This window comes from Phyllostomus discolor, chromosome 6, assembly GCF_004126475.2.
Source record: "Phyllostomus discolor isolate MPI-MPIP mPhyDis1 chromosome 6, mPhyDis1.pri.v3, whole genome shotgun sequence".
NCBI lineage: Eukaryota > Metazoa > Chordata > Mammalia > Chiroptera > Phyllostomidae > Phyllostomus > Phyllostomus discolor.
The window spans coordinates 141,394,443-141,538,621 of NC_040908.2; the positions used below are offsets into that span (position 1 = coordinate 141,394,443).

Sequence of the window (144,179 nt, forward strand, 5' to 3'; positions counted from 1 at the left end):
CAATTGGTCACCTGCTTTCATACTTTTCTAAATAATAATAGCACCTACTTAGAGATAAAAGCTTTATGTACATTAAATCATTTAACCACAATATGTTATCAGGTAGTTATTGGAATTCCCAATTTTCAAATGAAGACATTGATAAGAGCATAACTACGTAAGGTCACACAGCTAGGAAGTAGCAGATCGGGATTAGAATGTAGATCTTTGATTCCAAAACTCTTATTCTTCCCCCTCATGATAAGCAGCCAGAAATCTAGCTCAAAGTCAATAATGTTATTCACCATGTACTGAACAGAATGATGATTTTTTTATTTTGATTAGAGTGTTTCTACTGGAAAAGCTACAACTGGTACTATATATGGTTGGTATAAGGGATATCTTTGCACCGTGCATCTCAGGAGGGTTCCAATTATCCACCCAATTCTGGCCCACCAGAACACAGGATACCAGACAGCTGAATTGATAATACAAGAGATTAAGATGTTCTCTTGGTTTAGTCTTTGGGGAAACAATGCTTAACCCTAGACTCCCATCAGATTATAATTCAAAGAGTACACATTTTTAACCAATACAGGACTTTTCCAGGGCCTGGAAACTCAAACTATACCTTGCAGGCATAACAATTTCCCTAGCAGCCTGGCTGCTCTTGACTGAAAATCCCAGTTTTATATATGCTAAGTAATACAAACTTGAATGCAGCTTTCCCCATTTCCTTAAAAGTGACTCTTAGGATCCAATGCTAATGAAAAAAAAAAAGTGCTTAGATGTCCTATTCTGTTTTCTTCCATATTGGAAAGACCAAGAAAGGAAGAGAGAGGAGTGAGTTTTTTTCAGGTGTGCTGGCTCTGGGTCAAGCTGAAGTTGGATGCAGAAGAGTTGGATATAGCAATAAATTAAGTATGACATTGAAGTTTTAAGTTCAACTAGACTGGATTGGACTTCTTTGTCCCGAAGATTTACTCAAAACCTGTGGGATCTATCTAAAATAGTTCATATTATTAGTTATAATTAGATTGTTTTCAAATGGTCACTCCCTGTCCTTTGACCTCCTCCATAGAGGGAAGGAGAATGGCTCCAACCCTCTCCATTCATGTCGGGCTCCGCCATGGGACTTGATTTGGTGTGTAAGATCTTGGCAGATCTGATGTAAGCAAGAACTTAAATAGCACTTATGTGGATTGGCCGGCCCTTTTGCATTCCTGCCGTTCCCCATGAGAACATGCCACAGTGGTCATTGGTCCAAAAAGGATGGAAGACACATGAGGCAGACATACACCCAGCTCACAAACTGCAGGCAAGCCCAGTCTGGAACAGGGGACTGGTTAAATTAATTTAAATGTATTTATCTCTCACAATATGAGCAACAAATACATTTGAGTTAATTTAGCCAGTCCACTATACTGATAAGCATTAGGTTGTCTGCCTTTTCAAGTTTCTTAATGCAGAGAACACTTATGCTAAGTGAAATAAATCAAAGAGAGAATGACAAATACCATATGATTTCACATACCATATTTTGCCATGTCTAATACATTCCTGTATATAATACACACCCACGTTTTTGGCCCAATCTTTCAGGAAAAAAAAAAGCTTTCATTTTAATGTTTTAATTCAATTATTTATTTATATTTAGATACTTGTTTTTGTATTATTGTATTTTGCATATGGATATGGTTATTTCTTTCTAGAGTTACGCTTTTAATGCATACACATAAATATAGAAATTCAAAATGTTTATATAGGTACAGAATTAGTACTACTAATGTATAATGCACATCCCTATTTTTCCCTCAAAAATTCGGGCAAAAAAGGGCACATTATACATGGCAAAATGAGGAGTCTAAAAAAAAGAAAAAACAAAATAGAAACAGACATAGAAATAGAGAAGGAGCCAGTGGTTGTGAAATGGGAGGAGTAGAATGGTGGGAATAAAAAAATAATAGAGGGACAAAAAATGCATCAAGGCAGAGTGGGGTGTGAGAACCATTCTCCAAAGCCCTCAGAAATGACTGTTTCCAGTCTCAAAAAAAAGAGAGATAGGGAGCTGCAATGAACATCTCTTTGCATATATCATTACACATCTGAGAAAGTATTTCTATAAGTTAGAAAGCTAGAAGTGGATCTCCTGAACCAAACACATTTTGCGTTAAAACTCCATCATGTACTGCCTGAAGTCCCAGGAAAGCTGTTGTAACTACCATCACTATTTACAGTCCCACTGACTGGATATAAGAGGGACTGTTCCTCCATGCCTGCATAAAGATAGGCCTCAATCTTTCCCAGTTTTACCAAACTAATAGGTAAAACACAATCTCATTGTTTCAATATCAGCGGTTGAAAATAGGAAGGCATTACTACATGTGCACTCATGGAAAGTTCTTCATGATACATGTGCTAAAGCAAGTTGTAGAATTATATGTAATATAATCTCACATCTTGTATATACATGTGAACTTAAACATATATCAGAGATATATAAGGTGTGTATGTATGTGGGTGTATTAGTAGGCATACCTTTAGGTAAGTCTATGTAAACATTAAGACTCTTGAAAGATATTCTGCCTGACAAATTAATTTGGGGAGAGAAGAGTAAGGAGAGAACTTTAATTCTGTAGTTTACATAGTTCTATATTGTTTAAATTTTTATGACCATGTAAGATTTTACAATAAAAGAAAGTGATATAGATAAAAATGTTTCTCTAAATATAAAACAAAAATCTTCATTACCCAGAATTCTGCAGCCATAATCTCCATTTAGTGATTTCTTACACTCTCATTGAAAATAAATTAGTATATTCAGATGATGTGTCTCAATTCTTGTGTGCTTGCCATTTACGACTAATATTGTGAATTATAAATAAAAAATTTTTAAACATCATTTATTAATAAGGCAATCAATAATGATAATTCTTTTATTTAAAAGGGATACAATATGAAGAAAATCTTATGCTACACATATATGTAACTGGGTTCATGAAAGTAACCAAGTCATGCTGATGTATTATAAAACAAATGACTTCCAGATTTCCATTTGTATTTCTTTCAGGGCAAAGCTTTCAGCCTTAGAGTTCTGTGTTTATGATTTTTTTAAAGCCTTTAATTCTTAGTCTAACCTTCCAGCCTAACCTTCTTAAGTAAGTTATTAGAGCAGTAAAACAATTTTTCCATTGAGATGTTTTTATATTTTCAATTTATCTATCTAAAAGCATTTCAGAATTAAAATTCACTCCGACATTGGCAAATTAAGCACACATGTCTAGATGAAGTGTTTAATAGTGGCTTTTGGTATTCAAGATGATATAGTTTCCTAAGTAGGAAAAAATAGAGTATTTTGAGGAATTCAGATTTGGCTAGACAAGTAATAAACTCACAAATCACTGTTTTCCAAATGCTTTACATAAAGGGTGTGTTAACTCTCTTCACCCACAGCTCAAAACGTGCAGTGAGTAAGAAGTTACCTTCTTTATGCCAAAAATGCAGTCAGAGCCTTGTGAGCTAATTGGAAAAAATGATCATGAAAGAAAAACAAAGAATGTTATAGAATCCTATAAAGTAAGAACAAATAAAAAGTATTGTAAACACGTCTAAATAAGAAAAGTATGTGAGATTTAGGATCTAGTTTCAAGTGAACAAAAGACATTACTGTACTTTCCCAAATGCAAGTTTGCCCACGAATCACACACATTGGACCATGTTTGTGAAGAGATTCCAGTGTAGCATATATTTTCTTCCAGACACATTCTAAATCCCTCTTTCCAAGCATATTATCAAACTCTAAATCTATTTGCCTAGGCATATGTTTAAGTCTTTTGCTGAGAGGTATTCCAACTGCCTGGAGAGTACTTCATTTGTTAAACAAGTCAGCAAACAGGATTGTGTGTTACTTTGCTGAAGTAACTTGAGAGCTGGCTTGCAGAGAAGGTTCCTGCAGGAGGTACACTCACAAGAAAACAGAAAGGATATTTGAAAGTTGCTAAGAGAGTAAGTCTTAAAAGCATTTATTACGAGAAAAAGAAAAACTGTAACTCTGTACGTTGATGGGTGTTAACGATGGGTTCACAATATGTACAAATATTGAATCATTATGTTGTATATCTGAAACTAATATAATGTTATATCCATTATATCTCAATTTAAAAAGTAGGGAAAAAATGAAAACAGCAAGTAAGGGTCCCTTGAGTCCCACTGAGTCTGCTAGAATTTAGCCAAAGAATAAAAGACATTTTCCAACTTCAAGATCACTTGACTCTTTCCCATGAGACTTAGAGGAAACCTGTTCATTTCAAAGTGGACATATGGGATTGTGACAAATGTTGCAAGTGTTGATTTGGGAAAAATTTGATGATCTTAAGAAAGCATCGGTTTCTCAGTGTAATGTCCTCAAATCCACAGGTAACATTCATTTCGTCCCATTACCAGCTGTTAAAGTTCATTTCAACCACCATCATCTTATTATACATCTTTCTAAATGTCAAACTCTAAACACTAACTTCTGAAAGGGGTGGCAGTGGCTGAGGCAAAGCTGATTATAATAATGTGGGCTTGCACCAACTGCAGTCAGTACTATCCAGGGGTATCCAACCTGTGGCCCATGGGCCACGTGTGTCTCAGGGTAGCTATGAATGCGGCCCAACACAAAATTGTAAATTTACTTAAAACATTATGAGATTTTTTTGTGATTACATGTCGAAATATGTTTAATGAGTGGCCCAAGATAACTCTCCTTCTTGCACTGTGGCCCAGAGACACCAAAGGGTTGGACACCCTACTAGACATTCCCTTGTCTCATGTTCAATGGGTGCTTGAAGAAATGCAATGGTTTGTGCATCTAAAATCAAATCTGTGCTACATATCACTAGGTCTGAGGCTAGGGGGTCAGAGTTGGGGATAACAGGGAGCAGGGCTGACCCCGGAAAGAAATATAAATCAAAAAACTTCTGTCTTCTGAGACTCCCAAACTTTTCCCTGTTAAACCTTTTACTTACATCCAAGAGTAGACTTTGTTGCTCTTTTCATGTTCTGCTTTAAACGATTTGACTCCTCCCATCTGCTAATGCCATCTGCCATTCTCCCCCTTATCACCGTGTGCATCTGCAGTGGCGTGTCTGTTCCTCACAGGCGCCATGCTGACCCTTACCTCAGACATTTTTGCGGTGCTCTTCTTCCTGCCTGGAATGTGCTTATCCTCTTTCCGGTCTTCTGTTCTCCCTGCCTGGAATGTTTTCCACCCTCTCCCAAAGACTGGCTCTGTCTTATCATTCAGGTCTCAGCTGGAGCATGTTTTCCATAAACTTGTTTTTCAAAAATTTTCCAGACCAGCCTACTACCTTTTCATTCAAATTTCTCACCATCCTATTTCCCTGTTTAGCATTTTTTGCACTACTTACCACTAACTGAAATTACCTCATTACTTTATTTACACACTGTCTGTGTTCCTCAACAGCTCCTTGAAGGGCATCTTGAAGAGTTCACAGTGGGCTCTTAAACCTGCTTATTGAATAAATGAATATTACAGTCACTTTTAGTCCCTTCATTGCTACATAGTGATAAGGAGCTTGTATTTTGAAGTCAGAACTGCGTTTGAATCCAAGCCTTGCTAATTGCTAGCTTAGTAAACTTTGAGGTGTTACCAATCTTCTCTGAGCTTAGTTTCTTCATCTGTAAAGTAGGAATAATAGTATCTACCTGAGCACCGATTAAGGTGTCTCCTCCTTAAGAAATGCTCAGTAGCTCAGCAAACAGTAGTGATAAAGTAGTTCTTCTCTCAAAGGACATTTGCATTTGACAAGAGCTCAGGCAAAGACTAAATCATGATGAAATGCTGTGCCTTGAAATCAACGGGACGTGTTCCACTGGTTTACTTTCGTTAGGCAGAAAATAGATCATATTAAGAAGGGAAGTTAACTAGCACCCTTCGCATCAGACTTTAAAGGTAATGTTACCAATGGAGGAGGCAAGAACTGTCCTTTGGAGGGTGAGAGATGGCTGAGACAGGAGGTCAGATATTGCCAGAAAGTTACCTGACCACTGAGTAGAAGGTCTTGTCTAGTAGCATCCCTTGGGTGAATTTACCACAATCAAGTATTGGCCTTGCAGAACCAGAAAATGTCAGTCTCCAGAGCTGATAACAATTAGTGAGGCTGCCTTCCAATGTCCAAACTTAAGCATATAATGCAGAGACCAATGTGTTGAATTGGAACAAGAACACTTAACTCTCAACTATGAAATATTCACATTTGTCTGAGCAGTCCATTATCTCTCTTTAAGAAAAAAAATCTGTGCAAGCCAAATTTTTACATAAAAATGTCTTGCTGAGCAAGGAGAACTCTCTTTGGGTTTCCAACATTATTGAATAATAAGTGTTATTGGACATTAACATATCCACCTGTATTGCAAAATCATTGGGTGGTGATGGAGGAGTGCCATAAGCTTTCTTTTTCTAACTCCTGGTTTTCCGAGTTTCCTCACCTTCTTACTGATCCTTTCCTTAGATATCTTAATGTCATTTATTCTGCAACTGCTTGGGTGTTACTAATTCAGCCAGGTGAGAGATGGAAGAAACTTTTCAGCCATTTAATCCCATGATAATTTTCTAGGGTGAATTTTCTATAATTGCATCCTCAGAATAGCTTATTTTAAGGCCTTATTATGCCTCAGCATATTTCATGTTTCCTAGCTCTATCTCTGAGTTTGCATATTTGAAAAGTGTCGATGACAGCAGGAGTAATAAGGATTGGCAGACATTGAGACTATTGGGAAATATTCCAGTTTCCCCCTTCCAATAACACAGTTCCCCACCTCCTTGAAGGGAAAAGGGACCATTTGACTTCTTGACTAATGAAATGAGTAGAAATGATATGTGACACGATGGGAGACTTTAAATTCCAGGCATAATTAGCCATGATTGCTTTCCCTCTGCCACGGCATCTTGTGATGTTCCAGGGAGTAGAGGCTTTACCAGTCTTGGTCCCCAAGCCCATGGAGCAGCTCCACTGCCCACACAGGATTAGCATGTCACGTGTGTGAGAAATACCCCTCTGCTGTCTTAAACCACCGAGATTTGCGGGTATCTATTTACAGACCACACCCCAGCCCATTCTCACTAATACAGACAAGAAAATCTCTGGACTGCCCTTGATACCGGGTTCTTTTTTAGGCTGGGAGTATTCCAGATTCACCATCTATAGAATAGGATGGTTGGATTAGAAGATAGCTGACTTTCTTCCAAACTATAAGTTAGTTATACATCTGCATTTGCTGATGATTTTCTTGAGCTCTGCCTGTATGTTGATGTTCATTTAAATGAATCTGTGTTCTCATTCAGCAGCCTGTTCAGACGAGTTGTCAACACTTGAGTGATCTGATATGGGATACTCCTTAATGGGATGCTCCTTTTGGAGAAAAACTGTGGTTTTGTTTTCTGGGGGGATTTTGATAATATAAAGGAAGATTCCCATGTTTCCAAGACATTTATTTCCTAGGGTTTTGAGTTTATGGAAGCAAAGTTCAGTCAAACAACTTTTTTTTGTAGGAGGTGTCAGAAAAACTAAAAGTTAATTGTGACACTGTGAAGAGAAAAGACATCTAACTGCTGAAAAATAGGGAGCAGGGGGAAAAATGACTCATTGAGCTCATGGTAGCAAATTGAAATAACTGAGGAAGAAGAAAACATCCACCTGAGGAGTCAAATATCTTCTATGAGGAAAAAATAATGTTTATACCAAGTTAGCAATTGCCAACCAATGGAATATGTTCGTGAGTGACAACTGTTCCAAGTAGAAATTGCCACTTATGATTAAGCTTTGTTAAACTACCCAAGCAAGTGAGAGGAAGAATCCCCCTGCTGAATCATTCCTCTTTCTCCTGTGTTTGTCTTAAAAACTTAATACATTCCTCATTAAGGGTAACATATGGAATGACTAAATTTCAAGTATTAATTCAAAGCCATTTTCCTCCCTACTATCTCAGGATACAAGATATAGCCTACAACAAAATTAAAGCATAAAACACTGCATTTCCTCCCCTAGGCTCAGATGACAGACTTGCAGCCAAATGGAATTGTACCAAACTTTCTAAAGTGAGTAACATTGTGTGAGTGCCGTTCCCTAGGGAACAGTATGAAAATGAGATGTCTGCTACAAAGGCCCAAGAAAAACCCTAAAAGAAATGGGCATTTGTCTTGATCGAGAGACAAATGCAGAAAGTGACAAACACCTAAGATAGCTTAAACTAAAAAGCTTGAATTTTCCCCATATGTGATAATAAAATTGATTGCCTGTGTATTATTCATTCTTTTGAAAATTATTGATTTTAAATAAGGTGCCATGTACTATGCTAGATGCTTTCACATAAGCTGTATTATTTGGTTAATAATTCCTTTGAGTACAGATTAATTTATGGATGAATGGCTTACCTAAAGTCATACAATTAATAGGGCCTTTTATTCAAGTAATATTTATTAAGGGTCCACTAAATATCAGCACTTTTATCTTTGTTTGTTTCTTTATTTATTTTTAGAGAGAAGGAAGAGAGGAAGAAAGAGAGGGAGAGAAACATCAATGTGTGGTTGCCTCTCATGCAACCCCTACTGAGGACCTGGCCTGCAATCCAGGCATGGGCCCTGACTGGGAATGAATCCGGAGACACTTTGGTTCGAGGGCTGGCACTCAATCTGCTGAACCACACCAGCCAGGGCATGTCAGCTCTTTTCTGTGCAGTAGGATGAATCATCAGCCTTTGGGGGTCCAAGGATGAGAGTACAAACTGAGGTTCTTATACCACATCTAAATACAGTCATGCACCACACAATAATGTTTTGGTCAACGATGGACTGCAGATACCACAGTAGTCCCATGAGATTATAACAGAGGTGAAAAACTCCTGTCACCTAGTGGCAGTGTGACTCTCCTAATGTCATACACATTACTCATGTATTTGTGGTGATGCTGGTGTAAACAAACCTACTGTGCTGCTCGTCATGTAAAAACATAACACAGAGAGTCATGCACAGTACCTATTTGATAATGATAATAAATGACTGTTACTGGTTTATATATTTACTATACTCTACTTTTATTGTTATTTTAGAGTGTACACTTTCTACTTATTAGAAACAGTTTGCTGCCCTGGCTGGTATGGCTCAGTGGACTGAGCAATGGGTATTTGGTTCCATTCCGAGTCAGGGCACATGCCTGGGGTACAACCACACATTGATGTTTCTCTCCCTCTCTTTCTCTCTCCCTTCCCTTCTCTAAAAATAAATACATAAAATCTTTAAAAAATATTTTTAATAAGTTTGCTATAAAACTATGCTGGTTGTGCTACTATAACTTAATATATCTCCTGTTTATTCTCTCTTGACTGCATCATTTTTTCTTGTGCTGGATTTAATCTTATGTTCAATCTTATGTTGTTTTATACAGTAACATGTGGTATAGTCTTATAGCTTAGGAGCAATAGGCTGTATCAGATAGCCTAGGTGTGCAGTAAGCTATATCATCTAGGTTTGTGTAAGCACACTCTATGATGCTTGCACAACCACCTAACAATGTTTCAGAACATATCCCAGTTACTAAGTGGAGCATGACTGTATTTAAAATAACTATAAACAGTGATGTGCTGGACCCAGCAGTTGTTGGTTCAGGAGAGTCAACTTTATATCCCTCTTCCTAAATTCACATTCAGTAATGTTGCATTGGTAGCTTGACATTGGCCATGGCAGGATCATTTACAACATCACAACTGCAAACATTACAATCAAGTCATTGTCTTTTTTTCAGAGAACCTCTTATTAAATAACTACCAGCAACATATCGTTGCTTATAACAACCTGCTGGATTAAAAAAGTTATGTAAACCAACCTGAGGAAATAAACCTTCATAATATCCTAGAGGATCAAGCTTGAATTTAGAATTTCCATATTCCTTGTTGTTTCACACTAAAATTTGGCAGGGAAGGGAGAACCAGTCCCTAGACACCAGTCCCCATCTTGTAGCCTGAGGCCCACATCTCTCTCCGTTTCTCATTGCATTTCAAGTCTGATCCTGTAGTAGGAGGGAGACCATGTGGACACGCCAGAATGTACATCTAAGCTTCATCTATCTACCCAGCACACACACATATGGAGCCACCCCTGGACCACGTCTTGGGACTAGGGTGTACAGACCAGCGGAGCAATGCAACTTCAGTAACCTGGGGAAGAGAAGGGAGGTCTCACAGACCCTGGAAGCAGTCACAGGTCTTCAAAGGCCTGAAACTTCTGAGTCTGGCTGACAGAACATTATCCAGAGTGGGGAGATGGTGAAGGCTCTGGGTAGGTCCCTTGGTGCTGTAGATAAATCACCATGGGAAATGGTACAAATAAAAAAGGGCCAGAGTAGAGAGCCCTAACACACAAGTAAGAGGGCAGAGGCCTCTATTGCATGTTTTAAGAATGGGACTAAGTATAGAAGCCCCAACCCAAAGCTTTCCTGGAGGTCATGTTTCACAAAGGGGAGATTTAATAGACTAAATATTAAATAGTTAAATACCTGAGACAAATTATTTTCAAGATTAGATTGGCTTATTACCACCACTTTTTCAGCCCAAGTAAAATAATTTGAAGAATTACCATTTATTGAAAGCTTATTTATTTACTCAGAAATTACTAAGGTCTTAGAGACTGAATAACTAAAAACTCAAAGCTTAGCTGTTGATTTTAGTTAGCAAAATGATCACTAATATTTATTTATCATAATAGTTTTTGTTATTGGAAGAGGTCAAGACACATTATGTTTCCTACACAATGCAAGGGTTCTTTCCATATACCCAGCTGAATCTTCTCACAAATGCTGGATTGGGCTCTCGCCTTGCTCATTGGTCCCGTCACCATGGACAATGAAAACAGTTCAGTTATTACCTGAGAATTAAAAACATGTGGACACAGAGAGCTGGTTGTTCAATGTTTACCAGCATACCACTGGGTTACACATATGTATAGTAAATACTTCTGTATAGGCAAAAAAACTTATTAACAGTAATTGCCTTTGGGAAAAGGAATTTGAAGGAAAGACAAAAAAGTATATATTTAATATCTTTCTATAATTTTCTTAATAGTAATGTGAGAGCAGTGGGATTATGGGTCATTTTTGTTTTCTTCCTTTTTTATTTTTAATATATTTTATTGATTATGCTATTACAGTTGTTCCATTTCCCCACCTTCATTCCCCTCCACCCTGTACCCCCTCTCCCACCCACATTCCCCCACTTTAGTTCATGTCCATGTGCCATAAGTTCTTTAGCTGCTACATTTCCCACACTATTCTTGTCCTCCCCCTGTCTATTTTCTACCTACAATCTATGCTACTTATTCTTTGTACCTTTTGCACCTCTCTCCTCCTCCCACTCCCCTGTTGATAACCCTCCATGTGACCTCCATTTCTGTGGTTCCGTTCCTGTTCTAGTTGTTTGCTTAGTTTCTGTTTGTTTTTGTTTTAGGTGTTGTTGTTAATAACTGTGAGTTTGCTGTCATTTTACTATACATGTTTTTGATCTTCTTTTTCTTAGATAAGTCCCTTTAACATTTCATAAAATAGGGCTTGGTGATGATGAACTCCTTCAACTTGACCTTATCTGAGAAGCATTTTATCTGCCCTTCCATTCTAAATGAAAGCTTTGCTGGATAGAGCAATCTTGGATGTAGGTCCTTGCCTTTCAAGACTTGGAATACTTCTTTCCAACCCCTTCTTGCCTGTAAGGTCTCTTTTGAGAAACCAGCTGACAGTCTGATGGGAACTCCTTTGTAGGTAACTGTCTCCTTATCTCTTGCTGCTTCTAGGATTCTGTCCTTCATTTTTACCTTGGGTAATGTAATTATGATGTGCCTTGGTGTGTTCCTCCTTGGGTCCAACTTCTTTGGGACTCTCTGAGCTTCCTGGACTTCCTGGAAGTCTCTTTCCTTTGCCAGAATGGGGAAGTTCTCCTTTATTATTTGTTCAAACAACTTTTCCACATGTTGCTCTTCCTCTTCCCCTTCTGGGACCCCTATAATTCGAATGTTGGAACATTTAAAGATGTCCTGGAGGTTCCTAAGCCTCTCCTCATTTTTTTAAATTCTTATTTCTTCATTCTTTTCTGATTGGATGTTTCTTTCTTCCTTCTGGTCCACTCCATTGATTTGAATCCCAGTTTTCTTCCAATCACTATTGGTTCCCTGTACATTTTCCTTTATTTTGCTTACGATAGCCTTCATTTTTTCACCTAATTTGTGACCAAATTCAACCAATTCTGGGAGCATCCTGATTACCAGTGTTTTGAACTATGCATCTGATAGGTTGGCTATCTCTTCATCACTTAGTTGTATTTGCTGTGGAGCTTTGATCTGTTCTTCCATTTGAACCATTTTTTTTTGTCTTCTCGTGCCTGTTACATATGAGGGACGGAGCCTTAGGTGTTCACCAGGGTGGGGCAACCCAGTCTCTGGGTTGTGACACTGTACATGGGGGAGGGGACTGAGAGGGAACAATGGCACTTGCTCTGCTATCTGCTGGATTTCAGTCCTTTCCGCCACTTCCCTCAAGCAAACTGGGACCTTCTGGTGCTGATTTCCATGTGGGTGGGTTCATGTACATTCTTGTACATTCTAGGACCCTGTGGCTCTCTCCAACAAACTCTCCTGTGAGGCTGGGAGTCTTTTGATGCACCTCAACCCTCACAGGTGTTTTCAATTGGTGATTTGAGGCTTTATTTCCTGGTTCTGGGACCCTGGGTTGCCTGGTCTGTCTTGCTTCCCAGTTTCGCCGGGTTTATCTGTATGTGCAAATGTGGAACAGCCAGTCAGCTGCCTTGTGCACTACACCCTGCTCTACAATCACACCTCGCTGGGTCTGCCTGCTGCAACCCCACACCCAGGGTCTACCTGCTGCTGTCTTGCACAGCTGGAGTCTGCAAGCCACCGCTTTTTTTGCTGCAACCCCTCTCTGCCCAGCTGCCCAATTCTGCCCATCCTACTGGTCTGGATGAAAGTGTCTACTTTAACTCCTTGGTTGATGGACATTCATACAGTTTAATTTTCTGTCAGTTCTGGTTGTTATTTTATTTCTAAATCGTTGTTGTCCTTATTTTGGTTGTATGAGGAGGCACAGTGTGTCTACCTATGCCTGCATCTTGGCCGGAAGTCCTGGTTTTCTTCTTTATATGAAAGTATATAAATAAAATTTTATTTTTAGTCTCATTAAAACTAATTTTTGTGTTTAAGTGATATGACATTTTTAAACCTTGATAAAATTATCAAAATTTAATTTAAAAGAATGCTACTTGTGACTGTATGAGAAAAACCCTTGGCAAACCCTACTTTTCCTCCTTCTTCAAAATACAAAATGGTGTAAGCAGCAGGATTTTTGCATAGGTACTAGATTTCACTGCAGCTAAATAGTCCTGCCATCTCTAATATCTTCTTATGCCCAGGACAGCTCCCTGAGTACAAGCATGTGCTGAAAATCATATAAGTCTGCTGCCACTGGACTCACCAGGCTCCAGTGGTTTTGTCCTCTGGAAATACCACCCAACATCAAATCTCCAAGTGATAGGTGGACCTAGAGGATATCATGCTCAGTGAAATAAGTCATACAGAAAAAGAAAAATACTGTATGATTTCATTTACACCTGGAATCTAAAAAACAAAACAGAACAGAAACCAACTCATAGATACAGAGAAAAAACAGATGGGAAGGAAATAGGGGATTAAGGGAATTAAGATGCATAAACTTCCAGTCATAAAATTAGTAATTTGGGATGTAATGTACAGCACAGACAATATTGTTAATAATATTGTCATATCTGTGTATGGTGACAGATGGTTCCTAGATTTATCTTAGTGGTCACTTCGTGAGGTATGTAAATGTTTAATCAGTATGTTGTATACCTGAAATAAACATAGTATCATATGTCATATAATTAAAAATAAGTTTCTTTAAAAAAATCTCTGAATGAGATCTTGCTGAATCTCATCAACTACTGCTATTAGACATGACTGAAGAAGTCTTTCAGATAATCCAGAGCATCTCTCATTCGTGCATGCTCACTGGTGATGAGGGTATCATTGAATTTCTCTTGAAAATGAACACTGAGTTTTAATGTATTTCTAATGTCTAATGCATTGGTTGTTATTAAGTTCAGTTATCTGTCTTTAATGTGGAATTGATTTTAAGAACAAACTTTTCTTAAATCTGAAAAAAAGAAACACACGGGCAAAATTTCAACATTTCTTATTCTGGTACCAATGCACTTTTTGTAACCTTCTTTATAATTCATGAACTTCTATAATCTCATTTTTCTCTATCTGAAACCCAGAATATTCATATTTCCTTCTCCTTCCAGGATAGTATACTGAGAGGCCATTTGTGAAATCAAGCTGGAGACTGAAGGATTGACACAGGAAGGAGAGAATTCTCAGAGAAATGTCCCTATTTTTTTTTTTCAATTTTAAAGAGGTTTTGATGGGAGAACTCAAGAATTAAAAATGTTTAGTTATAGTTAATATGTTTAGTTATTAATGCATGTAGAAAGCTGTTGCAGGAACTGGAATGCATGACCAGACCTACCCTGACTCCAGGAGGCCCCAAAGAAATTCGACCTTTTTGCCCCAGGAAGACTGCAAGCAATCAAGATTGTATCTGAGCCACTGGACTCCAGGGAGGGAACACCCACCAACCAGGACGAAGATAAAGAATTGCTGGGAAGCTAGGAAAATCTGTATACTGCAACTTTTATAAAATTAACCTTTTCCCCTGAATTCCAAACCCTACCCTTTTATTCTCCTCATAAAAAGGTCTGCTTGAGATGAGATATTAAGATGGTTTTCTAGGGTACATAACCTGCTGTCTTCTTAGACTGCTAGCATCTGAATAAAGCATCCATTAAGATTCAATCCTTGTCTCTACTTATTGGTTCTGGTAGTGACAGGCAGGATGAATGCTGACTTTTCTGGTTTCAGCTTCTCACATTCAAAAGTAGGATTTGTTTGTCTGTTGTTTGTTTCCAAAGTGGGAATTAATTCTTTATGTTCATCTTGTTAAACTTTAACTCTTGACAGATTTGTTTATTGTTTTTGTTTTGTTTTATTCATCTTTTAGAAACCATGGATATGCAACATGGTTTTTTTTCAACAATTTTCTTAAAACTTGAACAGAATTTACCAAATTTATTCTAATAGTTATTAAGCACAAGGTGTGAAATAAAAATTAGTTGAGTGTATTGTTCTCTTTTTTAAAGATTATATTTATTTTAGAGAGAGGGAGTGAGAAAGAGAGAGAAAAACATCAATGTATGGCTGCCTCTCGCATGCCCCCAACTGGGGACCAGTCATGTGTCTTGACTGGGAATTGAGCCAGTGACCCTTTGGTTTGCAGGCTGGCACTCAGTCCACTGAGCCACACTAGCCAGGACTAGTTGAGTATATTTTTATTACATCATCAGAATTTTTAGAATATAATTAGTTGATTGCTACTGACATACCTGTAAACTCAGTTACTGTGGGTTTAAAAAGCTGAGAGTGTTTATGAAAACATTCCACATGCACACACCCTCCTGCTCTACATGAAACAACAGCTTCAGTTATTGTCACTGGACACTGGGTGTCAGTACTTTGACCTAGACTGGAGGGAAGAAGGAGAAAGATGGAGGAGGGGACCACAGGAAGGAACCGAATTTAAATTTTACTGTGAAAGGAGCTGAGGGAGGCGAATGTTTGAGGGAGGAGGGGACACCACACTCTTGGGAGGGGGAGTTGTCAGGACAACAAACCAGTAGAGGAGGTCACCTGAGAGTTGGGCTGCACTTTCTTTCTCTGTGGCTAGCTCTTTTGTTCTTGTCTGAGTCTCATAGCTGTGAATGCCCTTCAGGCAAGAAGCAACAAGTTGCTGGCTGAGGCACTTCTGGAGGTGGTCGGAGGAAGGCAGAGGGCTTATGCGCCTCTTTCCTAGATTCTCTCTGCCACCTGCAAAGTTTCTATTAATGGGATCTGGACCCAGTCAGGAACAAGGACTTAATACTTGTCTACCAGCCCCCTCTCCCCACTCTGCACTGGGCACTTCCCATTTGAAAGCCTGGCTGCCAGGCTCTGGGTCCCTGGCACACTGCCCACTCTGGCCTTTCCCTTTTGTTGCCCTAAGGACTGTGCGTTGTGAGTCAAGTCACTGGGCAGTGTGTTCAGAGTAGTCCAATGCTCTTTGGCAGCTATGGCTCATTCCAGACAATGTGGCAGAGAAAGGAGGGCATCAGACTCGGGGACCCATTCTGGCCTTCCTACCAGCTCCCCTTCCCTGACAACTAACCATACTCCCTCTGAAGGGGCTCATATGGAATATTCTATGGCCAGGTAGATGCCACCTCTCTTGCTGAGGTGAGGGCTGGTAGCTCCTCCCTGTTAAATACACATCTCAATGCCTTTCTTCCAAGTAAGTTTTGCAATAATAGAGCTGTCACTGTGAACAGGTGGGACAGGAGTGAAAGAGATCCTTCACCTGCTTCTGTTGCTACTGCTGGCTCAAGGACAGGAGACAAAGACAGGTGAGACCTGCTTTTCTTTCTATCAGGAAAGATTCTAAGCTAAGGCCATGCTTTTCATTGAGTCCTGGGGTTTTGTGCTTTCAGACACTTAAGTAGTGAAAGTTTTTTCTTTCTGACTGCTTTCCCTCTAGGCCATAAAAGTTCTTTCCTTCTTCCTTTCTATTTTATTTTAAATCTCCAAGCTCCTTTCAGGAGTTGCTACACCTTTAGATTGTGACATCCTTCCTCATTTGCAAATCTTAGCTGTGTCTGGGGGCAGGGCTGCAGTAGAGCTGCCAGGAGCAGAACAAAAGGTTTCCAAGTAATAGCCCCACATCAGACACAGGGAAACCGAGGGCAGATCAATCTGGGATGTGCTGGGCACCAGGAGGCTCCCTCCTCAAGGACATTTAGGATCGAAGCTGACATTTTCTTTCCTTCATATATTTCGCGCGGTTCGGCACCTAAAGCACATTTGAGAACAGGTATGATTGAGTTCCACTTTTCTTTATTTAAAGAGCTTGTAGAGTCAGGTCTATGGATTGGGGTGGGGGAGCATCCAATAAGAAATCCAGTCACATGAATCTCATAGCCACGTGCGCTGCATGGGGATGGTCCAGCAGGCATTTGGAATAGACTTGATTTTGGAATGCAGTTGATCTGATTGCTTCTTGGCAGTTTCTCTTTCCCAATTATGTTTGGCTTAGTCTAGCAGTCAAATTACTTTGCAGTCCCTAAAGTGATACAGAAAGCATACACAGGGGACAGAGAGAATACTGTCTAAAAAGCAGACTGGATGGTGGGGCATGGAGGGAGGGTTCTGATTGGAAATGTTTGTTGAATTATCTACAACCCAGTCCAAAGAAAGGTGACTGCATATTAGACCTTGGCCCTTTGTTAAGCCCAAAAAGTTGGATGTAACCAGCATCTTTAGAATGCTGGTCAGGAAGTTATTGTGCAGCCTTTCAATTGCTTTGTTCCCTGAATGTCATTCAAGAAGAGATATGATAGGTATTTTGCATTAGTTTCACTGAAAATATAAAATTTCTCATAATGAATATATATTCTGTCTCACAGATTTAGCAATCTTCTTAAAATCTAGCATCAGGACTCTGCATTGCATCAGTAAATGAATGCCTTGAAAAATTGAGTTCCAATCTGAATGTAGTAATTCTGCCAGAGTAAAGCTCAGGTTTTTCCTTTTCACAGTTTAGGAAGGAAGTGTTTGCATAAAATGTGACACTTTAAGCAAGATATCAAGTAGAATGGTGAACTGCTCAAGAGACTGGACTGGTTCTTCTAATGACTTTATGGAACTAATTATTCACCTGAGAATGTATGCCTGAATTATTAAGTAGCTCAGCCCCTTATTAAGTTTAAAAAATAAAACAATCTCTCATTTGAAGGGCCTTATATAGAAAGTCTAATGAATGGAATGTATCTGTATTCAAGCAATACTAAAGTTCAGACACCACTAATACAGTGTGGTCAACCTCTACCCTACCAAATGGAAATTAGTTGAGTTTTATGATTTAAAGGTTAAAGTAGAAAAGAATAGTAATATATTTAAGTCTTTGTGGTACAATGACTGAGAAACAACTTTCCATCCTCTCCCTCTAATGATGAAAAGAAGTATGGTGAGGTTCACTAACAACCAACAATCTGGAGATTTTAGCTACTATTTTGATAGTACATTTTGGTGAAATAAAATTATTGCCTGGAAACCCATTCATCCATAGACTCTCCATGATGTAGTACTATGCAGTAACCAAGAATTCCTATTTCCTCTGCTTTCAAGTCAATTATTTCACCTCTCTAAGCTCAAGATTATCTATAAAATGGAAGTGATGGTACCAATCTCATAGGCTTGTCAGGAAGATTAAATAATATTGTCATATATTGTTTTGCAGGAAACACTAGCAGAGTGGCTAAAACATAGTAAGTGCTGAATAAATGGCTTTATATATACACCTTATATGCATACACTGATATAATATGCACATTTCTTACATTTTGATCACTTTTTGATTCTACCACTTAGAAGCAGGATCATTTTCTGATCCTATCATCCTCAAACACAGTACAGTATGCTGCTATACAGTAGTAGGTCTGATGACTTACTTAAGTAAGGAAAAAGGAAAATTTTAAGTATATTTTATTGATTATGGTATCACAGTTGTCCCAATATTTTTCTCCCCTTTATCCCTCCCTGCTCTGCACCCTTCCACCCTCCAGCACACCCCCTGCCTTAGTTCATGTCCATGGGTCATACATATAAGGTCTTTGGATTCTCCATGTCCTATATTTTACTCTTAACATCCTCCTGTCTATTTTGTACCTACCATTTATGCTTCTTATTCCCTGTACCTTTTCCCCATTCTCTTCCTCCCCCTCCCCACTGATAACCCTCCATGTGATCTCCATTTCTGTGATTCTTTTCCTTTTCTAGTTGTGCACGTAGTTTTTGTTTTTTAGGTTCAATTGTTGATAGTTGTGAGTTTGTTGTCATTTTACTGTCCATAGTTTTTGATGTCCTTTTTCTTAAATAAGTCCCTTTAACATTTCATAAAATAAGGGCTTGGTGATGATCAACTCCTTTAACTTGACCTTATCTGGGAAGCACTTTATCTGCCCTTCCATTCTAAATGATAGCTTTGCTGGATAGAGTAATATTGGATGTAGGTCCTTGCCTTTCATGACTTAGAATACTTCTTTCCAGCCCCTTCTTGCCTGCAAGATTTCTTCTGAGAAGTCAGCTGATAGTCTTATGGGCACCCCTCCATAGGGAAATGTCTCTTTTTCTTTTGCTGCTTTTAGGATTCTCTCCTTATCTTTAATCTTGGGTATCTTTATTATGATCTGTCTTGGTGTGCTCCTTCTTGGGTCTAACTTCCTTGGGACACTCTGAGCTTCCTGAACTTCCTGGAAATCTATTTCTTCACAATACTGGGGAAGTTTTCCTTCATTATGTTTTCCAATAAATTTTCAATTTCTTGCTCTTCCTCTTCTTCTATGGCACCCCTATTATTTGGGTGTTAGAATGTTTAAAGTTGTCCCAGAGGTTCATCAGCCTCTCCTCATTTTTTGAATTATTGTTTCTTTATTCTGTTCTGGTTGAATGTTTATTTCTTCCTTCTGTTCCAAATCCTTGATTTGAACCCTGGTTTCCTTCCCTTCACTGTTAGTTTCCTGTGTATTTTCCTTTAGCCTTTGTTTCTTCCTTCATTTTGCAACCAAAGTCAGTCATTTCTGTGAGCATCCTGATTACTAGTGTTTTGAACTCTGCATCTGATAGGTTGTTTATCTCCTCATTGCTTAGTTCTTTGTTTTGGAATTTTGATCTGTTCTTTCATTTGGACCATATTTCTTTGTCTTGGAACACCTGTTATGGTATAAGTGGTGGAGTCTTAGGTATTCACCAGGGCAGGGCAACCCACTTCGCTCTACATTGTGGCACTGTCAGTCTGAATGAATGTTCCTTTAACTTCTTGGTTGTCAGACTTCCATACAGTTCAATTTTCTAGCAGTTCTAGTTGTTTTTGTTTTTAAGTTGGTTGTTATCCTTCTTTTGGTTGTGTGAGGGAGAGAAGTGTTTTTGCCTCTGTCTCCATCTTGTCAGGAACTGCCATGTTAATTATTCAAGAAAAAGGAAATTTAACTGATATTGGCAACATGATACTGACATTTGATAACATGAGTTCCCTCTGTTCTTGTCTTCCACTAAAAAAGCAGTCAAGAATAACAACCTTTTATTTTCAGTGGTGAGTAATCTAGTAAATGAATCAACCTTCTCAGGTGTATATTGTTTTTCTCCATCAATTTTAATTATGTGCACAGTCACTATAAAGTTTCTGAATCAACTTCCTGAGAATCCCATTTGAAAGCTATGATTCAAATTAATTGTAATTAGCATTTGTGAAATTTTTGCACTCTCTTTTCTTAGAATTACAAAATATCCCCTTTATATGTGCACACTGGACTGCCAAACCTGTTCTGGGACAACCTCTCCCACTCACAAGCGGTGTGGGCTTGGATAAATCACACCCGACAGCTCTGAGCTTCTGTTTTCCTTGCCCTGAACCAAACTTTCAGAACTGCTTGCTTGACTTTCCAAACAGTTTTGGAGAAACCTTCAGACAAAATTACAATCCATCAAAATGTTTTAAAAGATCAAAAAAGATAAAAACCACACCCATTGCTGAAGTAGGATAATCACTAAAGCAAACAATTTGGTTTTGCCAAACAGGAGATCCAAACAAACTCCCATAACTTTGAAGGTGAAAAATAGGGTGAGTTAGGAAGGAATACACAAACACACACATGCCCTTCAAGTGATGGGATGAAATTAAAAGAGCTCTATCCCTTTGGATAGGAATCTCCACCAATCCAAGCTCTGCTTTTCAGATGAGAAAGGGATTGTTAACGTAGAAATGACCTGCCAAGTGTCTTTATAGAACTCAAACAGTTTGTTTCAACAACACCCATGTCTTTCCAGTTCTTCCATACTCTCGTGCCTAGGGCAACCTCCCATCAGCCACCAGCCTCAGAGTGCCACCTGTCTTACAGTATCCTCCTAAGGATATCCATCAGTCATGTGAGTTGGGAGAAAAGAGTTTCAGGTTACCCTGATGTCCAGAAAAGTGATTTTCCCTCTCCAGTTAAAGAATGCTGGGTAGAAGGAGGAAAAAAAAACAAAAAAGGAGAAAAAAGAGAGACAGAAAGCTTAAAGTGGATATTTGGGTAATCACTACCATTCATTGGTGCAGATGTGTGTAGATGTGAGCACTTCAACAGTGAGTAGTGGGTAGGCATCATGCCATCTCTAAGTATGGAAAACAACGGGGTTTTTTTTTTGTAGTGAAAAATGCACTCTTCAAATAAAGTATCCATTCAGAATTAATGTATCTCATTTATTTTTTAATATATAATCTTTATTATATTTTCTCCATTACCATTTGGTCCCCTTATACCCCCTTCCACCAGCAATCGTCTGTTGTCCATGTCCATGAGTCCTTTTTCTTTTTTGCTCAATCCTTGATTTCAAGTTTTAGAAAAACTATTCCAAACAATTTCAAACCCATTAATGAACACAAATAATAACAATGAGTTGAGTTCATAATATATGCCAACACACATGGAACTTGGATGATAAACATAAATGAGAAGGATTTTTTCTTAATTGTCTCACTCTCTTGGAGAATTTAAGATGGCTTTTACTATCATCTGTATGTTAATCTCCTCTAACCTCTTCCTTTGCTGCTCATTTGAGTAATTGCAGTAGATTTTTCATTGAGTTGTAATGAAGAGTCAACGAGTTAATGTACATGAAGCACTTAGAAGAGCGAGTGGCATGAAAAGGCATTCAGTAAATGTAAATTATTACTTCTACTTACTGTTATTGTAACACTACTATCAACATAATTAAGACAAATATTCTTATTTTAGAATCAAACCAGTTGCTCTTTCATAATTCATAACATCTCATAAAGTTACCACTATTCTTTAGAACTCACAAGGTAAAAAAAATCAAAAACCTTTTAGATATTCTTTACTCTTTCTCTAGAGAAAGTACTAGTTTTTTTGGTTTTTATATTAGAAATATTATATCTATGCCATCTTGTAAAATTCGGTGCCCCCTCATTTGAAAGACAAATGTAAACTGGAAAGATGCAGAATCTAGATATCACATCTTTGGAAAAATAGTCTGAAAAATTAGTAGATTTAGAGAAAAGAGAGAATGAAGGGGATATGATTATAACCTACAATAACTGAAAAATCAAGCCAGGACCAATTTGTAAATATATTTTTTAATTTTATTTTTTAAGTACAGTTTACATTTAATATTATTTTGTAATAGTTTGATGTTTACAACCTAGTGGATAGACAATCATACGCTTTACAGTGTGTTCCCCCAATATTCCCAGTACCCAACTGGCACCATGCATAGTTATCAAAATATTATTAACTATTCTTCAATGTTGTACTTTACATCCCTTGGCTATTTTGTAAAATGTACTTTAAAAGTTAAATATAGTCTCAGTGTTAAGTAGATGAGCTTGAAAGCTATATGTGTTTATTTTGCGTATGTTGATATTTTAAGATATGTGTTGCCTTTCATTCTTGGCAAGTAATTTTAGCAAGTGATTAATCCATCAGTTTATAAATAGATTAAATAACAAAGAGAATAACAAGACAAACAAAATAAGATATATGTAAATATTTTCCCTGCTTCTATTCTGCCTCTGGATGCTCCTTCATCCCTGTTGATATTTATTTGCTGTGAAACCAAAATCTTTCCTATCTCTCTGTGTGCTTTCCACTCACTGAAAAAACACAGTCTTGCACGACAAGAAATCTTGGTATATCCACATGCCTGGTAAACACAGCCACGTGTTCAGAGGGCTGTGCATGTAAACTGTTGCATTCTGTATGGCATTTCTTGATCATCTTTAAAATAACAGATTATAATTGCTCTTTTTAAGAAAGCTCAAAAAAATAATTGTTTTATTCTAGAATCAGGGAACAAAGTCAATCTCTTTCATAAACAGTTTTTAATAAAAGAGCCAAAAAAGTTATGAAGACAAAAACTGAGGAATGACTTCAAATATGACTTTGCAATGTTGCTCACATCTCCCTCTTTCTCCTTCTACACTGCTACTCCCACTGTTCTCATTTATTCTTAACCTGGTTACTACAAAAAATAAATAAAAATCTCCAAACAACTTCTAGAATTCTAGTGTGGCTACCTGCTCCTTAGAGACTAGAACACTGTCAGTATCATGTCCTTTGTCAATCTTCTGCCTGAAAGAACTGTTTTAAATTTTCCACTTATAACAGAATTAAGCCCAAACTCCTGTGTCTGTAGTTCTTCTTGAGCTGGGAACAGCACACCTTTTCATTTCTTTTCATCTGTATTCTCTCTCATAGTCCTTCTGCCCCAGTTAAACCATGTTTTTATTTGGTTTAGCTGAAGCAAAGGCATATTTTAGCTGGAGTTTGAAAGTTCGTTCAAACTCCATATTTTCAAATCTTAGTTCCTTGGCTCATTCTGCCTCCTCTCCTTGGAACCACCTTGCACATTTTTTTTCTGTTTGTGATCCAATCTATTTGTATCCAGAAAAAAATGGCATATAAAGGTTTACATATGTAAAGATTTTATTTTTTCCTTGGGTAAAAACAAGTCCAGACGTGATTGTCCAGTACTGGTAATATGACTTCACAGAATCAAGAAGAGTCCAGGTTACTTTTAGATTTTAACCTTCTGCTTTTTGCCTCATGTTTGCAAAATGACTGCTCCGTTGCCAACACCACATCTACATTCCAGGCAGGAAGAAGGGAAAACATCATGTGGCAATTGAGTCTACTTATTTAAAAAAAATGTTTCCACCCAGAAACTTCCAAATATATTTCATTGGCCAGTATTACATCAAACACTAATCTTAGCTACAAGAGAAGCTGTGAAATATAGCTAAGAACTAGTCTCATGCTTGCACTGAAGAATGAAGAAGAAAAATAATATGAGATCAATAGGCATTCAGCAACATCAATCACAGATCCTTTAAGACTTCTTCAAATAGCCATTTCTCTAAGCAACTGTCCTGGAGCCTCTCAGACAAAAAAAAATGTCATTTGTGCCCAGTCTTATTTTTGGTTGACTTTCATAATTATCTCACTGTTCCCTGAGGTCTGGAACTTCACAGTAGTCTTTGCACCCTCTCGTGCAGCAGGCAGAAATAAGATACCTAGTAGATACCTGAATAAGTTTTACCTTGTATATGAGTAGGAAAAAGAGGGCTATTTTCTGTGTTTAACTATGGTTATATTCCACTGTAGCAAAAGCATGACTTAGATAACTTGGTCAAGGACAGGCAACCTACCGCCAGATATGGCTTATGGCCTATTTTTCCACAGCCCCTGAGGTAAGAACAGTTTTTCCATTCTTATAGTGTTTGGAAAAATAAAACAAGAATATGCAATAGAGACTGTATGTAGCCTGCAAACACTGAGTTATGCACTATCTGCCCTTTTACAAAGAGTTGCCAACCTTTGATTGAGATAAAAATTTACTACACTTTCCATTCTGTCCATGTGTGTCATGTGCTACTTAATGAGTAGTTATAGTATCCCAGACTTACTGGAATCATCACTGTCTTTTGAAACCATTTCCATGAGAAAACCTGCCAGCCTCCCCTTCTATCAGGAAAGCTAACTTAACTACTCATTCCACAGAGAAACTGATATTTGGACTTACTGAGGGCTTCTTTTTGAATCTATGAAATAAACACCCAAGTTTGACTAAATTATATTTTTGATAATTTTTAGTTAGTAATAATACTCTCCTGTTGCTATATAAATTATGAAGAGAAAATAGAATCCTGAAAAGTCACTGGTTCGATTCCCGGCCAAGGCACATGCCTGGGTTGTGGGTTCAGTCCCCTCTCAGAGTGCATTTGAGAAGAAACCCATCAGTGTTCTCTCTGGCATCCCTGTTTCTCCCCCTCTTTAAAAAAAAAAACTAAATAAAATCTAAAAAATAAAAGAGAGAGAGAAAAAATAGGAGTTTCCAAGTAGGAATAAGCATGAATCCCAATGAATTGCATTTTCTTTTCATCATTAGATAACTTTAGAGGGAGTTAGCTAAATGAAGAAAGCAGTCTTTTTTTTTTTTTTGGTCTCAGCTCTGCTTCATAACCTGACTACATTATCCAAGCTAATGGTTGGAGGAAGGCTATGCAAAACAACCACCTAAAAGCTGTTTTATTTTAGTGTTGAGGAAAGTATTTTTAAAGATGTATAAAGCTTTCCTATTTATAAGTTCCAGAAAGACAGGGAGCTATTTCGTCTCGCTTGTCACTGAACCCTCCATTGACAACGGCAGTGTCTGGTACACGGAAGATACTTGTTCTAGTCACTGTGTGTGTGTGCGTGTGTCTGCCTCTCCTTCATCTCAAGACAATAAAGTCTTATGCCCATTGCCACATGTGACCTACTATTAATGATGAGCTAACTATAATGTGGAAGAAATGAAGAAGTTCATGTATTATGTTCTAGGACTCTAAAAACAAAATTTATGTGGAAGAAAGTGAGATTTGGAACACTGATATGACTTCTGAAGATCAAACTCATAGTCATGATTGGAATCAGAGTCAACACTGAGGTGCTCCATCCACAGTGCCATGGTGCCTCTGTTTCGCTTGATTTCCTTTTCTGTCAGTGCTGCACATTCTTAATTTGGTGGATTTCTTAATAAAAAGAAGTGATGCATTCCCAAGTAAATGCATGAAATTATTCAGTAAAGGGTTAGAGTAAACTAATCAAAATATCAAGGCACACTCTGTTAAAACAGAAAATCTCAGAGAACAAACCAGCAAGTTCCTTGCAGAGCCTAGGAGCTTTTATATTACATTGAGAAAATGGACTATATAAGTAAAAATAAAAAGTGATGCAATAGAAGCAGTACAATGCAATGGAGTGCAGTACCTTTTAAAATTTAAAAATTGTGTTAGTATTCCTCTTATTAAAACAAGTTTACTAATTTTGTATCATAGAAACATTTTTTTCAAGAGGTATGTGCAATTGGGCATCAGTTGAAACAGTACAAGTATGATTGTTAGGCTTCTAATTTTTAGAGCATTTTTCTCCTTTAAAAGTTTTCATACAAATATACAAGTATACATGTCATTGGTTGTGAACTTATTATCTAACATGCCTGTGAGAAAAACAAGGAATTCTTTTCATTTGGAACTTGACTCAGCACATTTATCTCACTGACTCTTAGTTACTGTGTTTCTGTTTACAGCCTATGAAATACTCTCACCAGAACAGAGGTCCCAGCATTGAGAAGTCAAACTTTGAACTCTGGCAGCTGAGCAAGTAGCCAAAGCCAGAGTCCACCTGAACTGTTCAGGTGGACACTCTTAGAGGTCAAGTTCAGACCCGATCTGCCTGGGATTCCTTTTAACACTGATTTGTCACAGCAGGTGGCTGACGAGATTTGCCTGCAAGGACCAGAAACATGCACTGTGCCATCCAGAAGGCGGAAGTGCTGGATGGGGCTCATCTGATGCAGATTCTCTGGCATGACGGCACAGAGTCCTTCTACCCCGCCGTGTGGCTGAGGGACAACTGCCAGTGCCCCCACTGCTACCTGGATTCTGCAAAAGCACGGAAATTTCTCGTGGAATCTCTTGATGTGAACATTGGTATTAAAGACGTGTCATTTGACAGAAAAAGGGTAATTACCTCTAAATTATCTCCATTTCTCCCTTCTCTCCTAACATAAATAAAAACGTTAGTCTCCAATAATTTATAATGAATTTTTTTCACTTGATTGTATATATTACCAGGTTTGCATAGTGCTTGGTACAAAGTAAGCCTGCTCAGTAAATGAAAGATTCTGTTATTATTGCTACCATTTTTATTACTGCTACTATTTTTTAATAAAATCTACAGTGTTACTCCTTATTCCTTCAGTGAGGGACAGCTTTGAAGATACAAACTATTTCTATAAAAAAAGAATGGTTCTGGGCCTCAGTTTACTCATCTGTAAGACAGCTATTCCACCAGAATTGGTTCAGAGAGCTGAAAGGAGGAGAATTCACTGAGATAATATGGGCAAAAGTGTTTAACATTGTGTCTAGCATATAATAAGCAGTCCAATTAGTGAGTCAATGTACAAGGTTTATTCTAGAGGTCCCAAAAGCATAGCTCTCAAAACTACAAACTACATGTGGCCACCATTTTGTGTTTCTTCCTTCCAAATTTATTAGCATAGTTACAGAAAAGCAAATGTGGCCAAGTCACCCTCTTCTCATTCTTGTCTTCATCTCCACTTGAGGAGGTACTCCCAGGGTTCACTACTTGGTAGCTGTGTGACCATAGAAATAGCATTTACTCTTACATTCCTCACCTGAAGTAATGTGAGTGATAGTAGTACCTTCTCCCTAGCGTTGCATGAGGACTGATGAGGTATGTTTGTAGTGCTCATATTACAGTATGCACTCAAAGTGGTGTTACTTTTGTGCTATTATTTTTATCTGCATGGTCACGTCATTACTATTTCTGACACTCTGGGCAGGAACATTAAGTTATATCTAACTTCAAGTCATCACAGAAAGTTTGGAAACCACAGACTTAGAGAATATAGAACAAGAATGTCAGATCTAGCCAGGATTTATTTCTTGTGTGATATTTAAGGGGCCTCGGAACGCAGAGGGATCTCCTTGGCTTTCAGCATCCTTGTTTTCCAAAAGTTTATTGTATGCTTGTGTGTGCATAGGCAAAAAAAGACGAAAGAAATTAATTCCCTGATTATCTTGAATAGCATTAAGAAATAGGGCAACAGTGAAGAACTGAAGTATATCAAAGCATAATATACCTGTAGGTGATACTTGCTTTCTGTGTTAACAGGTTCTTATCACATGGCCAAATGAACATTACAGTGAATTTGAAGCTGATTGGCTGAAGAAAAGGTGCTTTTCACAGCACGCCAGGGAAAAGCTCCAAAGGGAATTGTTTTTTCCAGGTAACCTTCCCATGGTCTTCAATGTCTAAACTTGTACAGTAAGCAATTTGCTCAAAAGCCAATTCAAACCCTTGTGCTTTCATTATAATATTATGGTGATTTATGTGGAATGTTCAATGGTTTGCCAATGCAGATCATTTGGAGAGTGATGAAAAGAAACATAGATCAGTTCTAGACATTCTAAAGAGACAGGAAGGAAAGAAATACAACAAACGTGTATCCTTCTCATATACTGTGAAACCTGGCACACTACAAACAATCCAAAAGTGATTGCTGCAGAACTGTGCACAAACCAGAGTTGCCCTTCTTAATAATTTTACCTAGGACCAGAATAACACCAAGTCAGCTAAGCAGAAATTCCTATCCTGGTATCCACAGATAAAATTACGCAGTCCATGGAGCCCATGAAGTCACATACAGCATTGTGTGTATATGAGAGTGTGCACACATGTATGAGTGTGCACAGCAAATTGGCTCGGGGAGAGTTTACATGGGTCTCAAGAGAACCTGTCACCACATAAATGTTCATAGAATCTGAAACAAATGGATTTGAAAGAAAAAAAGACTTTATTCTTGAGCAGAGGCGAAATAAACTAAATACTTAATATAGATAGAAAGCTCTTTTTAAAAGTACTACTTTTTAGGAGATGCACAATAATTACGACTCCAGCAGCGGCACTAGAGAGAAGTAGAAAGTGTTAATAATTTACTCTCTGTGTATTCTGAAGATTTGTATCATAAGATTATGCGGGTCAAAGGCAAATTCTAAAAACATGGTGATTTTTACGTATTTACTAGAATCTTGACTTCTACAAACACACTAATAAGGCAAGTTTCCCTAAACTTTCTTACCCACTATCAACCAGAAATACTGAACTTCTGCCTCTTCGAACCTTGCTGAATTTGTAACTCCTCTCTGGGAATTCTGGGCCATATCCCAAGATAGCAATATTACCTTACTCCTTTCAATACTGAAATTCTCAGATATATGTGGTAACTCTCCATGATTTTAAATGCTAGGCTTTAAACAGTTTACTGGATACGGAGATGTTAGTAATTAGTCATCTCGAACCGCACACCTTCACCTAGGCCTGTGGTTATCAACAGGGTACGATATTGCCCCCTTCCAGTTGAATCATAGGCCAGTCTTGTCAAGAACCAGCCTCTTTTATTCCTTAGTCTCACCATTCTGACAACTGACAAGATTTTCTTCTAGTGCTTTCTGTCTAAACCACCAGGAATCCATTTTCCTCTTTATCTAGTCCAGCCTGCTGGTAGAACCCTTTCAGGTACCCAGGAAAGTATGTATTTCCTGCTTTCCCAAGTGAGTGCATTGCTGGATACTTCAAGAGCTCCCCAGTTACACAACTGAGGAGTGACTGGGTCACATAGCAGAATCACTAATGTATTATTATTTTTTTATTTATTTTACATTTCTTCTGGTACTCAAAATATTTTTCTTTAACCCTGCCCGAATTTAGTAATCCTGTGGGATTTTACTTTAATTTCCTACGGGCTCTTCTCTTGATTATTTCAGGAAATAAAAGGAACTTTTGTATTATTACAGCTTAAGCTTCTAAGCATTGTAAAAGGATACGGTCCCCGCTGCCCCCCCCCCATGAATATTTCTTGAAAAGTGCAGTTTATAGCTTATATTTCTCAATACTATCAGGCAGTAGCAAAATGGAAACAATACTATACTTAGTTAAGTAGTGGAAAAAACTGGTCACACTGACAGACTGCAACCATGAATAATGTAAGGAGAACTGGCTGCTTTAGGCACTGGAAAATATTTTAATGGTTTAAAACAAGATCAGGTTTTTAAAATATATTCTCAAGCTGTGCAGTTGGTGGGTTAAAGACGAAATTAATGGGCCATTTTGGAATATTGCTTCTATGGCTGTTTGCCTGTAGAATCTGACACCTATTCCACTGCGCTCGCGTATTTTCAAATATTTGTACTCCAGAATATGTAAACAAGCTCAGTTACACTTGTGAAAGCATTTTGTTTTGTCTTTAGTCCTCAGGGGCAATTCTTCCTCTTCTGTTCTTTCCTTAGAGTGAGGAAAAGACTTTTAAAATCTGGCATCAAGATGTAGACTTTTCCTTGATCTTCCCTTGGCACTAGATGTTGAACTCGAACCTGACAAGATAAATGATAAGCAGCCAGAAGAAGCTGGGTCGTGGGAAAGACACAGCCAGAAGGAAGATTTGGACAATAATCATTCCCTCATAATTTTCTGTTTAGTGGCACATAGATGGGGCACCTATTTTGTGCCGGAGTCTCTTTAAGGAACTACCAAGTTTAAAAAAGACATGGGTTCTATCCTCGAGGGTTTATCAAGTCTAGGAGGATACACTAGCTGTGAAAACAAATATGTATAATGCATTATTTTAAGTCCATTACAACATGTATAGACGGTTAATTATAACATAAAGGAAAGAATCTGAAGAGATAAGGAAGTGGTCCTCGGAAGGGAGGTCATGATTGAGCTAGGTTTTGAAGAATCAGTTTGTCAGGCAAAGGTAGAAAGTCAGGAAATCTTCAATAGAGGAAAAAGCCTGTGGAAAATCCTGGAAGTGTGAAATAGCAGGGTAGGCTTGGGAAACTGCAATTTGTTTAGTGCTGCTAAAGTTAAAATTGTCAGGCCACAGAGAAGAAGGAAGGGGCCAAACCATCAAGTGACTCTAGGGCCCGACTAAGACTCTTAGTCCTAAACCCTTAGATAAAGAAGTTTCCTCAACATAGAATTCAAGCATGTCCTGTTTCATTAGTTCTCAGGTTTATTCTATAAAGCCAGAGAAATGAATTTAAGATCTTTATAGATTTAATGAGAAGATTGTTTTGGGGTTGGTTTGTTTTTTTTTTTGGAACATGTTTTGTGTTTTCAGAGTTGTATACGTATTTTGACCAAATGCATATCATTTCTCAAAATCCGTACCAGTTTGTGAATGTCTCCTTAGCTTCGTTTTTCTCTTGTTGCATTTCTCCCCTCTCCATTGTGCACCTTTGGTTCTTGATTTGTGTTCATTTTACAAAAGACAGTGAAGTGATTGGATCTACATTGTAGGAAGGTCTTGGTCTGGTCATCTGTGTTGAAGGGACTGGTGTGAGGAGTGACCGGAAGCAGGGTGACCATAATGCCGCCTAAAAATGATCCCGTGAAAGAACTGAGAGCCTAAACTGGGGAAGCAGCACAGACGGTGGGGTTAGAATTTGTACTCAAGAGAAACATAATGACCTGCAGGATAGGAGGTTGGTGGTCCTATTCTTTAAACTCTACCAACTTAAAAATGGACTGATGAAAACCAACACATGTACATGTCCAAATATATGGATAAAAGTGGAAAACTTACTAGCACAATCAAAATATGAATATTTTATGTAATTATTCTTTAGCTTCCATGTGAAACTGACATAATTGCACACTCATTTTTGTGACTAACTTTAATATACAAAATTCCCATAACATAATTGATAGGACTGAAATGGGAAAAAAATTAATACACAAATAATATACAATATGAGGTTATAAATATATATATCTAAAAATTTGGGGTTTTAAATTAACACTTAGTATCAGAACGAATGCTTATTCTATCTATCTCTTTCAAATGTTACTGAAATATTTGCATATTATTCCCTGACTTTAGTAGTGTCTGTTACTGCAAACAGAAACTTAAAAATTTGTCATTTTAAGCAGACTTTTTCCCATGGAGGTAGTCTGCTCAGTTTTTCTCAGCAGTCCAGAGACTGAGTACATTCCGTAGTCAGAAAAGAACATTTCCTCTCAATTTGATATGCCCCTCTGACAGTAGAGCAAATCTCCTCCTGTCTCTTTCATCAGATTACCTCCCTCCAGCCCACAGCCATAACCCCCTCTTTTGTTTCAAAAGGACTAAGCCAGAGAGGGAGTGGAAACTCTCAAATGGCTGTCTGGGCCCTCTAAATCTCTGCAGCTTGCCCATGACTGGGGCGGGGGTAGGGGGTTGGAACACACCTCCCCTTGCTTGCAGGGGGCCGTGTATGTCCTTGAAGATGAAGATTTTTATTATAATGCAAGGAATAGAATTGTTTTGGTACAGACAGTACTTTTACAGATTTGTTTTAAAAAAGCAAAGAATCACTTTTTTTTAATTAGCAAGTAATATACATATTAAATATACCTAACTCCCCTGTGACAGTTCACCCCGTCTCTAAGCCTTGCCCCTCACCTTCACCCATTCTTAAACGGCAGGACTCTGCAATGCAGGGCAGAGGTAAGGTGAGGACATTGGTTTCATATATTGCTTGGTTATTATAAAGGGGTCTGGGAGGTTGCTTTTTTCAGGCTGCCTTAGACCATCCTAACCAGTGCCACAGCTGCCAGGTCAGAATGGCTTCAGAACAGCTTTGCTGAAACAGCTGCATCAGAGCAATCAAGCCACACATCACATACCCTAATAGAGTCCCTTCCTAAAGAAGAAAAAAAGATTCCTTCCCTGAGGTCACCCAAGCTCACCCTCTGAGGCGTAGGTGGCATAACAGCTCAAAGTCTTCATATGTTCAAGAAACAAGTCCCTATTCTGTTCTAACTCTTATGTGTGAAAGGGACCTACTGACTTTCATAGAAATGTCTTTGGGGCTTTAATAAAATGAATATGGGTATTTTAAATGCCAGTGAGTTCATACATGTATATTTTGCTTCATTTTTACTCTGGGTTATACTGATGTCTTCCAATGTGTCCTGCTCTTTTTTGAATTACATATCATTTATTGTTACACTCAATTTCTGCATTGAACTTGATACACTTGGGCATAATAGCAAAGGTTCTAATATTCCAACAACAGTTGGAGTCACCCTTGTTCTGTCAGTGATCCCAGGATGGAAGACTCACAACCCGAGATTTGTCCTGTAGCATTCTATAGTGTCCTTAGCAAGTATAAATAATCTAAAGTTTGTTTCCATTATCATCTGCCTAGTTTTTCATTGCCCTTGTAAATGCTAGGTCATATCCTCCTTTTGCCTTTTTTTAATCTCCATTCATATTTCCACCTGGAAGACACATACCACATGAGCAGAGATAAATATTAAAGATAAGTATATTTTACAATGGGATATATTAGAGAATTATTTTAAAAGACTGTACACTATTAATTTTTTTTAAATCTTAGAATATTAACCATATTCTTTAAAAATCTCTTTTTTTACTTAACTTCATAAAACAAAGTATCATATTATCATCCAATGTTAATATTAAACAGATTCAATAAAATCCCTATGAAAATTCTAATGGCATTTTTCACAGAACTAAAACAAACAATTCTAAAATTTGTATAAAACCACAGAAAAGCTCAAGTAGCCAAAGCAATCTTGAGAAAAAAGAACAAAGTTGGAGCTATCATGACCCCAGATTACAAACTATATGATAAAGCTATATTAATCAAAACAGTATGGTACATGCATAAAATCAGACCCATAAATCAATTAAACAGAATAGAGAGCCCAAAATAAACCAATGCAAATATGGTGAGTTAATTTATGAGAAAGGAGCCAAGAATATACAGTGGAGAAAGGATAATTTCTTAAATTAGACAGCCATATGAAAAGAATAAAACTATACCACTGTCTCACACCATACAAAAAATGAACTGAAAATGGATAGAAGGCATGAATGTAAGGCCTAAAAACATAAAACTCCTAGAAGAATAACATAAAACTCTAGGTGATACTCTTCTTGACATCAGTCTTGTTAAATTTTTGGATCTGATTGCAAAAGCAACAAAAGTAAAAAACAAGTGACCCTACATCAAAATAAAATGCTTTTATACAACAAAGGAAACCATTATTAAAAAGTAAAGGCAACCTACTGAGTGGGAAAATATACTTGCAAGTCGTATTTGATAAGGGGCTAATATTCAAAACATGTAAAGAACTCAACTCATTAACAAAAAATTTGATTAAAAAACAAACTGAAGATCTAAGTGGACATTTTTTTCCAAAGAAGACATACAGATGCCCAAAGGCACATTTTATTAATTATCAGGAAAATGAAAATCAAAACCACAGTGAGATATTTCATGCCTATTACAATGGCTATTATCAAAAAGACAAATACATATTTCAGAAGATGTGTAGAAAAGAGAACACTCACATAACTTTGGTGAGAATATGAATCAGTACAGCCACTATATAAAACAGTACAAAAATTTCTCAAAAATATTAAAGATAGAACTACATCATGATCTGACTATTCCAGTTCTGCACTTATTTTTTTAAATGATAACACTAATTCAAAAAGATATATGCATCCCTATATTCATCACAATATTATTTACAATAACCAATGCCTGAAAACAATCTAGGTGTTCATTGATATATGAATGGATAAAGAAGATGTGGTATGTACATGCAAGAGAATGCTACACAACCATAAAACAGAAATCTTGCCATTTTAATAACAGATGGATCTAGAAGGTGGTATGCCAAGTGAAATAATTTAGATAGAGAAAAACAAGTACTGTATAATTTCACTTATATGTAGAATCTAAAACAAATTAAGAAATGAAACTAAAATTCATAGATGCAAAGAATAGATTGTTATCAGAGGGGAAGGAGGTTGGAGGATTGGCAATATGAGTGAAGGGGGTCAGTTGTAGGGTGATGGATGTTATCTAGACTAGTTGTAATTGCTTTGTAATATATACAAAGTATATGGCATTAAATACTATGCCATACACTTAAAACTAATATAATGTTACATACCAATTTTACTTCAGTTAAAAAGATAATAAGTGAATATTTAAATGTTTAAATAAATAATACCCTGGCCATGTGTTTTTTATGTATTTTTTTAAAAGCTGGTGTGTTTAAAGCTGTGAAAATGTTTGAGGATATTTTTGAGAACCTAAAGCAAATCAAGGAAGAATTATTACAGTCCATTTCTTTTTCATGTTTTCTCAGTAAACTTGCCAAAACAAAAATTAAGGAAAATACACTAATGTTTTTTTTCCTGAAAAAACAATTTTCTGTAGTTACACCAAAGTAAGTTTACTTCTTATTTTCCTATTTTTTTTCAGAGTAAAAGTAGAATGAGCTTTCTTCAATGAGTGAAAAGCTTCCATTTCTCATAAACTAGGCTTCCTTTTTCTTGCAGAACAGAAATGAGTTTTATAACATTGGCAGTTAGACTCCAAATTTAGCATTTATACATTTAGAAAATTCAAAATTGTGACGATTTCAAGAAGTAAGGTTGGATCACTTCATAAGCTGGCTTTATTTTTACCAAACCTACACACATGTTATATATTTAGCCTGCCATTTTTGCTAGTGCCTACACATCAGGATATTCATAAGGAAAAAAAGAAAAAGAAAGAAAAAAACCACCAGAGGACAACTGGTTGCAAAACTGTTACCTCTCACTTCTTGTTCTACTTTGCTTCTTCAAAATAGTAGAACATAGAACAACACTTTAGTTTGGGGATAATGAGTATCTTCATCATACTTAAATTCCTTTTTTTAAGTTTCAGTCCCAAACTTTCAAATGTGCCCATGGCAAATAAATAAATAAATAAATAAATAAATATTTTTTAATTAAAAAAATTTTATCCCTGTATAAAAAAGCATTGATTTTTTAAAATTTCTGTTGTTGCTATTTACACACCCTATTGATTTGCCTTATTTCTGGTTGAACATATTAGATAATTTTTAACCTCTGTTCCATTCAGTGAATGCTCTAACTTAACAATATTCTTTCTCTCGAACTTCTCTACTTTTCTCAGTTTGTAACTTTGCTCTTAGTCACGAGAACAGTGTCGCAATGTAGTTAAGAGGGCTCTGGACCCTAGGTATTGCTAGGTCTCTGACCCTAAACAATTTATTTAACATTTCTCTGCCCCCAAATCTTTATCTGCATGATAGAAATACTATCTATCTATCTTTCAGAGTTACACAATGTTGAGTGAAGGGCAATGTCACACTTTACTTATTAACGCACTTAACCTTCTCAAAGGTTCCCTGAATGACAGGTGTAAGTAACTGTGGAGACCAGGCAGTCCTAAGAGGCTTCTTGATCCTCTTGAGCACTACACTTGTTTACCAAAAAAAAAAAAAAAAAAAAAAAAAAATGCTGGATCCCATTAGTGAAATCTCTTTCTCCCTTTTCCCCCAGTGGCTGTTCAGATTCCACATATATCATATGTTTGCCCAAAACAGACTGATACTCAACAGGTTATAGGAAGAAAACATTGTATAGGTTGTCTCTCTTGCCAGCAATTCAGCTGGAGCCTTTTATCATCTCATGTCTGGTTGCTGAAATAACACGGCCTCGGTGTACACACCCACCTTGCACAACTCTGCAGGTTCATTTTCCTGATGCCCATCGCCAGCCCTCTTCCCCCTTGCTCTGTTCTCACTGTGGCACAATGAAGCCCCAAGTCTTCCCTGGGACTTTCCAGTCATCCCACAATCTGGCACCACCTCCAGAAGCTTGTACATTCCTACTTTTATCCATGCTCTCCTTATGCCATTCATTTTGTCTGGCTAACCTTCACCCATCTATCCTGTGAGGTCCAACTCCCACCCCAGGGAAGCCCTTTACCCACGATTCTACCCTCTATTTATATTTATCCCTGAGCCAAACCATAAACTACAGACAAGAAAGGAAGTCATCCCAAGAAATAAATATCATTTCACCAGTAACATGAAAATGCAAGGCTGTAATGGAAGCAGATATGTCTTTCAAAAAAATCGTTAGAATTTGTTAGGAAGGTGAAAGTATAGTATGTCAAGAAAGCTCTCCACCTTTGAAATACTGTGTTATGAAAAGAGAACCGTCTTTGGAGTCAGTAGATCTGGCTTTGATTCTCTGCTTTGTGAGCTTGACTTAGTCTTGTAAATGATCTGAGCCTCACTTTTTCTATATATAAAAGAGGTGATCTGCTCAGCTTTGGGATGTGAAGAATAGATGATAAAATATAAGTACTGTACATCACAGAGTGCCTGGACACTGTGGGTGCTCAAAACCAGTTAGGTCCTTTCCTGTCCCTTTTTTCTCCAATTTACAGAGCCATGCACATAAGAGCAGAGACATAGTAAAGAGAATTTGGGTAAGAACAGGAGGAGAGAGAAACAATAGTGGCATAATAATATCTTATGCTTGAGTCCCCCTTACGTGGATAAAAATCATGTTCTATTTCTGATAAAAAACATGAGAGTCGCTGAGAGGTGAAACCTTGCCCTGAGAAAGATTTTAAGCTTTCAGACATTGGTCCAAAATCCGGGCCAAAAATTTACCCTCTCAGCAGATAGTTTGATTTAAATAAAATTAAGGACGTCAGTGAAAAAACCGGTCAACTATGAACCTAATTTCAATCTGCAACTTAGAAATGTATCCTGAAGCCAGGATGGTCAGCAAACTTGGGAGAAAGTGGCTATGTTATCTATTACTTGGTTAAGGATTGCTATAGATCAAAAATGCCAGCACTCAACAAATGTATTTCATGTATGAACTAAGTACTTGAGTGAAATAAATTCCAGATTCAAACTAGGCACAATTCACAGCCATATGCAAGTAGATGATCTCAATACGGAAGGTTACGTATCTAAAGAGAAAAATGTGCTCATACCAGGAGGAAGCAGAATCTCAAAACATCTTCACAAAGGCAGCGTGATAATTACAATCATTTTCCACACGAGGAAAATGAGACTGAGAGAAATGAAGTAATTAGTCCAAAATCAAAGAGACAAGAACTAGCAGAGCCAGGATTTGACTCAACAGTGTCTGTTCTATTAAATACATTCGCCCCCCGCCCCATGTGGTTACCACAGTTTGTGCGGGCTCCTCTCTCAGTGTCACTGCAGTTATGGCCATGAATGGTCACTGTCTGTGCATTGGCTGTCTTCCCCACTAGGCAGTTGGAATCTAGGGAAATAAATGAGATTAGTAATCATTTATTGAGCATCTACCATTTACTACGAATTTATTTAGCAAATAATGAGTGTCTGCAATGTACGGGCACTGTCTTAGGTGCTGGGGATGCAGCAGTGAGAAAAATAGAGAAAGGCCTTGCTCCTAAGGAGTTTACATCTTGGTAAAGTGATCGATAAATTTACAAATATATCTATGTTACATCAAATGGGTGATAAGGACACAGACACAGACAGATTGATGAATGTGGTGGTGGGAGTGTATGAAATTTCTCTTCTGAGTCCTACTTTTTACTGAAATGAGAAGCAAAGTTGTCAGCTAAGCATGAGTAGGAGGAGGAAGTGTGGGAGATTTGGTGATAGAGAACGTGAGAAACAGTCAGCTAGGGGAGTAAGAGTTAAGAAGAGATTAGCTGGCAAGCAATAGGATCAGTCATTGTAGTATGTTTTCCTCCAGCCATGTTCAGATGCTCTGGTTCAAGTGCACATTTAATCAAGCTCCCTATGATGAGCTCTTTATAAATATCATCTCATTTAACAGCAGTTCCGCAGGTTGTTTTCATCCCATAATTTCCAGATGAAGAAATTGAACTGAGAGAATATATCACTTTCTGAGGATTATGCAGATGAGAATTGTCAGAATTGATATTTGAATTCAGTTCTGTTACCTTCAAACATTAAGCTGTTAACTTTGACACAATGTCTCTATCAAATTGGAGCAATATCTTTATCTCTATATGTGCTTAATATGTTCTCAATGAACTAGCTTTGGAAGGTCTTGGGTAAATGAGAAGTCAGTACGAGTCAATATAGACTCAAAAATCAGTATGAGACTACCCAAAAAAGACTGATTAAATTGGGGCTACATGAATGAGAATGTAGTGGTGAGCCCACCATACAGGATGGGCCAGGTCTCACCTGCAGTATTGTGTCTCTCTCAAGGCAGCAAGGTTCTCATGGGGCATCGGCAAACTTGAACACAGGATCCGAAGGAGACCAGAGAGGGCAGTGCAGGGTTTGGGAGCCATAAAACATGAAAAACATGGGGAAGAAAGAGGCTATGTAGCCTTTGAAAGAAAACTGAACACATTAGTTGTCTTTGTACGCATCTCCAAGATTACCATGTTCTGTGTGAATCTAGAGCACAGCATCAGGGCTTCAAAGAAAGGCAACAGAGGTAGATTCTGCCTCAGCATAAGGAAGAAGCTTGTGATGATGGGAGCTGTCAATTGGAGACAATTGAAGGGTTAATGTACAACTCTCTTAAGCAGTATGAGCTGCTCTATAGGAAGATGCGTGCTGTGTAATTGAAAGTGATCAAGAGGTTGTTCTGTAACCTTTCAGTAACAACAGGGGGTAAAAATGAATTTTCTGTTTGCCTTGCCAACTCTAAGGAAGTCTGAAATACTAATTTCCTTTCTTGATATCCTCTCGTGTTTGTTTTCCTTCCACAAGCAATGTTTGTTTTTTAATACGTGGAATCAAATTGTTTGTATGGGTATCCCTGTTCTGACATGTATTAGCTGCATGTAATTAGGTGAATTATCTAATATCTTTGTGCCTGTCTCCTCATCTATAAAAGGAGAACAATAAATAGAACCTCTGTTATGGGGTGGTTGTGAAGATTACATGAACTGATCCATCCATAAGGGGTTAGAAGAATACCTGGCATCATAAGGGCTCAAAAACGTTAGCTCTCATTTTTTCAAGCATTCATCACACACTGCCATTTAGTGTCACTTTGTGTTTCATGCATTCTTGTTTTCTCTAACCGGATGGTCCTTTAGGAAAAAGTAAAAGTTTGTTCAGGATACAGAAAATACTCATTTACTGAAAATCTACTGGGTGCCCGCCCTGGGCTATATCCTGGGGGAAAGGAGAAAAGGAGGCAACAGTGGCGAGAAGGTAAAGATAAATGATTCGATCTCCAAAGTTTGTAAGATGATTACAGTCTAGTGGGGGAGAGGGAGCCGAGGTCCCACCTGACCCAGGCTTGACTGATTTCCCACCTCATCTGCTACACGCACATGTGTTCTCGTGTGTTCTGCCTGTTGCCTCATGTGTTCTACCTCAGTGACTCTAAGTTCCTCCAACCAGCTAAGAGACTCCCCATCCTCCTACTGTCCCTCCCACCAGGATACCCATCTCTTTGCTCCCTCACCCTTAGAATAAAGGGCTTCTCTCACCCCTCAGGATTTGGCTTAAATAGCATCTCTTCAGCTAGTCCTTTCATAACTGCCATGTCTAAATTGGTTCCGCATTGATCCCCCAATAATTACCAATAGACCTCATTTCTTACCCCATACCACCTGCTGCAGTGTTTACCTTTATGTGCTTACTTGTTGGCTTCCTTTTTTACTCACTGTTTCCCTCACAAAGGCAGCAATCACTTCTATTTTTATTCGCTCATGAGATCTCTTTTGCCTCGCTATGCTTTCCATAAATGTGTGTTGAATAGGTGAATGATCATTTCAGCGTCATGTGGCAAGCACTGTAGCTGTAGTGTGGATCTGCACTGGGGGACCAGAGAAGACAGACACCTAACCCCCCTCTGCAGGTCCTGAAAGAGGCATTGTAGAGGCTGCAGGTGACCCCTGCAGCTCCTGGGCACCCCTCCGTACTTGCCAGCAGCTTCCCGCTGCTCGATTGCCACTCTGCTGGAGGGCTTTCTCCGCCTGAGGGAGCATGCTCGGCCAGGAGACACAGCGAGTCCAGAAGAACCCAGGAGTCCATGAATGCCCAGAGGAACAGCCCTCATCCAGGGAGGGGTGGGCATGAGTGGCCTGTGCTGGACAATTCTGGCCTAGACAACTCTGAAGTGCATTCTGCAGCATTGCCACAAGGTCCAGCCATGCTGAGTCCCTGTTGCCAAAAGCAGTAACCCGTTCCTTAAAACACCTTCTAGAGGCGTCCTTCCATGTTTTACTTCCCTACCTCCTAACAGTGTACCCAGGGCACTTTAGTAAATTGCTTGTATTCAAATCCCCATCTCAGGCTCAGAAAATTTCAGTCTAAGTGAGGACACATGCTCAGAATCTTGAAAGACATTCCGAGTTCACTAGACAAGAGGTAAAAGCACATTCAAAGACAGCTGGGCCCCCTTAGTGCAGAGAAAAGAATCAAAGCCCAGTTTCTACTCAGGTGCCTTTCCTCTACTAGGGGTCAGATTTTTTTTGGGGGGGGGGGGGGAGGGGGAGGGCCAGACCCCTAGGAGGTATTTGTAGAAAAGATAGTAAGGGATTGGCGGATCCCCAGCACACTGTGTTTGCTATTTCAGAGCCAACAGCACAGTTCACTACAGGTGGACAGAAGGTCCTAAACTCTTAAAATAACACATTGCAACTCAGCATGCTGCACTCGTGAGTCTGTAACTAAAGAGCTTCTTTGTGTCCTTTCCTTTTCTGAAATACAATTTAGGATTCAGGAATGTGATTCTTAACCCCAAGAAGGAAATCTTGTACAAATGGTTTCTTGAAAGCCAGCATGAAGCCTGTTCGTAAACTTTATGATGTGTGAAGCACATGTTCGAAGGAAGTATTTATTAGCAGGGCCGTAAGTTAAATTGGACAAGGTGGCTCATGCCTTCAATATTCCGTCATTTTCCATACTGTTTATGTATCCAGACCCAAGTGTGAAATTTAAATTTGCTTTTAATGTATTTGCCTGACAAATGATTGACTCTAGCCAAATGTGTTTTCTTTTGGGTCCCCAGGAGTTATGCTTCACAGTTGGAGGAGACTGAAAAAATGCTTATAAATTACATTGTCGATGTTAAGGTTTCTGTGCTGGTATCACAGAACAATTTTACTGGCGGTTAACAAAACGCAGCTTATCTCTCACGAAAAGTAGAGTGGCTTATATTTGAGGTGTTATGGTAGATTTAGAAACTGATTAAGTCACCGTGCTGCCTCTGAAAGTCACAGTTAGCATTATTGAGTATTTGGGTGGCTCATCCTGGGACACCAGTTCTGCAACGGGCTGTGGCCCTTGGTCTCTGACCTCTGCCAAGCTCCCGCCAGAGCGCACCAAAATGAGAGCTAGGGTCGGAAAATTGTAAACTTTGTGGAGCTTAAAAAATTTTTGTAACTACATTCTGAAAGTAAAATCCTGTAAATCTCATTTATTTATAGTACCTACTATGCTGTCTATGGAATTGATAGCCCTGCTTTATACCGGATATCTTAGTGTGAATATGGTTGGTTTTATAAGGGTAAAGGAAAACACTTATTGGAAGACTCTAACTCACTCTGTGTTTTTAACATGAGGGTGTTGTGTGTGTGTGCACTCGTGTGCTGGAGAACATGTTGTATCTGTGTGAGTGTTAGTTTGTAGTGGGAAGGGGACTCACGTGGAAACAAACTCACTGAAATGTGCTGTGAGTGTGTACAGATGTGCTCTGCATGTGCCTAAAGCAGGTGCTTCTGAAATGCACAAAGCAGTCAAAATACAAACTCGAAGTTTTAAGAACATTTACATCTAGTGAAAATTTTTTTTTAATTTTTTTTTAATCCTTGTTCAAATACAGTTTTCTCCTTTTAACTCCCAATCCAGTTTCTTTATTATATTCCTTGCCACTGTCACCAGACTCTCTGGAAAGTGATGACGGCCTCAGTGATGACAAGGACCACTGAAATACTGTAGCATAGCTTAGAGAAGCCAGCCGATTTTTAAGTCCCGGTTCCTCTCACAGAAAGTGCAAGGCAGTGCTGTTGCGGTGTTGCGCAATGGGGCCGACTCACGGTGTTTTCTCTGTGTTTGAAATGCTGACGAGGAGCCAAGGTTTATCTTTCAACACCCATGCTTGAACAAGTTCAGACAAAGTGTTCCCAGTTCTAATTTGCTCTGTTTTCTTATTTGTCTGGTAGATTTCCTTCATAAGGGACAGAAAAATCTATGGACATTCAGACACAGAACATAAAAATGCACAGGATAACAGTATTTCAAGGCCTCAAATATTCCTGTGCAGCTGATAAAATTACAGACTTTGGAGTCAGTTGCCTGGATTTGACTAACTAGCTCTGCAAATCATTAGCAGCAGGACTTGGATCTCTGTTCCCTTCCCTGTAACAGGAAAATACTGAAAGCGTCTATCGCAACTATTTATTGTGGATATTAAAAGAAATAATATACAGGAAGCATCCAGCACTGTTCCTGACATCTAAAAAAGTACTCAGCAAATATTAGCTATTACTTATTATTATTGTTTTTGTTGTTGTTGTTAGTCTGCTATGTGCCAGGCACTGTATGAGGCTCCATGTATGATCTCACTGCATGGTAATGAAAGACCTGCAGTGTAAATATAACTGGGGCTGTTTTATAAATTATGAGAAAAGGGCTCAGAGAAGAGACCAAGAAACTAGCTGGTAAGAGTCAGGATAATTATTTAAAGCCAGGCCCCTTAGCCTTCAGGCTCCTAATTTATTCATGTCGTGTCTCATACAGTCACACATGTGACTATTTAAGTTAGTTAATATTAAATAAAAATTTAGTTCCTCAGTCCCACTTGCTGCATGTCAAGTCTCAATAGCCATGTGTCGGTGCGAATAGCTACAGTACTAGACAGCACAGATACAGAATCTTTCTGTCATCTCAGAAGTTCTATTTGACAACACTGCAGCCTCAGACCGACACCAACTCTCCATGCTGGTTTGCTCTCTACGAGATATAAGATATTCTTCTAAATATTACAGCACAGGTTCATCAATAGATTATTTAACTCTTTGTAATCAGGATAACCCATTTGCTGTATGACCATGTAGATGAAGCTAATCTACGCAACAGTCTGCACAGGAATGAAAAACCTGTCCTCTGTCTGAGAACTAGGAGGACCCTCAGCTGTGGTCTAGACAATCGTGTTGTTCAACAGTGAGAACTGATGATGATGGGAAACCCTAGTCAGTGTGCAAACACCAGCAGAGTCTCCAACATCACATCTGCCCATCTCTAATCCTCTACGGGCTTGTGCTTTTCATTTGGGGTCAATAAGCTAAAGCTGTTTGAAATACCATTTAAGTTTCTAGCTATTGTCTACTTAGAGCAAGCTTTGGAAAGAGGAGATGGTGATTTGTTATTATGTCCTTAACACTGACATTTACTTAGGAAATTTTTCTCCTAACTGGAAGCCAAATGACTCGTCTAGTTAGGCAGCCAATAAACACTATTTATACCATTTATCACCTTCTTTCTGCAGACTCTCTCGATTGTATCACACACTACAATCTGGAAACTTTAAATAGAAAGAACAAATGGGATGGCCAAGCAAACAACCGCATAAGTGAACGTTGAGAACAAAGCCAAGCAGACTGCCTCTTTGAGAAGAGTCTCTTTCATGTAAAATCAGCCCTGTTTGATTTTAGAAGGAATATTTGAGGCATGCGAAACAGACCCGGGGCCCTTCATGCATTTACAAGGGTAGCTAGCACCCTAGAAGGAGCATAAGGGGCCAGAAGATCAGATACCTCTGTGGTGGCCTGAACATATTTCAATTACAGCATCTATCGCATTGTGTTTTAAGTGTCAGGTCCCATGTCCCGTTCTCCCACAGATTATGAGCAACATAAAACTTATTGCCTATCACAGTGCCTTGCAATGTGGTAAAATGTTAGGCTTATTGACAAGATAAAGCAACGAATAATTGTTAAGTAGCTGATATAATCAAGGAATACCAAGAATTTGCATGTTACACCATCCCCCCTCCAAAAATAAAAGAATATGATCATTATCCCAAAACCTTCTCACCTCATTGTCTGTTATTGCTTTAGCCAACCCCCTTTGGTGTGATACAAAATGACCCATATGCTGAGCTGTTTCTCTTTGCCCAAGTGATTTGTTTGATATTAAATTTTAAGGTTCTCTCAAATGTAAGAAGCACTCAATAAGCAATGCTTTAAGAAAGATAAGAAGAAGAAAGAGGTAAAGTTATTGTTCTCTCAGGTCTGGTTGGTGCCAAAGAGAGAGAAGAGTTAAAATGAGCAATTAGGAATCATTAGCTGGATATAAGCTCGACTTCCTGAGAAGATACAGTAAGTCACTTTGGCCTATGGAATGTATTCAGTACTAAAGAACCTTAACAGAGTCCAAAAGAATTAATTCAGTAACCAGGAAGGCCTAATTTACAGTTTGCAATTTAGGCCCCAGAAGTTCTGCCTCATGAAAGCTGTTAGGCTTAATGACCCAGAAACTTTGGTGATCTGTGCACGTGTAGTCTGCCTGGGTCTTCCCATGTATACACACCTACTCACCTCTGCAAATGTCCTTATGTCACTAGCTGGTAGAAGAGCAGAAAGTGGCTTTCTGCACGTGCCTGTGTCTTTTCATTCCTAAGGCCACTATCTGACTCCTAAGAAATCCTTGTTCCTGCATAAATAGCCATGTTGCCACCACAGGGAATGATTTCCAGTCTACAACTATGACAAGGGGACATTGGCCCAGTCCTCATTTGTAAATGGGAAGAGGGGTTATTAAGGTTGTGTTCTTTAACATGACAAATATTCCCCAGTTAGAAAAGTGAAACATTGCTTAGATGGCATAAATTCTCATATTGTCACTTGTTAGGAAGGTTTGCCTTCCTAACGCAAATTTATTCCTGAAAAATAAAGAAATTACATAAATTAGCTAGGCTTAAGGTCTTTTCTGAATGCAGTTGTAATATCTAAGTTATTTTCTCTGTGTCCAGCCTCTTTTGGGAGATCCTGGTGTACAATCAAATTATTTTTTATATTTGTTTTCCTTTGTGTTTTTTAAGTACACATTTTAATGAGCAATTTAATCATAAGGAATCAAAGAACGCATTTGACTTTGTCTCCTGTGGCTTTGTCACCAAGGTGTCTGAGCACCCCAGGACCACACTTTTCCCCTTCTCTTCCCCATAGCCAGATTTTTTTGACTCCAAAGTACAGTTCAACCCCAGGGAAAGCTTCTTATCAGATGAAATAAGAAAGAAGGAACTGTACCTCTCGTGGGAAACACTTCCCCCACTCCCAGGACTAGGCATGTGATGTTCCAGTCCACCGTTCCGATTTTATCATCTTCTTGGAATTCAGCAATAAGACTTGGTTGCTAAAACACAGTATTCAGGCTTATTTCTAAACAGTGTCCAGACAGAGAAGTTTTAAGTACACACAGATCAAGAGCCATCCATAAGCTAATCTACATTCTCTCAACAAATGTGATATAATGAATACCTGTCATGGATCCAGAATAGTAGTAAGCAGGGTGCATATAAATAGACTAGCATGGTTCCAGGGGGAAATATGGTAACTTGGGCATTTGTAGTATGACTAAAATTTAATAAGTTCCATGGTAAGTCAAAGGTCAACTTCATGGAACTTGTCCCGCCTCTGAGGTTATCATTGTGTTTAAAAACAGTGTGATCCCATCTGGTTTCTTCTTTTTTTTAATTCACAGAATGTCAGTATTGGGGCTCAGAACTCCAGCTACCTACGCTGAATTTCGAAGATGTTTTAAGAAGTGATGAACATGCATACAAGTGGCTCTCCAGCCTCAAGAAAGTAGGCATCGTGCGACTCACAGGGGCATCCAGCAAACAAGGAGAAATTTTAAAACTTGGCAAAAGGATTGGTTTTCTTTATCTCACATTTTATGGGTGAGTTACCAAATAGTTTATATTCTGACATTATATATAAAGTTGAATATATTTCTCAGAAGGGGTACTGTTTTGGTTGAAGATACAGACATTTCCATACTATCTTGAGCAGGAAGTCAGATAAGAAGCTGACTTCTTTTTTTTTTAAGATTTTATTTATTTATTTTTAGAGAGGGAAGGGAGGGGGGAGAGAAAGAGAGAAAAACATCAATGTGCGGTTGCTGGGGGTTATGGCCTGCAACCCAGGCATGTATCGTGGCTGGGAATCGAACTTGTGACACTTTGGTTCGCAGCCCGTGCTCAATCCACTGAGCCAGCCAGGGCTAGAAGCTGACTTCTTAACAGTGAGATTTCTCTGAGAATCACTGGAATTCTTAAAAAGTCTAAAAGCCCAAAGACATCAGGCTAGTTACAGGTGTATATTAGTTTGCCTGAGCTGCCGTAAGAGAATAACAGAGACTGGATGGCTTAAAGAACAGAAATTTACTTCCTCTCAGTTTGGAAGGCCACAAGTTCAAGATCATGGTGCCAGCAGGGTTAGTTTCTGGAGAGACCTCTCCTCCTGGCCTGCAGATGGCCACTTTCTCACGTCTTCTCACGTGGGCTTTCTTCCATGCACACATACTCCTAGTGTCTGCTCCTCTTCTTGCCAGGCCTAGAGGCCCCACACTTGGAACTTAATCTTGATTACCTCCTTACAGGCGCTCTCTCCCAATAGAGTCACATTGAGGGTTAGTTAGGGCTTCCTCGTGTAAACTGTGGAGAGACACAATTCCCAACCAGGTGGGGTGGAAGACTGGGTTTCTTCAAGATTTTTATAAAATATTCAGCTTTACAAATGTTAAAAGTCATTAAAGTTTTACCTCCCAAGAGTTGGCAAAAAATAAAATCAGGCCCTAGGGGATTGAAATCAGCCACCAGATGTGTTTAAAAATAAAAAGATAAAATTAACATGCAGAAAATTAAGTCTATGAACTTAAGCAAGTAACAGGAAATATATAATTCATTTTAACTTTGGCACAAGAAGTGGTCTGCATAAGAATTGCTGGGAGGTAAAACTAATTACGGACGTTGAAACACTAACAACAGAAAATACTTACCTGGAAGTGGGGGCATGACTATATTTCTAATCTTTAGGGTGAACCTCTCATGTGTGGTGAAGACAATGATTCTTGGGCTCATGGAGTAGAGGGCACTGGAAGGAAAAAGGGCCTTTAAAATCCGAAGGGCCTTTAAAATTGGAAACGGGTAACACACAGACTGTATTTAGATGTGTTTTGCTGGGCCCTACGTGATGTTCAAAGAAAATGAAATTAGTCATCAATACTTAAAAACTGGGAGATTTTACATTACGTATGGACCTGACACTTCTTGAAAAAATCAAGTCTGGCAACAGCTGAGCCTAAATTCCTGCATGCTGACAACCTGCTGGTCCAAAGTAGAGGCTGCTCCTTGAAGACAGCACATGTTCACTCCCCAGTTTGCCAAAGGCCTTCCCCAGCCCTGCTGGCCTTCGAGTTTGCCACCAGAATCTATGATAAGATTTCATCTGTTAATAAACAGAGGATTGAAAAACTCAATTACTTGCCCTCGGTGATTTCAGCAAGTTAACTAATTGCAGAAGATGCTATCCTATTTAGACTTGAAGGACCCAGCCCCTACTACCACTCCAAGAATGTCTCATAAAATGTGTACCTTCCCTACATCTGGAAGAATTTGAATGGCCGTAGGGATCACACAACAGTCACAGGCAAACAAAAAAAAAAGGAGGAAAAGCCTTGAAATTACTAAAAGCCTCAACAGTATTATTTGTTCTTTATTTTAATGTTCACAATTTTCTGAAGTAGATACCATCTCCCATTTCACTCTAAGGAGTCTGAAGTCCAGAGAATTCAACCATGACCCACGTTCCCAACACATAGTTACAAAGGAACCAGAGCTGGGATCTGGGTCTTTTCTACCCCTTGGCTTCCTAATCCATGTCACTATCAATAATAAAAAGGAAGAACATGGAAAAGATGCTTTCAGGCACTGGATGTAAACAGAACATTTCAAAATAAATATCTTCTACACTGTTGCGCTTAGCTTTCATTTGCTTACAGCAGATTTCTTGTATCCATGCCAACACGCTGGGCAATTTCATAATAGTGGCCAAATTGGGGGCTCTTCATTGTAGTTCTCTTACTCCTGCCCCCACCCACCACATAAGGATCAATTCTGCATCCTGATGTATGACTTGTATTTTGTTTTGTTTTATTGTTACGAATGGTAACAAAATACTCTGGCCACTGATCTAATATTGTGAAATTTATTGGAATAAAGACTAAAGGCTCCTTGTCAAAATGAATCAGACCTCCTACTATTATTCCATGTCCTTTATCCAAGCCCAGTGCAGCAAACCAGATAGGTTTAACCTGCCAGTACTCAGGCTCACCCTCCACAGGTGATCACACTTCTCTCCTGAATCTCTCAAACTATAGCACAGGTCACAGGTGCCTTTATTGCCACCTTACTGCTACTCTCAGCACTCATCATCAAGATCTCTCTTTTTTGGTGGGGGGTGGGGGGTGCTTTTTCATTTCCTAGCTTATGAAGTTACAGAAGAACACAGTTTCACTGTTGTTGCTTTGTATCTTTTGCTTTTGTGGGTGGTGGTGTTGTCGTTGTTGTTGTTGTTGTTAAGAAAATGATCAAAGCATCTTCCCTGAAGAATGTTTGGGTTCATTCTTCAGAGGTTTTGTTGTTGTTGTTTTAGCAGGACTTGGGTTTGGCCTGAGTAGCAGGAATTTTTAAAACGGTAGGTGATTCTGATGTGCAGCAATGGTTACAAACCTCTGGCTGAGAGGAAGTGTCCTTCAAGAGAAGACAAGTCTCAGTTGGCAAACAACTTGGGTGCTACACGTCCTCTTAGCTCTCACAATTATGTACCCTAAATGGCATTTATCATGTTCGTCTTTGTCCTGTGCCAGTGCCTGGACATGACTGATCCTCACAATAGAACTAGTAGCTGCCTTAGCCAGGGCCCCTCCCTTTGCTATCTTTGCTTCTCCACTGGCACAGTGCTTTCTTCTTGTTTGGAAAATAATTGCTTGGCGAGTAAGTATACATAATAAATGAATGAAGGCAATAAATAATGGATGAGAGGGACTTGACAGAATTAGGAGAGGGATAGAGAAAGGAAAGTGGGTAAAGTTAAATTTTTCAGGGAACATGGATTCCACTCTTGCTTAGATGCCAAAACCAGTCAATATCAAGGTGTTAGTTTACACACACCTCCCTTGGGAACCAATTCCCACCTAGCACTTTTCCATTCAAACAGGGTCATACTTGGAGAATTTGAATTGCATCGGTCTAAAGTGAAAAGTATAATATCTAATTTTGGGTTTTGGCTGTCATCTCAATTATTAAATTGTTGATTGGATAAACAAAAACAGTAGGTTCCAGCATTTTGTGCAGCCTTGGTATATAGTAGGCAAAGAATAAATGTTTAATGAACAAATGCATGCCTACATGCTTTTAGAAGACTACAAGGCAGCAAATGAGTGCAATAATTATTAGAGCACTTTATAATTATAAGATTATGTTCAACTTCTAAATCAAAAATGATAATAACATTGGGGACAAAAGCGTGTGTCATCCATCACCCACATCTGTATTATCTCAGATGCTTGTCATTCTTTTGTCACTGCAATGTCTAAACCAGGGGTGTCAAACTCATTTTCCCCGGGGGCCACATCAGCCTCCCAGTTGCCTTCAAAGGGCCAAAATAATTTTAGGACTGTATCAATGTAACCACTCCTTAACTGTCAAGGAGCTGAAATTACATTTGGCCCTACACTCAGGGCCAACACTCTTCTCTCTAGGGAAATTTTAATGAAAAGGAGTATATGCTAAGATATTGAGGGCATCCATTGGAGAAAACATCAAAAATTCTTTCTTAGCATTGTTGACACTTACCAGTCCTTAGTTAGAAAATTAACCTCAAGACTGACTCTGGGTCACCCTTGGTCATTGGAAAGTCAGTTGGAGATATTAAAAATTTCAGCCTTAACTAGCAAGGCCAACTTCTTTCCAGAATAAAGCCCAGATCAGATTTCCTTCTGTCAAAAATATTTTATTTGCTGGCATGAGCAAGTTGCATTAATATACTTGTAGTAATTAGACTAATAAGAACAATGAAAGGAAAGTTAAAAATATGTTTTTTGGAAACACTAGCATCAGGAATAAAGTAAAAACAGTGAGAGACAATGAGGAAAATGGGGAAAAGAAAAGAAACGTATGGATGTTGGTGATAGTTACATGTTATCTTGTAGAAACAAACATGGAAGCTGTGCAGTTGCTGAAAAAACTTATACAGCCACACATGGTAGAGAAAAATATAAATAAATACTGTGGAACACTTAGCTCCAAAAAGAATTGAGGAGCCAATGCCCCAGAGCATCTGTATTCCATTACTGCCCAGAGAGCTGCCCAGAGAGCGCCCAAAGGAACAATGGAAACAGAATACATTCATGCCTTCTCAGTCGGTTATTTGGAAGTGACTAGTTGATCCAAACCTTTCGTTTAATTCCCTGGAGCTCTGTGACTCTCCTCAACTGAGGACTTGCCTTTCTCTGACAATAGGAGTGTTGGAATACCTGCCGTGCCCTTTGAGACCTTCGGGTAAAAATTTGCTGGAAAAAATGTAAAATTCTACTACTACTGCCCAGCTTTGCCTCAGCAGGAGTGCCTTGCATGGAGGCCTCATGAGATGAATGAGATGTCGGACAGAAAATGTTTCTAGTGGGCTTTTTGTGAAGTATGCCCGCCAGTCCAGTTAAGAATTAAGAAAACTGAAATAGCTTCTGAAAAGTACAAGCGTTTCTGCTAGCATTTCTGTATGCCAGCACGGCAGCATCTCACACATGAGGTTGTATTAGAGACTAAGGGGTATAATTGAAAAATACTATTCAATGGCATCTGGGCCCTTAGAAATTACTACGACCATTAGCACTGCCTCCAAAGCTGACTTGGAGGGAGCTACTCGGCTGATGTACGTGTTACCAGAAAACATTTGTGAAGTGTGGCGGCTGAACGGGGAAAGAAAAGGACAAGTTGACTCATTTCGTTGAAGTTCTAGCCAAGAAATTGCTTGAGAAAACCACAGGGCCTATCCTGAATAAAAATGGCTTCTGAGTTATGAAAAAAAAAATCAAATCAAAACCTAAAAGCAATTCAGACTTGGGAAGAAGGCAAAGAAAACTTGTCTGAGTTCTGAATTTAGTTGTAATTCCATCCCACTTTGTAAAAAGTTCACACGGGGATTTCTTAATGAGCTGTTTTAAGATTTAGTACCAAGCACAATGTTTGACTCGGGGCAGGGGCCTTTCAAATGTGTGTTTTTGTGAGTATTAGGGTTTCCTAAGCAGAATTACAAGCTATGTTCTTTCAGCCATTGTGAACCCCAGCTTATGTTATCAGCCAAGTCTGGGTCCCTGGGGTTTCCTCTGTAATATCAGGGTTCATTGTCATTAAAGTTGCTGCCAACAAAACCACTTGAGTATGAGATCATCTCATGAATGAAAGGAAAAAGAACTTCTGTGTCTCGTGCTCCTCTAGAAATCACTTGAGGAAATTTATGAGATACCCTAATAACGTAGTTGCTTCTCCACAACCCTGAACCCCATTGCTTCCTTGGTTGTACTCTGTGCAGGCAGCGCAGGCAGCTGTTACTATTGGAGTGGGAAAATAATTTTTTCCTAAGCATCTTTGATGTGCTAAGTATTGGGCTAAAAGCTTTACCATCATTTTCTTGATTTTTTCTCAATTCTTATGAGAATCCTTCTCCCCATTTTAGAGGTAAGGAAACTGAGGTAGAACAACCAGGCTGCAAACCCAAGTGTCCTTGACTCAACAGCCTGCAGTACCTCCTTCCCATTATGGTACGAGGGCAGTCTCTTGTTACCGAACATTGCCCCTATAGTTCCTAATACCACAACAACGTTGACTATCAAATTTGGCCTCTACTCATATTTATTGCTCAGACACCAGGGAATATTTGATGGTGTAATGTACAAATTTCTTAAATTAAATTAGAACAACAGCACCAGATTATTGATTCCCTTTCATTCTATTAAGGTCAATTATAGGCAAATGTTTATGCAAAAGCAAAATGACAATCAACAAAAAATTAGATAACTTGTCACAAGGGAAGATAAAGTTTATATTTAAGTCTTTCACATCAGTAATCTAAACTAGCATCCAATTCTTGTTCAGATGAAATTAATTCAGCAAAATTTGACCTCCTATGCAAAGGAATTTTCACAAATAATAATTTATTATTATTATTATTATTATTATTTTGCAATGCATTGCATTCTAAGTTGTTCATAATGAAGGCCTTTGGAGATAATTTCTATAACACATTCCTTTATCTTTACTTTTCAGAGGTAGTTATTTTTCTATATATACCTGTCTTCATTTTCATTATTGGAAGTATCATTAAACTTTAAAAATAAATTTTAAAAAATACTTCTCATGGTAAAATATAGTCCAGATACATAAAAATCACATAAAACAAAAGTATAGCTCAGTAAATTATAGCAAGGCAAACACTTCTGAACACTATCCAGGTCACTGGAACATTGCCAGCAGCTCCAGAACCCACCTGCATATCCCCACCCATCACACACCTCTCTTTTGTTCCCAAAGGTAACAGTTCTTCTGAATTTTATGACCTTCTCCACCTTTTTTGGCTTATAATATTCTCACCCAAGTGCACATCACTTAGCACTATGGTTTGGTTTCCCAACTTTTCAGTTTTGGGGTATCTGTGTTTCCCTTCCCTGTAATCAGTTCTATTAGTAAACACAAGTGTAGTCGTCAGCACCAGTGCTGTGTCTACCTATCACTACTACTCACTTCTGTTGTCTGAGGCTCATTCGCTTGTAAATTCCTCAGGAAGGACTCATGGGAACAATATTCTCTGAATTCTTACATGTTGACAGCACTTTTAGGCCTTTACACTCGCCAATCAAGTTGGCTAAATATAAAATTCTTGGCCAACAGCATCTTTAATATGTGCACTATGGTTTTATTGGTCATCTAATTCTCTTTTCTTTCTAAGCAGTTTGACATTTTGTACCTGGATGCCCCCAAATATATATATTTTTAAGACCAATAATTTTATAGACTATGTGTTGTTGATTGTTCTGGGGCAATTTGTAAGAGAGTGTATAATTTGGTCATTCAATATGCAATTTCAAATCTTTGTTTTTAACTTCAAATTTTTTTTAATTTTAGTTTTCATTATTTGCTGTTCTTTACTTTGGATTTCTTCATTTAAGGACTCCTAATATGCATATATTGAATAGTCTTTGCCTATTTTCTTGTTACTTTCTCTGAAATCCTTCTTATTTCTTCTTTTTTTGACATTTAAGTTTTTCTCCCTTTTATCTTCAAAGGCATTATCTGTTACGTTTATTTGATCTTGCATTCCTTCTAGTCTAATATTCATACTTAAATGGCTTTTAAAAATTTCACCTGAGTATATCACCCTCTTTTTTAATTTCTAATCTCATGTAGGTTATTTTTAATATGTTGTATCATTTATTAATGATATATTGTATCAGTTAATATATTATGTCATTTATTTTGTTTCATTATATAGCTATAAGTAGGAAACAGAAGTTAGAAATAGAAATATATATATAATCTTTTGAGGGAATATTTTTCTGACATGTATTGTCTATAGGTACACTATTCTGCTATTTATTCTCTTTTCTAGAAAAATAACTATGACAATAAATCTTAATCATTTTATAGTGCTAATTTTTATGTGAAATCTGTTTTCCTAACTATTAAAGAGAAATATGATTCAGAAACCTTTGTAAGTTATAGTTTTAAGCTGTATTTCAAAACTGTGGCTGATTGCTTTCTAAGACCTCCTGGTTCTTCTCCTTCACTTTCATCTGGATCTCCTCAGATGAAACACTGGGAGTGTTTTTTCTCAAAAGGAAATTTAATCATGGAAGGGAGTTCCGTAAATTTTTAAGAGATCATAGGGCCCAGAATATTTCAGTCGCTGACCATGAACTTCTTGTGCTCAGCTCTACTGGGATGTGAAAATCCCCTCTCAGGTTTAATTGGCATTCTCAAATTGCCCTGTTGCATTTTCCAGTAAATATCTGTTAGCAATTTGAAAATGTTTCAGCTCTATCAGGTACCTGCTTGCTTCCCTCTGCTTTTTCCTACACAGTTGCTGATACCACATGTTATGAGTTTGGAAGGTCTATCTCTACCTGCTCATTTGCTGGTTGGGAGTCATGGATATATCTTGTCACCTAATTTTGATTCTGTGTTGTCCCTGTGTTTTGAGGTTTACACTCCAGATGTTTTGCTGGGAGAATTCAGAGTAATTAAAATCTATGTCAGCATCATAGCCTCAAAATCTTCCTTGTTTATTTCACATGTTTATATCTCATGGAGATTAACACATAAATTTAGTGGACTGAGTAAGAACACATGAGAAAGGTTACTTCTATTTTTTTAGCTTGTGTTTGGGAACATTAATTCTCACCTAAAAAATGGTTTGAACTTGTTTATATTTAAGAATAAATGCAATGTAAATATGTGTCCCTAATGCAAATAGGCCTGAAAGGTGATGATTTTGAAAAACAAACCTTAGTGATTTTGCCAACTATTATTTACAGATAACCATAACCCCCCCCCTAGAAACAAGACAATGACAATGGATGGCTAAAGTAGTCACAATTGAAGTAGACCTAAAATACATAATTTATATCAGGAGTAAAAATATAGTCAGACAATCAGGAAAATAACACAATTTACTATTATAAAATCCATGTTTTCATTCAAAAACATTTTTGATAGAGAGTTAATTGCTATGAGATAAAGAATATGTTCAAACTCAGTTACCTAAAGTAATGAAGTAATTTTTGTAAGACTTCACAGGACAATAAGGGAAGCAGAAATTTGAAGGAAAGCCAAAGGTAGACACAAAGCAAACTCTCCACTTCTGCCCAAACTGAACTTCTCTCACTTCTTCTGTGAGGCCACGTTCTCTCCCTCCATCGGGCCTTCTGACAAGCTATTTCTTCTACCTGCAATGACCTTTTCTCTTCCAGGCAAATCCTATTCGATCTTCAGGTCTCCATTTAATCTTCACTTCTTTACTCCCCCAACACCTTGTATTTTAGCTATGAAAAATTAATCAGGCCCTGGCTGGTGTAGCTCAGTGGATTGAGTGCAGGCCTGTGAACCAAAGCATCGCTGGTTTGATCCCCAGTCAGGGCACATGCCTGGGTTGTAGGCCAGGTCCCCAGTATGGGGTGTGCTAGAGGCAACCACACATCGATGTTTCACTCCCTCTCTTCCCCATCTCTCTAAAATAAATAAATAAATTCTTAAAAAAAAAGAAAAATGAATCACACTAATTTGTTTTCCCCATACACTGGAAGTTTCATGAGGTATAAATCTATTCTGCTCCCTTCTATATCCTCTGTTCCTGGCCCATTGTGTGAGTCTAGTAAATGATAATGGAAAAAATAAATGTCTCACACTCTGGTGACTGACTGCATCTGGGAAGTCACATGTGGAATGTCACAACTATACTTACAGATAATACACATTACAATATCCTTTGGATGGTTAACTATAAATTTTTTTTGTTTATTTTTATGAGTGGGTCATTTTGCATGTTAAAAATTAAAAATTAAAAATAAGATATGAACATTATGTTTTCAGTCTCTTGGGATAGTAATAATGTTCAAAAGTATTGAAACATTAAAACATGGAAAAAGAGAGTATTTTTTTCACAACTTGACAAGAAGAGCTTGTAGGTCAACATTGGGGGCTGCACCTGCTGGTGACATAAATCCAGGTTGCAGGTAGAGAACATCTTTTTATGTAAGTAGTACTTCAAAAATGAAAAAAGATTACAAAGGAATGCAGCATGATTTTCTAAGTGTAAGCCGCTAACTGAAAGAGTAACAAAATCAAGTCCTGATCAGTGTGGCTCTGTTGGTTGAGCATCGTCCCACAAAGCAAAAGGTCTCTGGTTTGATTCCCAGTGAGGGCATGTGTCCAGGTTACAGGTTCAATCCTCGGTCCGGATGCATACAAGAGGCAACCAATCAAGATTTCTCTCTCTCATCAATGTTGCTCTCCCTGCCTTCTCCTTTCTCTAAAAATAAATAAATAAAATCTTTTATAATTTTATTTAAATTGTTGTTGCAGTACAATTTTCTATCTTTTACTCCCATCCCAACCCACCCACCCAACCCTCCCCACCTCCCTCCCACTTCCACCTGCCCCTAGTTTTTATCCATGTGTCCTTATACTCGTTCCTGTAAACCCTTCCCCTTTTCCCCTGAAATTCCCCTGAAATTCCCTCTCCTCTCCCCTCCGAACTCTGTCAGTCCATTCTTTATTTCAGTGTCTTTGGTTATATTTTGCTTGTTTCTTTGTGTTGTTGTTTAGGTTCCTGTCAAAGGTGAGATCATATGATATTTGTCTTTCACTGCCTGGCTTACTTCACTTAGCATAATACTTTCCAGTTGCACAGCATATAAAATCTTTAAAAAACTATCATCAAAGGTATAAAGGACAAATCTAGTGAAAACAATATTTAAGCATCCTATAAACTCTGAAGGTTTTTAATTTGCCACCAAATACTATTAATATCATGAAATATAGTGATATCTATGACTAGCCATCTAGATTATGGCAAATCTAATAAACTAGCTTTAAAACCAAGATCCCACAAAATATTTTCTAAAAATATTTTTTTCATATACAGGAGCTTTTGACAAAACCCTTGAATAGAGAAAAATATAAGGGAAAGTTCTAATTAAATGTTGAGAATGACACCTTGTACTTTTAGCTCAGTGGTTTGTTGAAAATAGCATCTTTGTTTAGCTTTCTTTAAAACTACATCTTGGGCAAAAGCAGGATTATCTGTAGCACAATACCAGGCAAGTCTCAACCACTGGGTTAAGATGCTGTGCTGAGCTTGTGTCTTCAGCTTCAGGAGAATCTGGCCCTGCATTTCTGCTTCAGTCGTAAGAATTCTTGATAATCTGCTTGAGTAGCTGCCTTACTTGGAACACTTTTAGAATGTGTCTCTAATAAGAGATGCGCGTAAGTATACCCCCATCTCACTCAAGTTCCATAAGTGAGCTTTTAAAAATTAGTTTCTACAAAAGCCGATGGATTGTGTTTGCGTTTATTTCTGCTGTGTTTCATTGGAGATTTGGATTTGAGATGGATAAGTGAAAGCTTAGAGTCATAGACCCTCAGCAGCAGCCTTCCTGGCATGATTCATTTCTATAAGGAAAGGTAGACCAAATGACATGTCTAGGATTTTTCCAGACTTATGCTAAGACTATTAGGAGAATGTTTTGTGATTGGAGTTGGTGAGCTCCTTTCTCAGGATTTATCATTGTGTATGAGCACAGACTTTCAGACCACATGTCCCATACCATGTCTAAGATACTTTAGAGCTAAAAAATGTTTGTCATCCCCTGCCAGTTAGCTCAGAGGGCTGGAGAGCTGCTCTGATGAAGCCAAGTCACAGGCCCCTTCCCTGCAGAAGCTGGTTAATGTCAAACAAAGAAGAGAGTTGTTCCCTGCTAAAGCTTGCACCGTGAATCGCAGCCAGCTCTCCGCTGCAGGAAAACTCAGTTAGCTTACTCTTGATCGTAGGAGAAACCAGGAAGGAGAATGTAGGTGAATCAATGCAAAACTATCATCACTTTCGAAAAGATCATTTAAATGTAGTCATTTCCTACTGACAGTGTCAACAGCAGTATCTTCTTAGTCAGAAGATATTAAATATATATTCTGCGACTTGAGGAAATTGGTTTTTTTGTCTCCTTAAATTCCTTCCTATGTGTTGATAATTCTTGGAATGCTGACGTTGACAACATCTGAATCTGTATTATGTACGGGATGTAGAGTGGCACGACCTTTGTAGAGAATATGTATTTCTTGGCTACAGTCACCGTATATAATGGGTTGCTTGACTCACACTTGAGATGAGTTGCAGCAGGCCATGTATACTCCTCCACTTTCCACTGGGTCTCTTTGCAGTTTTTGGCCACAAGTGGATAGCTCTTTAACCCTTCCTGCAACACACGGGCTTTCCATCCTGAATTTAAATGAGAAAAAAAGGAGAGCAAACTAGGTGGTTTTATTCTCAACCTCAGAGAATGAGGAGAAAACTCAACTTTTGTTCTTCAGATTCCGCTGCCTAAAATACATGTCCCAGAAACTCATACCTCTTCTTCCCTGATTTTATTGAAATGTCTGTGAAAAATTCCAGCTCTTTCTAGAGCCCTTCCAAAAGCATCGTTTCTGCCATGATAGTCTTCCGGCCCCCGGCCCTTATCTCCTTACCCTGCTTTCATTTTTTATAGCACTTATCTCTGTGTGATATCAGATTTGGTCATTGGTTTGTCTGGCCCCATTGCAAAACAATGCCTGGAATAGAGTAAGTGGTTAATATATATTTATTAAAAATGACTTCATAAGTGTAAACAGAAATTAATAAATCGACATTGTAACAGCAATAACACGATGTGCACATGCAGTGATGTTTTTGTCCTATTGCCTTGGGTTCAATTTAAGAGCACTGTTTCCTTCCAGGGGCCCATTGTCTTAATCTTCCCAGGGAAACATCTTACAAAACCTGAATAACGCTTTGTTTCCTTGTCACAGAGTTGCAAGTAATCCCCAGGGTTTGTTGCTGTTGTTAACTAACACTTTTCAACTTTTACGCCAAGCTATTTTTTGCTAATGGAGATGAAGTCACTACTTCTATCTAGTTTTAATACATTTTTATCAATACTATTATTTTTAAAAAAACCTATTCATCTTTTTAAAAATTTTGTTATTCTGGTATAGCTGTCCCAACTTCCCCCTTTGCCCTCCTCTGCCTGTTCCACCGCCTCTACCCACAGCCAGTCCCCACACTGTTGCCCATGTCCGTGTGTCATTCATTTTAGAGCAGTAGAAAATTAGCTCACTACTTTGCAAAAATTGTAAATAAAGGGAAAGAATCAAGCATTTTCTCATCACCCTATATAAGCTATTATATGGGGAAACCAAATAGTAGTTCAGAGAAAAGTAGATCTTCATAAAAGTGTACAAATGTTACAAAAAGAAAGACTTCTAGACATTCTGTGTCCTGTAATAAAAGAAAATAATGTCATCAATAGTTTTGCCAAAGAGAGAAAATACAAGTTGTCCAAGATTTTGCATGTAGCTGCCAATTTTCAGAAACACAAAGGACAGGGGAACATGTTGAATGGGAAGAAATTTCTTAATAAGTAAGAGGTTTTAGTTGAGAGTGACGGAAATGTTTTTGAAATTAGATTGACAGAGGCAGTGGTTACCGACATTATAAAGGTATTAAATAAAAAAACAATCTAAAATTCCACATATACCTCTTTATAAATTCTGTGCAATAGACAATCATACTCTGCTTTGGAGAGAAGAAGGGCAATGGAGAGAGGCTAATTTGGAAATGGTTACTTTAGACAAGGAAAGGTCAGAACTCTCTTCCTTGGCTCATCATCACTGTGGCAATTATTTCATAAAACGAAAAGTTTCCATTTCCCCCATGTATCAAGTTCATTTTAACACATTTCCTCTGGCTTAGCTATGGACTGTTTAAACATATGTTTCTTGTATTTTACAGGCATACTTGGCAAGTGCAAGATAAAATCGATGCAAACAATGTGGCTTACACAACTGGGAAGCTAAGCTTTCACACTGATTATCCAGCTCTCCACCATCCACCTGGGGTAAGGTGAGCCTCAGCGCATTCCACAGGGCAGGCCAAGGACCAACATCCTCTGTTGTGAGCCTAGAAGACAATATTATATAGCTAATTTGTGTTATGTAGATCTTCTTTCTCCAGACTCAAAGAACCTCTGTACCTAAATCCTGAAGACCTTCATATTCCTAAGAGATAAAAGATTTTCATGTATACTTTTTAACAATTTTTGTTTCTTCCTGTAACTGGTGGACTTTTTGCTTTGCCAAGACATTTTACCACAGCAGTACATCTTGAGGTGTTTTCACACGTTTATCATTCCCAAGAGGGTTAAAAGAAAAAATAAAACAAGAGAACAATGTAGGATTTTCCCCACAAAGTCATATGGCCATCATTCATATTAGCTATTACTAAAAAAAAAAAAAAAAACCCCATGCCATAACTTAGTGGCTTAAAAGAACAACCACTTGCTTAGGTCATGTTTTTACAATTTGGGCTGTGTTCCTCGGGCAGTTCTGCTGCTGCTGAGTCTGCCGGGGGCTGCTTGGCCGAGGTGGTGGTTGAGATGGCCGGTCTCCACTCCACTTTCTCTATCGCATCTTCCTCCAGCTGGCTAGCCCAGGCTGCAGCACATGCAGCTGGCAGTATTTCCAGAGAGCCAGCCAAAATCTACGAGGCTTCTCGAGACCCGGGCTAGTAATCAACACAGTGTCACTTCTGCCATGCTATTTGGTCAAAGCAAATCATAAGTTTAACCCGGATTCAAGAGGGGAGGAAGCAGAGTCCACCTTTTATGAAAGAAGCTGCAAAGATGGACTACAAGGGGGTGTAAATGCAAGGAGCAGAACATCCTTGTCAAGTTTTAGAAACCATCTATTCCCCCATCTATCAGATTCCTCATCAAGGGCGGGCATGTTCAGTATGGAGCCACAGAGCCCCAAGAAAGTACCCGGGACCCTCTTCCACTAAATTATTACAAAATTGTCATTTTACTAAACCAGCTGCATTTTTACAAAAGCATGATTTTGCTAAACCAAAAAAATAAATGGTTAGGAAACTACCTTTGAAAAGATACTTTGTTCCTATTTTTATCAAAGAAATGTGCACTTTATTTTTTTATTGTTGCTCAAGTACAGTTTTCTACCTTTTCCCCCACCCCTCCCCACCTCCCTCCCCACCACCCCATCCCTCCCCACCTCCCTCCCCTGTTTCCATCCCCCCACTTGTTCCTATTTTTAGAACTAAATGGTACTAAATGAAATATTACAGAGAAATCAGTATCTTCAAAGGTAAATGGGAGTGGAAATTTGGGACAATTCTTTAGTTAATGAAGGTAAAATGAAAGAAAATCAAAATTTGTCTGTTTTTCATCATGTTAACTAAACATGCTTTCTCTGTGCCCTCATTGTTACCCATTGTCCTTGACAGTATTAATTAAGCTAGTCTAGAATATGACTTTATATTTTAAATGATTTTGTTGATTGTAAAATACCACGATTTCTTTGAACTAAATGACACTGAAATGCCCACTGCAGTCACCTTTTTGGGTGTGGTTTGGGGACAGGAAGAGACACACAATGTCATTTGTTTGAGCTGTAGTTCAGGAACCCACAGTTTCTGAAACCCTTATGGTTAAAAGCCAAACTAACCAGCTCAGTTCATCTGCTCAAGATAGGTTGGAGAAGCTAGAGGCAATAAAGTTTTAAAAAATAGACTAGACAACCAAACTTCTATTTGAATTTTTAAATTATCTGCTGGTTTTTACGAGTTGAGGTTTGTTTCTGGGTTAAAATTGAAAGCCTATGGAAAAGTGATTAAATGACTTCATAAATATTCCTGAAGTAGAGTATAATGCTTGACATTTTCATAGCATTTTATACTTTTTCAAAGCATTTTTTACTTATATGACTTTATCTGATACATTCCTTTAAGGTAGACAGGATGGATCATGTCTTTTTCATGTCAGATGAGGAAATGACACACAGCAAGGTTAAATACTTTCACAGGGTGACATCTGATTAATAGGGAACTTGGACTTGAACCCTGACCTCCATCTTTCACTGTACCATATGGGTCTTGAGTTGGACTTTCTAATATCCATAATTTATGTAATGTGATGATTATTTATAGACATTGTCATACATTACAAACTTCAAATTTAGGAACTTAATCTTAGACTTCTCCATATCTCAAGATTTAACACATTTCATGCAATAGAGACTTAACAGATATGCTATAAAGACTGGGGTCAGGGGCAAGCCACAAATTTGTACCTGTCTGCATCAGCAAAGGAAACATCCAAAGTTAAATGACCCAGTAGAAGGTTTTTTAAATAAAAGGTGATTCCCAAAATGTCCAGATTCTAGTAGCAGAGTAATTTCAATGTAGGCACTCTTTGTATATTGTTCGTTTCCCTTTTGAATTGTTGAGCGGTTTTTGTCCCTAAATTGGAGTGTTTTTATAACAAGCAGAATTAGTCAGTGCTCTTTTAGTCCAGATGCAATGATCTGGATAAGTTACCTGTTGAGAGTTCAGTTTGACCAATTTGGATCACATGGGGCAGGGACAAGGAGGCAGCTTTAATGAAACACAGATGTCGCTTCGCTGACTTCTTTGTTTGGGCCAAGAGTCACGTGCTGCCATAAAGTAACATTTAGAAAGGAAATATTTTTGGTTCTGAATGACTTACATGAAATAAAATTGGGTTTTCTATACATCAGGCATCTATTTTCCTTTTCAATTAGCAGTGAAAGCATTGTCTGGCTCCATCAGCGTTTTTCTTTCATAGGATTACATTAAAATGTAAGTCTACGAGAAAAGATTATGACTTGGCCTTGCTAGATGTAAAAGACATCAGTTGACCTTTTTAAAAGATTTATATTTAAATGACTCTATGACTTCATTATGGCAAAGTCTAAAAGGATTTAAAGAACATTCTGATTCTCCCAGAGACAGTTACGCTGTTGTTTTGCCTTCTTGCCATTTGGTAGATTGGAAGGTGGGATTTTTGTCTTGTCTTCTTTTTAATCACGCTGTTTCTCCCCTCATTGCCCCAGTAATGAGAGCGTTTTCTACAATGACTCGGTCAGCTTAGGCACCTATTTTTCTTAGTTTCAAAACACTTGCATCCATTTAAGGACTGAACTATTATGAATTTAGACCAGTTCTCTCCTAACAGTAGAAAATGAGTTATTATCAATCTAAAATGGAAGTTAAAGTTTACAAAACACATAGATGCACACCACACAATACTGAATTATTAGGAATACTGTAAAGAGATTTCCCTCTTTATAGGAAAGGAACTTGCTGCCTGAGGATTCTGAGGCAAAGAGACCAAAGTTTGAATACCAGTGTTACTACCTATTAGCTGAGTTGTACTAGCTGGCCGACAATTTTCAGCTCTGGGTCTCACTCAGTTTCTTCGCCTGTAAAATGGAGATGAAAGTATAAGTTCTAAGTACCATAGTAAAGGCTTAATAAATCTAAATTATGTGGTCATAATTTGAAAATAAGCATATATAAGATTTAATATATTAACAAAATGTATGCAGTTTTGGAAGGAGGGAGGATTTGTGTTCTAGACCTGCACTATTTCATACAGTAGTCACAAGCCACAAATGACTATTTAAATTTTAATTTACATTAGTTAAAATTAAATAAAATCTAAAATTCAGCTCCTGGGTCATACTAACCACATTTTAAGTGCGCCAGAGCCATGTGGGTCTAGTGACTGCACTTCCATCATTACAGAAAGTTCAAATGGACAATGCTGTTCTAGACAACATGGAGATAGGCAAGTAAATTGATATTTTCCTCACTGATAATCACATCCCCCTAGTCTGGATATCTGATCATATGTGCCTCTTCCCTTCTATAAGAACTGTTAAACATTTTTTTTACTCAGTAAGAATAAAGTTTTCACAACTGAATAGTTTTAGTTTCCCTCAGCAGAAAACCATTGTCTAAATATAGGTATTGAAAATAACCCATCCGTGCTGACTTGCCAAGAGGAGTACCATAACCAAATAAATAAACTTCAATAAACAAATCTTTACTATGTTTTGATTTTCAAAATGAAATGTTAAACGTTATATTTCCTCCTGAATCTTAGTAAAAATAACTACTATCCTTTTGGTTTCTTGGGTTTATTCATCCTCATAGACCACTCCACCTCATTGCCTTCTTATCTTTACAAGTGAACTATCACTAGACTCTCACTGCTTCCCACCTTAAATAATTTATCCCATGTAACACCACTGGACTGATATTCTCCAGTTCAGTCTTTACTTCCACACTCAAAAGCCTTTCACTATCCTTCTCTCAGCACCAAAGTCCAATATCCTTCATCTGACATTCAAGCCTCTCCATGATGAGGTTCCAATTACCTTTCCACTATATCTACTATTCCCAGGTGTGACCCTCTGCTGAAGGCAAACTTTTTGATACCCAGGGGTGTGATTCTCTCTCTCCATTCTATTCTATGGATTCAACATTGTATCCATCCTCCTTGACCCAGATGAAATCCCACCTCCTTTGTAAAGCCAACATCACACACGTGAATACCCCAACATGAAGTGCTAGCTCCCTGCAGCGATTATCCTCTGTGCCTTTTGTTCATGAGTGAACACTGGCATGCCTGTGTCCATGTCTTCAACTGTAACAATGTTTGAACTATAAAATATTAATAGCAAGCAACTTTTTCTCCCCTGCCCTTTTCTCTGCTGACAATAACAAACGAAAAAGGTTGGTCAGTTTCAGTGCATCTATATCTTTCTGTAGCTTTCTCTAAATATTGTGCCAAAAAATGTAAGTACATATCATTTTAAAACGTATTTCTCTCTATTTCTTTTTGAAGGTTCAGCTTCTCCACTGCATAAAGCAAACAGTTACTGGGGGAGATTCGGAAATTGTCGATGGATTTAATGTGTGCCAAAAGCTCAAGGAAAAAAATTTTCGGGCATACCAGATTTTGTCCTCTACCTTTGTGGACTTCACAGACATTGGAGTGGATTACTGTGATTTCTCTGTACAATCCAAACACAAAATTATAGAGTAAGTGTTATTTATAAATTTGTCAAAGCAATAAGACAACTGACAGCAAAAGCTGTCTTAACATAAAGCTTAAACAGCAAAAAGCTTCAGTTAACTGCAGAGTTTACTTTTTATTAACTTTTAATCCATTTTTACAGGGAAAAGGGGGGAAAAGAATCTTTTTACCATAAAAGAATTATTTATCAAGTTTTATAAAATCTCTGTTCTTTGTCAATTTGGAGAAATAACTAAGACTTCACATACACTTAAATTCTCCTTAAGTTCTACATAGTTGTAATCAGTATGATTGTCCTAGTCAGAATACTTCCAGCCAGAAGTAAAAGGATCTAATGCATTAGATAGATCCAGAAGTTAAACAGTGTTATCTGAAATTGATCTTTTTCTTCACCTCTTAGCTTTTCCATCCTTTTTGTTGGCTTATTTCCACAGATAATCAATGGGAATTCCAAGCTTTCATTATTCTTAGAGCTGGCAATCACAACAGAGAGAAAACTCATATTTCCCAATAGCTACAACAAAGCTCAGTGATTCACTGCCCGGTTTGTGTTCAAGTGTACCCTTGAAACAATCCCTGTACAGAGAAAGTCAGACAACTCTAACTAGCCATTCCTGGGTCACACACTGATCTCTGGAGCAAGGACAGCCTCATGTGAACCACATGGGCTGAGAATGAAACAGGGATGTCTCCCCAAATTGATGCCAACAAAAATCATATGTTCCCTCCATGCAATGTTTGGTGTTCTGTTTTCATTTGACATTACTTGACCATAAATTTTTAAGTATATACAAAGGCCACAGATTTATCCTTTTATTTGAAAATTACCTTACATTGTGTTTCTAGGACATGGTTCATTTAATCAGATCCTGTTGTGAATTTTGAGGTGTTTATAATTTTGGAACTGACTTTAGATTCTTCTTTTAGGAGAAATAGCCAACTAATATGAAAGTAAACTCATTTAATAAATAATCAAATTTCAGTATACTAACTCTGCTGTCTAATATACACATAGAGCTTTTATTTATTCATTCGACAAATATTTATTGAGGCCAACCACTCTCCTCAGTGCTTAGCATATGTCAGTGAACAAAACAAAGGTCCTTGTCCTCATGCAACTTACAGGCTAATAAAGAGAAGAAGAGTTAGAAATTTTTTTAAATGAGTGAATTACAATAAACATTAAGTACTCAAGAAAAAAGGAAAAGTAGGGCAAGATAAGAAGAATTTGTAGGACCAAAGATTAGGGAGGGTAGAACTTGCATCACTGAACAATGTGGCAAGGAAAAGCTTTACTGAGTAGGTGATATTTAAACGAAAACATAAAGGAATGAGGAAGATTGTCCAAAAGATAAGCAGTTTGCTGAAAGAACAAGAGCAACGGAGCTAAGAGGGCCTGAGAACATGCCTGGTGCAATCGAGGAAAGCAAAGGGATGGTGAAGGGCATAGTAGTAAGAGAGGCGGTCAAATGGGGGCAAGTTCATGTAGAGCCTTGTTATTCTTTGTAAGTCATTGGATTTCACTGGGGTGCTGCTGCAAGACTTCGAGCAAAAGAGAGATATATACATTTATACAAATTTATGTACATTTTAAATCCATCATCTTGACTGCTATGCTGAATGGAAGGCAAAAAGCAAGGAGTGGAACAGGAAGACCAGGTAGGAGGCGACTGCAGAACTTCTAGTTAGAGGAGAGGGTGCCTTGAACATGAGTGGTCCAAGTGGCGGTGGTGGGAGTGTGAAGAAGGGTTCATCTGGGATGCATTTTGTAGGTCAAAGGAGCATACTTTTCTGTAGTAGATGAGTGGTGTGAGAGAGAGAGAGACTTCAAAAATAAATTCTAGCTCAGAATAACGTTCTCTGAGAGATCAGTCATTGAGGTGGGAAAGAGAAATAACTTTTGTATTACTAGTTTTAACATGATAGTTGTAATTGGTCAGAAGTTATCTTAAAAACCCATGAGAGACAGAGAAACACTAATACCGAATGATTTCACTTACATGTGTAATCTAAATAACAAAATAAACAAAACATAAACAAACTCATAGATACAGATAATAAACTAATAGTTGCCAGAGGGGAGGGAGTTGGGGGTGGGTTGAAAACGTGAAGAGATTAAGTAGTTCCAAAATGTCATGGAGGTGTGAAGTACAACATAGGTAACAAAGTCAATAATATTGTGATAACTAGATATAGTTCCAGGTGGGTGCTAGACTTACCAGGAGGGACCCACTGGGAGGGAGAAGAACCATGACAAATTTTAATTTTGTTGTGACACAATATGATTGCAATGGTGCAAGGGCCAGTGAAAAGAGGCAAAAAAAAAAAAAAAAAAAGGGCTATTGAGTGAGATTAACCTAATGTTCACCATCTGAATCACTATTTGGCTTTCTTATTTGGGGTAGAAAAAGTCCAAAATTGGCTATTTTCGCGGTCTTGGGATATATCAAGAATATCAAATGTTTAACATTAACTTGCTTAAAAATGTATTTTTAACAACAGGAGAGGAAACAAGGAGAGTTTTCAGTTAATCAAGAACCTTGGTCATCTCCATGTTGGGGTTCATTCCATTTTCTTTGTAATTAAATTCTTTAATTATTTTGTGATGTTTATGTCCTATCTAGTACAAAAAGACCTTGGCAGCTGTTGACAAAGTACAGTACAAGAGAAAAAAAACAAATAAACTTATACAAAAATAATAATGGTAAGATTAAACAATAACAATTCTTCTTAGTGGTTACAAATTCAATCACAGGAATAAATCTCCTCTCTTAGTGATACGAGTGTGGTAAAGTGACATCTTGATTTTGGTCAAGTGACGTCTGTTGGCTAAACTACAGTGAAAAAAAGGGGTGGGGAAGTGAGTAAAAAGGGAGTAATATTAATCCCTACCACATACAGTTGAACTGGGAATTACTGAAGATAATAAATGAATGCTCTCTTCTGACTCAGGAAGGGCAGAATATATCTTAGCTAGCTATAATTTCCATAAAGTCCAACACATTTATCAGGGATAGATTTCAATTTCATCTGTGAGTTTCTTAGAAACCAAAGAAAAAAAGAAACATTTAATTAGCAAAATTCAAAATGCTTCTACTCTGAAATAAATATTTTTTACTACAGATCCTCATAAAATATGATGTAGTGGGCAACACTATAGTGACATTTCAAATATCATCTCTCTCAATGAGACATAATATTGTAACCAACAAGAAGGAATTACAGCACCAGCTGATTGTAGGAGGTGATTCTACAGTCCTTTCACTGTGTTCTTTTGTTGGCATCGCTGATGATCTTTTGCTGGTTTGTAGTTACCATGTTGCTGATTTTTGTTTAAATCCCTATACTTCAGGTATAGTTGATATATAGCAAATGGTTCCTCACTTTGTGGGGCTTTCACCCTTCCTCAGCAAGTAACCCTGCATTGGGACCTTCCTCTCATTCTGTTGTACAAATAATTTCCTTCTTACAAAGATTCAGTTTCAGGTTGCTCTTCAAGATGCCAGCCACTCATCTCCTTTAACATCTTTCAATCATCAAAATAATGTCTTATCTAGACCTTATAGCTAACTTGCTCTCTATTTCCCCTCATGTCATTTCTGAGAATGCGAAATAACAAATTTGTGTCTTGTTTTCTCAGACAGAAAGTACATGCCAGGTGAAAGGAGACCAAGACTGTGACACACACAAACACACACACACAGAGAAAATTGATTATTTTTGTTTATATATATGAATTCTTGGAAATGAAATTTTCACACAATGTACCATGAGACATATGATTCTGATTTCATTATAGTAATAAATCACAAAGTTCCTTTAACTGGTATGTGAGAATATTCACATGGACTCTAAAATAGGGCACTTATAACTAGCATAGTCATTCCCATCAAGGAATTATGGTGTTAGGAAAAAAAAGAACTGATTACCAGAGAGGCTAGGATGAAAGGCCCCCAAGAAGTTTCTTTTTAAAAACTTTTTGTTGTACTTTATCCCATTACCATTTATTCCTCTTGTACCCTACACCCTCCCCTGTAATCATCACACTGCAGTTCAAGTCCACGAGTCTTTTTCCCTTTTTGCTCCATCCCTCCACCTACTATCCCCTCCATGGCTGCCATCCTTGTCATCCTGTTATGAGTCTGTCTCTACTTTGATTGTTAGATCAGTTTGTTCATTGGATTCCACAAATGAGTGAAATCATATGGTACTTGTCTTTCTCTGACTGGCTTATTTCACTTAGCATAATGCTCTCCAGCTATATCCATACTGTCTCAAAGGGTAAAATTTTCTTCTTTTTTAAGGATGAGTAGTATTCCATTGTGTAAATGTCCCCTAGTTGTTTTATCCACTCCTTTACTGAGGGGCACTTGGGCTGCTTCCCTATCTTGGTAATTGTAGATAATGCTGCAATGAACATAGGGGTGCTACTGTCCTTTCAAATTAGTGTTTGGGGGTTTTTTTAGATATATACCCAAAAGTGGGATTGCTGGGCTAAAAGGCAAATCTATTTTTAATATTTTGAGGTATCTCCCATACTGCTTTCCACAGTAGTTGCACCAGTCTGAATTCCCACCAACGGTGCAAAAATATTCCCTATTCCCCACATCCTTCCCACACTTGTTGTTTGTTGATTTATTGATGGTAGCCATTCTGGCCAGTGTGAGGTGATATCTCATTGTGGTTTTAATTTGCATTTCACTGATGACTAGTGATATTGATCACCTCTTCATATGTCTATTGGCCATCTGTATGTCCTCTTTGGAAAAATGTCTGTGCAGATCCTTTGTCCATTTTTCAATTGGGTTGTTTGGGTTTTGGTGTTGAGTTTTATAAGTTTTGGATATTAACCTCTTATCAAATGTATTGGCATATATGTTCTCCCATTCCTTGGGTTGTCTTTTTGCTTTGTTGATGATTTCCTTTGCTGTGCAAAAACTTTTTAGTTTAGTTTAGTCCCATTTGTTTATTCTTTTCTTGTGTTTCCCTTGACTAGAGATATATATCTGATAAAATATTGCTATAAGGATGTCCAAACTTTTGCTGCCTATGTTTCCTTCTAGGATTATAATGGTATTGGGTCTAACATTTAAGTCTTTAATCCATTTTGAATTTATTCTTATGTGTGGTGTAAGAAGGTGGCCTAGGTTCATTTTTCTGCACACATTTGTCCAATTTTCCCAACACCATTTATTGAATAAAGTATGTCAGGCCATTGTATGTGGTTGCTTCTTTTGTTGAATATTAATTGACATTAGAGGTTTATTTCTGGGCTCTCTATTCTGTTCATTGGTCTGTGTGTCTGTTTTTATGACAGAACCATGTTGTTTTGATTACTATGACCTTATAGTATGGTTTGATAGAAGGTAGCATGATTCCTTAAACATTATTTTTCTTTCTCAAGATCACTGTTGCTACACAGGGCCTTTTGTGGTTCCATATAAATTTTTGAAATATTTGTTCTGGTTCTGTGAAATACATCATTGGAATCTTGATAGGAATTGCGTTGAATCTATAGATTGCTTTGGGTAGTATGGACCTTTTAATGATATTAATTCTTCCTATCTGTGAACAGAGTATGTGCTTCCACTTAATTGTATCTTCTTCAATTACTTTATTTAGTATACTATAATTTTCTGAATACAGATCTTTTATCTCTCTCGTCAGATTTATTCCCAGGAATTTTTCTCTTTTTGAAGCAATCATAAATGGGATTGTTGCCCTAGTTTCACTTTCTGCTAGTTCATTATTAGCATATAAAATGCAGTTGATTTCTGGATAATAATTTGTATCCTGCTACATTGCTGAACTCATTTATCAATTACAGTAGTTTCTTGGCAGAATCTTTAGCATTCTCATTGTACAATATCATGGCATCTGCAAACAAAGATAATTATACTTCTTCATTTAAATTTGGATGGCTTCTAATTCTTCTTCTTGTCTGAAAGTGGACATCCCTGTGTTGTTCCCAATCTTAAGGGGAACATTGTAGTTTTAGCCCATTGAGTATGATGTTGGCAGTGGGATTGTCATACACGGCCTTTATTATGTTCAGGTATGTTCCTTCTATTCCCACTTTGCTGAGAGTTTTTGCCATAAATGGCTGCTGGATTTTATCAAATGCTTTTTCTGCATCTATTGATATTATCATGTAGTTTTTATTGTTCATCTTGTTTATGTGGTGAATCACTTTTATTGATTTGTGAATGTTGTACCAATGTTGCATTCCCAGAATAAATCCCATTTGATCACAATGTATAATCTTTTTTTAAATATTTTATTCATTTACTTTCAGAGAGGAAAAGAAGGGAGAAAGAGAGAGAGAGAGAAACATCATTGTGTGGTTGCTGGGGGTTGTGGCCTGCAACCCAGGCATGTGTCCTGACTGGGAATCGAACCTGCAATGCTTTTGTTCGCAGCCCGAGCTCAATCCACTGAGCTACACCAGCCAGGGCTAATCTTTTTTAAGTATTGCTCTATTCAGTTTGTTAATATTTTGTTGAGGGTTTTATTATCTGTGCTCATCAGGGACATTGGTCCATATTTTTTTCTTTTTTTGTAGTATCTTTATCCAGTTTTAGAATTACGATAATGCTGACCTTGTAAAATGAGCTTGGAGTCTTCCCTTCTCTTGAATTTTCTGAAATAATTTGAGGAGAGGTGTTAGTTCTTCTTAGAACATTTGGTTAAATTCACCTGTGAAGCTATTCAGTACACGGCTTTTGTTTGTTGGGAGTTGTTTTGTTACAGCTTCAAATTCACTGGGTATAATCTGTCTATTTAGATTCTCTGATTCTTCCTATGTTAGGTCAGGAAGATTGTATGTTTCTTGGAATTTATCCACTTCATCCAGGTTGTCCAATTTGTTGACATATAGTTGTTCATAATATTTTCTTGCAATCCCTTAAATTTCAATGGTGTCAGTTGTTATTTCTCCTCTTTCATTTCTGATTTTATTTATTTGGGTCCTCTCTCTGATTTTCTTGATCTGGTTAAAGGTTTGTCGATCTCGTTTATCTTTTTCAAGGAACCATCTATTGGATCCATTGATCTTTTGTTTCATTTTTTAGACTCAATATCATTTATTTCTGCTTTGATCTTATTTCTTTTTCCTACTCACTTTGGGCTTTGCTTGCTTTTCCTTTTCAAGTTCCTTTAAGTGTAAAGTTAGATTGTTTATTTGAGCTTTTTCTTGTTTTTGATAGGCCTGTAGGGCTATGAATTCCCCTCTTAGGATTGCTTTCCATGTGTCCCACAGATTTTGAGTTTTTGTGTTCCTGTTGTCATTTGTTTCAAGGAATCTTTTGATTTCTTCCTTGATCTCATTGTCAACTCATTCACTGTGTAACAACATGTTATTTAGCTTATATGTCTTTATGTATTTTTCAGTGTTATTCCTGTGATTGATTTCTGGTTTTGTAGCATTTTAGTCAAAGAAGATAGGATCTCAATCTTCTTAAATATATTGAGACTTGTTTTGTGTCCTAACATGTGGTCCATCCTAGAAAATGCTCTACGTGTACTTTAAAAGTATGTATATTCTGCTACTTTTGCTTAAAATGTTCTGGAGATATCAATTAAATCCATTTTATCTAATGTGTTACTTAAGGCTGTTTCCCTTTTGATCTTCTGTCTGGAAGGTCTATCCATTGAGGTCAATGGAATGTTAAAATTTTGTACTATGACTGTATTTTAGTAGATCTCTCTCTCTCTTTACGTCCATCAGGATTTGCTTAATATACTTAGGTGCTCCTATGTTGGGTGCATAAATGTTTATGAGAGTTAAATCTTCCTGATGGATTGTTTCCTTTATCATCATGTAGTGTCCTTCTTTATTTCTTGCTATAGACTTGGTTTTAAAGTCTTTTTGTCAGATATAAGTATTGCTATTCCAACTTTTTCTTTCATTTCCACTTGCATGAAATATATTTTTTCCATATCTACTTTCAGTCTGTGTACATTTACAATCCAAGGTGGGTCTCTTGGAGACAGCATATATACGGGTCTTGTTTTCTTATCCATTCAGCTACCCTATGTCTTTTGGATGGAGCATTTAAGCCATTTACATTTAAGGTGATTACTGATACATATTATTTATTATCATTTTATTTTTTAACTATAAAAATAGTTTATTTTTTTCATCTTTCTTTTTCTCTCCCTTTTTCTTTTTCTTCTTAAGACAAGCTCTTTAACATCTGTTGCAGTACTGGTTTGATGTTAACAAATTCCTTTAGCTTATACTTGTCTAAGAAGCTCTTTATTCTTCCTTCAATATTAAATGATAGCCTTGCTGGGTAAAGTAGCCTTCGTTGTAGGTCCTTGCTTTTTATCACTTTGAATATTTCATGCCAGTGCCTTCTGGCCTGAAATGTTTCTGTTGAGAAATCAGATGACAGTCTAATCAGAGCTCCCTTGTAGACAACTACTGGCTTTCCTCCTGACACTTTTAGGATTCTGTCCTTGTTGTTAAGCTTTGGCAGTTTAATTATGATGTGTCTTGGTATAGACGTCTTTGGGTCCAACTTGTTTGGGACTCTCTGTACTTACTGGACTTGTGTGTCTTTTTCAAAAGATGCTTGCTAAATGGATAAGTAAAAAAAGAAATAAATACATTGTGCCACAGATAACATTCACATCTTCTGTACATGGGTTTGGATTTTTGAATATTGTGTTTCCAAATCATCTTTCAGGACAAATTCAACCCTTAAAATGTAAGTAGTGACTCATGTATTTAACTTTTTCTCTTTAAACAAATAGATTAGATGACAAAGGCCAAGTGGTTCGCATCAACTTCAACAATGCAACAAGAGATACAATATTTGATGTACCTGTTGAAAAAGTTCAACCATTTTATACTGCTCTGAAGGAGTTTGTGGACCTCATGAACTGTAAAGAATCCAAGTTCACTTTTAAGATGAATCCAGGTCAGTGAACATGTTTTCTCAAACAACTGAAAGGATGAATTTTCTTCTATCTTAACCACTTAAAGCAATATGCAGAGCCATTTTTTCAAGCATGAACTACGGAACATGACAGTAGAATCTTGGTTAGCAGCCAACTTGCTTAAAGAGCAGACTCCCAGCCCCAACTCCTGACTCTCTGGACTTTAAAATATTCATGTTTATCAAAGCTCTTAGGTACTCCTTAAGCACACCAAAATTTAATAACCTCCAACCTAAAGAATAAATACTTGAAAGACACACTATAGGTCAAATGGAATCTCATGTCTGATATGAAGACTGATGACTTATATTTTCTATCCTGATAACCAACCAACATAAACTGAAGTTTGTACTCAATTATTCTATCCTGGTAAACAAATAAAATTACCCTCATGGTTCTCACTCTAAACTACATGAGTGGTTTTCACTCCTTAAGCTTATCTGATCTGGCAGACCAGTGCTACCTGAAATAAAGCAGTACTTGAAATATTCCAGCTACTTGAAATAAAGGAGAAGAAAGCACTGTGTTTTTCCTGGACTATATTGACTCAGTAAAGTGACATCAGACTCAAGGCTTTTGATACTTAAAATAAAAAGCGTAATTTCTTTCTGAGGTTGTTTTGACCAAGTGGAAGATTCTTTTCACTTGTTGTTATTTTTTAATTGATCATGGTATGATACAGTAATGCTAAAAATATCCATAAGCCTGCTGCTTTTTTATTCTTGGCAATCATGCCAGGTTGATTTTAAGAGCAGTGATGGGTAAAATGGAGATACCATGGGAGAAAAATACAATATAGTTAGGAGTTGGAATCCAAACTTCACCATTTAATGGAATCATAGCTTTAGGCAAATCCCTCAATTTCTCAGAACCTCAGTTTTCTTATATATGAAAAGATGTGATAATATTCTCTTTTTATGATTCTTCTGAGGCTTGGAAATAATATACATGAAATACAAGAAACATAGAAGACAAACCAAGAATGTCACTATTTTTATAATTATTTGAGTCTGTTAGGCTGGAAATAACTATTTCTAAGGAAGAGATAAGTAGCAGTCAAGAAGAACAATTCAAAAGTTTTCAAGTACAATTCAAGTAAGAACTATAAAAGTGTCCACAGCAGTCTGCCAGGCTATGTAGTTGAAATGTCACAGTGTCTAAAGCTGTTTGCACCCTGTGGCCTGATTTGTGTGAAAAGTGGATGTCTGGGTTTTAAGTAAAGAAATAAACATACTCTTTCTTGATGTGAACTGAGTAGCAATGATATTTTGCACTTTGCATTTCCTGAACACAGCACCTTAGACCACTCGGCCATCCTGACAATTTTTTGCATTTTCTATCTCTGCAAATTTTAAGACATGATAATTCATATTGAAAACCTCTTTCATCTAGGTGATGTGATTACTTTTGATAATTGGCGCTTGCTTCATGGTCGAAATAGCTATGAAGCAGGAACTGAGATATCCCGCCATCTAGAAGGAGCTTATGCTGACTGGGATGTGGTAATGTCCAGGCTTCGCATCTTAAAGAAGAGTATCCAGGACAGAGACTGAATCTTCTGACTATAATTTCAGTAAGATTCTAATGAGTGTATTTGGTGAGATGATGTAAGGATGTCTCCACAGGCCATAATCCACATCATTTACATATTAATTTCTTTAAACTGAATGTGTCACCTTTCTCACAAGAATTTTTTCTATGTAATCATCTCTAATGCCAACTCTTTAGATATTTGTAGCAGTGTCCTTTCTCTTCCAAACAAGGCATGCCTTCTGTTCTAGCACTTGTATGACCTAATTTCTTTTGCCTGTCAATGGGAGTCTTCAGAATGCCTAGAAACCGTTTTGTATCAAATAAAACCTTTCTTCAAATCACACCATTTTAGAGAAAGCTCTTGTTTCAAATAAATCTTGTGTTCCAAATAAAACTTATCTCATATAAAACATGTTTTTGCTCTGTTGTCCATAGGGTCTCATCTTTCGTGACTGTATATGACTATCTTCAGCATGCTTGAGAAAAGACTTCATGTTTTCAAAGATTTATTTTCTTGTGTTAAAGAATTCTATTACCCAAATTTCCAGACCTCACAGACCTGGTGATCTCAAAATTTCCTTTAAGCCTAAATTATGACACCAAACACAAACATGCCAAATTAAGAAGAAATCTGGTTTCCCTAAGTATCTTCTATGTTCTCTTCCCTGTCCCTGGCAGAAAGAGCAGCCTCGGCATTACTACTTGCTGAAATCCTGGTGGTATGTAGACTTTTAGTCCATACATTTTGGGCCCTCAACAAGCCTCCTATTTCAAAAGTCTTAACCACTGCCACCATGGCCAGACTCTACCTATTGCCTTAAAACCAAGTCAAAACACTACCTTCAATTATGTTTTAACTTTTGCTTCACATTCAGGATGCACCCACAGCACTGGGGAGCCTGGATCTGGAGTGCCCTAAGCCCGTGTCAGCACACCCCTCTGATTCTCTGAGCTCTGGCATTGAGTCTACATCCCCAGCTCAGACGCCCCTTTCCCTTATAACACTGACCCTTTCTGGGGCCTTCACTGTCTTTTTCTATAATCTGGTCTTGATTGGAGCAACTACAGTATATCACCCACTTGATTCCTTTGAGCTTCAAAAAGAATTGGTTGGGTTCTCAATCCCATCTCTCCTAAGACACTCCTAGAATGAAAGCCAGGTGAGTTCAAAGGGATATGGTCTGTTCTAAGGGAGAGCATTCAATACCTAAAAATAAATAATCCCCTGGAGTGACCCTAGCTCCATCGATTCACAGCATCTAAACCCTAGGCATTTGCCAAGATGAAGTGACTTCTTAAACTTCTTTCACTCAACAGATATTTATCACATACATACCTGGTACATGTCAGGCACTCCACTAGACCAAGGACACCCAAGGACTTGAGATGTGCCTGCTAACAGTCTGGTAGGGGAACAGATAAGGTTATAGATGAGGATATGTTATGTTAACAGAATGATTCACAGGAAACCTAATTGTTTTCCAGGCAACAATGGGAAAATGATGTTCCAAGTCAAAGGACAGAAGAAGCACAGAGAATTGGCAGCAAACACAGCACATGCACTGGCACACAAGCGAGAGAGTAGAATATAACAGTGGTATAAATTCTGGATTTGGGTCCTAGGTTCAAATCATAATAATGACCATCAGTTGTTAACTGTGTATCTTTGGACAATTACCTCTCTTCTTAAGCTTTAGTTTTTCTATCTATTAATGCAACTAACAATAGTTCTTATGTCATTAATCTTTAGTAAATGAAAAGCTTATGTAAAACATTGTTTTGCCAATCTTCTCAGATGGTAAGAGTCATCATGATGTTTTTGTGTTCGTTTTGTTTTGTTTTATTGTAACTTCCAAGGTTCATTTCCTGAAGATTAGGATTCAGAGGGTCTGGAATAGAGACCAGGAATTGTATTCTTAGCAAGCATCCCTGGTGATACGTATCAACAGAGAACTTTGGAAAATATCGATTTAAAGATTTTAGCATAGTTCCTTGCTTAGGGTAAGTGCTCAATAGATGTTAACTATTATTATGTCTAATAACACAGGTTGTAGCAAGAGAGGGTGGATTGGAGTGAGAAGACATCTACGAAGCTGCAGACAGAGATGGGAGCCAAGTCACGAAATGTTGAAACGTGTTACAGTGACGAGTTGATGTTTAATCTTGAAAGCAATGAGGATCCATTTAAAGTCTTTCAAGCAATAAAGTGCCTTGATCAGATATTCATTTTGTAAAGATCCATCTGGCTACATTGTGGAGGGAATTGTAAATGAGAAAGACTAGAGGCCATAAATCTACTTATGAGTTATAAATCTACTGCAGCAAGCCAGATGAGAAATTAAGAAGATTGCATTAGAATGCTGGGAGAGGGTATAGAGAGATGCTTAGAAAGCTAATCTAGAGGACTTGATGATGATGACTCACTGCAAGTGACGAATGAGGAAGATTTCTAAGCTGTCTCCCAGGATTCCAGTTAGGAGAAATTAACAGTGATTCTATGTCTAAGGAGAGAAGCCACATTAGCAGAAGCAAGCTTGTGGGCAAGAAAATGAAGCCAGTTTTGAACAGACTGAACTTGCATTGCCCATGAGCCATTTCATTTAGCAGTTGATTCATATACACATACAGCTCAGGACAAAGACCTGGATTGGAGAACTCTAGTTGGGAAGTATGTAGGTGGTGGATGACATCATTACTTGTTTTCCTGGAGACATTTCATGATTGTGACCAAGGTTATAAGCCTCATGGTATGATGATAAGCTAATTATACTGGCCTAGTTTGTGGAGTCAGTTACACTCTATACATAAAGAATCAGGTGGCTTGTAGTCAAAATCAGCTAGACCTCTTACATGTTGTATTTTGTCATTAGAAGACAGCATCTTAAGGCAGCACCCCTACAGACTGGCTGTTTCCTTCTCTGTTGAAAAATTATTCCCCCCTGGAAAGGAAGGACAGAAGGATTGGATACAGTTGCAACAATTTCTGAAGTGTTATACAGGGCATGACATATTATGGGCTATGGGATCTGGTGCCGACTAAAGATGATTAGGTTTCCTGGATATAACAGTCTAAAGATTTGACTTTCCCCCAAACTCATAATAGGTCTGACGTAACTTGGATTAAAATTTACCCCTATTTGGCAGCCTGGACTCACTGTCTGTTCCATTTCTCTCTCTGATTTGACTTGGAGAATATCAACTTCTTGGCTGGTTAATTGGAATAACTATGCATGTGACCAGAATGACCTGTCACAAGGTGTCTTCATTGGTCTCTACTTCTCCCCCTAGGCCAACCACTAAACAGTGAGTAAATAAATATCTACTAGATACTTAGAGAGAATTTATACAGTCGAACTACTTCTATGGAAAAACTGAGTGACACTGAGAGTAATTTCTCAGTTCAGGAATTTGAATTAAGAAACAGGAGACAGCTTATAAACAAAAATACCCCTTTATGTCATTCTCAAAAAAGTATCCTTTTGAGGATAAATTTGAACTATAAGTTCTTGCAATGAAAATGAGATTTAGCTGGACTTAGTGGCTTAGAGCATGTCTCTGGTTCTCTGCACATGTTTTTCTAGGTGCCCAGAATCCTCTTTCCTATCACCTTTTATGCCTGGAAGACTTCTTCTCTTCCTTCAAAATTCCAGCTTAAGTTTCACCTCTCCTGTAAATCTCCCCTGGTTCTCCCAGTCATGCTTAAACACCCTTTCCTCAGGCTTCCACCAAGCCTTACACAATACACATTTTTATATTCATTCTAGCAATACTCATGCATACCTACTATGTGCCAGACACTATTCAGGGTACTGTTGTTCAAGATGGATATAAGGGACTTCATAAAGCTAAGGGTCCAGTAGGAATATCAAAGACTGCTCAAATAATCACAGAAATAAATTACTAATTCTGGTGAATGCTATAGATAAAAAGTCCAAGAAGCTACAAGATCATAAAATAAGAAGGCAGGACTAATCTCCGGGGAGTGGGGCTCAGGGAAGGCCTCCCCTGAGGAATTGAATTTTGAGCTGTTTGATGAAGGATGTTATACAATAATGACACTCTGGGCTTCAATTCTGAATCTAACAATAAGGAAACTTTATCTCACAAAACACGAAGTCCAGGATATAAGGCTGGCTCCCCACATTGTACCTCCCCAGTCCCACATCTCTGGTTCTCCTGGTTCTGTCTTCCTCTATGAGTGTGCTTTATCCTCAAACTGATAAAATGGACAAAAATAAAGAGACTCACTTTTGTGCCTCTTTCTTAAAAGCAGAGAAATCTTCCTTAAAATCCCCCCTGCAGGTTTTCTCTAATACCTCCCCAACCAGAATGGTGTCAAATATACTCCCATAAACTAATTACAGCTATAGGAAATGAAATTTCCATGATTAACTCAACTGAGTCAGGATATACCCTCAGGCTAGGGGGGTGGTCCCTGGTGTACATGACTGTGTGGTGGAGTGCATAGCTAAAAATCTAGGATGAAGATGAACGTTAGATGACATGCAGACAACCACCAGTGTCTGCTCTAGACAAGAAATATTTGTCTTGGTAAAAGGAGAGAGAGAGCAGGCAGGGTCAGCCTACCAGGAGAACAAAAAGAGTAAGAGCTCTGACCTAGTAGGCAAGAAGCTACTCTTGAAAAAACAGATCAAGGCTGTGAGTCTTGCTACTGAGTAGCCCACCAACAGTGTCCAATAGATTGTGAACTCTTTAGGCAAGAGAGATTTTTATTTGTGTTTCCCCAGTGCCTAAATATTTGTAGAACAAATGAAAGGAGCTAGGAGGAGGATTGTTTCTTTGAGTATTCTCCATTTGACATCTTGATGAAACCCAAATCACATCTCCAGGAATTCAGTCATCTAGAAAAGTCCCAATTTTTGTACCCCGCAGAACTTCATTTCTCTTCCCTCCTAACACATGTCATCTATACACGTACTCAAAACAAAGCCTCAAATGCTTTCCCGTTTTCTACCAGGATCAGCCATACACCATTTTCAAACGTCCCAGCAGGGAATTTCCAGTTTCCAGACTATCATATAAGGAGCTTCAAAGTCCTCACTTCACCCTAAAAAAAGGTAAAAAGCTAAACAAATGGAAAAATCAGTAACTCTTCTCAGATTCATCAGACAAGGGAAGTCGCAGGGCAAACCGCTGCCTCTGAAATTGCAGAGACAAACCAGCAAGTACAGAGAATCACAACTTCCCGGAGCAGCAACCTCCGCAGGAACCAGTGCCAGGGCAGGGAAACCTGATGAGCAGTGGACAAATTGCTAAAGGCCCCGCATGGACAAACCTAAAATATAAAAATTCCAGAGGGACCCAGTCATAGAGAGGCCTTCACATTTCAGGGGGGTTTACCTCCAGGAGCTCTGATAGCTCTTCATAGTGAATATCAGAAAACTTGCCTGTGTTTCCAGGAGGGGACAGACCATTTTGAAATTTGCCAGGTTATTCTGTTCTTATCAAGGCCTGCTCCCAGGAGAAACTTTTATCAGAGACTAACTTACCTGGAAGAAGGAGAAGACACAACTCCAGACCCTTCCAGCCAGCCTGTCTCACCTAAGGGGCTGAAACGAAGAGGCACTGGTGAAGTTCACCGCCCAGAGACACAGGTTCACCAAAAGACTGAGGCTTAATCACAGGACTATAGCACACCCCCTCCCCCTTCCACATCTTACCACTACATAATTGCAGATGTATTTACCACAGTTCATTTTACCTAGTACATCATGTCACATTTCCACAAAAAAAATATATATATATATAAAGCATAACAAAAGACAAAAAAAAAAAAAAAAAACAGTGCGAAGAGCCTGAAGAAGCATTGGAACCAGAGTCAGATAAGGCAGTCATGCTGGGATTATTAGACCAGGAAATTAATTTTTTTAAACACTATGATTAGTCATAGCTAAAGGCTTTCATGGAAAAAGTAAACATGCAAGAAGAGGTAGATAATGTAAGCAGAAAGATAGAAATTCTAAGGAAAAATTCAAAAGAAATTCTAGAGCTCAAAACCATTATAACAGAAATGAATATCTTTGATAGACTCATTAGCAGAGTGGACATAGCTAAGGAAAGAATTTCTGAGCTTGAAAAAATAAAAATAGAAATTGCCAAGACTGTAAAGCAAAGAGAAAAGAGACCAAAAAAAAAAAAAAAAAAACACAGAACAGCATATGCAAGGACTTGAATTTTACAGCTTCAGGAATAAACTTTTTAATTTTTAAAAAGATTTTATCTGTTCATTTTTAGAGAGAAGGGAGGGAGGGAGAATGAGAGGGAGAGAAATATTAATGTCAGAAAAAAACATTGATCAGTTTCCTCTCACATGCACCCCGATCAGGGGATGAATCCATAACCCAAGCATGTGCCCTGACCTGGAATCAAACCCACAAATTTTTGTTTGGCAGGATGATGCCCAACCAACTGAACCACACCAGTCAGGGCAATTTTTAAACTTTTTTAGTTGTTATATATGATAGTTACGACTTTCTAATTATAGTAAGTGATGATTGGTTTTCATTTATGGTAATGATATAAAGAATCTTTTAAAATTAAACTTAAGTAACTATGGAAAATAAAATGTCTCTAGTAGTACAGGTGATGCTATTTTGAAGGTGATATTCTATTGACTGAAATTTGGAAAATGTGGATCCTTTTATGAACAAGTAAATGGAATGAGAGAAGAGAAATTACTTCCCTTGGCCTTGAACATTGAGTGCAGAGAGCCAAAATTCAAACACAAGTTTTGATTTTCAGTTCAATTCTCTTTCTCCTTTTCCACACTGTGAGGATTTTAATTTCATGTGGAATTAGGATCACTCCTTGCTATTTCTAAATGTCTGACCAACGGCTTTACCTTGCACTCCCCATAAAGTGACCCCACAGGTGATAAAGAGACAAAAAGTGAAAGGGCACAAAAGCCATTTGAGGGTCTAATAAACATGAGAATCTAAATCAGTGCAAACGTTCTCAAATTATGGAATGTGTAAAAATCACTGAGAATCCTGTTGAAAATGCTGACTCCCAATACACCCTCACTTGGATCCAAGAGGCCTAGGTCTAGGAATCTTGCGAGTTAACAAGCACCCCAGGGATCTGGCTCTAGGTGGTCCATGGACCACACTTAAAGAAACAGTGCTCTGTTCACACAGTCTAAAAGAAGCATTCCAGACCTGGCTTAAAAGGCCTCTGGGACTTTTCAATGGCTACACGTTGTCTGCGTTTACTTCACTCTCCTCGCTCAAGATTTTATCTTCCTTCAGTGCATCAGTGGTGAAATGAGATGTCAGAGAGGGTCTCCCTACCCTACTCTTTGTCATTACGGGTCAGCAAGTAGATCCTTCTGTTAACCCCAGGAAGCCGATTTCTTCCTCAGTCTCTTGCTGAGCACACACTCTCCTTATAAACCGAACTTTTCCTCGGCAGCATTTATCATAACGGTAATCAAAGGGCTTTCTGTGTAACTAATTGTCCAGGTTTCCGCCCCCACACATTCTGGTATTCACAGTACACAGCATATTCGGGGCTCAGGAGACCCCTCAGTGAATTGCTGCTGAATACTCAAGCAAAGTATCACTTTTGGGTACTGATTTTTTTTCCTTTTGAAAAGAATCCAAATTTTTTATTTAGTAGGTAGAAAAGAGGAAAATTTCTCTCCCTTCCTTTTATTTTTGGAGACCACGACACTTCCAAGGATCATTCTATAATGTAGCCTGGAAGATACTGGTTATAAATGGCCTCAAATGGCTGAAATCCATATAATGAGAAAACATTCACAATAAGTGCAAGAAGGCTGCTTTGGGCTTATTTATGTATAATGTAAGCAGTGGCCCTGAGCTAAGCTTTATGTTCTCTGGAAGACATATGGAAAATATCACTGTCAGTGATGTTTGATGAACCCAAATACTGTTATGGTTTCTCTCCAAGAAATCTCCGTGTGCTGACCCAGCTGCTTAGTGTTCATTACATATTTAAAGACGTAAATCACAAGGTTCCCCTTTTATTAGATTTATACAAAATTACCGATCTTACCACCCGAGTTGTTCTGGATTAAGTCATACACAAAGAGACCTAATTCTTCAACCGGTGGAAGGGAAGCAGGGTACAAGAAGACACAACACACATAGATATGTGGTTTTATTTTAAGACATAAATTACAGCATTTCCTCTTAATACGTTTGGGCAAAATTGCAGTCCTAGCTGCTTTGAGTTAAATCAAACACAGAGAGACGATTCTTGGCCCAGCGGTGGGGCAGATCCAGATGGGGAAAAGGACGAAATGAATATAAATACGCACATGAAAAGAAAACTTATTTAGTGGTTTCTGTTTTCCCCCTATACAATTTGCTTTCAAATTTTCAGCAGCATCTTTGAAATACTGGATTCAACCAGAATTAAAATGAAACCCTCACGAAAGCTAGCATTTAATGATCTCTGGGAGAGTCCTCCACCTTTTCTTGGATACAGCTAAAAGCACCGGTGGTGATGAATAATGGACCTGCTTTCCCAGGAACGGAGGATCCCGAGTTCGAAGAGGCCCCCATCTGAAGCTCCCACCGAGCTGCTCTACACTGGAACCATCTGCTGAACAAACTGGACCAGGATCCAAGTGGAAACTTCTTAAGAAAATCTAAGATGTCATTTGCTTTCCCTTAGCAATGACCACTAATTATGGAGCATTTAAAATTAATTTTTTAAAAAACAACAATGTGGTACTTTTTTTAAAAAAAAAAAGTACAATTTGTCTAATAGACCAACTGAACCAGATGGTGCTTACCTCAAATGCTGACACTTGGCCATTTTTACCTTTCACATTTTGGCACACAACAACGACCAACGTGGCTCAGCAAGTATTTGTGATTGAAATAGGAAGTCATAGCCAGCACTGGGGACTCTGGGAATGTGTCTCATCTTTGGACAGAAGTGTCCTGAGAGTAACTTCAGCTGAGTCCCTAATGATTCGAGAGATTCGTAGCAGAGCCACTTTAATTCACTGATTAAGGTATTGGTACTGAAATCACCAAACAGATCAGTGACATGGAATAGAGAATCCAGAGATAAAACCTACTGTGTGAAAAAAAAAAGTATTATATAACAAAAATTGTAGTTCAACTGCAAACTTAAAGGATGAATTATTTATTAACAATGATGACACAACTGTCAGTCCTCCTGGAAAAATAAAAATAGAAACCCCTTCATCCTAATCTTATACCAGTTACAAAAAAATAAATTATAAGTGGATAGCTTAAATTTTTTAAAGAATAAAATCTTGGCAATAAACCTAGAAGACTGCATGTACAATCTTCACAGAAAACCCAGAAACTATAAAATAAAAATCATAGCCATCGGAATACATAAATTATTTTTGCAAGGCTTTTGTCTGAGTAGCAAATCAGCAAGGGCTGTTGCTGGCTCCCTACCAAAGATCCCACCTGATAAAACCCCAGCCTTAAGAGGAAAATACGGATTCTGGAACCATCAGGAAAATGTGAGGCACCCTGGAGAGCATGATGAGTATCTTGTCCAGGTGGTGTAGGAAGTGGGTAAATGCAGTATTCAGCCGTAGATGGTCTGAATATCAGTGAGAAGATAAGTTGGGGGACATCTTTTAAATTCTCTTCTTTGTTGCCCTGGCTCGAATGGCTCAGTGGATCAAGTGCCAGCCTATGAACCAAAGGGTCGCCAGTTCAATTCCCAGTCAGGGCATGTGCCTGGGTTGTGGGCCAGCTCCCTAGTAGGGGGTGCATGAGAGGCAACAACACATCAATGTTTCCCTCCCTCCCTTCCCCTCTCTCTAAAACTAAATAAATAAAATAAAATAAAATAAATTACTGTTCTTCTTCGTCTCATGCTTCTCACCTTGGGAACATCATGACCTGACAAAGCAACAACAATATCCAGAGCTGCAGGGGTCCACTGGGGAAAATGAAGGCAGCTAAAAAGCCTCGATGAGGTGAAAAATTGTTGAAAAGAGATATGGCCTTCCAGATCCTACCCCTCTACTTCCAAAACCACAGGACTGGCAATGTGACAACCTATAGCTACCACTTCCTCACCATGCTCTTTTTCCCTAAGAGTTTAGAGAGAAGTTACCAGATGAAGTGGTAGCTCACAAAACCCAGAATGGTCTATGGTCTGCCACCGTGCTGTGGTGCAGGGCCTCCTGCTGCTCCTCTCCTTCGACTCTCTGAGGAGAACGGACACTAGGGCCTGGCCCTGGCCCTTCATCAATATTCATTTGCAGAGAAATTCTTACCCCTAGGGCAATATAATCTCACCAAACAAAATAATCAGTCATCTGAGGATATGACCACCACAAAAGAGAGGCAGCAACTGAAGAGCAAGTCAGAACAAATGGACCAATAATTTAAAATAAACAAGAAAGTATAGATTTAAAGAGATAAAGGAAGGCAGTAATATGACAATAATAAAAATTTATTTTTTTAACTTAGTCAAAATAATAGATATGAAAAACACAGTAGTTTAAATAAAGAGCATAATATATGAAATACACAGCAGGATGAGTTCAGCTAAGAATGAATTAGGGAACTGTAACATATGATTAAAAAGAAGCAAAAAGATAGTATAGAAGGAGGGAAGGAAGGAAGGAAGAAGGAAGGAAGGAAGGAAGGAAGGACAGAAAGATGAGCAAAAGTAAGTCCCAAAATAACTGCAATTACTCTAAATATAAAGGGATTAAACTCATGAGTTAAAAGAAAGGAAACTTCAAGTGGAAATTTAAAAGATTTTTAATCCAATAATATGTTATTTATCAAAGATACTTAATCAAAAAAACAGGGAAAGGAAAAACATACAGGAAAAAAATATATGAGACAAAAAATGGCTCAGCACTCTTTCAAAATAGTATTTAAGACAAAAAAAAATCACAGCGCACAAAGAGGAACATTGTACTACACTATACCACATGTAGTGAGCACTGTAGGCCACCATATTTCCCTCAGGAAAGTCATTCATTATCCCAATTACTACGAGTACTGGCTGCTGACATCTCACAGCCATTATCCACTAAAAGAAACTAGAGATCCTAGGAATGGTGGTTGACTCCAGAGCCGTCAAACGAAGATGACTTCAGATAAATAGGAAAATTACAGGTTAAGCTAGAATGTCTTTTGCCACAGAGAAAAGAAGTGTCTTAATCATCAGAATTTATGTCAAAAGGACACAAGAGCCAGCTCGAGGGGATTCCATTGACAAAGTATAGGCAATCTGAGCACCAAATAAATGACTATGGCAATAGTTTGCATCAAGAGTAATTCCTGAGTCCATACTAACATAAATGAACTGACGGAGGTGAATATAAAGCTCTACCTTTCAGGAGAATTCATAGTAATTGTGTAAACTGAATAATGGAATTAGGAAGCCACTATGACAGTAATAATTGATTCAGATAAAAACCATCAGTGAATATTCAAAACTAGTGGGTAAAAGTTTGTTGAGGAACAGCATATTTACATAGTCTCAAAGTAGTTCACTATAAAATACTTATTAATTTCTTATTAACATAATTACTTATTAAGAATAAGTGTAAAATAGTTATAAGAGGACCTTAACGTACCATCCTAACTAAATAATAGAAGACAATATTACAAGTGATAGTTCAAATAGGCCACATGTGCTTCCTTACATGAAGAACTAAGAACCCAGCATCACTTTGTACTATTCTTGTCAAAAGAAAAAGTGAATAACATTTACCTAAACCTGAGAAAATATGAAATAGACCAAACTAAGGAATATTCTACAAAGTAACTTGCCTGAATCTCTCAAAAATGTCAAAGTCCTGAGGAACAAGGGAAAAAGTAGGAAATCCTTCTAGATAGAAGGACACTAAAAAGATACGACAACTGAACACAACAGGTGATCCTAGACTGGATCCTGGAGAAAAAGGAAAGCACATTGTTTGCAAAGACATCATTGGGGCAGTTGGCAAAATTTAAACGTGGGGTCTGCATTGGAATGGTAGCATTATCTTAATATTATTTGGTTCTAATAACTGTCCAATGATTTTATAAAACAGAGTCTTCTATAAACTACGAATGTGGGGGGGAATAAAAAGGTAAATATAGTAATATATTAATTTTTAAAGAACCTGAATTAAAATTACACATAAACCCTTTTTATCATTCCTGTGACTTTCAGTAAGTTTGAGAGGAAAAATGAAGAAATGAAGGAAGTAATTATTAAAGTGGAGATCTATCTACCTACAGATTTAAATAATATGTGTAGAGTGCTTAGGGCAGTGACTGAACCCTAGAAGATGCTCACTAGACAGCAGCTACTAGACAAACTGAAGCTCTCAAAACATACCTGTGCAGTGGTTCAAACAGGCTTTTAAGAAGTTTTCTAACAAGTTTTTACTTTGCTTTAATTTAAAGGGTTATTGTAACATGCAGAAATATTTCAGCTATGGGAATATTGCAGAGCTTCTTAAGTCTATAAAAATGCTTACTACTCATGTTTTTTGTCCAAGAATTTTAGTGAAAAGTGAATTCTGAGAGTCCCTTATATGAACATAGGACATATTTCCAAATAGCATCTCATTAGATACTCAGAATGACCCTGTGTGAAGTCAAAATTATTACTCCTATTTCCAGATGAGAATCTGAGAACACACACACAAAGTTAAATGATTTAAATCGAATGGGAGGGTGCATAATCCCATTTTTTTTCATTCTAAGTCTAGTATATATTCTACAGCTGTACTGAAAATTAATGTTAGTGCCCTAGCTGGGTGGCTCAGCTGGTTGAAGTATCATCCCATGCACCAAAGGGCTATGGGTTTGATACACAGTCAGGGCGCATACCTAGGTTACCAGTTTGATCCCCAGTCGGAGCACATATGGTGGGTGGGGGGAGCTGATCTATGTTTCTCTCTCTCTATTTTCTGCCTTTCTCTCTAAAATCAATGACGGAATCTTCTATGACTCAAATAAATTAATTTCTCTGAGATGTGCAAACTCTGGCCAAAACAAGACTAGCAATACCATACCAATTAGAGAAGGCAATTTGAAAGGAAACTTGGAATAGAGAGGAAAAATAAATCTAGCAACATAGATGAAAGATTTAGATGAAAAACAATGTTAATTTCACTAAAGCACATAAAGAGACCTAAACAATGCAGAGATACCATGGTTCCGGATAGAAAAGTTCAATATTATAAAAATGCTGGTTCTGTTCCAATTAATTAGTTTATAATAAAATATAATTAGAACCATAATCCCAACTGGATCATTTATGAACTATAACAAGTTAATTCTAAAGTGCATGTAAAAGACAAATGGTGCACGACTGGCCAAGAACATGAGAAACAAAGTAAACAAAGAGGAACAAGGGACTTCTACTCTACCAGATGTCAAATAAACTGTGCTGTAGTAACACAAAACACGGTGTTGGCACAAGAATAGAAAACTCTTTCGTGGTATAAGATAGAGTCCAGAAACATATCCATAATGTTATTTTAATAAAAGTGATATTTCATATCAATGAGGAAAAGATGTTTTCCCCCCCAATAAAAAGCACTGTAAACTATTGGCTCTCCATTTTGAAAACATTACATTTAGACTATTCCCCTGCCTCCCTACTTGCTGCACTCTCTATATAAAAATACACTCCAGATAGATTATGGAATTAAAACAAATGCAGATAATATGAGCATATGATAAGAACTATGGAAGAATATTTTGTAATCATGGAGTATGGAAGACCTTCCCAGGTAAGACACAAAACCTAGAAGACAAAGGAAAAACTGCACTTAAAAAAAACAAAACATCTGTACGAGAAGCATGAAGATAAAGATCATATAATAAACTGAAAATATGTTCAAAATATTACCCAAATGGCATTGTAGACAAAACAAAGGATTACAAATTATTTTTTTAAACAACAGCTAATTAAGAAATTGTAAGAAGACATGAACAGGCAACTTCTGGGAGAAGAAATGTGACTGACCAATCAATATATGCAAAGATGTTCTATCACACTAATAATTAAAAATTATAAATTAAAAAATACATTCAGATCTTTTTGTTTATCAGAGTAGAAGAAAAACTTTTAAAGACTGGCATGAAATGGGGAAAAGACACTATGACCCAGAGGACTCAGAAAGACAATGTTGGTCAGATGAGGAAGTGTGGATAAAAATAATTATTCCTTTTTTTTCCTGAAGCAAAACCAACACGAATTAGGGACAAAGCCTCAAATTTAAATCAAATCCAGACTTTTTAATTGTTACTTGGGACTTAACATGGTAAATTAGTTAAATGAGATGGTATTTTGTAATGTGACGTAGTCAGAGAAAGCATGGGACCTAAATGTTCTTTCATCCAGGGCAGGAGAAGAACTGGCTCCCCAGATGAGAACAAAGGGACAGTAGAAAACAAAATTAAAATTTTGCTTTATGATCATATCTATGATTTATGCTTAGTAACAATTATATCGTATGTGTGTATGTATATTTACATGTATGCATGCACCTCTGTATAAGATTATGTGTGGATATGTATAACTAGAAAGATAAAACTAGATTGCTGCCAGAGGTTTCCTCTGGAGATGGAAGTGAGAAGGTGGGAATTTTCATAAATGGTGCATCAATATTCCTTTCAACAGTGGTTCTTAAGCAATTCTTCCTAAGGAGCAAACAGCTTAATTCTGTGGCAATCAAGGTCGGCATAATGAACTGAAGGAAGAAAGGAAGAATGATTCTGAGGCTACAAAGCCAGATCTGATTCAAATAACAAAAAAGGAAAAAGTCCATCCTTCTTCTGTCCTAATTCTTTCCCTCATCATTTCTCGCCCGACCTGCTAGAGTCCTGCAAACCTGGCTCAGTTCTTTCAGCTTGGTTTCTCATTGGCTGTGTGGTCTTGGGCAAGCCACTTCATTTATCTGAGCCTAAACTTCCTCCTTTGTAAAATGACACAGTCAATAATCTAGAGGTTATTATGAAGATTAAATGTTATATAAGAAATAAATGATAATATCTTCAAAAACTATCCCAGTGATCTTAATATTTATGATGAACATAAATATGTAATTTTAATTTATGATTAATACAAATACTTTATTAATATACTATATTTGATCCATGTAATAGTCATTGACATTGTAAGAAATTCCTAACTAATCACCCACCCTTCCATGTCCTGTTCTCACTATCATAAAATTATCTTTCCAAAATAAGAGTGTATCAGTTCTCTATTTTAAAATTTCAGGATGGTTATTTATAACATACAAAATGAAGTCCCAAATCCAGAAAGAGTCATCCAAGCCACATTTTCTCCTCCTTCCCCTACCATCTCATGGCATCTCTACTCTACCAATGCCAATTTCTAGTTTCCCAAATGTGTCAGATGCTTTGGAGCCTCTGCATGCTGTTGAGCCTGTCCTTTCTATTCATCCTCTAAAGCTCAGCTTGAACATTATCTCCTCCATGAAGCTCTCCCATTTCCTTCCATATTGTTGGAGGTGGCCTTTCTTTATTGCTCCTCCATATTATCCTCGGTTAAAAGCTATTTCACTTGGCATTATATTTATCTAATATATTGAATCTCCCTTATTTGGTGGAGCTACACAAAGTGAGAGAAACTAGCATATACTGAATATCTATAATGTGAAGACACTAGTTAGCATTCCACATCACATTATTTTTTTAACAGGTAAAGAAACAGATGCTAAATATCTTAGGTAAAGACAGGTCTTTCAGAACAAGCAAAAAGCATCCAAAATAGTAAAATCTGAGTAAATTAAAAAACATGTTTTCTTTCTTAATATCTCTAAAATACATATAAATATGCAAAGCAAATATTGTTGTGAAGGTTAATCGTATGGGTCAACTTGACAGAGCTGTGGGAGGTCCAGGTAATTGGTAAAGTGGTAAACTTTCTGGGTGAATCTGTGAAGGTGTTTCTGAAGAGGATTTGCAGGGCAATGGAAGTTTTCTGTATATAGTGGTGATACAAGTCCTTGTACATTCATCAAAACCCATTGAACGTACACCACCAAGCGCGAGCCATGACGTAAACGATGCGGACTCTGGAGGATGATGATGGGCCCGTGTCAGTTCATCAACTGTGACAAACGCACCACCTGCGTGGAGGTTGTTCACAGGTCAGGGAGTACACAAGAATTCTCTGTACTTTCTGCTTCATTTTTCTGTAAACTGCCGTAAAGAGTATTTATGAATTTAAAAACAATTTTTAAAAACTGTCTCTAAAAGCACATTTCCCTGTTCAACATATCTGTCCCTCTTGGCTATGGATGTAGTGGAAAGCCAAAAAAGTAGACTCTAGTATTTTTCAATTACCAGAAGGAATTTGCTTCTTAAAGTTTTATTTTACTGTCTGCAGTGATCCTGAGTGGGATTCAATCACGTAAATGAAAAAAAAAAAAAAAACTGAACTGAATCAGGCTCAATTCTGTTTGGGAAACTTTTGAACAGTTTTTATCATTTGTTTCTTCATGAATGCCCTTCTTAACCTTGCCCTTATTTTCTTTTTTGGGAATTCTAGGCAGAGGAGGGTGTTCAGGCTGCCACATGGTCATCCGCACTCACTGTCACAGGGGGAAGGATGATAAGGAGGAGGAGAAACAGAGGGTGGGAGAGAAAGAAAGTATGGAGAAAAAGTGGAGGAGAAACCGGAGGAAGTAGTCTTAAATACTTTCTTTTTATAATTTTGCCATCTGCTTCAATGGCAGATTTTAATTTGATAATCTAAAAATAACCATTTTTTTATTGTTATTCAATTACAGTTGTCTATTTTTTCCCTGTTGCTCTCCCCTGCCCTGCCCACCCACCCCTGGCGCTCCACTCCCACAGTCAATCCCCGCCCTGTTGTCCATGCCCATGGGTCCTTTCTACATGTTCCTTGATTGAACTTTTCCCCATCTGTTGGGAACCGCCCTGCCTGGTTTCAGAAGCTATAACACCCCCACGGCTAAGGCTGAGTGGGCAACCTTTGGACCAGAAGCCACTAAGGAGACAAAGCTTATCTCCCTGGCAGAAGCACCACTTCTGCTCCTTTTACTTCATCCATAACTGGCCCCCAATGCTTGGTTGGTTAGCCAATGATGGGTAACATTCCCCAAAGCCTAAGCCAGGCACAATCACATGGGAGGCCCCCAAGGAAGGACTTTGGGGAGTACAGCAAAAGGGGTGATGGACCCTCACCCCTTGGCTTTGACAAAGCCTGAGTCCTCATTCTGTCTGCAAGAAGTCTCCTAATCTCTTGGTTGCCTTACTACCCCTGCCTGACTTAAGCCTGAGACAATGCCTTAAGCCTGAAACAATGATAGAGGGTGGTGCAGCCCTGTGCTGGAAAGGGCAGGTTCCCCAGGCAATCAGGCCTAAGAAAGAATATGTAAAATCCTGTGAAAACTGCTTGGTTTAGAATGCTCTCAATTAAATGATAAGGGTCCAAGCAAGAAGTGAGTTTGTTCCTCAAAAGTTTTATTGCTCTTTAGCTATCTGACCCTGAGTCAAAATAGGCCCTCAGAGTTCTTTGTTATCTATTGTTTAATCCTTATTGCCTGATAATGATTAATGAGCTTTACCTGTATTCTTGTGCAAATGAACCCAATAAAAGCCCATTGAGGAAAAGGCTCTTGGCCCTTCCCCTTTGAGAGATTGGCCACTTTTCCTCCCCAAGCAGATCATGTCTTGGTAGATTTATTCTCATCCGTGGTGGCCAGGGGGGCCCTGTGGGTGGAGCCCCACACACACCCACCTTCCCACTCCATTTCCTCCTCCGCTCCCCTCTGGTTATTGTCAGTTCATTCCTTATTTCCATGTCTCTGGTCCTATTTGCTTGTTCATTTTGTTGTGTCCATTAGTTTCCACTTATAGGTGAGTTCATATGATTTTTGTCTTTTGCTTCCTGGCTTATTTCACTTAGCACAATACTCTCCATTCCCATCCATGCCATTACAAAGGGTAGGAGCTCCTTTTTTCTTTCTGCTGCCTAGTATTCCATTGTGTAAATGTACCATAGTTTTTTGATCCACTCATTTACTGATGAGCACTTAGGCTGTTTCCAGCACTTAGGTATGGTAAATTGTGCTGCTATGAGCACTGGGGTGAATACGTTCTTTAGAATTGGTCTTTGAGGATTCATAGGGTATAATCCCAGCAGTGGGATCATTGAATCAAAAAGCAGTTCCATTCTTAGTTTTCTGAGGAAATTCCATACTGTTTTCCACAGTGGCTGTACCAGTCTGCATTCCCACCAACAGGGCACTAGAGTTCCCTTTTCTACACATCCTCACCAGCACTTGTTTTTTGATTTGTTAATGATGGCCATTCTGACCGGTGTGAAGTGGTATCACACTGTGGTTTTAATTTGCATTTCTCTGATGGCTAGTGATACTGAGCATTCTTTCACATGTCTATGGACCCTCTGGGTGTCATCCTTGGAGAAGTGTCTGTTCAGGTCCTTTGCCCATTTGTTTAGATTGTTTGGCTTCCTGGTATTGACTCATATGAGTTCTTTATATATTTTGGAGATCAAATACTTGTCTACCACTGGCAAATGTGTTTTTCCATACAGTTGGTTTCCTTAAAAATGACCATTTTATTATTGTCAGGTCCTGTCCTTATGAGATAAGGCTTTATCATAATATTTGGGATTAGAAACAAATGTAGACCCAATGTCAATTTTGCCACATGCCTTATCTGGGTTTTCTTGTCAGGAAATCTCTCTGCATAGAATCACAGTCAGTGAATTCAGTATGAACTGTATTTTATGGGGCTTGTAAAACTTATTTTGAAGGAAAAAATAAATTTAAAAATAGCATAATTTTTATAGGGTCAGAATAGAAGAGGCTTTTTGTGGTTTTTATGTGATCTCAAATCCTATATAGCTCCATCTGGACCTAAAATAGAAGAGAACAAGACTGGGCTAGAGAGCTCCAAATTTAATAGATGTCTACACACAGAAATGCTGACAGACCAGCAGAGACTGACTTGGTGAACATTTATGCCCCCACCACAGTATGCATGCACCCTTTCCAGCCTCCTGAATGGGCTTGCACAAAGCAGAACGGTTCCCTTGATGCAGAGATGTTCACCTCTCCTGCCTTGAGGACTTCTCATTCCTGGGGTGGCTAAGTCCTTTACTAAAGCATTAAAAATGATCCAGATGTGGAGCAAAAGGTTCAATACCCCAGCCAAATTGATACTACATCTTCCCACATACTCTGCACCTGCTCCTCCACCTCATCTCCTAACTCAGTGAAGGGCTTCACCATCCATCCAATTGCCCAAGCCCATAACCTATGAGCTGTCCATGCCTTTCCCTCCCCCTCAGTAATGGCATCCCATCATTCATCTAACCCCTTTTGATTCTACATCTGAGAGTTAGATACTGTATGCTCACCTCTATTTCCACTGTCACTTTCCAAGCAGAGGCCCCACCATGTCTTTCCTAGATTAGTGTAATCAATACTCTCCTCCCTAGTCTCCCTCTGATCTTATAGGGATGCCTCCTGTCTATTTTTCCCTTGAAAGCTAGACCAGCTTGCAACACACGAATGCAGCTGATCCTCAGCTGTTATGTATCCGTATTGCTGCAACAGTTGTTTAGGACTGAGCAGTCATCGCAGGTAGCAGGTGCTAAATATCTAATGTCACCCTGACAGCTGATCCTGTCACTGTTTCCTTTTTTTTTGTCTTTTTTTTTTAATTTTATTTTATCACTGTTTCCTTAAAACCTTTCTCTTAATTAAAATGTATTGCTTTCAGGTAATGGTCCAAACTGCTTAGCAGCACAAATAAAATAAGATTACTTCCCAAATACCAGTTTTTTGTTGTTATCTCCATTTCTACCTAATGCTTATTCCAAACAAGTAGCAAAGCTTTTTAATTTCTTGCTTTAAGGATTCTGATGAGAGGAAATTAGATGCTGGGGTATTTTCTAAAGGTCTAAATATTTTGAAAAAATTAGATTATGTTAGATTTCCTGGAAAGTAGAGAGAGGCAAGAGGTGATGAAGTCATAGAAAACCATTGTCAGGCATTGCAGGGGGAGAGGAGAAGTTCATGGACAGTAGAGATCCAAGCCCTATGCTTCAACACTACAGCAGGAAGATGGAGAGAGCTTCAGAGGAAAAGCAGAGTGGCTTATCCAGGGACACTAAACCCTAACACTAGAGTTCCTACCTCAGCAAAGATCCTCAGGTGACAGGAAAGCATCTCCATGACGATGACTATGGGCAGTTTGACAAATACCTTAAGGGGTCTTTTTAAAGACATGGCTTGGGAGCATGGGAAGCTCTAAGAATAACCAAAGAATGCCTCTGTAGTCAGTATATTTCTCATCATAAATCTTACTATACGCCACATAGTTACTATTATTTGTCAGCCCAGGGGATGACAAACTTTTTCTGCAAAGCACCAGATAGTAAACATTTTAGCCCCAACTTATAGCCTATGCAGTCTGTCACAACCATTTAACTCTACCACTAACTTTGGGCTGTAGCCCAAAACAGCCAAAAATCCATGTAAAGGAATGGGTATGGCAGTGTTCTAATAACACTACTCACAAACACAAGGGGTAGGCCAGATGTGACCCAAGAACTGCAATTTTCCAACCCCTACTTTGGTATATTTAACTATAAACTCACTGAGGTCAAAGATTATATCTTTCCCTGATTCAGTGAAAATTTATTGAGAATTTGCCATCAACATCCATGAAAAGGTGAAACAGGGGTTGGGTAGTGAGTAAGATAAGAAACGTCTATGCTGTGGGTAGCTTAAATTATAGCACATGGGAAACTGCCAAAAAGCAAAACCAGTAAAATCCAAGTTTTATTCACCAATGATATTCTACTGCCTAGGGTGCCTAGTGTTCAGCACCCTATATATACTAAGTATATGTTCGTTGAATGAATATGTCTAGTTCTATAAAGTTTATACCCAACTCTCAACTCCCTTCTTCCTAAGGATCCAAAGGCCCAAGTTGCTGAGACTTCCAATAGAAAGTGAAGTCCCAAAGTCACCCTAAAGTAGCTGGTTCAATGAATCACCATTTAATAAAGTCACCAGACAGAGCCTCCCTCAGCTCCTACCAGAAGAGTGGTGAGGACCAGCAGCTGAAGAACAGGCACCTCCAGTGTGGGTGGTTCTGCCAGGACTTTGTATCACCTACTGAAATGACAGAGGATGAAAACCCTTGTGGTCACCTGAATAATGCCCCCAAAGATATTCACAATCTTAATCTCCTGAATCTGTGAATATGATCCTACCTGGCAAAAGAGACTTTGCGGATGTAATTAAATGAAGGATTTCTATCAATAGGTGAGATTAACCCAGATTATGTTAGTGGGCCCAAAATAACCACAAAGGCCTTCCTAAAACCAAAGCAGGAGGGTCACTGTAGGGAGTAGACATAGAAGAGAGAAAAAAAGATGTATGAGATGTCCGGGGGGAAATGTGAAGACACCGAGATGCTGGAAGACAGAGAAAGGAGCCAAGAACCAAAAAATGCAGGTGGTCCCTAGAAGGTAGAAAAGGGGAGAAATGAATTCTCTCCTAGAATCCCCAAAGGGAAATCGCCCTGCCGACACCTTGATCTTAGCCCCATAGGGCTCATTTCAGACTTCTGACCTCCAGAACTGTAAGATAATAAATTTTTATTGTTTTAAGCCACTACGGTTATAGTAGTTTGTTACAGCAGTGAAAGGAAACCAATACAGACTCTCCCTCTAGAACTGGAGTAACTGAAGAGGCCACTGGTCCTTTGGGTCTTACCGTAGATGCCTTGACAGGCACCACCCGCTCTGTGTTCGGGGCCCCATTGGAGGAGCAGCTCTGCAGACAACCTAGGCGCCACTTCAGAGCCGAGTAAACCTGGGGCCAGCCCAGGACTGCGGTCTGCTCTATGTCTTTCTTCCCCCTGGACGGGGTTTCTCTAACAAACCCAGCCAAGGGTTCTGCGGGACTCTCCTCTCTCAGTCCCCACCTCTGTGCCAATGTTGACTCTTCCCCAGGCCAGCTGAGCTTCCAGTGCCCTTGAAGAGAAACTCCTGTTCTGGGACACATCTCAGATGTGCAGTTCCGCTCCCTCCAGTCAAACTCGACGGCCTAAGGAATGGACCCCAAAGGAGCCAACTGACCACCAGGCACATCAAATGCACTTGTATTGACTCCAAAAGTTCAGGCACAAGAAAAAGAATTATTTAAAATGGTGCTGAGCCTGGGGTTTTTCATTGGACAGGCCTCCTAATCAGATGGCATTGCCAAGAAAGGTTCCCTACGTCTCCACCTATCCATACCCATCACTGGGATTGCGCCTTTTCATTCAACAAAGAAATTGGACTAGATGACTTTTCTAAGGAAGCATCTATTGCACCATGATCTGTGGGCTAAGTAGTCAATAAGGTCTAAGAGGTTTTTCTTCAGAGATTTACAGTATTCACCTCAAAGCACTGAGGGTCCTCTGCTCTAGAGTCCCTTCCACAGTCCTGCGAGGTCTCTAGAATTTACAGGCCTGGCTTAGCAAGTACAGCCAAGGTTGTTTTCACATGATGCGGTGAGACAAAGAACTCCTAATGCTGCTGGGTCCCCATCCAATATTTAATTGATTTAGTGCTTATAAACTTAAACCTGTACTTACTCTCATCTCTTTTATTTTTAGTTTGATTTACCCTTTGAATCTTTTATTCCTTTTATTTCAACTCTTACTCTATTTTCATTGCCTTTGGTCTACTTTGTGTTTTTATTATCATTTATACTGCTCTCTTTTTTGTTCTTTTTAGGGCTTTATTATGATTCAAGTTTATTTTGTTTTATCCCGTTTTTATCCTAATTTGAATTGCTGTAGCATTCTTTTTTGTTTTCTAGTCAAGTTATTTTTTGTTACAGCTTTTCTGTGTGTCTAAGCCATATCATTGGAAAGTATAAGGACATCATCTGCAGGAACATCCCACAGTCGGACCGTGAAGAGTGGAATGTTTTCTCCTCCAGGAACCTGTCAACTTGTTGTGTGAGTCATTTCTGAGAAGTTAGCGAGAATTACAGCAGTCTGCTTTCAGAGTGGGGGGAGGAAAATGAAGTATGATACAGGGTCTTGCTGAGAGCTGGGGGCTAAAGTACCCCCCGCAGGGGAGATAAATGACCACAAGTAAAAGTAAGGAGAGTGTGAGATGACAGCTCTGGGCAGCTCAGGGGCAGCAGTCAGGACCCCGGAGCCTAACTGTACAAAAGCTTCTCTGGAAAAGTGGGTCTGATTTTTTTAATACTTATTTACTGATCAACAAATTAGTTTTATTGTGTTACTGAATGTATGAAATATATCATTTTAAAATTATTTCAGTTCATTTCAAAAAGTTAAAATGACATGCCTGTGTACATTAAATAATTTTTAAAACTTCTTTATATAAATACTGTAAACATTGAAAAAAATAACTGGGCAGAATATTATTGGAACATATACCTGGGTTTCATGATACTGGTTTGTTATTAAATATTTTGTTTTACAGAATCTTATTTTTAGTTTTGTCATAAAATTGTCAGCAAGCTTCAGAGTTGCATTTATGGTTAGTAAATTGGTGACAACTTTAACTGACTCTTCTCAGTAGGCTATTATACATTTAATTTAAAAATACTTTATATGTGCTGATGTTGATAGAAAATTCAGATCAACATCTGCTAAATAGAGAATATTAGCATTTTCTACATTTTTTGGATTAAATGTATAAAAGTTCCACCCAAATATGCCCAGAGACACTCTCTTTTTGGCTGTGTTTAAAATATTTTTATTTAATAAATATTTTATTACAAGGCAACAGTTTTGGTGTTTTTTTTTAAAGTTATACAATCAGCCCTGACTGGTGTGGCTCAGTGGGTTGAGCACCAACCTGAGAACCAAAGGCTTACCTGTTCAATTCCCAGTCAGGGCACATGCCTGTATTGCAGGCCAGGTCCCCAGTAGGGAGCACGTGAGAGGCAACCACACATTGATGTTTCTCTCCCTCTCTTTCCCTCTCCCTTCCCTTCTCTCTAAAAATAAATAAAATCTTTTTTTAAAAAAGTTGTACAATTATTTTGAATGTGTCACCAAATTTAGATGCTACAAAATTGTAGGACTTTTTGTTTCCTTCTCTTCTGGAACAGAATATAAACACACCTAATTAAAATTAGAAGCTCCATTAAAAGATGCTTCCCTAATTAGAGACATTCCTAAGCATCATCAGTTCTTCCTGGACTTTTGTCTTTTATTTGGAGTATTTAGTCTTTGGAAGGCCCTGATTACCAAATTTTACCTCCTAGCTCCATAATACTGCCAACAGCTCTGCTTCTCCCTTGTCCTCTTAAATGTACCTTTTACTTGCCTCTCCCTCTCCCTTCCCCACTTTCCCTCTCTCTATCTCTCCTTTTCTCCTTCCATATTGGTTTTCTCTTTTTCTCTAAAACAAAACAGGGAACTGGCTCCCCAGATGAGAACCAAGGGACAGTAGAAAACAAAATTAAAATTGCATTATGATCATGTCTATGATTTATGCTTAGTAACAATTATATCGTGTGTGTGTATTTACATGTATGCATGCACCTCTGTATAATGTTATACAATATTATACAATACAATAATATTAGCACTATAGGACCTCCCAGCTACAACACCCAAAAGCCACTGTGCTAGTTTCCATAATCAATCCCAATTCCTGAAGGAAAACATTGGATTGGCCTTACTTACTCTAGATGTTTACCTGTTGTGCTTCCCCTGGGCCTGTTCGACCTTCCTCTGCTTTGCTCTACAGCCCAGGTCCTGGTGCTTTGTAGAAAGAGTTTCCCAAGCTTCTTCTCAGCTGGCTTCTGGTAAATCTAGCCACTGAGAGGCATTATTGGAAGACTGGAAAACCAATGGAAGGAAAAGTGAGGATAGTTCCCCCTCCTGCTCTGCTTTGGTGGCATATCAACTAGGGAATGCATCTTTCCCTTGGCCCCAGTTCCAGGTTCTGTTTGGTGACCCTCTGCCCTGGGCTCTGGTAATACCACCTTCTCCCTTCTTTCTTTTCAGCCTAGAGGTAGTAATGACCTCTTGGGCTGTGTTACTGCCTTCTTAGGCTTCTCAGCTCCTCCATTACTTGTGTAACCAGTTACCAGCATCCAACTTCCTTTGGACCCTGATGGAATCACCCTGGTCTAGTAGGCTGGGATCGGAGGATAATATTGCCCTTTGCCCAGTCTTGGACAAGGGTGGGGTGAACAGGGAAAATGACAAACGTGCCCCCAGCTACTGACTGCAAAGAATGCAGAGGTAAGGGAGCTGAACAGTGGCAGAGTCCTCATGGAGCACTGAGGACACTGGAAAGAACATCTTCAGCCCTCGATTTTGTTTCAGACGCCTTGACCTTGGTCAGCCTAGCAAGGAGGGATTCAGAGGTTACTCAGTGTGAAGATTTCCCAAGGCTAACCTTAGTGTAACCTAGTTCCTCATCTGGCTGAGCTAGAAAAGAAACCATTCTTTGTCAAGTGAAAAGTTGTGGATTTCTCACACAAAAGGGAAAGGGGCAAACTCCATGAATTGTCAGTTCATGTCTAAATCTCAAGTGTGAAAACTTCTGTGGTGAAATTATCAAATGTTGTGAGTTTTTTTTAAAGATCATTTTTCTTTTTCAAAGCTTTTATTTATTCATTTCTAGAGAGGGGGAAAAGAGGGAGAGAAACATCAATGTGTGGTTGCCTCCCACGTGGCCCCCACTGGGACCCGGCTGGCAACCCAGGCATGTGCCCCAACTGGGAATCAAACCAACAACCCCCTGGCTCACAGCCCATGCTCAATCCACTGAGCTACACCAGCCAGTACAAATGTTGCAGGTTTATAGCTCATTAAATTGATCCATACTACGTTTAAATTAATGGAGTTTTATTTGCAGAATAAATGCACACTTGCTTCTAGTAATCCTTGCAATAAAAATAAAGTTAATCCCAAGTTCCTTAGCTATGGGGTAATCAATATCAGTCAGAAAACCTTAGCACAACTCCCAGAAATAGAGGTTAGCTAGCTTCAGACTTAGTCTGAGTTTATTTACTACCTTGCTTGCCTTCAAAATCCCATACTGGGAGAGTGACCTGTGTTTGCAAGGTTTCCTTTCAAGAAATAAAGAACTTTTTGCAGGACAGGCAACACTTAAGGGTCATTAAATGAAGAATAAAACACAATACTGGCCATCTGGCGCTCAAAACGGGGAAAGAATTGAAAAGGTAAATGTTTGTATAGTTGTCTAAGAGTAAGGTGCTATGGGGTACAGAGTGACCCATATTTGAGAGAGTTGCTGAAATAGTTTGGGAGGAAGCATGATCCACAACAAGGCAAGATTACAGAGCCCTTTGGATGGATTAGGGTTTCATCCAGTGCCCCTAATTCACAATTTTATCTGGAGGAGGAAATCTGTGGGATTGAAGTACTTGAGCCTTCGAGTATGTTCTTTAGGCAGGACCTCCATCTAGTGGTATGCCCTGGAAATTATCCCTTATCCCGCAGCCTTTATCACACACACACACACACACACACACACACACAATTTCCTTTCACAAACTATATGAACATAGAAAAAATAGAGTTCCCTCTTGTTGCCTGGCAGGGTCTCCCTGTCCCTCCGTGGCCACAAACTACAGATATTTTTAACCTCTGGATTTTGCCATACCATCACCATTCAAGGAGATCTCATATCTCATTTATTTCATTGCACACAGAAGAAAAATGATTTCTAACAGCTAAAGGTAACAAAGCTGTGTGTGTGCCCGTGGGTGCATGTGTGATGGGCTGAGGCATTCTGAGAAGAGCCCAGTCCTAGAATAAAATGGACAATGGCAGTGGCTAAACTGGGGACAGAGATTACATATCAGTAAGAACAACAGGAGAATAAAGGACTAAGGAAGAGGAAAAGGACAAGTAGATAAAAGCAGATGCACAAACTTTCAAGGGAGGGCCAGCATGGTGCCTCACAGGACTGAGAAGCAAAGTATGGCCACAGTGAGACATGTGTCAACCAGGTATTAATAGTTCACAGCCCCAAATAAGCGACCTTGGGCTGCCAGAGCCACCCTTGTCCTCCCAGCATGTGACTTTAACCAAATTCATCTCTGTCTCACTGTAGTTCTGAAGACTGCTGTGGACCGTCTCCCATTTATGTATAATTTTACACATAATTTTAATGGTTTAAGGATGTCCCCCAAAACCCATCCCTGATCTCTGGATTCACTCTTCCTTTCAAAATAGGCCTGTAGCAATTCTTGGCACTGGTGCAATTTTTCACATTTTGAATATTTTCTGCTTTCCAGAATATTTTCTGCTGGTCAAAGCACGGCATAGGGCTAGCCCCGATTTAAGGAGCAGAATAACAGATTTCACCTCTGGATACAAGGAGCAGATTGACTTGCAGGAATGGAGTAATAGATGCTAGCCGTCTTTGAGCACCACTATAGGGGAAGTCAGAGATGCAATATGGCTCCGGCAGTAAAGGTGGCTGGGAAATGTTGGACTCTCTGTTTAACTTTCTCTGACTGTATCTTTCTATAGCCACAGGCTTGGCTGACTACCCAGAAAGCACACCGTCCAAAAATAAATGTCATGTGCCCAGGAAGCAGGTTAATGAATGTACAGAGTGCGAATAATTACCTGATGCTATCTGTTAATGCTATCTGTTAACTTAGAAATGCATTGTCCTTTCTGGTGGTGTTCGCGACTACGCACCATATGGTCTGGCTATTAACCCCTATTAAAAACAGACCCTGTCCTGGGAGGGCATGGATTTTTTCCCAGTTGGCCAGACCTGGGAGCCAACAGATGTTTTGCCCATGTATGTAAGCTTCTTCTATGAAAGCTCTCATGGATTTGAATAAGGTAATGTGTCAGTTCTTCAGAATAGATCACAAATTTAGACTTTTGGGGGTTTCTCCCAACAATCACTTATCACACTGAGTTTTCAAAAATACTTTAAAAATTTACTTAATAGGGCAGCCACCAAACCTGTGAATCTGCTTGTACCACGGCACACCTTTAGTTACCTGACACTTCTTTAAAATTGGACCGATGGAATCTGTTCTGCCTACTTCACTGGGTGTAGCCATCCTGGACAATTGCTGCTGAGGTTGCTCTTAAAAAGGAAAGACTACCGGGAAGCACAGGAGAAGCATTCACGCCAGGCCACACCCTCCCCAGGGTGCTCCCAGCCAGTGACTGAGCAGGGCAGTGGAACTGGAACCAGGCCATTCCTGCTTGTTTCAGGATTCCTCTAGAGAGCACTCTGCTCAGGGCACCCCACCGGCCCCCAGAGATGCACTCACAGCTACACTGCAGCCTGAGGCTCTTCCTACCCGAGTCTCCTTCCTCCTCTCAGCCTGTCAAGGCTGTCAGACCCACACTGTGCTTGAAGGTCTTCCCTGTCTGCTCCTGCTCCCTCTCCCCTCTACCTTTCACAGGCATTTCCCTCAATAAATCTCTTGCACTTTTAATTGTGCCTAAGCATCTGCTTCCAGAGGGTTCTGGTTTGACACACAGGATGCTGCGACAATCAAATGAAATGTTTACACACCCTGTAAACATCCTTCAAAAACAATAGCAGGAGGAGCAAATATTAGGTTGTATCTCCTTTTAAAAAAAAATTGAGGGCAAATTGTTTCATACAATTCAATAGCCTATTGGAACTTATTGCATTGCTTTCCTACTCATTGACGCAGACATTTCATTCAAAGAATACTGATATTCTTAATGATAATGTTCAGTAATAAAAAAAGAAAGACAAAAAAATAGATTATATTCATTTATTTTTTTAAGTTTAATTTTTATTGTATACTTTTTCCAATACGATATAGTCCCCTTATAAATGGGCACTGAATTGAGAGATTTTAATCCAAAAGAGAATTTCATTTTTAAAGGGATAAGTTTGTTATCTGGGCAATTTATTCATTGAGAGTGAAAAGCTACGCGCCTTTCTGTATTAATCTTCCCCAAGGACATCACCTTTTCGTGAAAACTGGGGGAGAGCCAGCTACCCTGGGTGAGCAGCCTCTTTTGCTGAAGCCCACTGGGGGCTCCCAGCTCTCAGTGGTCGATGAGGACCACTCCCCTCCTTTCAGGACATTAACCCACAGAGCAGGAGTCCCTCACAGCAGCCCCTCCCCCAGGCCTGCAGCGTTCGCCCTGCTCCCACCCAGTCTAAGCTCTATGATTGCCACCAAGTGTTGTCATTCCTCTGCCAGACATCCTTATTACCTTAACTCGCATGTTGAGGATAAAATCAAAACACCTTAAGATATCTGATCTGACTGAAAGTTACCAATTGCCTTCCTCACCCTGCTCCCTGCAACATACACACACACACACACACACACACACACACCCTTTACTTTAGCCCCATTTCTTCATTCTCGGAGATGAGCTTTTTTTTTCATGTCATAACACTCTTAGACTGGGACATGTCTGAAATTTGTAACAGAACAGGCAACAGTTGCTAACTAATTGTTTTGGCCTTACATGCACAAACATGAAAAGCATCAGCTTCAAACTGTCAGCATGAGTGTTAGCTTGTACGAAAAGCCCAGAAAGAACTGTGGACCTTGTTTTAAACCCCAAGCACCAAATGTTGTGGGGAGGTGTAGAGGGAGGTAGTGAATCAGAAGCATTTAGCAACATTACCCAAGTGGGAATCAAAAGAAGACTAGGAATTCTGCAAATTCACAAACCTAGCTTCAGAGAGCAGCCCTACTGACTGTCAGTCTGTCCATGAGTCCTTTTAAGAAATGCTGTGTTGCCCTGTCCAGGTAGCTCAGTTGCTTAGAGCAACGTCCAGATCTGCCAAGGTTGTGGGTTTGATTCTTGGTCAGAGCATATACAAGAATCAACCAATGGGTGGAACAACAAGTCGATCTCTCTATCTCTCTCACCCCCTCCCCCCACTTCCTCTCTCTCCCCATTCCTCTCTCTCTCCCTAAAAATCAACCAATCAATAATTTTTAAAAGAAAGAAAGAAATGCTGTGTCTAATGATCTTGACCATATCACATGGAAAAGCTCGAGGTTGATGCCTCTGAATCAAAAAGGCCCTTTCAGAAGAATCCGACTCTACAAGTGAAGTTTCAGAAATAGTGAAAGCAAACTATTTCATATATTGTCTTTCATTTGCTTCTAACCTTTATTTAAGGATAGTGATACAGGTTTACTCTTTTATGTTTGGCTTCTTTTTAAAAAATATATTTTATTGGTTATGCTATTACAGTTGTCCCACTTCCCCCCTTTATTCCCCTCTACCCTGCACACCCCCCACCCACATTTCTCCCTTTTAGTTCATGTCCATGTGTCATAAGTTCTTTAGCTTCTACATTTCCCATACTATTCTTGCCTTCCCCCTGCCTATTTTCTACCTACCATCTATGTTACTTATTCTCTGTACCTTATCCCCCTCTCCTCCTCCCACTCCCCTGTTGATAACCCTCCATGTGACCTCCATTTCTGTGGTTCTGTTCCTGTTCTAGTTGTTTGCCTAGTTTGTTTTTGTTATTGTTTTAAGTGTGGTTGTTAATAATTGTGAGCTTGCTGTCATTTTACTGTACATGTTTTTGATCTTCTTTTTCTTAGATAAGTCCCTTTAACATTTCATATAATAAGGGCTTGGTGATGATGACCTCCTTTAACTTGACCTCATCTGAAAAGCACTTTATCTGCCCTTCCATTCCAAATGAAAGCTTTGCTGGATAGAGCTATCTGGGATGTAGGTCCTTGCCTTTCATGACTTAGAGTACTTCTTCCCAGTCCCTTCTTGCCTGCAAAGTTTCTTTTGAGAAATCAGCTGACAGTCTGATGGGAACTCCTTTGTAAGTGACTGTCTCCTTATCTCTTGCTGCTTCTAGGATTCTCTCCTTCATTTTAATCTTGGGTAATGTAATTATGATGTGTCTTGGTGTGTTTCTCCTTGGGTCCAGCTTCTTTGGGACTCTCTGAGCTTCCTGGACTTCCTGGAAGACTATTTCCTTTGCCAGAATGGGGAAGTTCTCCTTTATTATTTGTTCATATAACTTTTCCACTTGTTGCTCTTCCTCTTCTCCTTCTGGTACCCCTATAATTTGGATGTTGGAATGTTTAAAGATGTTCTGGAGGTTCCTAAGCCTCTCCTCATTTTTTTTTTGAATTCTTATTGCTTCATTCTTTTCTGTTTGGTTGTTTCTTTCTTCCTTCTGGTCTACTCCATTGATTTGAGTCCCAGTTTTCTTCCCACCACTATTGGTTCCCTGTGCATTTCCCTTCATTTCACTAAGCATAGCCTTCATTTTTTTCATCTAATTTGCGACCAAATTCAACCAATTTTGTGAGCATCCTTACCACCAGTACTTTAAACTGTGCATCTGATAGGTTGCTTATCTCTTGGTTGCTTAGTTGTATTTGCTGTGGAGCTTTGATCTGTTCTTCCATTTGGACCAATTTTTTTTGTCTTGTCATGCCTTTTACATATGAGGGGCAGAGCCTTAGGTGTTCATCAGGGCAGGGCAACCCAGTCTCTGGGTTGTGACGCTGTATATGTGGGAGGGTTCAGAGAGGGAACAATGGCACTTGCTGTGCTCTCTGTTAGATTTCAGTTCCTTCCACCACTTCCCCCAAGCAAACTGGGCCCTTCTGGTGCTAATTCCCAGGTGGATGGGCTTGTGCACATTCTAGGACCCTGTGGGTCTCTCCAACAAACTCTCCTGTGAGGCTGAGAGTTTCTCCTGGCACCTCAGTCCCCACAGGTGTTTTCAATCAGTGCCCCGAGGTTTTATCTCCCAGCACTGGGACCCTGGACTGCACAGTCTATCTTACTCCCCAATTTCACCTGGTTCATCTGCACACGAATGTGGACCACCCGGTCAGCCAGCCGCCTTGTGCGCAGTGCCTCACTTCACTATCGCCACCTCGCTGGGTCTACCCATTACCACCCCATGCCCGGGGTCTGCCAGCTGCCACATGCATGCCCAGGGCCCACCTGCTGCCATCTTGTGTGCCCGGGATGCCTTACGCACCCAGTGCCACCACTTTTTGTGCTGTGACCCCTCTTCACCCGGTTGCCCCACTCCGTCCCTCCTACCAGTCTGGATGAATGTGTCTATTTTAACTACTTGGTTGTCCGACTTCCAATAGTTCAATTTTATGTTAGGTCTGGTTGTTATTTTGTTTCTAAATTGTTGTTGTCCTTATTTTGGTTGTGCAAGGAGGCACAGTGTGTCTATCTACACCTCCATCTTGGCTGGAAGTTCCTCTCATAAATATTTTTCCTCTGCTATATTTGATAGAATGCTATATAATAAAATATACTGTATGTCCAATTACGAATAAGGAAGCCTCTTTCAAAAAGTATTAAATCACCAAGTGATAAGAAAACCATATGCCACAGTTTGACTGACAATGCTTGTTCTTTCCCTTAGGGGTACATAAAATAAAGGCATATCTTAAAATGAATGGCACCTCATAGGAGATGAAATATGGTAGAACCACTTCATTCTCTTGCTTCCTCCAACCGCTGGTCTTTCGTGTGTTCCGCTCTCTCTGCCTAGATCAACTCTCTCCCTCTTATTGCCTGGCTAACTGCTACCCATCCTCTGGGTTTTGGCATAACTATTACTCCCAATAAGTCTTTCTTAACTTCCCCACCTCCACCCTCATACTGAGTTACCCAAGCTGTGTACCTTCACAGCACCCCATACTTCAGCTCTCATTAAAATTGTCATCCTTTACTCCAACTGCTCATATAATTTTCTGTCTCCCCTACAGGCTATAAACTCCTTGAAAATAGGAAATTTCTCTGTCATGCTGACATTGTGCTTGGCACAGTTGGCACTCAATAAATATTCACTCAGCAATGAATAAGTCAACAAATAAATGTCTCCATTGCATAGCAGTTATAAACTCATTCAATTTTGAATGGTGAAGCAATAGGAATTTTTATCTTTCAGATGAGCAAACTGAGGCACAGAAGAGTAAGAGGCTAATTAATGATAAACCCAAAAATAAATGTCTTACAGTCCCATGTCTCGGTAGTGATACCAGATGCTGACTGGGCATTTACCATGTGCCTGGCACTGTTCTGACTTCTATCTATACATAATCTCACTTAACGCTCACAATAACTTCATCAGGTGGGTGTTACTACCACTGGCATTTTATGAAAAGGGAAACTGGCATGCAAAGAGGTAAAAACTTTCTAAAATGACAGAGCTAATAAGTGGTACAGCTGAGATACACACGTAGGGAAATTCCTGAAGTTGCACCTTTGACCACAACCTTAGAGATGCTGGTAAACTGAGTCAGAATATTTAGCAAGCATATACTATTAGTTACCAGCAGATCATTTCTTCAGAATGTGTTTTCAAGCTGCTTCAGAACAAATACTTTCATTTCAGCAGATATTGATACCAAAAAAAAAGGAATTGAGCTTACTATAATTGAAAAGGCAGTCTAAAATGAGTTAGGAGCCCTTGGTTCTACACAGCTCACTCTTGAAACAGCTATAGAATCCTGGGTGAATCACCTTCTGTGGGGCCCAGTTTCTTCACTATTTAGAAAAGAGTGGGGTAATGAAAGTGTACACAGGATCCTCTGCTAGGGTCTGCCACGTTGCCTCAAAGCAATTAGCCAGTACATCAAGTGAGAGTAATCACCAGTGATTCCCATGCCAAAGACTGAATTCAAGGATGTCCCTTAAACTCCAGTGCTGGTTCTACAAAAGTCAAATAATGTTTGGCAAGGTGAAGGGCTCTTGATCCTCCACATGAAAGCAGAGGTTTTCAGATTCCAGCCATGGACATTTTTTTCCTTTCCTTCTATTGACAGTGTTTGCCTTGGTGGGGAGAGGGAAGCCCAGACTTGTGTTGACAGAGTTCGACTGTTGGGGAAAAGTACATACCTGGAGGGGAAACAGTGTTTAACAAGAAACACGGCATCAGTCTCCACCTGACTCATTCCACGCTGGGCCTCCCTCCACTGTTGCTTTGTTCCAACATTAGATCAGAGGTTCATGTGGAGGCTTGCTGAAGTCAAATGCTATCAAAAACTCCAGCCCAGCTATGCTGGGGCAGAAAACAAGATTCTCGCCAGAGGCGTGCCAGAGCCAAGGCTACTGAGGAGATCTGGAGACACATACCAGGGCTCCAGGGAGTAACCAGCCCTCACTCTCAGGGTCACAGGGCTGCTGAAACTATTCATATTTATCCAAACCTTTCAGGAAAGTTTTCCTAGGAAGCAATGATACCCATTTTCTTTTCTTGGCTTGGTAAGAAGTGAAAGGTCCTTCTTAGTCAATGCCTCTAAAGCTGTAATCCTTTTCCAAGGCATTCAGTATCTTCAGGCTTCATGCTTGCACTTTGAGCTATATAAACTTGAATGAATTGCTCAACCTCTTAAAGGCTAAGTTCCTTTACCTATAAAATGAAAATAATAATGCCCACACTTGAGGACTGAATGAGATAACAAGTACACCTATAAACAGTGTGTTTAAAAGAGGGGGCTCCTTTATAATACTTGTCATGAAGGGTACCCCAAGGTCAATCATTTTTCAATTCTCTAAAGCCAACCAAATTTGGGAAGGAAGCCCTTGAACTAAAAGATTTTCTAGAAAATTGTTTTTGTGTGGCTTAGAACAATTCTTCCTCATATAATTAGAATGAAAAAAAATGTTGAGATAGATGAGAGAGAGAGAAAGATAAATTACATTCCAAATTTAGTATATATTCTTTCAACAAACATTTAAAAGCACCAGACTTTGGAAAAAGTAATATTACTTCCTTTTTAAAGCACTTTTGACTTACAACACTTTGCTCAACAAAGCATTCATTCATTTGATTCCCTACCATATTCTGTGAGGGCAGACACCGATCCTTATTCATCTATGAGGGGGGAGCAAAAGCCAAAAGAAGCAGTTGAATGAGTGCTATAAAATCATAGTCCTTGATATCAGACATTGCCTGGGTTTGAGACACCAGCTGTGTATCACCTTGAACAAGTTACCTTTTTGCATCTAATTTTCCTCATCTGTGATTTGGGAATGATATAACTATCTCCTAGAGTTATTGTGGGAATTAAATGAAGTAATATATATAAGGGACTTATTATATACAATGTCTAACACACAGCTTAACACACTATCACTTAGCAATCATCATAGTCATTATTATAGTTTTAATTATTGTTCAAGGTCATGGAGCTGAAATAGCAGAATCCGGATTGTTTGTTGATTTCCAATCCAGTATTTTTTTCCATACTAATAGTCTTCAAACATATGAAAGCACTGAAAACCCTCTTTGAGAAACAATATTGTACATTGCACATGAGTACATAACATGCCAGAACCACTCTTGCTAGAGTTGGGGAGAGGGGCCTGAAGTGCCTTTCACCCATCCCTCCTTTCCACCACCACAGGCAAATGTCTCCCCACCACCCCATTCCACTGCTATCAGGTCTGCTGCTCGCAGGCACCATTGCCTGAGATTCACCAGGGACTTGATCTCAATGAGTTAAGGGGACAGTTGGGCAACAATGCTTCCATTTGTCTTGTTCCTCCTCCTACCTGTCTTGCCTTGCTCCTCATTTCCTGTCAATCTCTTGGTCATTTGACCATCCACCTTCTTCTAGCTCATGATCTCCATCAATTTTACCAGAAAACCTTGCCTGTCTCCTGGCCTGAGCCCTCACATTTTGTTCTGCCAATGAGAATCTGTGTCCTCCTAGTCCATGGAGGTTCATCCCCTTCCCACCCATCTCTGCCTCCAGAAGAGGGGATGTTTCCACCCCTTTCTTCATGCATGAAAAAATTCTGCCAGCTCTTCCTAGCCTTCTACCTAACCTTCAACAGAATACAAGTTACTAATCTGACTGATAAAAATTCCAGATCATTTTCCATGTCACATTTTGTCCAGAGTTAGATTGCTATGTGCTAAAAGTACAAACCCATCAATGTACCCCTTTACCTTCTCCATATGGCTAGGAGTGCACATCCATGAAAACCAACCATATCTCCACATACATGCCCAAGCATGCCGGCCCTTGCTGTTCTCTGTAACTGAGCTGGTCCATAAGATTCAGATTGAAGTTTTCCAGACTTATAACCCAATTTAGTGTTCTAGCTTTTTCCCCAGTCATCAGCATTTTCCCTAGAAGTCCACAGTGAGGGTTATTGGGTACTCCTGGGACTATTAATTTCCATTTAGCTGTTGCTCCTTGACTCTATTTCCACTGGAAGATCAACTAGGAGGAAAACTATCTGGTAAGGAAGGTCTAAGCCTTCCCCGGTCCCTTGATTCCTAATACCTGTATGATCTACCTTCTTTAAGCCTGGCCCTTTTCCTTTGCTCCCAGCCATTCCCAGGTCCCTCGTCTGACACATACACTGGTGATATACAACATTACAGATAACTTGGCCTATATCCCTCTGGGCCTTGAGCCCAGAATGCCTTTCCCCAGCTTTCTTCTATCTAATCCTACTATTCTTTAAGACACTCCACAAAACAGTCCTCTACCTGAAGCCTTCCATTATCTCTGTCGGAATAAGTTATCCTTCCTCTGGCTCACACAGCACTTAATGTTTCATTCACTTACAGCACTTATTTCATTCTGCCTCATGTTGCAAAAAGTAGTTTTCAATAGGACAGTCTTTCCACATGACTGGAAGTAACTCAAAAGCATCAGGGAGCCTAGTTCAGTCACTTTTGATATCCCTCAGCATCTACTCTTATGCTTTAGAAACTACAGGTGTACGATGATATATTTTGGGAGCCCAAGGATACCTAATAAATCTGGTCAGAAAAATTATATATTATAATATATTATTAATATAATACATGTATTGTGTAATGCATCTTTTGTTTGCAAAGAAATTCCAGTGACATTGAACATCTTGTGGGCCTTCTGAAGCATGAATGGAAAACATTTTGCCAGAAACAGGAAGAAACCCATTAAAAGCAACCATCGTCTTTGGCTTGCCTGTAAGTCTACTTGCTTTCCTGTTTTCCTCTCATTTTTAATGACAAAACAAGCTGCCTCATGTGTTTCCTTTTTCTGCTATAGGAACATGCTGTCAGGGAGCTTTGGGTGTTGGTCCAAACACCGGCTCAGGAAGTACTGGTCTGCCAGTCCGGGCTTTGGTTTCAAAGACCCGTGGGAGATCCCAACACCTGACGCCAAGCATCAGACTTTGTCATGAGTTTCTGCTTCTCCCAGAAGACCCGGTGCATCTTCTAGGACAGGGGTGTCAAACTCATTTTCACTGGGGGCCACATCAACCTCGTGTTTGCCTTCAAAGGGCTGAGATAATTTTAGGACTGTATAAACGTAACTACTCCTTCACTGTTAAGGAGTTGAAATTACATTCGGCCCTTTGAAGGCAACTGTGAGACTGATGTGGACCCCAGTGAAAATGAGTTTAACACCCCTGTTCTAGGAGGTGGTAGGAAAGGCACAGGTGTGGAGACTAAATGCTCCATTCAAATTTTATCACCATCACTTGCTTCTTATATGCCCTTGTGCAAGGTGCTTCACCTCTCTGAACCTCAGAGTTTCTTCATCTGCACAATGAGTTCTTATGAAAAAGCAAGTGTGGAAATATTTCGTAGCCCCTGATGCTCTGAAAAATAAGGTGCTATCATTGTCATATATCAATCAACTTTGTCTGCTACAGGGATGACAGGGCCTTTCCTGGAAAGAAATAGCCATGGTCCAGTTTGGGGTGAAGGGTAAGCAGTAACTACTGAAAGGCAGTTGCAAAGAAAAGGTCAGATACTGTCTCCTCTGCGGACTCACAAAAGACCGAAGTGCTCAGTGACTGCTAAAGATGGCCTCTCGTAAACACGGGGCTGCTTTCCTCCTACTCTTCTCCAAAATTCTCGCCCATCATCAGGCTGACCCTAAGGAGAGAAACTGCAGGCACAAAGGAGCTCAGCCTGTAGGTGCCTCTACAGAGCCTGGCATGTTGCTCTTGGCTCCCCTGTTGGTGATCTGCTGTCACATTCAGTTCAGGAGGCCCAGACAATGAGGCTGTGTTACCACCCGACATTTCTTCATTTGCCATATGCAGGCAGGTCTGTGGAGCCAGCAGCCAGCAGCTGTGTTTACAAGTTCCCATCACCCTCATTAATTACTGAATTCTGGGCCTGTTTCTCACCCTGAATAGACTTCTGCAGCGTGGGCTGGTGGCAGGTTATCCCTGCAGGACAGCTGCACAGCATCTGCGGATAGGTCTTAATTGGGGGCAGTACAGGGTGTGTCGTGGGGATGATGAAACGGTGGCTGATATATAGGGAGCAAGCTTTATGCATAAGGGCTAACCAGTGGCTTCTCCCGTTCTATAAACTCTCATAAAGTTCAAAGAGGTTCTCTGTGTGTGTCCATATATTTGAAAACACTGGCTTCCCAATTACAAATGTTCAGCACATTTCAGATCAAGTTCCATAAGGAGTGCTCCCGAAGATGTAAACTAAAATTACAGCCACTTCCACTGAAACATCAGTTACCTCATGGATTGCAAGGTGTCCCAGTAAAACTGATCAGAGGGGTGAAAGAAGCAGCCACCAGGTCCCATGGCAATTCCAAAGGAGAAAAGAATCCTGCCTCTTTTTCTCAGGAGTCCTGCTTCGTTATGGACTCCATCCTTGGAAAGCTCTAAACTGGGAAGCAGAGGGGTTGAACCTGAAAATAGCCTCAGACTTTACAGTGTTACTCTCTAAAAACCAAAAGTGTCTACTTTGTGTAATTACAATGGTAAATGGATTTTATCCTCAGACCAGGTATAAATGTGTGACTAGGGTCAAACAAAAACAATGTGATAGAACAGAATTGCTATCAAAATGTTCATGTGGTGTTAGAAGATAGCCATAAACAAAAAAAAACTTTGGTCTTCATTAAAAAGTGGATGTTCCTATCTTTTAGAATACAATAGAATCTATACATTAGATCTATTGAATAGTCTTTGTAATTAGCTGGTAAAGAAAAAAAGTCTGTAATACCAGGTGAGCATAATTAGAACGCAAAGTTTTACATTCTGATTCTGGCTGTATCACCGGCCAGCTGTGTAACCTTTGACCACTCCCCCCTCCCCCCACCCCATCCAGTCTTCACTTTCCTCCTCTGCAAAACGGCAGTGACGCCACTTGGCCTGGCTCCTTCACTTCTCCCACCACTGATTTCTTACGGGATGGATTTGCAGATGTAAAGGAGGAGTATGGTGGTGAACATTATATTCTATGATAGAGTTTTTAAAAGTTGCTCTTGTTATTTTCCCTCTAAAAAGGAGCCTTTAGAGCTCTTGGTTTCACAAGATATATTTTTTAATTGCTTAAATTTCTTCCACTTGGTAATGTTTGGTAGGACAGAGAAGGTGTATACTTAAGAGTTCCACCCAAAATGTGATTCGCAAAGACAGTTAAGGAACACCATTCTTTAAAAATATTATTCAAAAAATAAAAATAAAGAAAATGTTAGCCTAATAAAGGAAATATGAATAACCATTTTATTTGGAGCAATTATGGCAAATGCGTGCCATCATGCCAACTGCCCCATCCCTCGCCCATAGCAGACATAAGGAATTGTTCAAACGCATTTTCCTCCTGAGCCCAGACAGAACCATTAGACAGAGTCCAGCAGAGGGTGGGCACCGCTCTGTGGGAGTGCTTGTGAGAGCTGGAACCTACTGGTCGCCTTGACCTAAAGTGCTCATGTGAGTCCCATCTATTAACAATACTAAGAAATCCACTTAGAAAACCCACTTTCTTTCTCAGCCCTTAGTGTCCTGGCTCCAAAGTGTCCTAGACAAAGTAGCCAGTTAATTACAGATCCAGCTTTCCTTCCAGCAAAGAGAAGCAAGCTCGTCTTTCTCAGTAGGCTGCAAATGACTTGAGTGTAGGGGGGCATATGGTCTACTTCTTCGAGTAGTAACTCCCTTCATCTCTCTCTGGGCCTCGCTCATTTCTTCACCTACAAAGTAAGGATAATACTATCTCAAAGGTTTCTGTGACAGTTAGTAAGAAATAAGCGTGAAGCATTTAGAATAGTAGTTTACAAAGACTAAGACTCAATAATTGATAACTGTTATCATCATTCCCCTGCAACACAAAGCCATGTGTATGGCCAGTGTTCAAAAAGTAGTGCTGTAGGGAAGCGGAGGGGCAGAGTGGAACAAGCACTGATTGGGAGCCAGCAGGTGGAGGTTGCCACGTCAGCCCTGCCCCTCTTCCTCTGAACTTTCCTGCCTTCGGTGCAATGAAAAATCAGATAAATTATTTTTATGATTCCTTTTAGCTCTGACATTCTATGTATTGAAAGCATGACATAACACTCTTGCACAACACCGCAGCATTTTTAACATGTTTAGAATCCAGAATATCCAGTTGAGTGCAAAAGAAAAATGTATCATAGTTCCAAAACCTTGTTTAGGTGAAAACTTGAGTTCTCTGTTTTCACCTGAGTTATTTGTTTCCTACCACTGGAGGGCGTGCAGGGCTCGGTCGTAAAACATCCTTCTGCGTTTTAGCTCTCTCGCTGACAATTTCAATTTCTGTCCATCGAATTGGAGTCAGAGAATCAAAGAAAGTACCTCCTTTATTCCACAGACTTAACAGATGAGGTTCCGCCCTGAGAGAGATGTGGGTCAGTGAAGTCAAGAGAGAGAAAAATCTAAGTTCCTTTGCCCTTTTCACAAATCGCCAACTGAAACTAGATTCTGGTTCTTTTGGGTTTAGTTCCCAAACATGCGGAATCCGTTCAATGGGTTCTAGAAGATTTTCTTCAGTCTTCATCTGGGATATGAATGGTGAAAAGGGTGGAAGAAATGGTGCTGTGTAGCTAGCGAGTTTTCACTAGGACTCTAGTGTCCACTGAACAGCCCGAGGAATGGGTGATGCTGTGGAAATAAGACACAGTACCAAACATTAAAGAGCCCCCAAACTAATTAGGGTGACTAAATATAGAACAGGAGAAAAGGGACACAGGGAATGGCAAGCTTGGTAGGAACTTTAGCGAGTCTTAGGAATATAGACTTCTCTCTCTTGCTACCTGTGACCAATTGATGGAAGTCCTATGTCGAAAACAACTGAGAGGTCTCTCCCCAGTTGAGGGACAATGTGTGCTGTGATCAATTATTCCTGTCTGCCAGGGTCACAGAATGCGGGAAGGTATGCATGTACTGACCAACTAGCCGTAATTTCAGTTTCAGAAACTAAGGCATAGGGAATGAAAGGGACCTGGTCAAGGTCATTCAGCTAAGTGACATGGGTTAAGTTTTCAAAGCATTATCACCCTGAGGCAGGTCAGTCCAGAGGCGGAAGGTGGGTAGAGGAGGAGCAGCCAGATGCTTTTTGTTCTGAAAGGCCTGACTGGTCCTCCTGCCTCAGTGAGGTATTTATGGCACACTTTGGACCCACTTATTTTGTCTGCTGAAAAGATCCTATAATTTTGGTCTTCCTTTTTTATTGCTTTCTTATGCAATTGTTGCTATCTACAAAGTAATGTATTTAACACACAAAAGTAGTAAAGTATAAAATATAATAAACACCATAATCTACCCCTTAATTTATGAACTAGAAGCTACTTGTGTGCCCCTCCTTCAGGCCACCTCTCCACCACCCTGCCAAGAAGTATCCACTCTCTTCAACTTTGCCTTTGTTCCTCATTCTGTTGGTTTCTTTTTTGAGCTTCACTGCTTATAGCTATATCCTTAGATGGTGCTTCCTTTTTTTTTTGTTTGCTTGTTTGTTTCAATTGTTTTTAAATGACTTAGAAATGGAATCAGACAGTTTTCATTCTTCTGCAGTTTGATTTTTTTTATTCAAAATTAAATTTAAAAGAAACTCAAATGGTCTACCACTCATGTCCTTAACATTTTTCCTTCCTATGTTCAATATTTTCTTCATGTAAAGGATATTGGGAAATGGTCTGGGGCTTAGAGAAACTGGCTTCCCATAAATAAAACTACTCTATTGTGGGAATTGAGACATGTGGTCTCTTCACAACAGAATCCCCATTCCCACTTGGCTGTTAGCTCTCTCTGGGTGAGCTGTGTCCTATTCCTTTCTGTCCCTCTAGCCATGCATGGGTGTCCCTCTGATTCTCTGTAGTGATTGTCACAAATCTCTTACTCCCCTTTGGATATAATCTCCTATTCTGTTTTAGTCTTCTGATTTGTTTTCAACCTCAAGAGGAGCCTAAATTGGGCAAAGCAGGTTTGGTCAGTTTATTTTCAAATTCAGCTGAAGGGAAGTCTTGGGTATCAATCATATAAGATGATACCACTTCTGGCCAAGATGGAGGTGTAGGTAGACATGCTGTCCCTCCTTGCACAATGAAGATAGGAACAACAACAATTTAGAAACAGAGTAACAACCAGAACTGACAGAAAACTGAACTGTATGGAAGTCGGACAGCCAAGGAGCTAAAATAGACACTTTCATCCAGACCAGGTAGGAGGGGTGGAGTCAGGCAGCCGGATGGAGAGGGGTCGAAGCACAAAAAGTGGTGGGACCAGGCTCATAAGGCATCCCAGGCAAGCAAGACCACAGCAGGGGGACCCTGGGCATGGGGTGGCAACCAGCAGACCCAGCAAGGCGGCGATTGTGAAGCAAGGCACTGTGAGCAACCCAGGGTCCCAGTGCCAGGAAATAGAGCCTTGGGGCACTGATTGAAAACACCTGTGGGGGTTGAGGTGCCAGGAGAGACTCCCAGCCTCACAGAAGGGTTCACTAGAGAGACCCACGGGATCCTAGAATGTGCACAAGCCCACCCACACAGGAATTAGCACCAGAAAGGCCCAGTTTGCTTGGAGGAAGTGGCAGAAGGGACTGAAATCCAACAGGGAGAGGAGCAAGTACCATTTTTCCCTCTCGGACCCTGCCCCCACATATAGCATCACAACCCAGAGACTGGGTTGCCCTACCCTGGTGAATACCTAAGGCTCCGCCCCACACTAGGTAACCAGCCAGACAAGACAAAAAAAAAATGGCCCAACAGAAGAACAGATCAAAGCTCCAGAGCAAATACAGCTAAGCAACTAAGAGATAGCCAGCCTATCAGATGCACAGTTCAAAGCACTGGTGATAAAGATGATCACAGAATTGGTTGAATTTGGTAGCAAATTAGATGAAAAAATGAAGGCTATGCTTAGTGAAATGAAGGGAAATGCACAGGGAACCAATAGTGATGGGAAGAAAACTGGAACTCAAATCAATGGAGTGGACCAGAAGGAAGAAAGAAACAACCAAACAGAAAAGAATGAAGAAACAAGAATTCAAAAAAAAATGAGGAGAGGCTTAGGAACCTCCAGGACATCTTTAAACGTTCCAACATTCCCATTATAGGGGTCCCAGAAGGGGAAGGGGAAGAGCAACAAGTGGAAAAGTTATCTGAACAAATAATAAAGGAGAACTTCCCCAATCTGTCAAAGGAAATAGACTTCTAGGAAATCCAGGAAGTTCAGAGAATCCCAAAGAAGCTGGACCCAAGGAGGAACACACCAAGGCACATCATAATTATGTTAGCCAAGATGAGAGATAAAGAGAGAATCTTAAAAGCATCAAGAGAAAAGGATAGCGTTACCTACAAAGAAGTTCCCATCAGACTGTCAGCTGATTTCTCAAAAGAAACCTTACAGGCCAGAAGGGGCTGGAAAGAAGTATTCCAAGTCTTGAAAGGCAAGGACCTACATCCAAGATTACTCTATCCAGCAAAGCTATCATTTAGAATGCAAAGGCAGATAAAGTGCTTCCCAGATAAGGCCAAGTTAAAGGAGATCATCATCACCAAGCCCTTATTACATGAAATGTTAAGGGGACCTATCAAAGAAAAAGAAGGTGATCAAAATTATGAACAAGAAAATGAAAACAAACTCACAACTATCAACAAGTGAACCTAAAAACAAAAACAAACTAAGCAAACAACTAGAACAGGAACAGAATCACAGAAATGGAGATCGCATAGAGGGTTATCAATGGGGAGGTGAAGTAGGGAGAATGGGGGAAAAGGTACAGGGAATAAGAAGCATAAATGGTAGGTGCAAAATTGGGAGAGGTTAAGAATAGTATAGGAAATGGAGAATCCAAAGAACTTATATGTATGACCCATGGACATGAACTAAGCTGGGGAATGCTAGGGGTGCAGGATGGAGGGGAATAAAGGGGAGAAAATGGGACAACTGTAATAACATAATCAATAAAATATATTTTTAAAAAGAAGATGATACCTTGCTTCTCTTGCTTTTAAAGAGAACCCCAATTTCTGTTCTGGACCCCTAAAGCAAGATCTGGTCTTTAAAGTCTAATAAAACCTTTGGTTTTCTCAAGATCCCCCTATTGTATCTTCTCTCAAAAATCTGTCAAATGGTGAAAAAGGCATCTAATAACTCTGCTGTGACCATAAAGACAATATACTATGCCTAGTCCACACTGCTCTAGGTTTTGTGAAGAATGTTTCCTAAATTTTCTCCCTTCCTTAATTATGATGCACATTGCTAAGAACTTTGTGTTCTGTGTGAATTGTGTATTAGAGGATTTCAACTGGATAAGGATTCCTGACTTTGCCCAAATCCTGCCCCACTCATACTGATAACCTAGTTGGATTAAAAAGTGATTTAAAGCAACTTTTATGCTCTACCAACTAACAATAAACTCTTAATATTTGCCTGATATATGTCCTGAGACCTCTGTAAATCCCTAATTTTGAGACCACCGTGGCATACGATTTTCCCTGGTAAATGTGTATTTAACCTTGCAATGCAATCCTCATCGTACTTGATTCCAGCTGACATAATTGACCACTCCCTCCCTTTCAAAATATTCTCCCTTTGGTTTCCATTCACTCTGTCTATTTTGTCAGCTTTCCCTCTTCTGTTAGACTAATGAATATTAAAGTCCTCAAAGCAGAGAGCTGAGCCCTTTTTCCTTCTCTCTTGACTTTTTAACCTCAAGGGTTCTTACTCATTTCCAAGCCTTCGAAAACCATCTATATACCAATGCCTGTCATATTTAAATCCCTATTCCACATAGCTCCTTGGGCTTCCTAATCAATACCTGCATCTGCTTATTGCATGCTTGTGCTTCGATATTTGCTTAACATATCTGTAACTGAAATCTTCTTTTTCTCCTTCAGGCCCCTTATTGCAGCAGTCTTCTCCATCTCAACAATGTCACCGTTTTCTATCCAGTTGCTCAAACCAGAAAACCTGAGTCATCCTTCACTCCCCCCCATTCAATCCACCACCAAACCGATAACTCCTATTTCTAAAACACAACTTAAATACATCCACTTTTTTCTGTCAACATTGCCACCCCCCACATCTATTGTCATGGCCTCTTCTGTCCCCTTACAATGCATCAACTGCACAAATATTAACTACATAAAGTAGTCGGGATGACCCTTTAAAACTGTACATCAGGTCATGTGATTGTCTGGCTTCATCTCTGCAATGGCTTCCCTTTGCACTGTAATAAACCCTCCATCCTTTTCAGGGTTCACAGGGCCCACTCTGAACTGGTCATGCTAGCTGTCCAGCCTCATCTGCTACTCTCCTGGTACTCACGCTGCCCACCCACACTGTCCTTTCCTGTTCCCTGAAATGCACAAAATCAATATAGAGATACTTTAACAAACTGGGATGTTCTGGGTAACTGGGGAATAAGAAAAACAAGTTTTATATGTATACTACATTTGGTTGAAAGTCTTTCAAGTAAGCATGAATCTTCTGTGGCTCTCGGGAAGTTAAAATTAGCGAGAAATGGTAGCAATGGTGCTTGTCAACTGAAAATCTGACCAGACTTGGGCACCATTTTCTACCAATGACAACTCTACCAGTTACTGTTTAGGGTGAATTTTTTTTAAAGGCATAGGAATAAATTTTTACTGTTTTCACAAAATTCACTTGTATTGACTGTTACATTTTTATTGCATTTTTGAAGAAACTATGTTATTAACTGTCTACTCTTTGGGCTTTTGCTTTTAACAGTGGAGTATGGACAGAGATCCTCATTAGTTAACATCCAAGGGATTGGTAGGTTATCACTCCCACTGAGTCAAGGTCGGCTCCGTCTGTGTATTTCTGTGTATGTGTGGATGCGACTCTGCATCATGGGAAAGTCCTTTAAATTTTCTGACCCTCAGTTTTCTCATATATACAAGGGGATGATAAAATCAAGGTTGCGATAAGTCTATATAAAGCATTCACAACATTAAGTTCTTAAATTGATAGTTTGTATTAGCAAAGGGGAGGGGAAATTCATAAATAAATTTACCACTTATATTTTACCTCACTTTCACCCAAACCAAGATTATCTTACTTTGCCATTATCAATTATTAAGATTTTAGGCTCATAAATACTATATAATTTCATCTTCATAAAGACACCTCTGTAGTCTCCAAAAAGACAAACCAGGGGATGGTGGATAAAAGATCCTATTTGTGCCATAACAGCCATGCTTTGGTGCTTTGCAAAATTCCTCTTTCTGGAAATAAATGCTTGTTATCAAGGCCTGGCCTCTGGGTTTTAGATAAGCTGAGATTCTCCATCAGTCTTCTTCCATGCCCATGGTAAACATCATTCCTCTGAGTACACCCTGTCTCCCTTTCAGTGATCCAACAAGTCAGATATTCAAACAAAAGGCTCCTGACACTGCCATGAAGAAGGATGGCTCTGGAAGGGGTTTTTCATGTTACACCAGATTTGAAGGCCAAAGGGTCAGGTTGAGCAATGCAGGGCCTCCATCAATAATCCATTCAGGACAGGATCATCAATTCCCTTCATTTCAACCAGGACCTATGATCATTCAGTTGGAGGCTGAGCCAATGGACCTGGATAATCTAACATTCCTTCTCTTACAAGATTAGCCTCAAATAGAACATCATGGGCCTATCCAAAACCAGCTGAATTTAAAGAAAGTTGGGAAGTTTCCAGCTGTACATAGAAAACACCTTTACAGTACAGGAGATAAAAATACAGGAGAGACATAGGCCTCTTTGGGAAAACTTATTAAACATTTTTAAAGAGTCAAATGTCTAAGGCAGAAGACTAGGGAAGAAAATCATATGGATATTCCTTTAAGTTCCATAATAAACTTACATTGCAAATCTGTGTAAATGAATGTTATAAAATAAAAGAATGTAAAGAATGACCCTTCCTTGTAGGATGAAATTGTAAGTTATTTCTGAGCCTCCTGGTGGTCTTCATTCATTGAGTCTCTTCCTTTTGTTTGTGTCTTGGAAAAATGCCCCTTGAATTTCTAAGCAGAATGTAACTCTTCATTTGTGAAATAATACATATTTGAAAACTCAGAAATGAAACATATTTGAAAACACACACAGACACACACAAAGAATGGCCCTTCTATTTCTACAAAAGAGATATTTATGCTAGCAGATTATAGGTGATTGATCAAACATAATGCTAACCATTTCAGAAATTCCTGAATATAATGATGCTTCTTGTTTTATTAGTATTGGTTTCTAAACAAGAGAGTCAATACAACTTCTGGTCAATATGTAAGACATTATAAGAACCAATTAGTAAAAATTTTCTGTACCAGAAGCATCGTGGACAAACATGGTTCCAGTTATTAAAAAGGAAAATGCACACAAGTGAAACAAAATGAGTATGGTCTGTAGCTCAAGAAGAATTGGAAACGGATATTTAAGGAAAACCAGTTGTCAACTGCACAGCAACCTCGGTCCAACACACTGCTTTGGGATTCATTCCATACTGGTGACAAAGTATGAAAGGGATGTGGTATGTCAGGAGATTTCTGTTCTGACAACTAAGTACTGGTTCACCGAGTCTTGTGTGTGTTGCAATCTGTTTACCAAATTAATCTAAAAAAGAACAATAAAGGTTTGTGTTTGTAAAGAATTTTTCTTTTTACCTGCTTCAGAAAAAAAGACTCGAAAAACTATGCTCAAGCTTTCAATTTCCCTTCTTTTTTTTCCTACCCTTCTGACCCTTCCTTCCTTCCTTTGATTTGTCCTTTCTTCATTAATATCCATATTTCTAACTTGTTAGGTTTTTAAATATACCAGTCTTTGCATAACCGAACTGTAGTGCTGACTTCTCTTCAAACAGACTGCAATGCATAACATTTAATTTCCAGAAACATAAGGTCAGACTATTATTATTGAATTTAAAAATTTTAAAACTGATTAATTTGAAATGCAATAGAAAGTGCCTTTTTAAAAAAGCTAAATTATTCATGTTTTTCCAAAATCAATCTTCATTTTTTTTTGTCCCAGAGCAAAAAAAAGGAAAATGCTGTTAATGAGGTTATTAGCTTTTGTGACTGGCCTCCTGTTTTATTCTTAAGTTCCACTAGGTTTCCACATGAATGCCAACACACAAAAAAACTCTCTTTCCCAAACTTTTAGTTTTAAGAATTGAACAACGCAGACCAACACAAACAACCATGTACTTTCTCAACCCACTCTTCCCAAAGGAAGCAGGAGCAGAAGAATGACAAAGGGAAGAAGGAGAAAGATGAAATGGAACCCGGATGATTTTCAAAACATCAAACTACTCAGAACATTTGCTTTGTCCAAAGCTTTTATGTCTATCCACAACCAGAACAGCCCATGCCCTTACAGAGAAATTCAAGAGCCCCACACTTCTCCTTTCTCTGTCTCATCCCCTCTCACGCCCTTAGCTCCAGCCACACTGGTCTGCCAGTGTTTCTCCAGACACACTCTGCTCTTTCATACCCAATTCCCCACTGTACAGTGGGTCTCTTACAGACAACGGCTGGTCTCAGCAGTACTTGTATTCTTTCCAGCTTGCAGAATGCTTCACTCACACTTACTGTCTATGAGTGTTTATTAAATTGAGACTCCTGGATAGTATTTAGTCTCCAACTTTGTCAGCTTCCTTATACTACTTATTGGTAGGTTAAGAAGTCACCACGTGTAGGCTAAAGCATGGAGGAAATGCACACTCGTAGATAAAATGTAAATAGTATAGCTTTCCAGAAGAGGAATTTAAACACATATTTTTAACTTGTTAAACATATATTTTTAAAAGTGCAGTTGTCACTCCTGATCTGGCAACTCCACTTCAGAAAATTGATCACAGCAATGCTTATAATATCACAATTTTATACAAAAAAAAAACCAAAATTCCAGGCAATGAGAGATTCATTAACTGACTTATGACTTATTCTTTAGTGGAATGGAAGGGAATCTAGCCTGTAGCCCAACATCGGGGAGAGTGTCTACTCAATAAATGTGGAACAAGAAAATGTGATAGAAGTATTTGCAACCTTGAAAAGATGGCAGTGTTATGTTAATTAATTTAAAATGTACTTTGTATAAATTCTAACTTTTAAACAGGAAAAAAGTATTTTCCTTACAGAAAATGTCTAAAAGAACATGTGATTATTTTTATTTGGGTGACTAAAAGATTTTAACATTAAAAAAAATAAAATATTACCAAGTCAGGTTGTCAACACTGGACCTCAATAGGAACATGTCAGCTTGCTGTAGACAAGCTTCCATCTGCAAGAAGCAATCCAGGGGAAAAGCCGTTAGCTGAGTGTCTCAGAGCTCACAAGCCAGGGAAAGCCTTCGCCACATTAGTGGGACACCCCAAACACGTGCTCGGAGACACCCCTCCATGGAAAGCAGAAACACCCCCATTACATAAGCAATAATAGTCTTCACATCAGCTAATGCATTTTTTAAAGAACCCAAAATTGTATTTTAGAACTCCTCCTCTTATTACACCCCTCTTACCACCCACATGCTCAGTTCAATCATTTCATCAAAGTGAGAATGCAACTGTTTTTCTACATCCTACCCTCCATCCCATTTGAACAGACTTAGCTTGAAACCCATTCATCAGCCAGAAAAATCTCAACTAAAACATCTTAAAAACACACAGAGAAAGATAAACAGAAAATTGAATTACACCCTCTTGGACATTTCAATCCCGGGTGGGTTTTCAAATTCCATTTTAGGTCATTATTGAGTAGCTTCATTGATTCCCTCCTAACCAGGCAGCCCCATGGCTTAAAACAGAGCTCTTAGTCTGTGAAAATGAAGATGTTATCACTGAGAAAGTAAAGGGCCTGGGAGGCAGCTGGTTGCTTTTACAGAGACTGACATATCTGGAAGGAGACTCAGCCTGGCTTCTGAACATAAACAGGAATTATAAAGGTAGAAGCAGAACAAATAAGCACAGTGACTGAAAGACTTTTCCCAGAGAGCAGGTTTCCCCTGGGAGAGGACAGGACACCCAAACTTCCCCTGGGTCTCCGCCAGGCTCAGAGAAGGAGCACAGGCTTTGGAGTCGACAAGCCCAATTAGAATACCGGTTCAGCCACTTCATAAAGGTATGTGCTGGTCAAGTTACAGAACCCCTGAGCCTGTTTTCCTGCCAGGAAAATGGGTGCAATAACACCTACCTGACAGGGTCATTGGAAATAATTAGAGATATAGGAATTCATAACAGCTAGTATATCATGAATACTAAATGTGCATTAATATTATTATTTAAGGTAGGGAAGAGATTTCCAAATATTTTCTTCTAACTTCTGATCAGCCAACATCTAACAACTAAAGTAGAAAACACCAGCTAAAAGCACTCTCTCCTTCCAGCTAGATGTCAGTGTAACTCCAGTCTCTCTGAGGAAGAAATCAAGGATCCTACAGCTTATTTTTTAGGAACTCTGCCTTTCCAGCCTCTTGCTTTTTGGTGTCTTTTCCTAAAATCTTCAGGATGGATTCACTATCACAGGGAAGCGTCTCTGTGTCATCAAAAAATTTCATCAACCGCCCACTGATTGTTGTGGTTTGGGAGACCTTGAGGCATAAATTAAAAAAATAAAGGGGGGAAGGGATTAAAAGAGAACAAGAATTACCAGTTGAAACTGGCATTCTTCACGGATGGTGCATTTGAGTTATTGGAGTTTAATCATAAACCCATCATTTGGAAATGCAAAACTCATTGATGTTCAGGGGCCTGACATTTTTCAGCTGGCCCACTCCCTGCCAAATGGATCTCACTTGCTTGAATGAGGCACAAAGGGACACTAGGGTCATTTGCAGGGGGCCTCCCAGAGTCATTTCCCATTGCCTTGCATGCCAGCACAGCCTCTTTCTCTCTGTCTCACGGTCTCAGTCTCTTTCTGTCTCTGTTTGTCTCTCTGTCTCTGTCTGTCTGTCTGTCTGTCTCTCTCTCTCTCTCTCTCTCTCTCACACACACACACACACACACACACACACACACAGAGTTTCCTGTGAGAATGATAAAAGCAATGGCTAAAGTGAAGTGACAAACAGCCATCCTGGAGCAAAAGGTTCACTGGCCTGGAAGAAATCTCAGCCATCATGTCCCCTATCTGCCTGATAAGATTTCAATCTAAAATCCTTCCCAGCCCAGTGGAGATCAGGCCAGTCTAAAAGATCCCCATCAAGTCGATCCTCCCATATTCATTCATTCACTCACCCCAACAACAGGTATTTATTAAATGTTAACAATAACAGTAGTAAAAGCCTGTATTCATTAAGCCCCTACAATGCATGAAGCATAATGATGAGCAAGACAGGCAAAGTACACAGAGCTAAAGACCGTCCATAGGAGGAAGATATTAACTAAATGACTACAAATAAAAATATATATAATTACAACCTGTAGCGAGTGTCATGAAGGAGAGGTTCAGAGAGTTGTAAGAGTGTTTTATGTAAAGACCTAACTTCATCTGTAGAAAATCTTGGTTTGTTCAGGGAACCCAATGAAGGTCATATACTCAGAACAAGTGGAGTAGGAGTCTAGAGAGATGGGGAGAGGCTGGACCACACCAGTCTCATTAAGCATAGAAAGGTCTTCTGAGCAGTGGGAAGACATTGAAAGATATCCATGGAAACAAATCTTAAAATAAGGTAGACAGACATCATAAAGCTAGTTTGCATCTACTTCATTAGGGCTATAGACTCAGATCCCCTTAAAGCTAAATGGTCACAGAGAGATAGCATTCTATAGGCAACCCCCATGCCAGCCACAGTTCCTCAGAGGCCATTTATGACCCACAACCATTTGAATCTGATATATTTACTGAGTTTTCCCCTACTCCACCCCATGTCTGAGTCTGATCCTGTTTTGGCAGCTGGAGAGAGGCAAGTAGTCAAAATAAGACACAGATAAATAACTCAAATGCCAGGTAAAATATTACAGGTGCTATAAACGAGACACTAAAAATGCAGTCAAGAAGGACAGCAGAATTCAACTGAAAGATATGGGATCTAGACCCTGGGTTCAGGTTGGTTGTGACTGTGCTACTTAATAGCCATGTGACCTTGGAGGGGTCACCTCTGTGACTCCAGGTTATTTTGATGCCCTGAGAGTTCCGTATCCTGAAGACTGTATCCTGAGAAGTGTATCTTAGATTTATGAGCTAATGGTCAACTTACTAATGTTACACATTTTAAAATATGTTTTCTCCTTGGGTTTTACAATCTACTTACAATTCTTATTTTTCTATTTATAAGTGGAGCAAATTTTGACCATCACTTTTTTTCAATCACTTTGAAAGGGTCTTTAACCATTTGCAAACTTACATTTGCAAACGTAGGTCACTGAATTCCTTCAAGTAGTCTAAACTGCATTTATAAACTTAATTTTCATTTTAAGCACATCAATTATCTGATCAACAAATGTTCCCAATTAGCTTCATAAATTATGCTTACAAATATAATTGGCATGAAGTTCCACTTAATGTAGTTATTTAAAGTTGTGTCTCAATACTTGTTCAATTATATATTTTAAATTACAATTACAAGAATATCATTTTAAGAGGCCAAATTTTCTTAAACAGTAGAAGTATACAGAAATATCAAACACGGCCTAACTCTTCCTTAATATAAAAACACTTAAACTATAGTTTTAATTATTTTAAATGTGTGTATACATAATCTAAAACTTCCAGAAAATGAAATTTGCTTCCTCGGTAAGAAAGACAATCATCACCCCTGTTAACTAAAATTACCTTGCACAGTAAGCTACTTGGCTGAACATGTGATTTGGAAATTCAGGCTTCTTGGGTGGCGCTTTTTACAAAAACTAAGAAAACTATTAAATCATCCCAAGAGGTATGGGGAGTTGCCATCTCAGCATTCCTAGGATGACCAGTGATCAGAGATTTTGGTAACCTTGATGTGACATACTGAACTCTATTTTTATAGGTTATGTCAATGATTCTGTAACTTCAGATGGGACAGGGTCACATCCTGGAACTCAAGTTATACAAAACCTCGCTTTCGCCTCACCAACATGCTCAGTCTGATCTCTTGATTAGATTATGTTTTCTTTGACACTTAAGACTTTTTGTAAGTCTCTTCCTTCTAATGTGGTAGACTTCTTAATGTAATAAAATCCAAAATTATGTGAATATGTCTTTTCTGTCCAACTTAACAGAATCCTACACTCTCTGGCTACGGAATTTTAGATATTTCACATGATTTTGTCTGACTTGTATCACAATTTATGAAGCCAATGTACTCTCTGGACCAGTGTGTCTCTATTTTTAGTATCATAAAGTTGCTGAGAATTAAATGAGAAGATGCACAGGAATGTCACTCTGTGAGCTGAAAGGCATGGTACAAATATTAGTACCCAGCAGAGAGTACAGTACAGAATAGATGATTGATACACGATAGATAGATAGGTAGATAGATAGATAGATAGATAGATAGATAGATAGATAGATAGATGAGAGAGGACAGAGAATTAAGGGAGATTATTCTCATACTGTGAGAATATGTGGAAAGGAATGATTACTTCCATCTGGAAATTCAAGGAGAGCTTTACAGAAAATGCAGCCTTTTCGATGGACCTTAACAAATGGGTAGGATTTTAACTGACTGGTAGTAATGATGGGAAAGCCTGCAAAAGCTGACTTGGGAAACTTTACAGAAGGCATTCGGCGTAGAGCTGGCATTGAGCTTCAGGAAAGCATCGGGCTTCTTTTGGCATACAATATTCTCCCATTCGCCACCTTTCTGATCCTCCTAAACTTCTTATCTCCTACATTTTAATGCAGTTTTAACTTCCTGTGTTTATTATCTAGGACTTCTCTTACCACGTAGGAAATGCTCTAAGAAGACCCTAGGGGAAGCCCAGTGCTTTCCCCTGAGCAGGCTGATAATGTCCAGATTGTTCACTCTGTCCCACGTGAGGATTTTTCTTGACCTCAGATATAAGGATTTTGTCCGAGAGACAAACCAGTAAAATTCATGTACAAGAGGAACTCGCATTAGTGAGGGAGAACCATCCAAGAAACTGTAGCAAATATGTAATGATGCTTACATTACACATTTAGATGTATACATTAAACTCCAATCCAGACAATTCAGGTTCCCAGGTCTTTTCCATTTGTTAGGACTCATAACAAAATTTTTTAAAATGTCAAAACAAATGTGTCCTGTCACACCAGGAACACACATCCCCTCGGGGTCCATGACTACAGCTTCCTCTTAATTCAGGTCTTAGTTGAAATATCCTCCCTTCTGGAAGGACAGCCTCTAAAGCAGCTCTTCATCCCCGACACTCTCTTCCTCACTGGCCTGCCTTCTAAGGTTCATACAGCATTTATCACTCTCTGTCATTATTTTTCTCCTTTATTTGCTGTCTTTATCTCCTCACTGGAACTCAAGTTCCGAGACAATTCAAATCTTGTCTGCCAAGTCCTGTGTTGTGTCATCAGAGTTTACTCAACTGGCATTCAATAAATATTAGTTAAATGAATAAAATCACTCATTTCTTCACTCAACAAATGTTCATTAAAAGTGTATTAGGTGCCAGGAATTGTGCCTATAAAGGAGAAAATTTCACCCACTTATGAAAAATGTCTTCCAGCCTCTCTACCACTTCCTGCCTCCTCTCACCACACTCTCCCTCAGTCCCCACAAACAGACACACACAAGCCGGCTCTGTCTTTGTGCCTTGTGGCCCAAAAGAAAAGAACCCCAAAGTTAGGGTGACCCTGTCCTCATGGCCAAATGCAATCGGAGCTGGCCCTGGCAGCTGGCCAGACAATGGATTCTGAATGTTTCCTGGGCTCAGCCTAGTAAATATGCAGCTGCAATAAAAGCCACGGTCCAGTGAGCAATTAGAGAGAGAGGCCCAGGTGTCCCTAGAGGAGCTGGTTCCTATTTACAAGAGCACACAAAGGCTGGCTGGGCCCCAGCCCTCCTCCTCGGCCTTGACTTTATCACAGCAAACAGGCCTGACCAAGAGCTTTCCTCCAGACACTTGCAGCTGGCTGGAAAGTGAGCATGATAGTAAACACATGTTGCTTTGCCTGGGACCTGACAAATCAGATTACCTGCCTCAGACACACACGCGGGCTTTGCTGGGGGGGCAACCTGGAAACGGAGCCCTCTGAAAGTACAGCTGGTTTGTTGTTATTGTTTGTTGGGGGTCTGAAGTGACTCAGAAAGCCTCGCAGTTCTGTGGAATGGAATATCTTTCATTTATTTTGTTGTCCCCTATTCCAAAGGAGCTCACATCAGCCTTGTTCTTGTCATGGAGCCCAAGCATTCTCATTCAAAGGCTGTATTTACAAACTAAGTGGCATGGCCATAAAACTGATGACCTTGCTGCTTCTGGAATCTCATAAAAAGTTTCCAAGCTGCTCCTCCCTAGAGTAAATAAGGGTGTTGCAGTTGCTAGTCCCCTGGCAGGCTTCCAGCTGGGGCTATTACATTCCTCCCTCCTCAACTCTCCTCTGAACTCCAACATCAGGGTGCTTAACTCTGGAGGAGCTGCTTGTTTGGAGCATTCCAACTGAGAGGTGGGGGCAATCAGAAAAAAAGGGGAGAAAGGGAGAAAAGAAGCAACCTTGATTGAGATGTGCCAGGCCCTGTGCACAGGATTTATCCTCAATTTTCTCATTCAAGCTCCATAACTTTTTCATTGGCTAGCCCTCACTGGAAGCTTTAACTCATGTGCCTGCATATTGAAAATATGCTCATTTTATTGAGGTCACGTGGATACAGTTTATTAAAACCTAGAGATTCCAATTGGCCTGTGCAGTGGAATGTCCAGGTGATGTGGTTATGGTTGCTAAGGTCAATGAGAGGAAATGGATGTGTATGGATTAGACTTCTGGGAATCTATTGCTTTACTGATAAAAAGTCATACTTAGCTGGTGTGTCTTTTTCTCATTCCCATTATTCCTTCTTCAAATGAATGTGTGAGCCGAGACTATCAACATCAATCTTATGACCAAAAGGATGAAAGATAGTAAAATGGAAAGAAGTGTCAGCATGGAGATGCTCCTTCAATGCCCATGTACCTGGGCTCAGGTATCTTGGTACCATGGAAAAAATAGCCCCCTTTCTTGTGGTGGTGAACAGACTGGAAGGTGGCCCCCATAATCCCCAACTAGGGTGGCACATCTTTGTGTGATCCACTCCTCTTGAATAGGGGAGGGGCCTGTGACTTACTTCTAACCAATAGAATACGGCAAAGGCAATGGGATGTTACTCCCTTGATAACGTTACGTTGTGTAGCATTATCTTGTTAGCAGACTTGCTCTAGAGACTCTCCCTGCTGACTTAATAAAATAAGCAACCAGACTGGAAAAGCCCACATGACAAGAAACTACCAGTGGCCTCTAGAAACTGTGGGAAGTCTTTACAAACTGAGAGAATCTTCTAGAAATTGTGAGTGGCCTTTAGGAGATGAGATGGCCTCCAGTCAGCAAGAAGCCAGGGCCTTCATCTATAGCTGCAAGGAAATACATTTTGCCAACAACCTGAATGAACTTGGAAGTGAATTTTTTTCCAGCCAAGCTTCCAGATGAGAATGCAGCCCCGTTTCGTCGCAGCCTTGTGAAAGGCTGAGCAGAGGACCCAACTAAACCATGCCCTGAATCTTGATCCACAGAAACTGTAAGATAATAAATGCATTGCATTTTAAGCCAGTAAGTTTGTGGCAGTTTGTCATGCAGCAATGAATCACCAATACTCTCATTATATACTGTTCTGGTCATCTTTCTGTTACATGCAGCGAACTATTGCATAGTTGGTGTGCACACAGATGTGCATCTAGGGAGACCCTCCGCCCACCCCAAAGTGCTGAGGGGTGGAAGCTGACTTGCAGAGAAGGGAGAAAAGCAGGACTTGTTGGCAGATGAAGAGAAAGCCAAGGTCTTAGGTTATTCTCCAAATAGAACCGAGTATTTTCATTCAAAAAGCTTTAAGCTGCTGACCACTTAGCTGTTTGCCAAAATATTATCGGTGACCAAAGACTGGAAAATAGAAAGTTTGTGAATTAACCCTTTAGGGTAAGTCTTTGAACTAAAGGTGGGACAGCAGACAATGTATTTCTCTTTCTTGTTCTGTTGGACATTGTTTCCTAATCTGAAGATGATAATACCAGCTGGCATCTCTTGAGCATTTACTGTGTACAAAGTGCTGTGTACAAAGCCCTTCACCTGGATTCTCTCTTTAATGCTCACAGCTAGACTACAAGCTTGGAATAATGATTATTACTCCCACGTGTCCTAAGTGAAAACTAAGGTTCAGAGAGATTAAGAAGTGGGTCAATAGGCAGAAGGGTTCAGACAAAGGTAGACTGGCTTCATACCCAAGATGTTTAAACACTGTACTATTCATCCCATTGTAAGAGATCAAAAACAGACAAAAATAGTGATAGTAAGAGGAAAGGAACCCTTTTCCATACTCCAAACACCTGGGAACAAGCACGAAAATCTCTTTGATATAGAGGGTGGGGCACAAGGACATTTATAGTTGTGACTACACAAAACAGAGTTTATTCTTGTAGTATAATTTATTAATTATTGTATTATTTTCTATATGATATGAACAACTGTAAACCTCCTTTTGCCCCTCTCAGTATTTCCTAACAACACAGAGGTCAGACTACACACACGAACATGTGTCCTACATTTTTGTTTTCTCAGGGAACAGGCCACAAGCAGTTTCTCAGGTTCTTCAAAGCTCCCCGTAAGCATTCTGTTTGTTCCATGATCTGGATGTGCCGTAATTTACTAAGGCGTCCTCCTAATACAGACAATTGGAGATGATCTCCAATTAGGGCTATTATAAATAAAGCTGCAATTAACATCCTCATGCCTACAGTTTTTTTCCATATTTTGAGTTTGGGCAGAAGCCTCCAAGCAGTAGGACTGAATCAGAGAGGATGAATACAATGAGCATGACTGACAGTCCGTGCCCACTTGGCTCTGACTCAAAGGTGACACTGTAAGACTTGGAGACAAGAGAAAGGAGACAAAAGAAAGTTTCTTCAAAAGTGCCATGAGGGCCTGTTTACCTTTGGAAGGCCTGATTTCTTATTGTCATCTGGAATACAGTGCTTCTTCCAGAAGCTATAAAATTCTAGCCCGATATTTGGTAAACTTCCGTGAGGGTTGTGTTTCATAAACTGTCCCAGGGCCATAGCCTCAGCCACTTTTATATGTTCCTAAATCAACACCAGGGCCTCCCACTGCTTTCTGGTGGGCGCTGACCCCGGCTACTTTCCGACTGGTATCCACCAGATCCACCGTTCTTTCCATATGCTCAAAGAACAAAATGTCCCTAATCCCAGAGGCACAAAAATAAGCTTTGTTTTTGAGGGAAAGTAATTGAAACTTTTAAAAGTTTCAGCATGGTGGCTCCATAACCCAGGAAAATCAGTTTCTCCTCCCATGTGCTGCAGATACGTTTCTAAGTGGGGTGCTGGAGCCAGGTGTTGGCACGGAAAGGGAACTTGGGCACCTAGTGATGAACACAGCCCGCACTGGCTGGACATTGACTGCGTGCCAGGCACTGGGCTAAGCACTTTGCACATATTGTTTCCTGTCACCTCAGCAGAGGTCCATCGGGCAGATAGATTTATTGCTCAAGTTTTGCAGTTGGGAAAATGAGGGACAGAGAAATAGTAACTTTTCAAGGCCACAGATGTTCAGCCTAGTTGTTAAAGTTAAAAGAGGTCCGTGGAGGTCTTACGCTGTGCTCTGGGGCTCCAGGGACCAGTGGGGAAGCCAGACATAGGCAAAGGCTCCTACGCATCCCACTTTCCTCCCTTGACCCTTGTGATAGGCAGAATAATGGCCGCCCAAGGATGTCAATGTCCTAACCTCCAGAACCTGTGAATATGTTGCCTTACATGGCAAAAGAGACTTTGCAGATGTGATGAAATCAAGGGAGATGGGGGGATGACCCAGGTTTATCCAAGTGGACCCAATCTAATCACATGGGCCTTTAAAGTGAAGAACCTTCCCAGGCTGCAGTGACAGAAAACTGTGATTACTGAAGGATGGTCAGACAGATGTGACCTTGCTAGCTTTGGAGATGGAGGAAGGGCCATGAGCCAAAAAACTGCCACCTCCTGAAGCTGGAAAAGGCAGGGAAATGGTGCTCCCTGAGAGCCTCAAGAAAGGAATGCAGCCCTGCCAACATCTTGATTTTCACCCAGCGAGACCCCTCTGACTTCCAGCCCCAGAGCCACAGGATAATAAATCCGTGTTGTTCTAAGCCACTAACTGTGTGGTCACGTGTGAGGGCAGGAGGGGAAATGTAGAACTCTGGCCCAGCTTCAGTCAGAGCCCTTCCCCTACTACGTTTTGGTGATCAGACTTCAGTGTGATAGTTCGTTTGGAAAATGGAACAAAGGGGGATTTTCTTACTTTTAAAAAAGTTTAAAATAATTCTTCTTTCTCTCTTTTTGTTTTTGGTTTTTTTTTTCCAGAAGAAAAATGTTGGTGTCCAGAGAGAGGAATGGCTTTGTCCATGGTCACACAGCGGGCAGGGCAACTGGCCCAGTGCTCATTGCACTTCTGGCCCCAGCAAGTGCTCGAGATCTCCTCTGGACCAGAGCTGCAGCTCTGGGCTCTGCCACACGAGCCAGCACTGCATATGTGAGCAATAACTCACGTCACTCCACCCTTCAACAAGCCTCCATCAGGATGGACTGAGCACTGCACCAGGCATTTGTCAATGAAGGGGTAAAGGCAACACGGTCCTACCTCCAGGGAAGCCCTGGAGGTACCAGCAGGTACACCACAGCATGACTAGAATTGTGTCATGTGGAGTGTGAAAGAACACAGAGAAAGGCTGCCTAGCCCAGTCCTGAGAGCCAGGAAAGGCTGTCCAAGGGAAAGAGTGTGTAAGCTGAAGCCTGAAAGATGAGTGAAAGTTGGCCAGAAGGGAAAGACGAGTGTTCTGTGCAGGACAGTGGTGCAATGGTGTGGAGAGAGGAAATGGGCAGCTTCCACAGGTTGAGAATGGATGAAATGTAGGATTGAAAGAGAAGGAGATGAGACAAGAGAAGCAAGCCTGAGTCAGTACAAAGAGCCTGTGAGCTAAGTTAAAAATTCACCTGAGTTTACCTTCCATCAATGCCCATTATCTGATGACAGTGGGAAGCCATGGAAGATCTCTCCAGAACTGATGCACACAGACAGAGAGCAAGCACAGGGCAAGGTCAGAGTAGGGACACAACACATTTCTGTTGACTGAATTCGGCGTGGTGACTTGTATAATTGAGGTGTATGCAAAGTGCAGTGAGAGAGAGGAGAGACTGCCTATCTCCTGCCTAGAGGGAGTGGGAAGGTTCAAAGAACCTGAAGGCTCAAAGAGCAGGTGGAGACCTGCCTCTCAAATGATTAGTACAACAAAGGGCATGTTAAGTAACTTATTTTTCTCTGCAATATATTAGCATGCAACAATAGTCTTTGGAATCCATCACTTTCCTATAAATGTTTGTCTTGAAAATTTTGCAAATTCACATGTCTATCCCTGTTTTTTTTTAATTCATTAATAATGTGTCATGATAATGTTAACTAGCTTTCTTAAGGGTGTATGACAGAAACCATTCCTCTGCCCCCAATAAACTTTTTCCTTGCCAACAGAACACAAGTTTTACTCAAGATGAAAAGGTGCCCAGCCTTGCAGGGGTGGAACGATGATTGGTCTAAGTCAATCATGGCTCTTCCATTAACATTTACCAGATGATCATTTTCCCAGACTCTTTTGCAGCTAAGGACTGACAAGTGACCCAATTTTGATTAATACTATTCTGGTCAATTAGATCTATGTAAATCAACTGGGAGGACTTCTGGGATATTTTTGTTCCATCATTGATAAAATGGCAAAATGATTCCAGGAAAAGGATGCTTTGCTATTCTATATCCTTATCCCTTTGCCACCTTTCTACCTATAAATACTGTTGTGACGTCCAGAGGTGTGGCAGCCATCTCGCAGCCATGAAGCAAAGAATAGAAAAATCAATGACCTACATACATATGGAGGATGAAAAACTGGAAGAATGGAGAAGTACCTGACCTCTTGATAACACCATTGAGCTTCTGTTATCACTTTAGAGTATGTAACTTCTAGACTCCTGTTATGTGAGATAACTGAACATCTTTATGGCTTAGGCTACTATCAGTCAGGTTACTTGTAGCCAAATACGTCCTAAATTATATAGTTTTCTCCAGAAGGAGGACTACCTTTCATCTCCCCAGAGTTATGAAGCTCTAAAACTGTTAACAAAGTGGGAGTCTTAGGCCAACTGGCCACACGAAGATTCAGGATAATGTTTCCCCGATCCTGGAAGCAGAAAATGTTCTTTCTCCAATTCTCCCTTCCCAATGATGACTCTTCCTTGGCTGAGGGGAGATATTTGCTCTTCTGATTTCATGCCTCCAAATATCACCCATTGCTTCATCGCCCTTTGCATTTGGCCAGATCTTTGGTCATGTTGGTCTCTCTGGAGGGCCTGGCTAGTTCGGAAAGTTGAACTTGTCAAAAATCAGAGTCAGAGTCTCCTTGGCAATTGCAAAGGTAAGCTGTCACCAGCCCTGTCAACAGTCACAGCAGAAAGAGAGCTATTTATTCCTCTAAGACCTTTATGAGTCACAGTCTAAACATTCTATGAACCCTTCTCTGGCAAGTCATACCCTGCCCCAGTCTCTGGAGAGAGTGCTTCCCACCCAGTGCCACTTCAACATAACAGACTCTTGGCTTGTGGCTGTCTAATCTTTGGGCTGCACAAGTGGTCATATTATTAATGACTCTGAGTCATCGTTTAGTTTAGGGCATTCCTTCTGGAGTGTGTGTGTGTGTGTGTGTGTGTGAGAGAGAGAGAGAGAGGGAGGGAGGGAGGGAGGGAGGGAGAGGGAGAGAGAGGACATGGACCAAGAGAGAGAGTGAGTAAAGGGTAGGGAGTAGTATAGGGGTCTACTGTGTCCCAGACAATATATGAGACTTCCTGTGGTTATGCCTCTGCCTTACTGTATACCCTTCAAAATACAACCTATTGCTTTCATGACAAGGTTTCGAGTCTCACTACCTCTTGGTGACAGGCCTTTTTAACACCCTCTTGTTTGTGTCAGTTAGGACTCAAAGAATTTAACCATGCCTAGATGAGTCTGCCCTGCACTGAGAGTGAGGGGGATAGAACAGAGGAGCTCTGACCTTTTTTTATTTTAGATAGGTCTTTAATTAGAATGTTTCACCTTTTTGTAATCTTCTGCTCAGTCCCAACTTATACAGTGAATATGACTATCCCCTTTAGAGTAAGAAAATGCTCAAGCCTTGATGACACAATTTATGGAAAGTTTCACTGCTTTACCAACTCCTCACAAGTGTGGACAGAGTTTAGTTGTCCCTTCTTTCAGGAAGTCTTCCCCGATCTCAGGTGATGTTCCATTTATGAGTCTCTGGAACACCTGGTACTTCCTTGAGGAAAATGCTTATCATGTTGGCAATTCCCTATTCTCAGGTCAGTCGCCCCATGGGATGGCGTATGTCATGTTGCCAACATCCAGAACATCCCCTGACACACAGTAGGCACCACAAGTAATATATATTGAGTGAATTAGGTATAGGAAAGGGACCACCTTCCACAACTTGGCAGATACCAAAATGGCCATAAGACCCCTAACCTGGAAGAAAGAATGCAGGACAGGACTGACCAGAGGGATATTTCTAATGTTCCATTAATCTGTGTCCATGAAAATATCAACCCCTTGAGGACATGGACCAAGGCTGACACTTTCTGTCCAAGAAAAGGGAGTCTAATCTTCCCTCCCTCCAAGGGGCCATCAGAGCATTGCCGAGGTAATTGCATAACAACCCACAAGACCTTGAGTAAAATGTTACAAGGACACTGGAACCAACAGGCTACCTAAAGAGACCTGGGGTGAACACTGTAGAACACAGGTAAATAGGCATAATAGGGAAGACTTCTCAATGAGCAGGGACATTATTCAATGAAGGAGAAAGCTTGAGTTCTGTCCTGAAATGCCATTAACTGTCAATGGGTGGGCCAGCTTTGTGAGGGACCCAGCATGGTGCTGCTACTCTGGGTCCTCTAGCCTGACCTCAGAAATCTTGCCCCCACCTTGAATCCCTAACCCTGCTGAGGGAAGCCCTCCTAGGCGCAGGGAGCCAGAGTCAGCCGAGGGAGAGAGGGCACCCCAGGTCTTTGTTGAGAAACCCCAGGTGGGACAAATGACAACAGCCAAGAAAATTTTCTGGTTATCAATTAGACCACACAAGCCTTTCAGAACCCTGCCAGGGGAAAAAAGAAATGTGGATGGAGAAAGTTCAGGAGCCCAGAAAAAAAAAATACTGAGAGAGAAAACCAAGGAGTCAGAAATGACTTGTCCAGCCTTCTGTTTTCTATTTGACCAATAGTTAGTCACAGTATATTCTTGAACCCCAGCTTCTTCATCTCTCAGATGGAAAAAATAGATCCTAATAGTACAGGCTTGCTATAAATGTTAAAGAAGATTGCCTGTTCACAGTCCCTGATCCACGGTAAGTGTTCAATACATGCAAATATTATCATCACCACCTAAGTAAGGGCTGAGGACCAGAGTCAGTTTTCCTCTCTGTTACAATGTAATCTCCTCACCTGAATGTTTGTCCCCGGGCTGGTGTGTTCAGGGAATCCAGGTTTTACCTGGCTGTCTTCCAACACTGGATACGCCACCTGAACAGCTGTCCCACCCCCTCCTGCCTGTAGCTAACACCTGGTGCTGTCACATACCATGTATCCTCTTTGCCATAAATTCAGGTCATATATACCTACCTGAACTAATCTAGAACCACCTTCACCTGGATCTTGGCCTTCCCCAGATCCAATGCAGCTTTTCAGTTTGTATATAATCTCTATCCCTCCTGACCTCACTGGTCTCTAATAAATAACTCTAAGCAGCTACCATGGACTTTGGTACAGGCTTATCTGTGACTCCCCTGGCTTTCTTCTTCCTTGATAGAAAGCCCTTTCCAGGTGCTCAATGCCCCCAGCCAAGGGCACAGCCTATCAGCCAGCTGGCTTCCTGGTTGAATGGCCAAAGTGCTGGGTTCAGACACCTGGCACAGAGACAGTGCCCAGGAAAAGTGTATGGAGTCCAGTGGTCTTGTGTTTCATGTCCATTTCCAGCCCATCACTGAATGGTGCTGAGACCCTACACCCAACAAAGCTAACACATCATAGGAAGTTGCCATCTGCTTCAGACTAAAGCAGAAGGAAATTGCTGTTTGACAGATGAATGTGAGCGTGGGAGTGAATCAGAAAACTATCAGTTCTCCTGATCTGAAAAACAGTTTCAACATAAAATACAGGCTATCTGAAGAACTCAGAGAATATCTCGAACCAGTTTCAGAGTGCGGCTCACACCAAATAACTTCACTCCTCGGGACCATGGTATAAAGCAGAGGAAAGAAACCCAGCTGCGCACCCACTTCGTGCTGCCGTTTTCTCGCGTCATCCGCACAGCACCTGAAAACCTTGACAGTGCCATTTTTCAGGTGAGCTGTGAAACTCAGATCGGTTCAGGGACTTCCCCTAACAGTCACACACCAAGTGGCCAGGCCTGGATTCAAGTCCAGGGTCTCAGCACTCTCCTCCAGTACTAGCCAGAAAAATGTAAACCTCAGCTTCTGGAGGGGGAAATGCCACAGAGATATGATGTCTCTCCTTGGCAGCCACTCCACCCATCTCCTGGCCAGCCAGCCAGTGATGGGGCTTTATTGTTTTCAAAGCCCTTCCCAACCCATGTACTCCTACCTAGAAAAGACAGTTTAGTCTAGCACAGTCATTAAAGCTGATTCCAGAGCCAGGCAGCCTGGGTTCAAATGCTGGCTCTACCACTTGCCAGCTGTGTGACACTGAGCAAGGTGTTTAGCCTGTCCGTACCTCAGTGACCTCATCTGTAAAATGGGGCAATAATAATAATCTATCTCATAGGTTGTTGTGTAGCTGCATGGAGTCCATACACATGCTGACACATAGTAAGGACTCAAGTTTTAGTAACTGCTATTACAAGTCAATTTTAGAACACTTTGATGAGGTTTTGTTTTGTTTTTTTCCAATCATTGGTCAAAAGAAGGAACTGAGGCAGAGAATAGTTACTCTCATACCCGTGGGTCACACAGCGCATCAGAGACCAGGCTAAGCTTAGGAGAAAAGGCCCCCAGTTCCACATCCAGGGTTTTCTCTCCTCCTGCTCACTGAACCCAGAGGCAGAAGAAGCAATTAAGCTGTTGATGCAAGGCATCATCTCCTCGCCCCTGTCCCGCAGCCTGCCCTGTCACATAACCGCAGTGAAGTCACCACAGACATTCATTTATTTATAAACCTACACCATTACCCTCTTCACTTAAAAGCCTCTTGGAAACTTGCTGGTTAAAAGCATTTCAGAGTCTGTCAGGGAAACAAGCTCCCACTGACATCTTGTCTCCATATGTCTTTGAGAACTTGTTCAGACCCCCCTAATCCCTCACCCAGGGACCTTCCCTGCTCTCCATTCTTCTAAGGTTTCCACAGTTGGGCGTGGGTCTGCTCTGAAAGCTCTCCCTTTTGAAAAATTCCCTTGCTTTGAGTCATGGCAAAATCGGAGGAAATGAAGGCTGCCAAAGGTTTGAACATTTACATAAGCTCTTAATCAGCCCTCCGGTTCCTTACAGCACGAGGTAGTGATTGCACTGCCGTCCAGGCACCAGAGTGGGGTTTTGGAGTCTGCTGTTCTGACTTAGAGGACACAGAGGGACAGTGGAAACTGTTCTGTGGACAAGGCTGGGGCCTTGGGAAGAGGTTCCAGCTTCTCCATTTCTAAGAGTCTACTCTTGACATTGAACCCAGGTTTGGCTGCCGGCCAATCAAAAGCCAATAATCAAGAGACAGGGGCTGGTGGAAGGAAAGTGGGTTTATTCAAAAGCCAGCCACTTGAGAAGAGGGTGGACTCTCTCATCACTAAGATCATCTTAACAATTGGACACAGACAGGAGTTTCTGTAAGGGGGGAGAAAAAAACAACAGAGAAGTCAAAAGGAGGGGTTGAGGGTTCTTCCTCGAGGGGATTCCATGCAAACCAAGTCCATTCAGCTGACGGGTTGAAGGTCGGCAAACCTGGAAGCAGAACGTCCCAAGGTTGGAGTTTGCTTCTCCTGGAGGTAGTTCCTAGAATTCTTAAGCAAACAGGCTGTGTACCTGTGGTCACATATTAGTTAACAGGTCATCATTTACAGAAATAACATAAAAGGAACGGTGGGGTGGGTTTTACTCTTACACTGCGTTCTTGTGTATTCATTCACTTAGTAAATATTTATTGGTTTGCCTTTTATGGGGATCATGCTAAGTGCTGGAGATATATGGAGAGCAGATATGACCTCTGGCTGCATGACTCTGGATAGGATAACAGACGCTACTCAAAATAGATGACACTATGAGCACGTGTGGCAGGGTGACATCAACTTGACAATGTCTGAAGTCAGGGGAACATGTCCTCTGGTAAATGATGCTTCACCTGTGATCTGAAAGTTTTGCAGTGGAACTTTCTAGGCAGTGTATATACAAACAGGATAGATGAAATGCAGAAAGAGCCAGAAAGGCAGACAGGGCATGAAGCCAGTGAATCGGGAGCATCTTTATTCTAGAACAATGGGAAGCCTCTAAGAGAGGGTAGCCAGTGTCCAAGGGCTGCATCCTCCTGGTTGTTATCAGATAGTCCCCCCTTATGTTCAGGTTATTTCTCTTTAACCTTACACCAACTGCCATAATAGCTACCATCGTTAAGTGCCATGTGTTTTCAGCTCTTTACTTCACATGAATTATCTCATTGAGTCCTACTCAAACCCTGTAAGGAATGTACTATCATTATCATTTTACAGAAGAGAAAAATGAGGCTCAAAGAGGGCAATTAAGCCCAAGTTCACACAGATGAGACTAGAGTCCAGGACTCTCTGATTCCAGGTCCAAGCTTTTAGCCACTGAATACAGCAAGTTTCCTGAAGGCAGCTGCTGGGTCTTTCTGATTCTGCTTGGCTTGCTGGTGGTGGCCTGCTGGCAGTGCCTGACCAGCACTGGAGTTCGTTCCACGTGAGTGGAACTGCTCTTTTCTCCAAGCCTTCTGTCCATCATTCCCTACCAGCTGATGCTTCCAGGCCACTTACTGCACGTGGGGTACAGTAGAAGCACTTTACATGTATTTCTTCAATTTAGTCTTTATCACAGCCTGATATTTCTTCCTCTCCATTTTACAGACAAGCAATGTGAGTTACAGGAAGTTTGACAGCTTGGCAGAAGGCACACAGTAACAAGTGGCCTAGCAATGATTCTAACCCAGGCAGGCTGGGGCCTCACCCCTAGAGACTAGTAGTATTCCTCTCACTATCCGGCCACACGGACTTCCATTGCATTTCTTGGGAAACGTGCATTCCAGCTTTCACAAAAGCCAGTTTCTCTTCCTGTACATTCCGTCACCCCACAGCCTAACTTCCTTCGTCTTCCCTTGGGCTCCCTCCTGTCCATCCTCCAGGACTGTGAGTCAGGGTCTGCTTTCAAAACCGGGTATTTCAACTGCCGGTTCACTTGCCTACCTCCCACATGGGGTGGGGCCCAGGCTGCCCAGGCTGCCCAGGCATTGGCACGCCCACAGTGCCTGCGACCTGGCAGGGGCTCTGTCATTATAAAATGAGCCAATAAATGCATAAGTGAGTGCATACTGAATAATTATCTTCTGTACCTCATCGTGCTTGACGCGTAGCAGTCCTCACTTACTGCTGCCGGATGAATAACTGAGTATATACTCTGATTCCAGAATTTACTTTTTCCTTTTGGCTTTTTTTTTCCTTTTTCTCCCTCTTTGTTTACAAAACCTGAAGAAAGATGACGGAAGTACAAAGATCAAGAATGAGGCAGCTGGTTTACAGAAAGGGTAAAGGAAAATGAGAATTCAGGAGTTTTCATCTAGCTCCCATGTGAAAAATAATCTATACCCTGAAGTCCCAGACCTTTTTTAGGCATTTGAGCAGCCCGAGCCTTGGCCCCGCACACTCATCCCTGCTTGTCCCTCCTGGA

The 144,179-nt window shown here is 39.5% G+C and overlaps 1 protein-coding gene across 5 annotated transcripts; it reads left to right on the plus strand.

Annotated features, from left to right (window-relative positions):
- Window positions 1-16,261: 16,261 nt before the first annotated feature.
- Window positions 16,262-76,262, plus strand: BBOX1 (gamma-butyrobetaine hydroxylase 1). Of its 5 annotated transcripts, none has more exons than XM_036029162.1 (8): window positions 16,262-16,548; window positions 26,505-26,761; window positions 27,937-28,051; window positions 46,366-46,564; window positions 60,264-60,369; window positions 65,197-65,393; window positions 74,146-74,312; window positions 75,724-76,262. In XM_036029162.1, the coding sequence occupies exons 2-8, from the start codon at window positions 26,543-26,545 to the stop codon at window positions 75,882-75,884; spliced, it is 1,164 nt and encodes a 387-aa protein (XP_035885055.1). In that variant the 5' UTR covers window positions 16,262-16,548; window positions 26,505-26,542; the 3' UTR covers window positions 75,885-76,262. The 5 variants fall into 5 exon arrangements, with proteins under 5 accessions (XP_035885055.1, XP_035885053.1, XP_035885054.1 ...); XM_036029160.1 differs by having other exon boundaries at window positions 16,263-16,548; window positions 26,508-26,761; XM_036029161.1 differs by lacking the exon at window positions 16,262-16,548 and adding an exon at window positions 16,748-17,012.
- The last annotated feature ends 67,917 nt before the right edge of the window (window positions 76,263-144,179 follow it).

Coding starts and splice junctions, on each gene's coding strand:
- BBOX1 (XM_036029162.1), top strand. CDS start 26,543: ATGCACTGTGCCATCCAGAAGGCGGAAGTGCTGGATGGGGCTCATCTG. Junction 26,762..27,936: donor TGTCATTTGACAGAAAAAGG/GTAATTACCTCT, acceptor CTGTGTTAACAG/GTTCTTATCACATGGCCAAA. Junction 65,394..74,145: donor TCCAAACACAAAATTATAGA/GTAAGTGTTATT, acceptor TTAAACAAATAG/ATTAGATGACAAAGGCCAAG.